We start from the raw sequence: 144,179 nt of genomic DNA, 5'->3' as shown, positions 1-144,179 counted from the left end.
AGTGGCAAGAGTGGGCATCCTTGTCCAGTTCCTGCTTTTAAGGAAAAAGCTTTCAGGTTTTCCCCATTCAGGATGATATTGGCAGTGGGCTTATCGTATATGGCTTTAATTATGTTGAGATAATTTCCATCTTGCCTAACTTGTGGAGAGGCTTTATCGTGAAAGGATGTTGAATTTTGCAAATGCTTTTTCTGCATCAATAGAGATGAGCATGTGGTTTTTGTCTTTGCTTTTATTAACGTGGTGTATCACATTTATTGATTTGTGTATGTTGAACCAACCTTGCATCCCTGAGAAGAATCCCACTTGACCATGGTGCATAATTTTGTGTATGTGTTGATGTATTCTGCTAGCTAGTATTTTATTAAGGATTTTTGCATCTATATTCATCAAAGATATTGGCCTGTAGTTTTCTGTTTTTGATGCATCTTTGTCTGGTTTTGGTATCAGGGTGTTATTTGCCTCATAGAATGAGTTTGGGAGAATGGCCTCTGTTTCAATCTTTTGGAACAGTTTGTAGAGAATTGGTGTCAGTTTCTCCTTGAAGATTTGGTAGAACTCTGCAGTGAACCCATCCGGTCCTGGGCTTTTCTTTGTTGGGAGCCTATTGATAAGAGCTTCAATCTCTTTTATTTTTATTGGTCTGTTCAGATATTCTATATCTTCTTGGCTCAGTTTTGGTAATTTGTATGCATCCAGAAATTTATCCATTTCCTCAAGATTTTCAAGTTTGTTGGCATATAGATGTTTTTAGTAGTTTCTAATGTTTCCTTGTACTTCTGAGGTGTCAGTTGTAATACCACCTTTTTCATTTCTAATTTTCGTTATTTGGGTCTTTTCTTTTCTTAGTTAATCTTGCTAAAGATTTATCAATTTTATTTACCTTTTCAAATAACAAACTTTTTGTTTCATTGACATTTTGTAATGTTTTTGGGGTTTCTATTTCATTCCGTTCTGCTCTGATCTTATTTCCTTCCATCTACTAACTTTAGGTTTGGATTGTTCTTGTTTTTCTAGATCTTTAAGGTGAAGTGTTAGGTTGTTTATTTGCCATCTTTCCATTCTTCTAAAGTAAGCATTTAGTGCGATAAAATTTCCCCTTCATACTGCTTTTGCAGTATCCCACAGTTTTTGGTATGATGTGTCATTATTTTCATTAGTTTCAAGAAATTTTAAAATTTTCTTTGTAATTTCTTCTTGGACCCACATGTCATTAAGTAGAATGTTGTTTAATTTCCATGTGTTTGTATAGTTTTCAGAAATTAATTTATTATTGATTTCTAATTTTAATCCATTGTGATCAGAAAAAATACATGGAAAAATTCCAATATTTTTGAATTTGTTGAGACTTCAACATGTGGTCTATCCTGGAGAACGTTTGTGACCTAACATGTGGTCTATCCTGGAGAATGTTCCATGTGCTGATGAGAAGAATGAATATTCTGTAGTTGTTGGATGGAATGTTCTGTAGATATCTTCCAAGTCCAATTAGTCTAAAGTATTGTTTAGATCTTGTGTTTCTGTTAATTTTTGCCTAGATGATCTGTCCAATGATGAGAGAGGGGTGTTCAGGTCCCCTGCTATTATGGTGTTAGTGTCTATCTCTTTCTATAGATCTAATAGTGTTTGCTTTGTAAATATGGCTGCTCCAACATTAGGTGTGTATATATTTATGATTATTATGTGTTCTTGATGCATAGATACTTTTATCATTATATAGTGGCCTTCTTTATATCTTTTTTATGGTTTTTGCTTTAAAGTCTATTTTATCTGATATAAGAATAGTTATTCCAGCTCATTTTTCATTTCTATTTGCATGATATATCTTTTGCCATCCTTTCACTCTTAGTCTATGTGTGTCTTTACAGGTCAAGTGAGTCTCTTGAAGACAGCATGTTGTTGGGTCCATCTTTTTAATCCAGTCAATCAGTCTGTGTGTTTTGAATGGGGCATTTAATCCCTTTACATTTAGAGTTATTATTGAAAGGTGTTGATTTACTCCTAGCATTTTACTGATTTTTGTTTAGATATCTTAAGTACCTCTTGTTCCTTTCTAATTTTATTTGTCTTCTGTATTTGTTGGTTTCTTGGGGTGATAGATAAACTATTTTTTTTCTCTTTTGTTAGCATGTATGTTTTGCTGATAGGTATTGTTCTTTTTTGTGTATTCATGGCAGTGATGGTTGTTTTTGTGGTATCAAACCTAGTACTTTCTTGAGAATTTCTTGTAGGGCTGGTCATGTGGTAGTAAACTCCCACAGATTTTGTTTGTCTGAGAAATCTACTATTTGTCCTTCATTTCAGAAGGATAGCCTTGTTGGGTAAAGTATTCTTGGCTTGCAATTTTTGTCCTTTAGTGTTTTGAATATATCATCCCACTTTTTTCTGGCTTTTGGGGTTTCTGGTGAAAAGTCTGATGTTATTCTTATTGGGACTCCCTTATAGGTGACTTGCTGCTTCTCTCTTGCAGCTTTTAATACTCTCTCTTTGTTTTTGAGTTTTGTCAGTTTGATTATCACATCTTAGAGAGGATCTTTTTGGGTTGAATGTGTTTGGTGATCTTTGGCATTCCTGAATCTGGAGATCAGTGACTTTCCTGTACCTGGGAAGTTTTCTGCTATCATTTCATTGAATATGTTTTCAATTCCATTTCCTTTTTCTTCCCTTTCTGGAATACCCATGATTCGGATATTTGAGGGCTTAAGTTGTCAGTTGTCTCTCTTAGATTTTCTTCATTTTTTGTGATTTTTTTTCTTTTTTCTGGTCTGCTTATGATAATTCAAACAGCCTGTCTTCAAGGTCAGAAATTCTCTCTTCTGCTTGTTTAAGTCTGCCAGTTAAACTCTCTGTTGTGTTTTTTATTTTGTTGAATGAATCCTTCAGCTCCACAAGCTCAGCTACATTCTTTTTCAAGCTGTTGATTTCCTGTGCATTTCTTCTTTTAGATTCTGTATATTTTTTCTCATTTCATTGTGTTGTTTAACTGAGTTTTCTTGTATCTCATTTAGTTTCCTTAGAATAGTTACTCTAAATTCCTTGTCTGTCATTTCAAAGACTTCCTGTACTATAGGATCTAGCACTTGAAAGTTATTAATTTCCTTGGTGGTGATGTACTTTCTTGATTTTTCATATTTCTGGTATCTTTCCTTTGGTGTTTTATCATTGTGGCAGGGGGTATCACAGTCCACTCATTTCACCCTGATGTCTGGCTAGGATCCTGAAGGGACTGCCACTTCTGGGCTGCAGAAACTAGCCTGGGTCAGAAATCCCACGCTGCCTGCCTTCTTCCACATGGCTGACTCAGGGTGTGGGGTCCCCAAGCCTCTTAGGACTCTCCTGGTGGCAGGGAGGGTCTGGGTCAGAAGTCCTGCCCCACCTGCATTCTCCAGCTGGGCTGGCTGAGTGTGTGGGGACACAGAGGCTCTTAAGTCACTCTCAGAGGCAGGGACCAGCCTGGGCTGGAAGTCCCACCTCCCCACCTTCTTCGGGATGGCTGACTCAAGCTGTGGGTGATCACAGCCTGTTAAGTCACTCTTGGAGGTGGGGACTGGCCTGGACCGGAAGTCCCTCCTCACCTGCCTCCTCTAGCTTGGCTGGCTTGGGGTGTGGAGGCTCCGAGCCTCTTAATTCACTCACAGAGGCAGGGACCATCCTGGGCCAGAAGTCCTGCCCCATCTCTTTTCTCCTGTTCGGCTGGCTTGGGGTATGTGGGCTCAGAGCCTCTTAAGTCACTCTAGGAGACAGGGACTGGCCTGGGCTGGAAGTCCCTCCCCACCTGCCTTCTCCAGCTTGGCTGGCTTAGGGTGTGGGAGCCCCAAGGCTGCTAGGTCTCTCCCAGCAGTGGGATTGGCTGGGCCGGAATTCCCACTCAGCCTGCCTTCTCTGGCCTGGCAGGCTTGGGTCATTTGGGCCCAGAAGCTCTAAAGTCTCTCTGTGGAATGAGGAGCAACCTGAACTGGGGTACCACGGTGGGCAGCTCCCATCCACTCAAGTGAAGATCTCGGGCCCTCCATTGCTGCTCCTCAGTAGCTGCAAATTGGTTGCTCTGTGGGAGAGAGCAACACCAGGAACCCACTACTCTGCCATCTTGACCGGAACTCAACTATGACCCATTTTTAGAAAAATGAAAAACAAACAAACAAACAAACAAAAAAACAGTGAGGGATGGCCAGTTAACTCGGTTAGTTAGAGCACAGTGTTAGTAACAGCGAAGTCAAGAGTTCAGATCCCCATACCGGACAGCCACAAGAAAATATAAATAAATAAATAAATAAATTCAGAGCACTTCTGATGTGTCTTCCACTTTATTTACTTTATCTCCCTTCCATGCCCTTTCATCTTCTTTTCAGGCAGCACACAATACAATTGCCCCAAATACCTACATTCATATCCTTTTTTTTTTTTTTTTTTTTTTGTCTTTTTCGTGACCAGCACTCAGCCAGTGAGTGCACCATCCATTCCTGTATAGGATCCAGACCCATGGCAGAAGCATCGCCGTGCTCCCAGCGCTGCACTCTCCCAGGTGCGCCAGGGGCTCGGCCCCATATCCTATTAAATTTTCACATCATCATATGGTTTACACATTTTCTTCTTTGGTACTTGTCCAGATTTAGATTAGTTTTTATAGGGCTCGTCAGTTAGCTCAGCCAGTTAAAGTAGGGTGCTGATAACATCAAGGTTCAAAGTTTGATACCTTTACTGACCAGCTGCAAAATAATAATAATAATAAATAAATAACAAACTTTTGAAAATTATCACTGAAAAAAGAGTTTTATTATTAAAGTAAAAATTTTTAAGTTGATATGAGTGGAAAAGTTTACTGAGATACTCAGATCTGAGCTAAAATCAATGTACATGTGTCAAAATTAGTGCTTTGTACTTTAAATATAAAGATATTTTAAAAATTTTTATGAAGACCAATATTTTTAGCTTCACTATATAAGTGACAACATAAGGTATTTCTCTTTCTGTGCTTGGCTTATTGTCTCCAAGCTCATCGATGCTGCTGCGAATGGCAGAATTCCATTTTTTTGTGACTCATTAGTATTCCATTTTGTATGTATACACACCACATTTTCTTTATCTAATCATCTGTCGATGGACATTTAAGTTTATTGTACAGAAGTAGAGAGTATAACAACGGTTACTACAGACTGATAAGGGGAGATGAAAAGGGAGATGGGGAGATGGTGGTCAATGGATACAGAATTGTAGACAGGAAGAATGAGATCACGTGTTCTATGACAATATAGGGTGACTACAGTCAACAACAAATTACTGCATAAATTCAGGTAGCTAATTGAGAGGATTTTGAATATCTCCAACATAAAGAGCTGACAAACATTTGAGGTGATGGATATGCTAGATACCCTGATATGATCACTGAACACTGTATAAATGGACCCAAATATCACATTGTACTCCACAAATATATACAATTATCATGGGTCAGTTAAGAAAAAAAAAATGAAAAAAAAATGGAGAGAATAGTGGTTATCAGAGTCACATAAGGAGAGGAGGGGTGAATGAGGAGAGGTTGGTAAGCAGGTTGAATGTTACAAAGCTACAGTTAGATAGGAAGAATAAATTCTGCTGCTCTAGGGTGACTATAGTTACTAATACTGTATATTTCAAGATAGCCAGAGAAGAGGATCTTGAATGTTATAACCACAAAGGAAAGATTAATGTTTAGGTGATAGATATGCTAATTATTCTGATGGGATCATTGTACAATATATGCATGTATTGAAACAATAAACTGTAATAAATGTAACAAAATGTAACAAAATTTATTTGTTAATAAATAAAACAATAAATGGGGCTGGCCTGCCAAAAAGAAAAAAAAAAAAAGAAAAGAAAAGAAAAAGAAAAAGTACAATGAAAATTTTTTAAAAAGAAAAAAATAAATTAAATAAGTAGTTAATTTTAAAAATTTATGGAAAGATTCCTATGGTCTTTCAATTCTATCTTTCCACAAACTTTTTGAAGTACCCTATTAGACTCTCACAAATATTTGTCGATTACACTACTTAGAATGAGAAGCTCCAAAAATCTACCTTGAGACGAATTCTGTTTCTGACAAAAAGCATCTCTGATTGCAACCATAGAGTCAATTAGACATCCTACTGCAAACCTATCAAAGTATCTGCCTCTGAACCTTTCTCTGCCACCTCTTCTATGGCAATGGAAGAATGGCTGTGCTCTTCACAAGGCCTAATTCCTCCACTTTTGCTCCAAATTTTGTCCCCTCTACTCAAGCTTACATTAGGACTGTGTTCTGCACTCGCACACATTTTATTCTGTATCATTAATCTTTTCTATCTATTGGCCGATTCTCATTAACAAAACCTTACTGTATCTAATTCATCTCTAACATAATGACGATGAAGATGACGATGATGACGATGATGATGATGATGATGTAAGACAGGGAAAAGAAGAGCAACAGTCAAAACAGAAATAAACATTCAGTAACTCCTATTATCATTATTTCTCTCTTTACAGTCAAACTAAGTCATGGTACCCAGTTTTTGGTTAAACCCTAGACTAGGTGTTGCTGTGCAGGCAGTTTTTAGATGTGATTAAGACATAAATCAATAGATTTTGAGTAAAGCAGATTACCTTCGATAATGTGAGCAGACCTCATGCAATCAGTTAAAGGTCTTAGAAAAGATTAAGATGCCCTGGGGAGGAAGTAATTGTGCTTCCACGCAGCCTTCAGACTTGAAACTGCAACATCAACTCTTCCCTGGGCCTTCAGCCTCCTAGTCTACCCTGCAGTTTCCGGACTTGCTGGCCTCCTCAATCATGTGAGCCAATTTCTTAAAATCTCTTTAGATGGACAGATAGATATTTGGATATAAATACACATATAAACTGGTTTTGTTTCTCTGGAAATCCTGACTAATGTACCCACTAAACAATCTAAATCTTCCAATACAGTTGGCCTGTCTTTTTTGCTTGTTTAGTTATTAACATCCATTATCTCAATAAATCATAGAATAATTCCTGAAACATAGTATATGCTCAAAAAATGTGATGTAAGGGCCAGCCCGTGGCTCACTTGGGAGAGTGTGGTGCTGATAACACCAAGGCCACGGGTTCAGATCCTACATAGGGATGGCCGGTTGCTCACTGGCTGAGCGTGGTGCAGACAACACCAAGCCAAGGGTTAAGATCCCCTTACTGGTCATCTTAAAAAAAAAAAAAAAAGTAATGAACAGGTACAGTGTATACTACGGAGTAGAGATAAGGAATAGAAATGACTCTAATGGTCTCTAAAACCACTTTAACCATAATTCAGAAGCTTCTGTTCTGTTTTAGCCTAGAATATCTCTATCATTCATAATAAAAGTAATATGTCTCAAACCATTTACCCATAGTTTATTTTTATTTTTTCCAGGGGAAGGGGGAAACCTAAAAATCATAGTTTGGTGACTTTGTGTTTGTCATTCCATATTGTGGTAATCCATAAGTTTCATAGTATTTATGTTTTAAACATAGTTACATTTAAGTGAAATTCTGCAACATTGCTATATACTCAACAAGAGCTGGAGACTATTAGTAGTCCAAGGTCCCAAGAAGTAACTATCTTCATAATAAAGCTTTACTTTGTGAAAACTTACCTTAATAATAACTTCTTCTTTGACTAGCCCCTAGTCAGACTCCAGATCCTCTGAGGATATTTTTGCTATCTTTCCATGTATGATTTACTTTATTGTATTTCATGTACCACAATACCATGTAACTAAAATAAGAAAAAAATTAAATAATCCATTCTGAAGCATGCTCAATTTTAGAAATGTATTTGGAAACCTTTCTTTTATGACGCAGATCCCTTAAAAAAATGAACCTCTCAGGAGGCAGTTTTGAAAAGTGCGTATCCACATGGATGGCACAGATTTTCGACACAATGAACAATATAACAGCAATTGTGATTTTTTAATGTGCTTGTGTACAGGTTTCAATTTCAGGAACGGAGGAAAGCGCATCCCCATGTCATTGCTAGCCTTCTGAATGAACTTCTAGTCAAGTGTACAACACAAAGAATGCTACTTTTACTTAAATATGCATTTAAGAATCCCAGAATTTCCAAATGTAACTACAGAGGAGAATTTCAAAGTGATGAAAATGATTTTGTCTTAAAATCACATTTTTGCCAGTATCAGTGCCACTATTTTGCAGAATCAAAGTTGTCTGATTGTGGTGTCAGCATCTTTTATAGTAAATCTCTAAACTGAGATTTTTTAAACTGGGTTTTGCTCAAGGGTGTTTGTGTATTGGATGGGGTATGCAGGATGCTAGAAGGAAAGAAAAACTAAGACTAACCTGTATTTAATTATCAGGTTGTTAATGCTTAGTCTCTTTGCCCCCTGCTTATCCATTGCTAATAGCAGTTCAAGATCATAGTCTCTGGGCTGCCCATACATGGAAGGTCCCATCTTTATTTTCTGCAACTTTTATAGATGTCCCTTCTCCTTTTTTGTGTATGGCTTCCCTCTCTTCTGAATTTCCTTCTAGCTATTTACTTCCTTTTTAACAAGATATCTTTGACTAACATGTAATAAAGACAACTTTACATGGTAAAATAAATGGAATTGTTTTCTTTTGTAACAGCTAATTGGAGGGGAATGGGTAGTTTCCAGTGCCTGAAAATTTCCATTTGCCCTTCTGCCGTCTTGGAAGGAAGAGAGGAATGCTGTAAAGCAAGGTGTCCTGGGTCTTCAGCACTTCAGAGCCAGTCAGAGGACACTGCTATGCCCTGAAACAAGTGTCCAGTGTCATTCTTCCACCCACTTACCCTGCTTCTTGAGGCGCCAGAAGTTTGGAGCCTGTCTATGGGACAAAAGAAGTGAGGATGCTCATACAACAGAGCCAAGGTTGAGTGAGTTCTACATGCATGTGTGACTACGCTAAGAGATTCTAGTCAAGGCAGGGATGAGGATTCCAAATGGGTCAGAGAAGAAAAGTTCAGTCAGAAGTTTAGGATGGTGTTTGGGGCCACTACGATGAGCCACTGTGTGGTTTCTACTCAACAGCCCAATAAGTAAGTCTCTTCCTAGCCCAGGATGTCAGGTCACAGCTCTTTTGTTTACAGACCCAAGGATCTGGGATGAGCACTGGAGTGCTATGGCTGGAGATTTCCAGCATAATGTGGGGGAGACCCTTTTCCCAAATTCATCCCTAAGCAAAAAGTCAAACGTATGACTTAAATGTGGCTGCTGGTATCACTATTCATCTTCCTATTTCACAGCTTACCCACATCTGGGACATCTGAAGCTCTACAGTGACCAAGGGTACTGTGATCTTGGAGGACAACTGTCCACTACACTTCCCAACTTTCCCTGAGACTCTCCACTGCTGTAAAAACAAAAATCTTCAGTGTGGAATTCTGCACAAATAATACCACCCCATTTTCCAATCATTTATATATATTTTAAATGTTTTTGCTTTGTACCTTCAAAAATCACCCTTAGTAAATGTTAAATGAAATTATCCTTTGTGATCATCTCTGGCATAGTAGGTATTCTCAGAAAGGAAAGCCTGCTAAGAAGAAAGCTTTGGTTGGTGCTATAATCTGAATGTTTCTGTCCTTCCAAAAAGCATATTTTGAAACTAAATCCCCAATGTGATAGTATTATGAGGCGAATGCCTTTTAAAAAACAGAAATGATTTATGAATATGGAAGCTTCATGACTGGGATTTGTGCTCTTATGAAAGGACTTGAGAAAGCCCATTTGTCCCCTTCTACTCCATGTGAGGATGCAACAAGAAGGTGCCATAAATGATGAACAGGCCTTCATTTAGACGGAGACACCAGATCTGCCGGTGCCTTCATCTTGGACTTCCCAGGCTCAGAACTGGAAGAAATAGATTTCTGGTTGTTTTTTGTTTTTGTTTCCAAAGATGACTGGTAAGGGGATCTTAACCCTTGACTTGGTGTTGTCAGCACCACGCTCTCCCAAGTGAGCTAATCGGCCATCCCTATATAGGGATCTGAACCTGTGGCCTTGGTTTTATCAGCATCACACTCTCCCAAGTGAGCCACAGGCTGGCCCTAGATTTCTGTTGTTTTTAAATAACTCACTCTAAGGTATTTTGTTACAGTCAAAGGAACAGACTAAGATAGTGGAAGCAGAAAAGAAATCTCTCAGGTCTCTTGACCTACCCTTCTTGGGCTTGGGTGTTTGAGCACCTGCTTTTGATTGGTGGGGATTAAAATGGGACTTTCTTTAACCAGGCCCAGAACTTGTACTGTGATCTCCTCATAGCTAAGCATACATAGGGCTGAGAAAACTAGACTTGTGAGTCAGAGGGGCAGTTTCTGGACACCACTGACTTCTTTTCATTAACCTTGCCTGCATTCTTTTTAAGGAGATCCCAACATCTTTCCTTCTGTAACCTTGGATTTACTGGGAAGGCCACTGCTCTAAGGGCTGATGAGACCCTAAACGTCTACCAGATTTTTCCCAGAGCCACTCCCCCTGAAACAGTTGTGGATATGAAATATTAAGTGGGAAGGGAAAAATCTATATATCTCAAATTGGCACAATCATGGAAGAGTTTTGTAGCCCAGAGCAAGGGAATTTGTAGCTTGTTGATACCCTGGCTGCCAGCTGCATACGCTATGGCTGTGACTCAGGGTCTTAGTTTAGGCTGCCATAACAAACTCCTATAGACTGGGTGGCTTAAACAACAGCATTTATTTCTCACAGTTGTGGAGGCTAGGGATTGTAAATCAAGGTGCTGGTAGATTTGATGCCTGGTGAGTGCAACATCCTGGCTTGCAGGTGGCTATCTTCTCCTTGTGTCCTCACAGGGAAGACAGCAGACATTGTCTCATTCATGTTTCCTTTACACAGGCTCTAACTCCATTCATGAGTGCTTCACTCTTATGACCAAATCACCTCCCCAAACTCCCATTACCTTCTACCTTCACACTGGGGGTTAGTATTTCAATTTATAAATTTTGGGGGACATAAGCATATGGTTCATTGTACCTGGGATCTGGATCCATACCTCAGTAGCCCCACCACAAGTTCTAGATATCTTGCATGGCACATCTTTTATTTTTTTTAATTTTTATTGATTTAAAATATATATAACATAAGCTTTGCTATTGTAAGCATTTTGAGACATAATTACATTTACAATATATGTGACCACCACCTCTATTTCTAAAACTTTCCTGTTACCCTGAACATAAACTCTTTATACATTAAGCAACAACTTTCTGTTTTCCCTTCACTTATTTATTCACCCCTCACTATTTTCCCTTTCCTGTTCTCTCTAACTTTCATTCACAGGGTTTAAGATTCTGGTTTTGTCTACATGAATACGCAGTCATTTCTAAGGATTAGGGCTTACTGAATACCATACCTATAACCCTGTGCAAACCCCTGAGAGTGAATGATTGCTTCTTTGAGCAGGACTTCTCGAGGGAGGAACCTAGTGAAAAAAATCCAGCCTTATTCTCTTACATGGTGGATGTCTCAACAATGGATTCTTAGGGATATAAAATAAAGGGATAGAGGATTTCTCATTTCAATTCTGATCTCCCCTCATCATCACAGTCATTAGCTCCAATTCTAATCTAGTTTCAGCTGTATGACTTTGGATAAGTCATTTTATTATGTGCTGCATTAAAAAATTGATTAAAAAGCCACATTGAGAATCTCTTGCATATGACATAATTTATGATCACTAAAACTTTAAAAATCTCTGCTCAGGCATTGAAGACGAGTGTGAGCCAGTCAATATTCTTTGGTTGCAAAGAAACCTTACCTTGGCTGAACTTCCAGTTTCAACTTTGGCTCTAAAATACTTAGAAGTTGTCACTCCCATGTTTACAACAAGACAATACAGGACAAAATGAAAATCTGTGACTTTATATTGACTCATCAAAGAAGCAAGTTTGCAGGGCAAACCACAGCCCTGAGATCTATAAAGAGAGGGGAAAAGATAAAGTAATACCCTAGCCTCCTTACTTGGAGCAAAAGCCACTGGCACCTTAAACTGGTAGGAAAACTCATATGGTAATTGCTGGAAGTTGAGTATAGATTAGTGTAAGCATAAATAAATCCTGTGGGATTCAATCTTAGGACACCTCTCCCCATCTCCAGGACCTCCACTAGGTTCTCAAGGTAAGGATCTGAGACAATCCCCTTACAGATTAGATAGAATCATCACTGGGAAACAATAATAAAGGATTACTGTCCAGGATTACTCTCCAGAAACAATGACTTTTCCTATACCTTGTCCCAGATCTGTCAGAAGGGTGTTCCTCTGACTCCAATCCCACTAGCCTTCCTGTATCAACTATGGGGGAAGGGGTAGAACTGTACAAGAAGAAATGCCTGTGATAGGCACAAGCTAAGGCACTGGCCCACTAAAAGGCTGACATTTAATTAGAGTATTACAGAATATTCCCTTCCCCCATACATTACTATATCAATAGGACTTATGAGTCAGATGGCCAGGTTCCAGTATAAAAACAGTGGATTACAGCTGAAAGTGGATCACACTGAATGTGGATCATACAGACTGTCTCTAAGAAGGGCTACATAGCAAAGCCCAATGTCAAGTGGGAAAACTAAAACAAGGACACTAGTAAAATTGGAAGCCTGAGGCACCTATGGCTACAGTAAACATTAAACAAGGTACAACTCTAGCTATATAAACATAAACCTCACAATAAAGATCTATTAATCTCAGTTCCTATTAGCAAATCTTTTAACATGTTCATATTTTAACAAAAAATATCACAAGGCACGTTAGAAGGCAGGAAAAAAAAAATGTCTGGAGAGACAAGCAGGCATCAGAGCCAAACTCAGATACAATAAAAATGTTGGAATTATGAGATGTGGAATTTAAAATAACTATGATTAATATGTTAAGGGCTCTAATAGGAAAAATAGACAACATACAGGAACAGATGTGTAATGTAAACAAAGATAGGAATTCTAAGAAGCATAAGGAAACTCTAGAAGTCAAAAATAATGTAATAGAAATAAAGAATGCTTTTAATGTACTCATCACTAGACTTGAAATAGCCAAGGAAAGAATTAACAAGCTTAAAGATAGGTCAATAAAAACTTCCCACACTGAATGCAAATAGAAAAAAAAAAATGGAACAAAAAAAAGAGAACATAATATCCAAGATATTGTGAGATAATTTCAAAAGATGTAGCATTCATGTACTTGTAATATTACATGGCGAAGAAAAAGCAGATGAAAGAAAATAAATATTTGAAGTAATAATGGCCAAGATTATTACAAAATTAATTACAGATACCGATCCACCAATCAGGAAGCTCAGAGAATACAAAACAAAATAAATATAAAATAAACCAAACATACAGAAACAAAAAGAGAAATACTCCATGTTCTCACTCATATGTGGAAGGTAAAAAAGTTGATATCACAAAAGTGGAAAGTAGAATAGTGGTTACTAGAGACTGGTAAGGGGAAGTTGGAGGGGAGATGGAAAGAGGTTGGTCAATGGACACAAAATTATAAAGAGATAGGAAGAATAAGATCTAGTGTTCTATAGCAATATAGGGTGACTACAGTCAACAACAAATCACTGTATAACTTCAAGTAGCTAATTAAATGGATTTTGAATATTTCCCACTCAAAGAGGTGATAAGTGTTTGAGGTGATGGATGTGCTAAATACCTTGATGGGGGGAGGTGAGAGGTTGGTAAATGGGTACAAAGTTTCAAAGTTACAGTTAGATGGGAAGAGTAAATCTTGGTACTCCAGGATGAAGATACATAATAAGATTATATTGCATGTTTCAAGATAGCCAGAAAAGAGGATCTTGAATGTTATAACCACAATGAAATGATAAATGTTTAGGTGATATATATGCTCACTATTCTGATTAGGTAATTATACTATATATGCATATATGTATGTATTTAAACAACAAACTATACCCCATAAAAATGTACAATTAAAAAAATACTTTCAACTAAAAACAAAAAAAACCTACATGTAAACATGTCATGTTCAAACTTCAGGAAACCAGAAACAAAGAGAATATATTTAAATTACAAGAGTTAAAAACAAAAATTGCTAGCAATCCCACTACTGCCACTACTGAGTAACAAAGGAAAAGAAATTAGCATACTGAAGAGATATCTACATCCCCACATCCCCATGTTTATTGCAGCACTATTCACATAGCCAAGATATGGAATCAACTTAGTTGCCTATGGACATGTGAATGGATAAAGAAAATGTGGTATATACACACAATGGAACACTACTCAGCCATGAAAAATAATGAAATACTGTCATTTGCAGCAACATGGATGAGCCTGGAGGACAAGTTCTAGTGGTCTACAGTAGTGTTAGGTGTTTATAATTAATAAACTATTGTATGTTCTCAAATGTCTGGAAGAGAGGAGTTCAGATGGTCTCATCATAAAAAATGATAAATTTTTGTGGTGATGGATATTCTCATTACCTTAATTTGATCATCACATTTCATCACATTTCAAAAAGTTTGTGAAAAAACAGGGTCAAAAGATAACACAATTTTTTTTCCAAAATTTTATTACATTTTATTTAATCAGATGACGGTTTTAGAAACAGAAGATGATTTAACAGAAAGCTAGTTATTCTTCCGTAATCAACTTTATTTCTTTTGAAAAATGATTACATTGTATATTGTTGACTAGAATAATCATCCTGATTCAAACATCACATGTTGCACAGATATTGATATTCAACACTGTACCCCACAGATATGTACAATCAACTATGTTATGATAAAACAAATCAACTTTATTTTTTTAATTGTTTTTTATTTTTTATTTTTATTTTTATTACAACTGATTGTACATATCTGTCAGGCACAGAACTGAATATCAATACCTGTGTGCAATATGTGATGCTTAAATCAGAATAATCAGTATATTCAACCTTACACACTGTAATCATTTTTTGTAACCCTTTATCAATTTCTCACTAACTTTCCTCCCTCTCACCCTTTCCCAGCTCTGCTGGCCTCAGTTCTGTTCTCTCCTTTTGAAAATTCAACAAATTATTGTGATTGTTGTATTTTTCTTTATTTATTTTAGCTCCCACTTATGAGAAAGGACATGTGGTATATCTCTTTCTGTGCCAAGCTTATTTCACTTCACATAAATCTCTCTAAGTTCATCCATGCTCCTGCAAATGACAAATTTCATTCTTTTTTTATGGCAGAGAAGTATTCCATTATGTATGCCATATTTTCCTTATCCAATTTTCCATTGATGGACATTTAGGTTGTTTCCAACTCTTGCCTACTGTAAGCAGAACTGTGATAAAAATGACAGTGCAGGTATCCCTTGACATGATGATTTCCATTCCTTTGGGTATCTACTCAGCAGTGAGATTGCTGGATCATGTGGGAGTTCTATCTGAAGTTTTCTGAGGTGCTTCCATATTGTTTTCCATAATGGCTGCACTAATTTACAGTCCTACAAACAGTGTGTTAACATTAGTTATTCTCTGTCTTTTTGATAATAGTCTAATCGGGATGAAATGATATCTCCATGTGGTTTTAATTTGCATTTCCCTGATGCTTAGAGATGCTAAGCATTTTTTCATGTGTCCGTCGGCCATTTGTATATCTTCCTTTGAGAAATGCCTACTTAGCTCCTTTGCTCATTTTTAAAATAGCTCACTTGTTTTACTACCATTAACTTCTTTGAGATAATACAAATTTCTCCATGAACTTTTTGAAGTACCCTCATACGTGTATTGTAATAGAACTATGTGCCTCACAAATGTGTACAATTATTATGTGTCAGTTAAAAAAATAGTTTCAGAACTGCTTTACATAAAGAAGAACAATCATAAGAATCGCAATGGACTTTTCACCAGTAATCAGGCAAGCAAGACCATCTTATCAGTGAAGATGTCCTGCTGGGCACTGTTATGTAGTGGGCACACCCTGCCTGTATTTCTCATAGCAAGCTTCAGGGTGGCTTTTAATTTCCTTTTCCTTACTTAAGCAATGAGGCTCATGGAGGTGGGGAGAAAGTCTCCCCCCTCCCCTGAGGTCTTTGTTCGGCCCATGTCTCTGGACCTTGGCATTAATTCAGTACTTCTACTGCAGAGAGTTTGTCTTCTAGAATTACTACTTTGAACTTACTGGAAAGAGTAGGAGTGCAGGTGTGTATTTATTTGTATTCCTCCTCCCCCACTTTATATTGTCTCTCAGGCCCTGTACCCTCCCCCCCTTCTATGCTCATCACCCCCCCAGTCAGTGGTTCCCACCTCCTTTCTCTATTGAACTCTATGGTGCCTGGCCCCTTTACTGCTGGGTCATACCTGTTTCCTTAGAACCCACCTTGTGGTGTCAGAGAGAGAGAGTTTCTGCAAAATCAGGAAATATTGGTTCACCCAAAAGACTCAGGAAGGGTGGGCAAACAACAATCTGACAGATGGTTTTCTCATTTCCTTCACAGGAACAACATTGCTGCTAGGGACCAAGCCCACCCTCAGAGGCAGGTCTGCCTTTTTGCCACGTGCTTCAGCAGCTGGGCTTTAGCGGCTCAGGGTTTTCGGATTCTTCCAAAATTACTGGCTATCCTGTACCACCTAGTGTGAAACCCAGCTGCCCCATCTTCCGGCTCATGAGAATCTTACAACCTTCCTCCCTCACCTCTAGCTCTTTCTGCTCCAGAGCTGAGGTTCTCAAGCTTCATCAGGGACACACCCACTGTATCCAAGGGTTGCCCCTGAACCAGCTCCTATGGGCGCTGAAGGAGAGGGGCTTAAATGCCTCAGGGGAAGAGACCAGAACCAGGGCTATCGCACCACCACCTGGTACCCAGTCCTAGCCAGCACTTCGCTTGGACATCTGCACTGTGTGTGGCCTCTTCCCTCAGCACGTTCCCCGCTGGGCGTGCAGGTTAAAGGAGGCCGCCTGCGTCCTTGGCCACCAGCAGGAGCGGGCTCCGCAGACGGGTACGTGGAGTTCTCTGGGTTTAGGCGCCACCGAAAACCGGTAAGGGACATTCGGATCGCAGCTGCAAAGGTCTTTCTAATCTCAGCTGGGCTTAATGGTCCCGCAGGTTTCTCGCCCTTGTTTCCAGGGCTAGGTTTCGCTGTGATTCCCAGATGGTGTCAACAAATCTTGCCTCTCTTCTGATGCTGGAACCCCCTCCCTCCAGTGCCCAGTATCCTAAGGGACGTTCTGGACTCCTTGGCACCACGAGGCACATCTGGGCAAAGGAAGATTTCTGGGATCCTTGAGAGCAGCCTATTTTACTACCAGAGATACATGACTGTCCTCCCGCCCCATTCTTCTCACTCCCTGCACAGCCAATACAACTGCTGGCCGAACAGGACCTACGGTCTTTCATCAGCGTGGGATCTGGCATATTGCTGGGATCACAGGAACCAGAAGCTCCCTAAGATCCTGGGAACGAGATGTCCAATGTGCCTCCACTCCCCAGAGCATCTCCTCGGGGCCCGTAACTAAGGCAGGTGCTCACAGAATCTGACGATGGTCCTGGAAGCTTCCAGCCTCCTACCCTCTGTACTGTCAAGAAAATGCACAGATCTGTCTCTGGATTAACGGGTTTCCTTGGAATAAGGCTGCTCCAACTCCTGGGCAGAAGCCTGGAGGGTGAGCTGCTCCTCGACCTTAGATGGATCTCAGGATCTCTTGGACCCTGGAGGTTGCCTGGTTCCATTGGCTACAGAGTCTCTGCAGACTTGGGAGTAATAAAGTTTTGGATATTTTTGTTGTCTCTCAAGATTCTTTTGGTTGTATTTTGTCTATTTTCCCTCCTTCTTTCATAATCTTTTGTTCTCTTTTTTTTTCTCTCTGCACCAATCTTTGCAAGAAGAGCTTCAGAAAGTGATGAAAATCCCCTAAGATAAAGCAGCGTTTTCAACACCGATAAGTGTTTCTAAAGGGGTACGTTTACCAGATCATGACAGGTTTACACATTTATGAATACATTTATGTTATAAAACCCCAAAGTAATCATGGGTATAGTAAAACAAAATGTGTTTCCAGGAATGATGAATTTCTATTTTCTACAGCTAGGACAATACTCTCCTTAAAGTTTATGCTCAGGTTTGCTCACACAGAGGACCTGCTCTTCTGCACTTGGTACAACTGGGAAGCTGCTTTGCCCCAGCAGGCCTAAGACCCCTTCTCTGTCCAAAGAAACTGGGATGGCCAGATAGCATAGACAGGAGTCACAAAAAGTATCCAGCCAGGGGAGTCTCAGGCCAGAGGGACAAAGAGACTTCCCTAGCTGGAAACAGATCAAAGTAACACACCACAAAACCTCTGAAAATTAAACATCACTAGGCCCACAGCCCTCAAACATAGTCCAGGTCCTGGGTGCCAAATCTAACCAAAGTGACTGCCTGCTGAAATAAAAGATTTAAATAGAGCCCAGAATCTCTTATAGACCGGATGTCAGGGATACAACTGAAAATCACCTCTTACAACAAGAACCACAGGAAAATCACAACTTCAATGAGAAAAGACAACTGACATCAACACTGAGGTGATTTTAAAACATTCATCTTTGAATTGTGTCAAAAACCAAATACAAATTATCTGGGGGAAAAATGAAAAAATAAAGAAATAGAAGTTATTCAAAAGAACAAAATGGAAATTATTGAACTGAAAAATATAATAAATCTCAGCGTGTGGGTGCAGTAGCAGAATGGAGATGACAGAAGACAGAATCAGTGAACTTGAGGACAGGTCAATAGAGTTTGATTACATTCTGAACAACAGAAAACAGACTAGAAAATAAAATGAACAGAGCCTCAGGAGCCTGTGCAACAGTAATGAAAGAGCCAATGTTTGTTTCATCAGAGTCCCAGGAGAGAGGGTCAGGCTAAAATGCTATTCAAGGAAATAATGGCTGAAAACTTCCCAAACTTAGTGAATCACACAAACCTACACACAGGAAAGTGAGTGAAATCAAAATAGGATAAATGCAAACAAAGATAATCATAATTAAATGTCTGGAAACAAGACAAAAATCTTGAAAGCAGATCTCTACCTGTAGGAGAATACCAATTAAAATGACAGAGGATTTATCATTTGAAGACATTGAGTCCAGAAGGAAATGGCACAACATTTTTGCAAGAGCTGAAAGAAAAAGAACTGTCAACCCAGAATCCCATATCCAGTGAAACTACATTTTACGAATGAAGGGGAAATAAGGACATTCTCAGATGAAGGAAAACTTTTAAGGATTTGTCACTAGCAGACATGTCCATAAAGGTTGGTGAATGGAAATTCTTTAAACAGAAAGTAAATGATAAAAGAAGGAAACTTTGGAGCATCAGGAAAAAAAGAAAAGACAAGGCAAATGCCTTCCACCCCTTACCCTAGTCCTGACCCTGCATAATTCCTTACTTAATTTTTTCCACAAGAACACCCACCAGTCTCAGAAAACAAAAACAAAAAAACTCTACAACTACCAGTGATTACAGGAGACAGTTTAAGATCTTGTGATTAGTTTTATCCTTAGGATATATCCCACTAGAATGTACAAACGACTGGGAAAATAACTTAGGACAGTCTCCTTGGCTCAAGATGAGATGGGAGCAGCTCTAAGCCACTTCCCTCAGGCTTGAGCCCTGAAGTTCAATGTGAAGAGGAATAATGAATGAATTAATTAATTACTCTGTGTGGTTATACCACAACTTAATACAGTTAATTTCATAGTTCATTTTTCATTTTACTTTTGATATTTAGAAATTTATTTTAGCAATTTTAATCTTGTTTCATAATTGTACAAAATATTTATGATTCCAAACTAAAAACTATAAGATATATTCAAAGCCCTGCTTCTATCCCTGCTTCTCCATCTTATTCCCCATCTCTCCTATAATTAACCAGTTTTTTTTTTGAGGTTACTACTTACTTTTTAATAAACCAAACACATACACACATTCCCCCATCTTACATATACAGCAGCATGTTATACTTTTATTCATCTTACTTTTGATAATTTAACACTATATCCTAGAGACTGGATATTAGACATGTGCTTTATTTCCTTTATAGCTGCATGATATCTCACCTTCAATGTAGTATTGTTTAATCAACCATTGATTAATTTCCTATTGACAGTTATCTGGGTTATGTCAGTTTAATGTTATAGAAAACAGTGCTGCAATGAACAGCCTTGTTAATTAAAATTGCCATTATATCTTTGGGATGGTTTCTTAGAGGTGGAATTCTGAATAACAAAAGGATCTTTAAAAAAAATTTATATAATCAAATGCATTAGTATTTTCTCTTGTTTCTGGGTTGTGTGTAATGGTCAGAAAAGTGCTGCCCATCCCCAAGTTACAAATGAATTGGCCCCTTTTTTCCCCCTGGTACTTGTATGGTTATAATTTTTAACAATTAAATCTGATCCATTCATGTCTTTTTTTTTTACTGATGAACTGTGTAAAGAATCAATCTGTTTTCCTTTTCTGTAAAACTATCCAGCTGGCCCCAAAATAATCACTACAAAGTTAATTACTACACCCCAGCCATTGGAGGATACCAGCTCACCTCTATTGAATGCTAACTTTACATGTCCCGTGTATTCTGTCACTCTGTGTCCTGTTCTATTCCATCGGTCTCTCTACTCCGGCTCCAATACTGAGCTGCTTTAACTAGGAAGCTCCCACGTATGCTTCAGTGTCTGGTGGATCAGCCGCCCCACTCCCCGTTCCTCCTGTGTCTTATGATTTTCCCAAATATTTTTTTCTCCAAAATTTAATTTTATGATCAACTAGTCTGACTCCAAAAAAAAAAAACCACATGATTTTATTTTGATTGAGACTGTTTAAAATTTATAAATTAAAGGGAGATTTGGGACCTTTAATACATTGAAAATTCCTACCCTAGAGCACGACAGTTTTTTCATCCATTTGGCTCTATTTTAGTGTCTTTCAGGAGTGTTATGTAGTTTTCTTTATATAGGTTTTGAACAGTTTTTGTAGTTTATGCCTAGGGAATTTTGGGAGGGGGAGGGGAATTTACTTCATTATATCTTCAGTTGGGGAGTATGTGTGTGTTCTGCGTGTGTGTACACACGTGTATATGAAGTATAGATGAACATATACATACACATGCCTGATTTTGTGTAATTTTTCCATTGATTCTTTTGGGTTATCATCTGCAATAATTTTAGTGCTTCCTTTCCAATTCTTATGCTTCTCCCTACTTTCACTTCCCTGATTACACTGATTGATACCTCCAACAAAATATCAAAGCACAGTAGAGAAGCTACTTCAGGAATGGTGGCATAAGGAGCTCCACAGACCTTTTGTCCAGCAAAGCAACCATAACTGGTGATAATTAATTAAAAAAAAAATTTAGGGCATTGGAAATTGTCCTGAAGGCAGACAGCAAATGAAGAAACAATTACTCAAGAGAATCTACTGAATCTCAGTAAGAATACTGAGAGTCTGTGGCAATGAGTCATGAACTCCCTTCTTCCATCGACCTCCCTAGCTCAGAGTGACAGATGCTCTATTTTGGGCAGGTATAGCCAAGAAAACAGGGATCCCTCTCCCCCCATATCCTAGTCAAGCTGAGAAGACCAGAGGCTACCATGACACCCAGACCCCTGACCATAAAGCAGGGGTGTCAGTACAAGAGAAGTAGAATGTCCCCACAACCAGTTCCAAGAAGTGGTGCAGAGTCTTTTCCCAGGGGGAAAGACAGGACAAAAGAACAAAGAACTCAGAAGCTTTTTCAAGGGAAACCGACTTCTTATAACAGTGTGTGGGGAAAATTCAAGCCCAAGGGTGCTACTAAAAACAATGGAGATTTTGGTGGCAAGCAATTAAAAGGAGGTTTGTAGCTCCATGAGAGCAACAAGCTCAACCCTAGAACAACTAGAAGTTATACAGAAGAACCAGAGAAAGATACAGCTGAGAAGAGCCATGCTGAAGTTGGAACAAAGCTGTAAGTCTGGCCTTAGACTTAACCTTTGCAAAAGGACTCAAACTAAATTTAATCAGTCTGTGCAGCAATTTATGTCCCAGGACATTGTCAAAAATAATACAGCTATCAGCCAACAATTAGAGAACTCTAACAGCTGGGTGTGATATCAATATAGGGAGACAGCTTGGCAGAGAGATCAGGGAAAAAGATAGCCCAAGAGATCCCTGCTAGAAACTTTGCTCTGTGAGATATCAAAGATGGCACACTGTGAGGGAAATATACTTCACTAAAATAGTCCAGCCAAGTCACTAAAAAAATAAACAACAAAACAATCCCCAGACAAGGGAGATCAGTATCCAGAGTTGCCACACTATAACATCTAAAACGTCCATCTAAACATCGGCTTTCAACAGAAAATTATAAGACATGCAAAGATACAGTAAAGCATGACCCATATGTCATAGAAAAAGCAGGCAACAGAAACTGCCTTTGAAGGGCCCAGGTATCATTCTTAGCGAAGATGTAAATGACACTATTATAACTATTTTCAATGAACTAAAGGAAATGCTTATTTTAAAGAAGTTAAAGGTTATATGATGACAATGTTTCAGCAAAAACAGAAAATCAGTAAAGAGACAGAAATTATAATAAAGAACCAAGTGAAAATTATGGAGTTGAAAGTGCAATAACAAATGAAAAAATTACTAGAGAGGCACAACAGTAGATTTCAATTTCAGCAGGCAGAAGAAAATATCAGAGAACATAAATATAGATCAATATAGATTGTGCAATCTGAAGAACAGAGAAAAAAGAGTGAAGAAAAACAAAGAGCTTCACAGAAATGTGGGGCACCTTTGAGAGCATCAAATGCATAGTGTTGAGCTATTAGAGGAGAGAAGAAAGAGAAAGGAGCAGAAAAATACATTCAAAGAAATAATGACTGAAAAGTTTCCAAATTTTGTGAAAAATATTAACCTACACATCTTATATGCTAAACAAACTCCAGGTAGGATAAATGAAAGAGAACTACACCCAAAAATATCATAGTAAAAAATTTGAAAAGCAAAGAATAAATCTTGGAAACAACAAGAGAAAAACAACTCATTACATATAAGGAAAGCCTAATAAGATTATCAAAGCCAGAAGGCAGCAGAATGACATATTCAAAGTGCTCAAAGAAAACAGCTGTTAACCAGGAATTTTATATCCAGCAAAACTATCTTTCAAAAATGAAGATGAATGGGGAAAGGTTGGTCAAAGGATACAAAGGTTTCGTTATGCAGGATGAATAATATCTGGAGATCGAATATATGGCACGGTGATTATAGTTAATAATACTACACTGTATGCTAGAAATTTGCTAAGATAGTTGACATTCAGTGTTCTCACCACACACACACAAAATTATAATTATGCAGGGTGAGGGATATGTGAATTAGCTTTATTGTGGTAATCATTTTACAATGTATACACATATCAAAACATCACATTGTAAACTTTAATAGATACAATTTTGATTTGTCAAGTATACCCCAATAAAGTTAGAAAAAAAGGAAAGTAACATGAGATATTTCCAGATAAACAAAAACTGATAATATTCATTGCTAGCAGACTTTCCTTACAAGACATACTAAAAGAAGTCCTTCAGGCTGAAGGCAAGTTACACAAGAAGGTAATATTTATCCACACACAAAAAATCAAAGAATGTGGTAAAGGTAATTATGTAATTATAAAAAAAGTAAATTGCATATTTCTTCTTCTTTCTTCTCCTAACTGATATAAAAATGTTGGGCCTATGTCATATAGCAATTTATTTGTCAATAATAGCACAGAGGAGATGGGTGGGAACAAAGCTGTATTGGAGTAATAAAATGACTCTGAATGGTAACTCAAAGCAACAGAAACAAAGAGAGCCACAAATGGTAAATAAGAAGGTTAATATAAAAAACTCTTTAAATATATATATACTGGGTCTCCTTTCTCCTCTCAGCTTCTTTGAAAAGCATAATATTGTATAAAATAATCATAACAACATCCTGTTGTATTTGTAACACTTTAGACATAACATGTATAACAGTAACAGCACAAAAGGGGAAAGTGAGAATAGAGCTATATAGATAACATCTCCATATTCCACCGAAACTAAGTTAGTATGATTCTGAAGTAGATTCTGATAAGTTAATAAGTATTTGGTAAGCACGAGAGTATCCACAAATAGAATAAATGTTTAAAATACAGCAAAAAAAATTAAAGGAATTTAAATATTATACTGGAAATTGTTCACTAATGCAAAAGAAAGCTGTAAAGGAAGAACAAAAGAATTTTAAAAAGCATGAGACATACGGAAAACAGATGGTAAATGGCAGATGTAAATTCAACTTTAACAGTAATAATATTGAACATAAATAAATTAAACAATCCAATCGAAAAGCACAGACTGTCAGGCTGAATTTAAAATAAATAAATTCCAATTATATTCTACAGGAGACACATTTTAGATTCTGATAAAAATAGATTGAAAGTAAAAGAATGAATAAAGACATATATCATGCAAAAAGAAACCATAAGAAAGCTGAGTGGCTATACTGACATCAGACAAAATAGAATTTACAATGAAAACATTACTAAAGATAAACATTTTATAACTTTAAAAGGGACAATCCATCAGGAAAATACATTTATAAATACATATGCACCTAACAACAGAGTTACAAAATACATGAAGCAAAAACTGACAGAAATGAAATAGTCAATTCCACAACACCCTATTTACAATAAAACACTAGACAGAATATCAACAAGGAAATAGAAGACTTGAACAACACTATATGTGATCTAGATTTAACAGACATCAACAGAAACCCCGCAGTAGGAGAATACACATTTATTTCAAGTGCTCAAGACACATTCTCTAGGATAGACCATATATTAGGTCACAAAGGAAACCTCAATAAATTTAAAGATATTGGAATCACACAAAGTTTGTTCTTCAATCACAATGAAATAAAATTAAAAATCAAAAACAGAAGTAAACTTGGGAAATGCACAGGTATGTGGAAATTAAACACCACACTCTTAATAATTAAAGGGTCAAATCAAAAGAAAAATTTGAAAATACTTTGAGATTAATAAAATGAAGAACATACCAAAAAGTATGAGACACAAATAAAGCAGGGCTTAGAGGGAAATTTATAGCTGTAAAGAACTATATTAAAAAAGAGGAAAGACTTCAAATCAATAACCCAAGGTACTGGAAAAAGCAGCACAAACCTCAAGCAAACAGAGGAAAAAAATAATAAATGTTAGAGAAAAGTAATATAAAAAAATGGAAAAAGTAGAGAAAATCAACAAAATCAAAAGTTTTCTTTGAAATGAGCAACAAAACTGACAACCATCTCACCAAGAAAAAAAAAGAGAGAAGACTCAAGCATTGCCAAAATCAATAATGAAAGACGGTATGTGGAATGGATGCGAATTGTGGGGAGCTAGGAGGCAAACTGTGGTGGGTTGAATGATGTCTCCCCGCTCCCCCCCTTACAAAATATGTGTATGCCCTAATACTCAGAACCTGTAAATGGCACTTACTTGGAAAAGAATCTTCGCAGATGTGATTAAGAATCTTGAAATGAGATCAATCTGAATTACTCAAGTGGGCCTTAAACCCAATGGCAAGTGTCCATCTAAGAGACAGAAGAGGAACACACAGACACAAAAAGGAGAGAGCTATGTGAAGATGGAGGCAGATGTTAGCTTATGCTACCACAAGCTAGGAACTCCAAGAATTCTGAAAGCCACCAGAAGACAAAAGAGGCAAGGAAAGAAGACCTTTCAGAGGGATGTGGCCCTGCCAGCTCCTAGACTTTAGATTTCTGTCCTCCAGAATTGTGAAACAATAAATTTCTGTTCTAAGCCACCAAATTTGAAGGTTTTTGTTACAGCAGCCTTAGGAAATTAATAAATAAGGGATATTAACCTGATAAAGGGCCTTCTATGAAAATTCCATAGCTAAGATAACACTAAATGGTGAGACAAAATGCTTTTCCTTCAAGATCAGGAACAACAATGCCCACTTTCTCATCTTCTATTCAACATTGTACTGGAGGTTCCTAAAAAGGCAGTTAGGCAAGAAAATTAAATAAAATGCAGCTAGATGGGAAAGAAAGAAGAAAAAAACAATCCCTCTTCACAAATGACATAAGTGATAACAATATGGCTTAATTGATGGACATACTCCATTGGTTTTAGGAACCCATTCCATTGGGTATACATACACCTATATACCTATATGTATATTTTGTGGAGTCTGCTGATTACTGCCTCAATCTTATTCCTTGTTATTGGTCTGTTCAGGTTGTCTATTTCTTCTTGGTTCAGTCTTGATAGTCTGTATGTCCAGAAACTTATCGATTTCCTCCAGGTTTTCAAATTTTTTGGTGTATAGTCTCAAATAATTCTCTGTATTTCTGTGGTATCAGTTATAATGTCTCCTTTTTCGTTTCTAATTATTATTTGGGTCTTTTCTCTTCTTTTTTTAGTTAGCCTAGCTAATGGTTTGTGTCTATTTTGTTTATCTTGTCAAAAAAACAACTTTTAGTTTCATTGATATTTTGTATCATTTTTTGTCTCTATTTCATTTAGTTCTGCTCTGATCTTAATTATTTCTTTCCATCTACTAATATTGGGATTTGAATGTTCTTGTTTTTCTAGTTCTTTGAGGTGTAGTGTTAGGCTGTTTATTTGAAATCTTTCTATTCTTTTGATGTAAGCATTTATTGCAATAAACTTCCCTCTTAGTACTGCTTTTGCAGCATCCCACAAGTTTCGATATGATTAGTCATTATTTTCATTATTTTCAAGAAATTTTTCGATTTCCTGTTTAATTTTTTCTTGGACCCATATGTCACATTCAGGAGCATGTTGTTTAATTTCCATGTGTTTGTACAGTTTCCAAAGTTTTGCCTGTTATTGATTTCTGGTTTTAATCCATTGTGGTCTGAAAAGATACTTGAAATGATTTTGATTTTTAAAAATTTGTTGAGGCTTGATTAGTGACCTAACATGCGGTCTATCCTGGAGAATGTTTCACATGCAGATGAGAAGATGTATATTTTTTGTGGATTCCGTTGGGTGTACAAAAAATAAGACTGTGTGGTACTGAGATAAGGACAGATATACAGATCAATGGAATAAAACAGAGTCCAGAAACAAATCCTTACACATAAGGTCAGTTGATTATTGACAAGTTTGCCAAAAAAAACCTCAATGGTGGAAAAGAATAATCTTTTCAAATTATGATGCTGGGACAACTGGATATTCACAAACAAATGAATGTAACCAGACCTCTTTCTCATACCATGCACAACAATTAACTCAAAATGGTTCACAGAATTAAAGGTAGGAGCTAAAATTAAACAATCCTTTAAATATAGGACTAAATCTTCATGACACTGTGTTGGACAAAGCCTTCCAAAATGCGTCAGGAGGATACCCAAGGAAGAAAGGAAAATATAGACAAATTAGACTTCATAAAAAGTAAAAACTTCTGTGCGTCAAAGAATGCCATACAGAGTTTTTAAAAACTCATGAAATGTGGGCAAATACTTTCAAATTATATATCTGTTAAATGATTTATATTTCAAATATATATATAACTAGTACAATTTGTTCTGAACTGAATATTTGTGTCCCTCCCCACCCCTGCAATTCATATATTGAAGCCCTAACCCCCAATATGACGTTATTTGGAGATGGGGCCTTTGGGAGGTAATCAGGGTTAGATGAGGTCATGAGAATAGGGTCCTTATGATGGAATTAGTGCCCTTATAAAAAGAGACACCAGACATCTTTCTCTCCCTCTCCCCCAGCCATGTGAGGACACAGAGAGAAGGTGGCTGTCTAGAAGAAGAAAGGAAGACCTCACCAGAAACCAACTATCCTGGCACCTTGATCTTGGACTTCTAGACTCCCAAACTGTGAGAAAATTAATTTCTGTTTTTTAAGCCACCCAGTCTATGATATTTTGTTATGGAAGCCCAAGCTAAGACACAACTTAATAATAAAAACACAAATAATCCAATTTTTAAAGTAGGCAAAAGAGCTGAATACACATTTCTCTAAAGACATACAAATGCTCAATAAGTACATGAAGCAATGTTCAATCTTACTGGCCATTAGGAAAATGCAAATCAAAACCAGAATGAGACACAACTATTTCACACCCACTAGGATGGCTAAAATTGAAAAGACAGATAATAACAAGTGATGATGAGGATGCAGAGAAATTTAGAACCTTCATAAATTGCTGTTGGGAAAGAAAAATGGTCCAGTTACTCTGGAGTCTGGCAGTTTCTCAAAAGGTTAAACGTACAGCTACCATATAACCACTCCTTTCTATAAACTTAAAAGAAATGAAAACATATTTGCACACAAATGCTTGTATACAAATGTCAACATTATGCATCAATGCCACAATTATTTATAATAGCCAAAAATTAAAAACATTCCAAAATGTTTATCAATTGATGAATGGATAAACAAAATGTGGTATACAATTAAATACTATTCAGCAATAAAAAGTAATGAAGTTTTGATACATACTACAACATGAAGGAATCTTGAAAACATACCAAGTCAAAAAAGTCAATCACAAAATATCACGTGTGATTCCACTAATTTGAAATGTCCAGAATAGGCAAATCTATAGAAATAGGAATTAAATTCATGGTTTCCTAGAACTAAGGGAATTGTGGGGAAAATGAGGAGTAAATGGTTATGATTATGGGGTTTCTCTTGGGGGTGATGACAATATTCTAAAATTCTGTGATTTTGATTGTGGTAATGGTTGTACAACTTTGCACAACATGAAACCCACTGAACTGTACACTTTATTTTTTTGGCAACTGACTGGTACAGGGATCAAACCCTGGACTTCGGTGTTATCAGCACCCCACTCGAACCAAGTGAGCTCAGGCCATGAACTGTGCACTTTAAGTTGGTGAATTGTATGGTATGTAAAGTTATGTCTTAATTAAAAGCGTTTAAGAAAAAAAAAAGTAGTGGAATCAGTGCAGCATTCTTGTCTTACTCCTGACTTTGGCTGGAAAGCTTCTAGTGTTTCCCAATAAAAAAGATGCAAGCTTTTGGTCTGAAATATATCTACTGTTTAATGTTAAGGAGGAAGTATCCATGAATTCCTCTTCCACTGAATGTGTTTTTTAATATGAATGTGTGCCAAGTTTTGTTATATGCCTTTTCTGGATTTACAGAATATTATCACATGAGTTTTCTTCTTAGTTTCATTAATATAATCAATTACACAGTTAAATGTCCTAATATTGAACCAGCCTTTTATTTCTAGAATAAAGTTCACGTTGCCATATTATTTTTGTAATGTTGTTGAATAGTGTTTGCTATTATTAATCTAAGTTCTGTACTGATAATCAAAATGATATTGACATGCAGTTTTCTTTTCTAGTGCTATCTTTGTCAAGTCTAGGGATCATAGCATCATCACTTCATAAACCAAGTTTGGAAGTTCTTCTGCAAACTGACACTTGGAGTGGCACTATGGTCATGGAATACTTAAAGGTTTGAGAAAACGAGATTACCTGGGCCTAGTTCTTTTTGTTCTGTTCATTGACTTGGTTTTCTTCTTCAAAGTTCTTTATTACATTTATGCTGGAATTTAGTCTATCTTCTATACCTATCACCTTCTCTTGAATTTCTTAAATCTTTCATTTCTTATTAAAGAATTCTTCTTTACATCTTATTATATTTTATTGTCATTAACTGTTATCTTTCTAGTTTCCTTTCATTTATGAAATAAGTTTTCTTTCTAAATTTTTCCTGAGTATTGGCAGCTCTCAGTTAAAATCTTCCTTTTCTTCTCTCACCTCATTTCTGATTATGCTGTTTTTTCTTCATACCTTCTAAATTTTCTTAAAAATTTTGGATTTAAAAAATTTTTTTATTATTAGCATATTATTACAAATCCTGATTTTTCTTTATGTCCTTTACCCGATCTGTCACTCCCCAAACCTCCTCCATCCCTACCCTTCATCTCTAGTATCCTTTGGTCTGTTCTCTCCTTCTGAAAGTTCAACATATTATTGTGGTCCGTCCTTCCTTCCTTCCTCCCTCTCTCCCTTCTTCCCTTTCCTTCCTTTCCTCCTTAGCATCTAGTTATGAGTGAGAATGTGCAGTATTTCTTTCCATGTCTGGCTTATTTCACTTAACCTAATTTTCTCCAGACTCATCCATGTTGCTGCAAATGACAGGATTTCATTCTTTTCTATGGCTGAGTCGTATTCTACTGTGCATATATACCACATTTTCCTTATCCAGTTGTCCGTCGATGGACACTTAGGTTGGTTCCATATGTTGTCCACTGTAAAATTTTAAAGCTCATTTTGGCATACTGACTTACAATTTTCATCTGTTTGGGGGCATGTCTATCTGCAAACTCTCATTGTCTCTAGGAACAATATTTGGCTACTATTCTCTCTCGTCTTATAATATCTCTGTATGGGACTTAACTGTGATAATGTTCTGTCTCATATTCTTTTAAATGAAGCACGTTTGCCTCTACTTCTAAAGGGAGAAACAGGCCACAATACCTTTTCTTTACTTCACAGCCATCAGATACTAACATATCATGATCACATTACAGTCACCCACAATTGTGGTTGTTTTCAATTTCTGTGCTCTTTTCACACTAACCTGTTATGCTTTACAGTAAGCACCTTTGGCAATTTGAGGGTTCTTCTGTACTCATTAATATTAAAGCCCACTTGTTCACTTGTTTCCTTCTACTTCCTTTTGTCAGATGCTGAGACCATGTAGATCTTATAGATGGTCGTGGTTTGTCCCTACGTACTTGATTTCCATAAACATAACTGGGGGCTATGGGAATACACTGCTTTGAAGATGTTATCTGTGGGTCTTTGGTTTTGCTATTCTAATTGCTATTTCTGAACTTTCATTCATCTAACAAGACTTCTGAGGAAAATGTGAAGGTAAAGAATGGATGAAGTTAATTAGCTGACTTAAGAGAAGTGCACTACTTGTATTTAACTTACTATGTTGTAATGTCTAGAATGGAATCTGGGGCTTCTTTGAAAGCCAATGCTTTTATTACACGTAAAAAAGTGCTCTAAGAAATATCGGCTTAATGGGAGGGGGGGGAGGGAGAAGGGAGGGAGGTTTTGGTGATGGGGAGCATTAATCAGCTACAATGTATATCGACAAAATAAAATTTAAAAAAAAAAAAAAAAAAAAAAAAAAAAAAAAAGAAATATCGGCTTAACCAAATTCAATGAACGGGATGTTATCTATCTAATAACTAATTTCATAGCCCTCATTTTGCATATTTTTAAATTTTCAATAAAAAATGGCATAATTTATGACCATAATAAATACCAATCAATATACAAAAAGGAATTCTGGAATTCTCTGCCTTAAAAGCTAAACAAAAATTAGCAAAAAAGCACCATTAATTCAAAAGCCCTTCACAAAACCAAAACAATAACTTAAATTTCCAGTGTGTGAAAAATTCCTCATTTATTTCTCTCTAAACCGAAATATGTTCCAGCAAAATACTACATAATCAGGGAGCAGCAGCTTAGTGACTTAGGTGCTCTTTGGGTAACAATGAAGTGACGTTATCCTAATTTTTCATTTCTCCTTTTTCCATCATATATATATATATATATATCTTCAAGGTTTTTTAAGTCAACCATAATTCCCCTGGAAAAAAGTTCTCTCTTTTCACATCCACACTGACTTTTATATAATTTTTCACACAAAACTCAGTGCTCCGTTTTTAAACTTAACAATATAAATAACAACTTAAAATATTTTCAACTTAACGTTATCAGGATGTAACCCCATCATAAGTCGAGAAGCATCTGTACTTCCATTTCTCCCCTTCCCGCCTTATTGCTACAGTTGTCATTTATTTTACTTTGACATGTTTTAAACTCCACACGACTTACTTTTGTTTGAACAGTGAAATATCTTTTTAAAAAATTTAGACAGTAAAACAAATATATATTTATCCATGTACAGTCATGTGTCACTTAATGATGGGGACATGATCTGAGAAATGTATTAGGTTATTTTGCCATTGTGTGAACATCACAGAATGTACTTAAACAAACCTAGATACTACAGCCTACTCTGCACCTAGGCCATTTGGTATGGCCTATGGCTCCTAGGCTACAAAGCTGTCCAGCCTGTTACTGTACTGAACACTGCAGGCAACTGTAACACAATGGTATTTGTGTATCTAAACATATCCAAACACAGAAAAAGTACGGTAAAAATAAAGTATTTAATCTCATGGGACCCCCATCGTACACACAATCTGTGGTTGACTGAAATGTCATTATGTGTCACATGACTGTAGTTACCATTTCTGTGCTCTTTTGTATGCCTAATAATTTTTGATTGGACACTAGATATTTAGACATGTCATGACTACTGAGTAAATTCTTATTCCCATAAATATTTTTGAGCTTTGTTCTGAAATGCAGTTAAGTTGCTTGGAAACAGTTTGATCCTTTTCCCTCTCACTTTTAAGATCTGTTTGTCAAGACTAAATCAGTGCTTGGTCTGGAGATAATTATTCTACACTACTGTACACTGAGGCAAATCTTTTACACTAAACACTATCATTCTATCACATCATGGGGTACCATTCTACCCCACCCCCAGTCAATCATGAAAATTTCCATTCTAGCTGGTAGAAATGTTATCCCTGACTCTTTCAGCTAGGTCATCTTTGCCTGGCCTCAAGTAGTTTCCTCACATGCATAGGCTAATCAGTGCACAGATGCTCAAAGGTGACTCTCCAGATTTCTGGAGTTCTCTCTCTGTGCAGCAATCCCTCCTCTAGTATTCTGTCTTGTTGTCGGTCTCTACAGGCTCACAGCTCTCCTCAACTTGGGTAGTTCAAGATTGGCTCTCTCTGGATTCCCTTACCTTGTACTACAGCATGGAAACTCTCTCAAAGCAGTAAGAAAGGGCAATTGTAGGGCTCATCTCATGTTCTCCATCTCTTAGAGATGACTGTACTTTACTGTGTGATGTCACATGTCTTGAAGCCACTGTTTCATATATGTTGTCTGTTAGTGATTTCAGGCAGGAGTGCAATGTGGTCACTCTATCTTGACTGGAAGCATAATTCTTGAGCTATTTCTTGTGAAAAAGAAAGGCTGACTCAGGATTAAACCAAAGCACAGAGAGCAGAGCAGAGAACCACAGAATCTTCTCAAAAGGCAGGCCTACGACCCTAATCAAGAAACTGGCAACATATGCTCAGCTTAATTTTAGAATTACTAGAAGAGACTGTTATGTTCCTCTTGCAATCCTGTCAATAACTGTGCCTACTGCAGTTAATGTATGCTTCTCTTACTACTGTATGTTTGGTGTATGTGTGTGACAAGGGTGCAGATAATTTCCCTCTTAAATTCACAGGTCTTCAGAGTGAATGGAAGCACACCCAAGTAGCCCCATCTCCACCTGGCCTGCTTTAGATGAGATCCCTTGAAACTCAAGCCTGAGTCTAATGCCCTATTGGGGTGAGACTTTCTTGGGAGGATTTGAATGTATTTTTCTTTTCTTTTCTTTTTTTTTTTTTTGTCTTTTTTGTGACCGGTAAGGGGATCACAACCCTTGGCTTGGTGTCATCTGCACCACGCTCAGCCAGTGAGTGCACAGGCCATCCCTATATAGGATCCGAAACTGCTACTGCGCTCCCAGCACCGCACTCTCCCAAGTGAGCCACGGGGCTGGCCCTGAATGTATTTTTCATGTGGGACAAATGTAAACTTGCAGCCAGAGGGTGGACTGTGGTAGATTAAAGAGGGCCACAAATTATCTTACACTCCTTCTATTAAGAGGTAGGATTATGACCCCTCTTCTTAAATGTAGGTGGGCTCTGTGACAATTTTGACAGACAGAATACAGCAAAAATGAGGCTATGCCAATATTGGGGCCAAAGCCCTAAGATACTGATACCTTCCACCTTTTATGCCTTGGAATTGCCCTTTAGAATAGTTGTTCTGGGGGAAGCTGGAAACCATATAGCAAAACCAACTACCCTGAAATTGTTACATGTGGAGAAAGTTGTGGAGGGTTAGAAATCTTGATTCTCATTTTAGAATAGGGTTTTTAGGTAAACACATGTATGGAGCAAAAGCCCTTGGGTAGGAGACCAGTCTATAGATAGAGGGTGACAGCCCATCTAATCAATTCTAATTAAAAAATGTTGATTCTCATTTGATTTTTAGAATAGGACTTTTAGGTAAATACATTTATGGGGCAAAAGCCCTCAAGTAAGGGGCCACAGCCCACAGATAGTTGGGCAACAGCCCATCTAATCAACTCTAATCACTGCTTAGGTATGGGATTGTATACTTTGATGATTTTAGAGCTGACAGGTGGTTGTCAAACCGATCCTGTTAAGAGATTTTAAGAACTGCTAAAAGGAAAGATGTGAAAAAAATGTTTGCTAGGGGCAAGCTGTCTTTTGGGGGAAACTTTAGAGATAATTGTACTTAGATTTTATCATAAGAGTGTAACTTTTGCTTAAGGAGAGGTTATACTTTAGATAAGAGCCAGTTTGACCAACTTAGCTCTTCACTAATTGTACTTTGGAATGTCACATTGTTAATTTTACTGATGTTACTAGTTTCCATTGCTTAAGTTATACTTAGCCATAGATAACTATTGTGACACTGCCCATGTCCTTGTATCCTTTTGTAATGATTGAATCAACTGAATTTTCTTGTGAAACTTCCTTGTCTTTACAATAAAAAAACAGAAGCTAACTTTGAATCGGGGCCATACCCAGTTTTCTCCTTCTAACAGGCGAGTAGCTGGGGTACAGACCCTTCAGGCTTCTCATTGCATTCATGGTGCTTTGAGTAATCCTTTTTTCATCTCCATTACACAGTGAGAAGTATAACAGAAAGTGACACCAGCCAGTCCCTAGCTGTTCCAGTCATTCCAGCCCAGGCACCAGACATCTGAGTGAAGGAGCCATTTTGAACATTCCAGACCCAGCATACACCATATGAAAAACAGAGGCCCTAGATGTATGGCTCCAGTCACTTCCAGATGTTTATGCCACTCCAGCTGAGGCCAGAGGAATGATGAAGAGGAGGCAAATCAGCCAGCTGAGCCCTGATCCAACATCTCACCAAAAAATTGTGAGCTATAATAAAATGGCTATTAGTATAAGGTACTAAGTTTTGGAGTAATTTGTTATGTAGCAATATACAATGGGAACAGGAGAAAAATCAGAAGTTCAGTTTGGGTACGCCCATTACATAGATATAGATACAGTAGAAATGTCAAGTTGTTTTTGGATATGAGAGTCTGGAATTCAGGCAAGAGTTCCAAAGTGAAGACAAAAAGTTGGGAGACATCTTCATTGGCCTGTTCTACTTCTTCCATATTTTGCTTAATGCTTATTGTCCATCTTCTCCTGATACAGTTTAAATGCCTCAAAGACAGGTATTTTTGTTTTATTCAAAAACACATGTATCCCCTGAATACAGAACAATGACAGGCATATTGAAGACAGGCAAATATTCGTTGAATAAATGAGTCAAATTAAAAATGGCATTTAAGACCACTTTAATTATGAGGTTACCATGGAAATGAGTAAAGATAAGACTTTTAAATTTTTTTAACATTTACTTGTACATTTTTGTGGGGTACCGTGTGTTGTTTCAATACATGCATATTCTGCACAATTATTCACTTAGGGGAGGTAGCTTAGTTTTGTACCTGTTAGTTCACCACTTATCCTCCACTGCCTCCGGCCTCTGGTAACCATTATTCTGCTCTCTACTTCTATGAGAATCACTTTTTTTTCCCCAGATTTCACACATAAGTGAGAGTATGTATTTGCATTGGTCTTTCTGTGCCTGACGTGATATTTTCCAGTTTCAGTCATGTTTCTGCAAATGATAGGGTATCATTTATATTTATAGCTGAATAGTATTCCATTCTGTATATATACCATAGTCTTTTTATCCATTCATCTGTTGATGGACATTTAGGTTTATTCCATCTCTTGGCTATTGTGACTAGTGTTGTGATGAACATAGGACTGCAGGTATCTTTTTGATATTTTGATTTGATTTCCTTTGAGTATATACCCAGTAGTGGGATAGCTGGATCATAAGGTAGATCTATTTTTAGTTGTCTGAGGAACTTCTATACTATTTTCCACAATGGCTGTACCAATTTACATTCCCACCAACAATGCAGGAGGGATCCCTTTTCTCTGCATCCTCACCAGTACTTGTTATATTCTGTCTTGTTGACAACAGCCATTCTAACTGGAGTGAGATGATATCTCAGTGTGATTTTAATATGCATATCCCTGATTAGTGATTTTGAGCATTTTTTCATGTGCCTATCAGCCATCTATATGTCTTCTTTTGAGAAACGTCTGTTCAGGTTCTTTGCCCATTTTTTAAATTAGGTTATTTGGGCTTTTTTGCTGTTGTTTGAGTTCCTTATATATTCTGGATATCATCAGCCCCTTGTGTGATATGTAGTTTGCAAACATCTTCTCCCATTCTGTATGTTGTCACTCTGCTTTGTTGATAGTATCTCCTGCTGTGCAGAAGCTTGTCAGTTTCATGTAGTCTCATTTGTTTATTTTTGTTTTAGTTGCCTGTGACTTTACAGTCTCACTCAAAAAAGCAGTGCCCATTCCCATTGTGTGTAGCATTTCCCCTGTGTTTTCTTCTAGTAGTTTCATAGTTTCAGGTCTTCCACTTAGATCTTTAATCCATTTTGAATTAATTTTTGAGTATGTAGAGGAATAGGGGTCTAGTTTCAATTTTGTGCATGTGGATATCCAGTTGTCCCAGCACCATATATTGAACAAGCTATCCATTTTTCACTGCATATTCTTGGCAACTTTCTTGAAAATCAGTTGGCTATAAGCATATGGGTTTTTTTTTCAGGGTTTCTATTATGTTCCACTGGGCTACCTTTCTATTTTTATGCCAGTACCATGCTGTTTTGGTTAGTATAGTTTTATAGCATATTTTGAAATCAGTAAGTGTGATGTCTCCAACTTTGTTTTTTTGTTCAAGATTGCTTTAGCTATATGTATTTTGTAAAGATAAGATTTGAAAATGGGCATTGCAACATTTCGAGATTGAGTAGATGAAGAGGAACCAGCAAAGGAGAATAGAGAATATAACTAATAACAAAGGAAAATAAATAAGAGACAGTGTTCTAGAAGCAAGGTAAAGAAAGTGTTCCAAGAAGGGAAAGTGATCAAGTACATCAATGATATGCTTAGAAATACAGTACAATGAACACTGAGCATTAATTACTGGATTTGCCAATGTGGAAGGTCATTGAAGACCTTAAAATAAGTTATATAAAATCAACGTGCTACAAAGTTAAAAGAAAAAAAAATTAAAAATAAAAGAATTTAAATGAATTATGCTGTCATCTGGAGAAATGGCTAGAGGGGGATGTGGTGCCAGGGTTCATTAGTGATAAAAAATGTTTTTATTTGCTAATAAGGAACAATCCTGTAAAGAGGAGAAAAGACTAGCCATACAGAGAAAGTAGAGGTAATTGAGTAGGTGAGAAGGAATGAAATACAGTACATAAATGAGTAGACTGGCCCTAGATAAGAACAACAAAATAATTATTTACATATTTAAGAAGAGCAAAAGGAAGGTACATAGGTATAAATGCATGTATACTGGTAGATGTGGTAGGAATTCCCTTCCACTTGCTTCTATTTTCTCAGCAAACTAAGAAGGTCATCAGCTTAGAATGAAAAGACGGCAGGTATGAAAATAGTCCATTAGCACTGTACTCAAATATTCTTAGCATTTATCATATTGTGCTATAATTATTTATGTACCTGTCTCTTTCTCCATTAAACCATAAAATAATTTAAGGTAGGGGAAATACTTTTTACTTTTGCACTACCGCATGTAACACAGTGCTTTACAAGTATACGTTAACTCACTGATCGAATAAATGAATGTTACAGATTCCTTTAAGACTGGAGCAAAGCCAAAAGAGTTTGAAAACAGCAATAAATGAAATACTGTCAAAAATCTATTTGATATATATGCTTATATGTAATTTGCAAATATTGAAAAACGGATACCATTAAGCTTCAACTTATTTGTGAAAGTAAAAAAAACTACACACAGAACATAAACATTTCTCTTTTTTAACATGCTAATAATAACATCCTGATATTAAAAATAATCTATAAAGTTATGAGTTATTCTGCAGTCTGCTTCACACTGATTCTAGGTAGTCAACATTTCATGACAAAATGTCAAGGCTGAGAATCCAAAACAACAAGATCTTTGAAAAAGACTTATTGCAACAATACCTTCCATATAAAAAAGAGCAGGAATACTCCCACACCACAGCCATATTTTATAAGTACAGGGTTTTCTCTTGACAAATTAAGTAATTTAGATCAAGTGACAACAACAGAGAGTGCTCCTAACATGTAGAATACTCTCATTATTTAAGATTTTGTGATAATCGATATAACCCCAAAACAATGATTTGGCTACAAATTTGAACTTTCATACAAACCCCAAACAACTGTAAATTGTGTTATCTGGAACAATTACTTTTAAAGCCACCAAAATTCAAAGATACTATTAATAAATCCAGAAATTAAAACAAACTTGAATTGTGAATATATTTTATCATTTAATCCTTTAATACTTCTGAAACATTATTTTTCCTTTAACAAAAGGTATAGTAGTCATACTATATGCTAGTGGTAGAAAATTAAGATCTCTTCTACAAAATCCTATTGAAAGAAATCTCACTTAGTCTTATTCTAAAAACTGTAAAAGAAGCTAGGCAATAGACTTAACCTCGAAGTAGACCCACTTCCCTCTGAACAAAAGATTTGCTATGCTTCCTAGATATCCCTTCAGAAAAGCTTTCTCTAAATAAACTGTCTAGTTTTGAACACCAGGAAGTAAGTACAGAACAGGAATGTGAGCATGTCATCCAACATATCTGCCCTTACTCCATGGTCACTAAAATGAAGTCCACAGGAACAGGTGGGGAGGAAAAAAATGATGCATGGTTGTCAGATACCCAGAGGAGTTTGCTGCCGTGACTCTCTTTACCTGTGACCTAAGGGTCAGTTGTTTATGCAGATGCAATGGAAATAAAATTGAATGGGACCTGAAGAGGATAGTAAAAAGGAAACGTACACTTCAACATTTTTTACTTTTGGTGAAGTCATATGGTTTCCACCACTGAGCAAACTGCAGTGCTTTCTTTCTCTGATCTTCAAAGCTTTCTCGGATTCCTTTCCTCCAAAGTCTTGGTTCTATATCCAGCATTCCACCAATTATTTCCTTTCAATGAATGAAAAAAATACAAACAAATGCATATATAAATACTAATAAAAATAGGAATGAAATTATTGTTGTTTATGCTGCTATTAAATATAACAATAAGTAGTTCTCCATGACAATGTTCAAATGTTGCATAATTATTCGTTTCCAATTTAAAAAAAAATCCTGTTTTCAATTAGTTCCAACTATGTAAACTCTGATTCTAGGAGTCCTCCCCATGTCTTCTGTCAAGCAATTTGTCCATTTCGTTGCTTAGCACATCTAACAGGCAGTACCAAAGGGGAGGATGAGAAAGTGAAATTTAATTATTTTGGTCCACATTACCTGCTCTGGTAAACAGTTTGGAGAAAAGGTTAATCAGCTTGTGGCAATTATTAACTTTGTTGCTCAATGCAGTTGAATCTCAGGCTAATGTTCTCTCTGTTACACAGTATATTTATAAACCAGTTTCTTCCACTACTTGCTGGAGATATTTTTTCAGGAAACAAAATCATATTTTAATACTAACCTAAGTAAATCTAGAATTAAAAATTATAAATCACCTTCACTTAAAAATTTAGTTACATTCTCAAGCCTTGAAAAGAATGTCTTTTTGGTTATCTGCTTATTATTCTAGATAATTTCCTTCATGATCCTCTTCTTGTGCTATTAGCTATAGAAACTAATCAAATTTATGCATGTGAATATCCATGCACAGAAAGATAAGGGAAGATCTCTAATGCTTGGAGGGCAGTATAGTAATAAAGAAAAACACTGGACTAAGGATCAGATTCTGCATATTTAGTCTAACTCTATCAGACTGTGTGGTGAAATATTGGACAAATTATGTAACCTCTATAAGACACAGGTTCTTCATCTTTACTCGGTAAATATACCATGGGGACCTATAATGCACAAGCAAATGCTGAATACTGAAGAACATACAGAGATAACTAACATAGAGCTATCTGTCTTCAGAGAGCTTTAACATGAGCTGTGGTGGGAGCCAGAATAATGACTCAGCTATATGAAAGCCTTTCTTACAAAACAGAATAAGGTAAGTGCATAAGCAGACCATTTGGAGACTTAAAAGAAGAAAAAATTCTATTTCTTGAATAAATCAGGAGAAGCTTCATGAAAAGAAGACTTCTTTTCATTAGGAAAGGGAAATAAATGAGCCAACAGAAATAGCAGTCTGTATAAAACATCAAGAGAAACAAATTGAGATTTACTGCAAGATTTCTCAGCATCAGTTCAAGTAAGCAATATAGTTTAAGAAAGCCTAGCTTATAAATTAATCTGAAACTGTCTCTATAATATACCAAATTTTGTTTTACATGTACCACACAGGATTGATTCTTGCTCTGTTACTGAAGCAGCTGTTAATAAAAAGAGACCATCCCAATAATCTCTTCTTGCTGTCTGAGCAATTACTCAGGTATCAGGCTGAAGGGAGGAGTTCTTGTGCCCACAGGTTATCTCTTGAAAAAGCAAATTTTGAGAAAAATGGCTCAGTGACAGAATGTTGACTAGGGGAAACTTTGCTTTTATCCTTAAAACAGTACCATATAAACCAATTTACATGCATAATATATGAAGGGGGGCAATCTACCAAATCTACCAATTAAATTTATTCAAGAAAAAAAAAGGGTATTTTACTTCCTTTTCACTAGAATCAAGATCTAACAAAATAAATCCGGAGTCACAGAGACTTCAATTAGGAAGCTACTGAATAACAACGGGGTTTTTCAGAGCAGAAAAAAAAAACAAATTTCTTTCTAGGTAACTCTGGGGCAAAAAAAAAAAAAAAAATGAAAATTTCTCAAGCAAAAGTTTCTGTAACATATTGTAATGTTTTAAAGATACATATGACTTTGGACCCCTGGTTAATCCATTAAGAACAACAGCATAAAAAGTTTTAAATCTAAACCTCTGGAGTTGAGATTCCTCCTGACACATCCCTATTCACTGTAAAAGATGGCCTTGTGAGGAGATGAAAGTGGGGAGGAAGGGGACAGCAGGGTGGGGAAGAGGGAGCAACCCAAGCAGAGTTCATCTAGGCCCCTCTAATTTAGAGGAACTGACTACACAGGGATGATATGAGCTGAAAGACCGGAGCTACACTAGACTGAAAGGCCACTTCTACAGCTATTACTGCCCAGACTTCTTTTAACTGTTTCAGTAGCTGCATTAATTTCATTTCAGTTCCTGACACTAACTTATGTACACTTCCCAGATACTCCACAGACCTCTAATTTAAGGTCTACATCCCTACTAGAACATACTGGAAATTAAAAGATCTGTACTCTAACATCTGCCCAGAAACTATTTGTATGAAATGAGTCATGTATTCTTCTTGTCCTATAACTTGCTTAACTATAAATGAAGAAGTGAGATAATTTGTTCTCTAGTTCAACCATAACCATATGCACCTCTGTTTCTGTCACTTAGTAGCACATAACCATGGGCAAATTAAGTAATCTCTCTATAGCTCAGTTTCTTCACCTGTGAAATGAAAGTTATAACAACATCTACACAACAAGTTATTGTGAGCATTAAATGGGTACTTAAAACAGTAGCTGGCACACTGTAAGCCCTTAATAAGTGTCAGCAATTATCATCATTAAAGCACAAGGCTGGCTAACTCCAAAAGAAAATATTTATAGTCACTACTGTTGACACTGGCAAGAAATGTCTGGCTCCAAAGTGATAATCCTGAGGCTGTTATAAACATCCTGGGATATTTATATTAATAATTACAACGTTTATTAATAATTACAAGGTTCACTCTAAAAACTGGGTGGGGAAGTACTCACTAACCTCACTATACACTGTGCCCAAAGTTTTGATTTCCCTTCGAAAGAAAAATGTTAACCAAATTGCTAAACTCTGGAATTTTATCAAATTTGTGAGCATACCTTTCCAAAGTAATGAGGGAATTTGTGTTGATCTTCAATAACATGGGCAAACCCTCCTTGAAGGCCAAAGTCCACAGAGAAGTAAGGTAAGCCTCTGGGCACCTAAACAAACAGACAAATCACACATAAAATACAACATGAAATCAGAAGGTAATGCTTAGTATCTCTTCCTGCTCTCTGAGATGACAGTAATTAAGCATCCCTCAAGATAAATGTACACAATAAATTTACAATTCTAGAGATACTTAAGCAATGACCTAACTTTCTAAGGAAAAGATTTCATTTTGGTAGTGTTTCAGCCAGACAGCTCATCATATCTAGCAATTATAATCAAAACCAATTAATTTCCTGTCATTAGGGAAAAATGGGGAAATTTTCTTTTGTATAACCAAAGAATAATTTTTCTTAGACTGCACAAATAAAAGAATAAGTATATGCTTTCCTATATTTTACTCACAATGCAGAACAGGAAGAGAGGCCTGGGCTATATACTTAAAGCTTTGCTTACAATATTCCTGAATCTTTACTACTACATATTTATCAAAGGTAAATTAAACAAGAACAATCAAAATTTTTTATTAACGGGTGAGATGGACATAGCAACACTTAGTTTATCAACCTCAATTCAAAATATTTCCAGGATTAACTCTCTTTTCATCTTTCCTTCTCTTCCTTCCCTTCCCTCCTTCTCTACACACACACACACACACACACACACACACACACACACACACACACCTTCTCTTCCTTCCCTTCCCTCCTTCTCTACACACACACACACACACACACACACACACACACACACACACAGAGGAAATACTTTAAACTATATCTTGACTGGCTGGAAAAGACCATAATTTCTTGCTTTCTCTCTCAGTGGAGTAGATCTTGTGTCCTTGCAAGATTTTCTTCCAAGCCCCAACTCTGTCACTAGAAATTGCTCAAGTGAGTCAATTTATAACAACATTTCCCTTCTCTAATCCCTTCATCCAGTCAGCATTTACTCACTGGGGCACTGAATCACATATTTCTACTTAACTATATGAATTCTATATCCTCAAGATGGTACAACTTGGAATTGCATAATGGTATGGTGGAAAGAGAGTAGTCATCTTGAAATATTATAAAGCAATTAAAATTAGGGCTCATAAAGAGAGTTGTTCATGTTATAGGAAAAGCATAAGTTTGAAAAAAATTTTTAAAATAGTGTATAACAAAATGCAGAGAAATGGGTTACTGTTTTGTGGCTTTATAATTTTCTATATTTCCATATTAATACAATAATCTTGTATGACCTTGACTGCTAAGAAAAAATAAAATAAAAGAGACAGACAAAGCTCTAATTGCAGATAGGATGCTTGTAAGTGTGTGACCTTAGGCAAGCTATTTAACATCTCTGAGACTCATGAGAAATATGAAGAGTTCAGAAGTTTGCTGTGAGGATCAAATAGGACAATTTACATGAAGTGCCCAGCCCAGTTCTTGGCATATAAAAGATTATTCACATATAGAAGATCACTACTTTCCTTTCCATCTCCCATACAAGAATGGTCTGTGCAAACCTCATGGTCAAAGAAAAAAGGCTCTATTACAATATTTTTGCCATCTGAACTAGGTCAGCAGGTATGAAGCATGAATCTAAGAGGACTAAAAGGATGTTATGGAACTATATCAACTAAAGGATAGTACTTTGAGAGAGAGAAATAACTTAAGGAAGAAATGTATGATGACACTACGCAAGCCTTTTGTTTGTATCATACTGTGGTAGGTGGAATAATGGCCTCCTACAGATTTCAGTGCCTTCCCTAGTCTACAATTTTCCACGAATATGTTACCTTACATGGCAAAAGACACTTTGCAGATGTGATTAAGTTCAGGATCTTGAAATGAGGAGATTATCCTGGGTTACCCAGATGGGCCTAATGTAATCACAAGGATACTTAAAAGAAAGAGACAGGAGGGCCAGAGTCAGAGAAAGATTGGAGGATACTACAATTTTGGCTTTGAAGATGAAGGAAGGGGCCACAAGTCTCAAAAGGCACATGGCTTCTAGCAGCTGGAAAAAGCAAGGGAATGGATTCTTCTCTGGAGCCTCCAGAAGGAATGCAGGCCTGCTGACACCTTGATTTTGGCCCACCGAACCCCATTTCATACTTGTGATCTCCAGAACTATAAAATAATAAATTTGTGGTATTTGTTACAGCAGAAATAGGAAACTAATATACATACCAAGGCTCAACAAAACTACAAACCACTACTGAAAGAAATTAAAGACGACACAAAAAGATGGAAAGACATCCCATGCTCTTGGATTGGAAGAATGAACATCATGAAAATGTCCATACGACCCAAAGCGATCTACAGATTCAATGCAATTCCCATCAAAATACCAGTGACATTCTTCATAGAAATAGAAAAAACAATCCTAACATTCATATGGAACAACAAAAGACCCCAAATAGCCACAGCAATCCTGAGCAAACAAAATTAAGCCACAGGCATAACACTGCCTGACTTCAAATTATACTACAAAGCTACTGTAACAAAAACAGCATGGTACTGGCATAAAAACAGACACTCAGACCAATGGAACAGAATGGAGAACCCAGAAATCAACCCACAAACTTATAGCCAACTGATCTTTGACGAAGGCAACAAGAACATGCATTGGCGAAAAGACTGCCTCTTCAATAAATGGTGCTGGGAAAATTGGACATCTATATGCAAAAGAATGAAACTAGATCTGTACCTCTCACCATACACCAAAATCAACTCAAAATGGATTAGACTTAAGTATGAGACCTGAAACCATAAAGTTACTAAAAGAAAACATAAGGGAAATACTTCAGAAGTAGGCAAAGACTTTATGAGTAAGACCCCAAAAGCATAAGCAACAAAAGAAAAAATAAACAAATGGGAGTATACCAAACTAAAAAGCTCCTGCACAGCAAAGGAAACAGCCAACAGAGCCAAAAGACAACCTACAGAGTGGAAGAAAATATTTGTGAACTATACATCCAACATGGGATTAATATCCAGAATATACAAGGAACTCAAACAACTTCACAGTAAAAAATCAAATAATCCAATTAAAAAATGGGCAAAGGAGATGAACAGACATTTTTCAAAGGAGGACATACAAATAGCCAAGAGGTACATGAAAAAATGCTCAACATAATTAATCATCCGGGAAATGCAAATCAAAACCGCACTGAGATATCATCTCACACCAGTTAGATTGGCAATTATTAAAAAGACTAAGAATAACAAATACTGATGAGGATGTGGAGAAAGAAGAACTCTACTACACTGTTGGTGGGATTGTAACATGGTAAAGCCATCACAAAAAAAAAAGCATGGAGGTTTCTCAAACAACTGCAGACAGAACTACCACATGATCCTGCAATCTCACTTCTGGGTACATACCCAAAGGAATGGAAATCATCATGTCGAAGGGATACCTGCACTCCCATGTTCATCACAGCTCTATTTACAATAGCCAAGATATGGAACCAACCTAAATGTCCATCAATGGACAACTGGATAAGGAAATTGTGGTATAAATATACAATGGAATACCACTCAATCATAAAAAAAAGAATGAAATTCTGCCATTTGCAGCAACATGGTTGAGCTTGGAGAAAATTACGTTAAGTGAATAAGCCAGACACAGAAAGAGAAATACCACATGTCCTCACTCATAAGTGTGTGTGTGTGTGTGTGTGTGTGTGTGTGTGTGTGTGTGTGTGTGTAGTGGGGGGAAGAGAAAAGAGAAGAGAGGGAGGGAGGGAGGGTGGGGGAAAGGAAAGGAAAGGAAAGGGAAAGGGAAAGGGAAAGGAAAATAAATGAAAGACCATAATAATACATTAATCTTTCAGAAGGAGAGAACGAGTCTATGGTTATTAGAGGTGGGAGGGGAGAAAGGAGAGGGGGATAAAGAAAGATTAGATAAGGGGCATAAAGAATAATTGTGATGTTTAATAATAAATATGCTAATAATATTGATTTGATAAACATATGTTGTACACAGGTGATGGTAGTCAACATTGCACCCCCAAATATGTATAATCAATTATGCTTCAATAAAAATATAAAAATTTTTTAAAAGTACTGACAGAATTACAGTAAGAAATTTTATTTATGGTAGAAAAACAGTAATATCTGAATTTTTTCCTTTTATTCCAGGTGTTACTCCTGACTTCCTATAAGTATCTTTGAGTTTAAGGTCTCTGCTAAACCTAAACTTTAGAAGTAACTTCCTTAGTTTTAAAAAATGTTAGATGTTTTTCAATTGCTATGTTACTACAAAATTAAACTTAAGATAACATTTTTAAAAATTCAGGAAGAATTCTCATGAAATCTCAATGAAAAAGCCTTATGAAAAATGATCACTTTTCCTGACAAGTTATTTATCATCATGCAACTCCTCTGCACTGCACACTCAAATCTGTTTCCCCTGCTACTTTCATGAACTTCACAAGACACTGTAAAGAAACCAACAGACTCATACAACACAAATAGAATGGACAGAAAAGGGAAAGCTTAAATTTTTTAAAAAGCATAAATTCAAAAAAATTCAGAATGAATTACAAATAAGTGAATCTCTATTACAAGCCAAGAATCTACTTCATGAAAAAAATGTCACTTCATCTCCAATGAAGCAGGCAAAATACTTTACAAAATTACCATGGATATAAAACTTTTCAAACAAGTACAATGAGGTTCTTTCAGAAGTAAAAATAATGTTAAAATAACTCAATATTATTCACTTAATGTTCAGAAACACTTTAATCATTTAAAAAAGACACCGGAAAGCTTGTTAACCTAAAAATTGGCTTTCTTTGGAATTATTCTTATACTAAAGTTTTCTTTCCAACTCTATCTTCATAATTATAGAATCCTAAAGCTAAGAGGGACCTCAAGAGGTCATCTGGTCAACCCCCATCCACTGTGACTCTCGAATAGTCTCATATACAGGAACTATGTGATGCCTTAGTAAAGGCAATTGTTGCTATCTTTGAAATGCTTTTAGGTTGAATATACAACTGCTGTTCTTATAAGGATCTGTATCTGAATTTTATTTTCTGTATTGGTTAAGTTAAAAATATTAAGGCTTGCTGGCTACTTAATTCAGGTACTCATCTGGGTTTTAAAAAACAAATAAGTAATGGATACTGGGTGGTTCACTAGTAAGAAACTATATATACATTATAGCAAATGGAGAATGATATATTTAAATTTCTTACTTTAAAATATTTTCTACTGTCATTAAAAGTGTGCTCTGAAAGAATATTTAATGGCACGGGAAGCTATGATATGAGAATGTGAAAAACCCAAGGACAAAAGATACATGCACATTAAACACCTTTTTCTATAGGCTCGTAAGGGAGAGAAGTAAATAGGACCTTTAGGGGATTTTTGTTTTTGTTTGTATTTTAATATGTTGTCTGGCCCAATTCACCAGCAAGAGAACAGAAAATGATTATAGACAATGTTTTAGCTCTTTATATATCCTGGACATTAAGCCCTTGTCAGATACATAGTTTGCAAATATTTCCTCCCATTCCATAGGTTGTCTTTTCACTCTGTTGATTGTTTTCTTTGCTGTGCAGAAGCTTTTTAGTTAGATATAATCCCACTTGTCTACTTTTGCTTTTATTGCTTGTGCTTTCAAGGTCTTTAACCTCTGAATAAAAACTATTTCTTCAATAATAAAATAAAATTTGAATCTTTTGACTGCAGTATAGTAAGTGTAATAAGGAATCCTATCAGTCACATGACATGTATTGGGAATGTGGCTTTCCAAAAGAAGAAATAGGGGAGAAATACTCTACTGACATCTGCTACAACAGGGATTGGCAAATTTTTTCTGTAATAGGTTCTCATAAAATATTTTAGGCTTTGGGGATCATATAGTCTCTGTTGGGACTACTCAATTCTTGCCTTGTAGCATGAAAGCAGCCATAGACAAATACATAAACAAATGAGTGTGCCTGAGTTCCAACAAAAATTTGTTTACACAAACAGACAGAAGAATGAATTTAGCATGAAGGTTTGAGTTGCCAACCCTGGCACTAAAAAATAAGCACAACAAAGACAAGAATCTTCTGTTTTGTTCTACTATTTTACAAAAAGCACCTAGAACAGTGCCTGAAAAATAGCAGGCACTCAGTAAATATTTGTAGAATAAATTATTTTTTTAACAGAAAAACAAAAAAGAAATCCATACTTCTATTAAATCTCTATTACATTTAACTTATATTTCTAGAAAAGAGAGAGGCTATTACAGAAGTACTCAACTTACATGCAACTTATATTCAAAAGGTGATCTGCAAATCAAGATTAAACTATGAAACACGGTGAAGCAAGTCTCCAAAAGAATCCATCTTAACTCAACTACTGTTTTAAAGGAACATAGCAGGAAATCTTCATGTAAGAAAAAGAAAATGAGTTCCAAATTCAAATTGGAGCCTCTAGAAAATTTCTTCTCCCAGAGTAATTCCATTAACAAGAAGGCTGCACTCACCACTTGTCCCACAGGAGCTGAGAAGCCCACCAGAGGAGCTCTCAGGGCAGAATCTAATGGTTGCCACAACCAATTATAGGGACTACAATGGCAGAGGACTGAAGGTCAGGAAGAGAAACGTTCATATGAACAAATAAAAACCCTCTACAAACAAATAAGCATTTTCTAGGGCAGCTGGGAAGAAAATAATTTTTTTTTTTAAGTTGTGGAATGAGTTACTTCACCTTTAGACACTCGGCCAAATGGTTTCTTTTAAACTAAGACATGGAAAATGATGAAGATTCTGAACACTATGGTAATTTCTTATACTAGAAAAAAAATTGGTACTTAACAGACTTCCTGATATCTTTAGAGGAGAGATCAATTAACTTCTTGTTCATAGACCACTCTTCATCAGATTCCATTATGGCTTTCTAAGAAATTACAAAGAGACCATTTAAAACAAAGTAATACAGCGAATTAATTACATTATTCTGAATGAATTAAGGCTTTAATTTTAGTTATTTAAAATTGGAACTTTTTAATTTTGTAAAGTACTATCTTTAGCCAAAGACTATGTTCTTTTTTATTTATTTATTTATTTTAATTGACACATTGTAATCATACATGCTTAGGGGTATATTGTGATGTTTTGATACATATGTATGTTGTGTAACGATGGGCCAGGATAGTTAATGTAACCATCACCTCATGCATTTATCATTTCCTTGTGGCAAAAACATTCAAAAGCCTCTCCTTTAGCTATTATGTAATATACAAAACTTAACTGCTAATCATAGTCACCCTACTGTACAACAGGACATCAGAACTTATTCTTCCTATCTAATTGTAATTTCGCTCTGGTTGGCCAGCCTCTCCATGTCTTCCCTTCCCACCTTCCCTCCCCAGTCAGTCGCTGGTAACCACTGTTCTACTCTCACCAAAGACAATATTCTTTTACTCATTCTTAACTCACAACTCTTGGTCAACTTTACAACACAAAAACAATCCTTAATAAGACTGAGCAACTTAATAGTGAACATAATTTGTGAACATAAAAGTTCACAAATTCCTCACTGCATTCACTAAAATCTACTCAAATAAATTCATTTAGTTTTACTGCTCTTCTTCCAAATATCAACAGAGTAATTCATATGCTTTCTGGCAACCAAGGACTTGAACTATTTCTGCCCATATTATAAAGAAGTAAAAATGTAGGGAATACCTTATAACAGTCTATTTCAAGCTGATGTCAACTTAACTGTGATTTATATACAACTCTACACATTTTATGTTTTTGATGGCAGAATTTATACAGCTGTAATTTGTCAATTTGTAATTGAAAAAAAATTTTTTTTTAAATGCAGGGAAAGAAAAGTACACAGAAATGGGATTCAAAGACTTCCTAGGCTAAGCAGTATGACTACTATTTTTGATAAAAAGAAAAGCCAGGATGATTAACATAAAATAACCTCATTTTTTACAGTATCACTATTAATGAAGAAAATTTTAAAGATGACATTAACATTGAAATAAGTACAACTGAAATACATCAGATGTACTGCTGTCCCCTATTTAAAAGGTATCAGTTAATTGGCTTCACGTTAAAATATAGCATATTCAATATAAAATTGAAATCAAATCAAATAATAAATAAAATGCACATTTAATGATCATAAAAGGCTTAGTGTAGAAGAGAAAGTGATACATAAGTCTGCTAAGAGATGACATTTCTGTCACCCCACATGAGCAACAGTGGCTGTTCTGTGCTGGGCCACATACCTCAAATACCTCTAGTCACAATCACCTAAGACTACTGAGAAATACAGAAAAACACACTGAAAAAAGTATAATAATCACTTTCTCAACTAAATTTGGCTAACGTAGGACTGGCATGAATCTTTGGGATTATCTAGCTTATTCTCATACTTTAATGGCATAAGTCTTCACATCAAATAATCAGATTGTCTTTAAAGATTTCTACAGAGAAAGAAGATATTTATCAACTCATAAACCCTGAAAGATTTTATAATACTTTTTATTTGATCTTACAGTTCATATAAATAAATTTTACCATCCCATATTGTGTAAATGTTTCATATGCATCTTCTTAACCCAGCTCACAAAACATTACCTTTCTTTTTCTCTGGACATGTTAATACTTCATATATGGTTCTATATTTACGCATTTGTATTATTCTATAAATCGTATTCAGATCAGCATGAAGCACATACTATTTGGTAAAAGCTGTCTGAATGTTTAATGACAGTTATCTGGTTACAAACTCTAATCATTTATTATGTTTCCAAAAATGTACATCGTGTTGGAAATTTTTCTTTTTACAAATAGCATGATGAGATATTAAATACTAAAACTTATAGCAATAACTTGTTTCAACAACTGTAATTTGTACTGTTTGTATGTTATTATCTTTGGCTCTAATGTATTTCAATAATCAGTTTTCTAGAATTATGACTACAATTTTGATTTGAAAGTGCTTCAAAGTAAAACCTTGCTTTAATTTGAAAAGTGAAAAATTAAAATGGAAATTATTCGTTACCATTTGATAGTCTATTCATGCTTCTAAGTATGACCTTTTAAAAGGTTAAAATCTCAAATTTCCTTGATGAAAATTTATACTGCAGAATATCTTGTGCTTTACTTCATTTCTTTATATGATATAAAATTTAATATAAGTACTTGTATATCAGGGAAAAAATATAACAAAGATAACTGTATTCATAAAATAGAACTACAGCAAAAAATAAATATGTATGCAAAGACTAGCTATAAATACCTTAAAATAGATGGGAGCCATATCACCAACTTCCTTTGGAAGAGGAATGCAGTCATAAACCATGTGATACTGTTTCTTCATGCTCATATTAGTCTCTAAAAAGATGCAGTCCAATCCCTTAACTTCAAACATCTTTACCAATGATTTTCTGAACATCTAAAGAAAAAAAACAAGGTAAATAAAGCATACAGGAGATTCAAGATAAAGCACACGAGATTCAAAATATGAAAACAATAAAAAGCACAATAAATCCCTTCAAAAAACCCAGAAAATAATGTCTGAACTCTATAAAGTCATCTTATAGTTATGTTACTTTCTAAATCTACTACATAATTTCACATATTTAAGCAATGTTTTTTAAAACTGAAACCTCCTCTCTATATATTGGAAATGGTTCTAGTAAACTGAGAAAAGGAATAGATAAAATTTAACTTAGGAGGTAAAATATACAGAACTGACAGTAAAATCATAGGAAAATATCCATGAGCCAAAAAGGTACTCTGAGTAGATGGGCACCCTTAAATTCAGGAAGCCAAATATACCAAAGTTGAAAAGTAAGAGGGTTTTCTTTTCTCAAAGAGCTAAGATTTATTATACAATCCATTATATATGTATACATGTATTTCAAACTCTTAGGCCTGAGGAACAGCTGTTTGTAGAGGGTGGTTGAATGAAGCTGAATGGTTCAGGATGTCTGCATGCAATCATGTGACACCCCTTGCAGTATAGGATGGAGTTAGGGGTAGAAAGAAAGGAGAGCTGGCTGCAGGATGGGCACCAGAGGCCAGCTCTCCCCACACCACTATGCTCTAGTGTGGCCCTCCAATGTGTCTGAGAATTTATATTCAAAGTTGGCCTTGTAGGTTGTTACACAAATATACTTATCTAAGTAGGAAGATAATACACATTTTACCTAGATTTTTCAGCTTGATTTATAACATTTTAATTAAACTTTTTTATTTTGAGGTAATTAGCAATATAGAGAGACCCCATTATCAGTTTCCCATTATGATAATGTCTTACAAAACTATAGAACGATATCACAACCAGGATATTGACAGTGATACAGTCAAGATATGAGCAATTCCAACACCAATCATAAGGATCTCTCCTGTTGCCCTTCTATAGTTGCGGTCACTCTGCACCGTACTGACTCCCCAAAACCTCCCTCGCCTTAACCTCTGGAAACCACAAATCCACTCATTTCTTTAATTTTGTCATTTCAAGAATGTTATATAAATAGAATCACGTAATCTTTTGGGTTGACTTTTTAAAATCAGCATAATTCCCTGGAAATCAATCCAGGTTGTTACATGTATGAATAGTTCAATCCTTTTTATTACTGAGTAGTATTCCTGACATGAATGTACCAAAGTATGCTTAACCATTCACCTTTATCAGATAATCTGTACTGTAGCTATATAGTAAGTCTTGCAATCAGGTAAGATTGACTCCTGTCACTTCGTTCTTCTTTTTCAATTTTGCCTTAGCTATTTTAGTTCCTTTGCCTTTCCATATAAAGTTAAGAATAATCTTGTCCGCACCTACAAAAATTCTTGCTGGAATTTTTATAAAAATTGTGTTAAACCTTTATATTAACTGTCATTCTTTACTATGTTGACTCTCCTAATCCATAAACATGGTCTCTCCATTTATTTGATCTTTTTTAGATTTCTTCCATTGGTGTTTTGCGGTTTTCAGCATACAAATTCTGGACATGTTTGGTTAAATTTAAACCTAAGTATCAACCATCCTCAGTATTTGTGGATTCCGTATTTGCAAATTTTGCCTACTTGCTACCATCTACTTGCAATCACAAAATCAATTCTCACAGCAATTTTGAAGTCATTTGCAGACAAGTGTAGAGCAGTGGAAAATTTGAGTCACCTGACATACACATTCCCAGCTGAGGTTGAACAAAGTGATGACCTGCCTTGTTTCAGTTCTCATCCTGTAAAGTGTCCTTTTTGTGGTCTATTTAGTGCCACATTTCCACATTTGTGCTTTTTGATGCTGATTTCCCTGTTTAAAATGACCCCAAGCATAGTACTAAAGTGTCGTCTAGTGTTCCTATGCATTACAAGACCGCGATGTGCCTTATGGAAAAAATACACGTTAGATAAGCTTCATTCAAGCAGTTGCTAGTCTTTGTTCTGAGGGTTTTTATTTTGATTTTGAAAGTTTTTATCATGAATGGATGTGAATTTTGTCAAATGCTTTCTTCATCGATTGATATGATCATGGTGAATTACGCTGATTCATTTTTTAATACAGAATCAGTCCTGCATACTTGGTATAAGCCCCACTTGACCATAGTGTATAATTCTTTTTATATATTGCCAAATTCTATTTGTTAATATTTTGTTTTAAAATGCTGCATCTATATTCATGAGGGATATTAAGCTGTAGTAGTTTTTTTGTTTTGTTTTTGCTTTTTAAACTGTCTTTGTGGTATCAGGATAACACTAACTTCATAAGATGAGATGGAAAATATACCCTCCTCCTCTATTTTCTATAAGAGATTATATAGAGTTGGTGTCAATTCTTCCTAAATAGTTTGGTAAAATTTTCCAGTGAAACCATCTGGGCTTAGAGACTTAGTTTTTAGAAGTTTTAAATTATAAATTCAATTTCCTTAATAACTTTAAGGTTTTTCAAATTTGGTATTTTATATTGAATGAGTTGTAACAATTTGTGTATTTCAAGGAATTGGCTCATTACATATAAGTTGTCAAACATTGTATAGTTCATTGTATAGATTGACATCTAAGTTGTCAAACATTGTATGTTCATATTATTTCCTTATTATCCTTTTGAGGTCTGCAAAGTCTATATGATATCCTGTTTATTACTAATATTGGTAACTTGTGTCTTCTCAATTTTTTTCTTTATCAGTCTTGCTGGAAGTCTGTTAGTTTTATTTATCTTTTTAAAAACCCCAGCTTTTTTTTTCTATGGTTTTTCTATTTTCAATTTCATTGATTTCTGTTTTTATCTTTATTACACCCTTTTGTTTGTTTTGGATTTACTTTGCTCTTCTTTTTTTCTAGGTTATTATGGTGAGATTTTTCCTCTTTTCTTATATAAGTTTTTAGTTCTATAAATTTCTCTCTCAGCACTGTTTATCTGTGTCTCACAAATTTTAACATGTCATTTTATCTTAATTCAGTTCAATATATATATATTTTTTATTTCTCTTGAGATTTCTCTTTGACCCATAGATTATTTAGAAGTGCACTGATTAATTTCAAAGTATTCTGTACCTCTGTTATTTGTTGCACACACATTTAGGGCTGCTATGTCTTCCTGGTGAATTGACCCTTTCATCCTTATGTAATGTCGCTCTCTTCTCTGGTAATTTTCTCTGCTCTGAAGTCTACTTTATCTGATAAATATAGCCACTCTTGCTTTCTTTGGATTAATGTTTACATGATCTACAAGGGGTCTTCAAAAAGTTGATGGAACGATTCATCTTATCTTTCAATTCCATTTTTTCACAAACTATTTGGATTGCTCACCTATATACTTCCATGCTTTCACATTCTACCTGCGATGTTATTACATTTAAAGTGAGTTTCTCATATACAGCATATAGTTGGGTCATGTAATCCCTTCTACCAAACTCTATCATTTAATTTTATACTTAATACTGTTTATAATTTAAATAATTACTGATATAGTAGGAACATTTTATTTTTTGTTTTCTGTTTGTTCTTCTTTTTTTATTTGTCTCCTTCCTTTTTCCTGACTTCCCATGGTTACTTGAACATTTTTAGAATTCCATTTTGACTTATTTATAGCGCTTTTTAGTCAATCAATTTGTATAGTTTTTTAAGTCATTTTAAGTGGTTGCTGTAAGCATTACATTATATATAATTTATTACAGTCTGCTGAGATTATTCTACCAGATCAAATGAAATACAGAAACCTTACTTCCCTGTATGTCCCTTACCCTCCTCCATTTAGAATATAATTGTCTTAAATACTTCCTCTGCATTCACTTAGAACCACATCAGATGCTGTTATAATTTTTCATGTCAGTCATCAACCACAATTAAGAAAATTATGGGAACAGGGAAATGTATTTACCCATATTTTTACTTATTTCATTGTTCTTTCTTCCTTTCTGATTTCCTAAGATTCTTTCTTTTATTATTTCCTTTCTGTTTAGAGAACTTCCTTTAGTCATTCTTTTAGGACAATCTTGCTGGTGACATATTCTCTTTGTTCTCCATCATCTGAAATGTCATTCCCGAAGGATATTTTCACTGGAACAGAATTTTAGTTGACGGTTCTTTTCTCCCAGCACTTGGAAACTGTGCCACCTCCCTCTAGCCTCCATGATTTCTGGTAAAAAAATATGCTGTCATTCAAATTGTATGTCCCTTCTAGTGTATTCCTAGTTGCTTGCTGAAGCACTTTTATGACGGCTGCTTTAAAACCTTTGCCAGATAACTATAACATCTTTGTTATCTCAGTATTGGCATCTACTGAGCCTTTTCCACTCAAGTTGAGATTTTCTTAATAATAAGTAATTTTCAACTTAAACCTGGCCATTTTGGAATTATGAGAGTGGATCTTACTTAAGCCTTCTGTTTTATATGGCTCTTCCTAACAGTGCTCCAGCAGAAGAAGGAGGGAAACTACTTCGTTACTGCCAGGTAGGGAAAGAAGTTCAGGTTCCCCACTCGGCCTCTGTTGATACCCAGAAAGGGGAAAACATACTCATTACTGCTCGGTAGGGGATGAGAGTTCTAAGTTTCCAGTAAGTCTCCACTGATACCATCCTGGCTGGGAGGAGGGGGTGTGCCTCCTATCTGCTCCCCACACGGTCTCCACTGATAGTTACCATCAAATGCCTAGTGTTACATGCACAAAACAAATTAGAAAAAAGAACCAAAGAGGAAAATACACAAATTTGCTTTTGTAACAGTTTTTTAGACTGTCTCTACTTTGCTCGTTATTACTATGTGTATGAATTTTTATTTATTAAAAAAGTTTATTGTTACTTATTTCAATATATAATACTATGGTAAAAAGAAAATTTCATATAGTATAAAAAGGAAAACCATTACCTGAATGGAATTATACATTTGTAACCCAAACTTTTTTGTATAAGAAAAGATGTGGATAAAAAGCAGCAGTAACAATAATAAAATTTTAAATAATACAAAGATTTATCTTACAAACTTCCTCACTTCCTATTTGTTCATACTTCCTTCCTGGTTTAACTCTTGAATAACTGTTCTATTTTCTATCTGGAGAACAGTGAAGAAGGCAGACTCAAGATGTCATAAATTATACAGTGAAAACTGAAAAAATACTAAATTAGCTAGTGACACAAGAATGGTCTAGTATTATAAGATGAAAAACATCATACTAACAGCTCCAAGGAGGATACTCATACGTTTAAGTACTTCTTCCCCTCTACATATGTAAAAGATTTTAATTTAAAAATGAGTTTAATATAATAATTTAAGATGATAGACTCTATCAAAAAGCAAGATTTTCTCCACACTTAATAAATACACTATACATATTTCAATAATATTCATTTTGAAAGTTATATAACAAGTAAACAATGAGGAAAGTTTTTGTAGTTCATTATTACAAGATATACCAAACTATTTTATACTTCAGAGAGATACAGAGATCCCATGTTATGGGGATGACATAAAATTCCTGTATTCCTAGTAAAAACCACTTTGTTCTTTTGGTAACCACTATTTTCCACATTTCTAACCTATCATTACTCATCTAATTGCCCATTCTTCATTTAGTCAATGCATGTGGACTAAAATTCCTTGTAATGAATTTAAGTAAACTATACGTCATTCCTTGTAATGAATTTAAGTAAACTATACGTCAGAATGTTGCAGTTCTTAATTTGTATCAAGTCACATTACAAAAAAATCAGGTAAACATGAATAAGTATTTTGAAATTAAAATTATTAAAGCTATATAGAGTTGATTATATAATTTTAATGCTATAATTTATTCAAGTTTTTAACATACAACATTTCTAAATATAAAGTTGTCAGGTTATACAAAGATAAATGCTATGAGACAGGACTGAATATACACATTTATCTCTACTCCCTCCATGTAGTGACCCCTCAAAAATGACACTAAAACAATTTTTTTAAAGGCATAAACCTGCTTGAACAAAGAGTAAGAAAGCACAATAAAAATCAGATCACTCTATACTATCTGACTTAAATGCTAGAAAGCTGGTTCATACCTTGAGGAGGAGAAAAGGTGGGGGTTAGCAAAGATAGCAAAGAAGAAACCCATGCTACACTGCAGAACCCTCAAAAGGCTCAGGAATTGGCAACATCAAGTGTGGAAGTGGAGGTGAAGGTGTGGCTAAGAACAGATGACTTAAATGAAACTCTTTTGAAAATGCAATTAACATGCCAGATCACCTCCTTAACCAGGAGGACATTCATTACAGGATTACCCTCTGGAAAAGGTAAGACATAAGTTAACTGAGCTGTGAAAATCAGACACAGCTGATAGTATACAGTCTGAAAACAAGGGTGTTAAAGAAAAGGTTACTTAAGTTCTTAAAAGTTAACATTCTGCCACCTCCAGCCTTCTTCCCCCAACTCAGCTTCCAGAACACTGGCAAGTAGACATAGCTGGCTTAGGCAAAAGACTGAAAGAATCTTTTCTGGAGGGTATGACTACACCCAAGAAAAAGATCTAAAGGTAACAACACTGATGGCTTCCCAGCAAAATCTGGCCTCATCACAACACTCCATAGTTAAGCCCATTGTAGACAAGCATCAATGACCCTCCTTCCTTTCCATCCTACCAATTTGGGATATTTAAAAAAAAGGGCCTACAGTGCCTGACTATAGCATTTGTTCACGCATGTTTGTCAAACAGGTAAGAATAGATTTAAAGGGGACCAAGTTTTACTATATATTTAACAATACTAACAATTCGGATCTTGCTCATTGGAAACTTGCGATTACTCAAACTTGCACTCCTGAAATTTATCTTTGCATTATCTATTAAATAGAAGGTCTAAAATTAAATTTAAATGTCACTAGATAATGGTTATAAAAATCACTTGAAAGAAGTGGCTCCTGAATTTGCAAACAATATTTTGGACTATACCATATCATTTTTTAAAAATATATCTAATAAAAGAGGTAATTATAAGGATATTTGCCAGAGTATAATGAACTCCAGTTGTCATACGTACTTGAAAGTAAAAACAAAAAATGCATTTCTGTAAATAGGCTAGGATTCAGATATTTCATTAGTTCACTATCCTACGGTAATTTATAACTTCTAACAATTTTTTTATTATGTTACACAAAAAGAGTTAGAATGCCATTATTTACATAAAACAATTTGGCTTTTCCTTCCCCTCTCAAGTTTCTATAATGCATCTGGCTTCTAAAATCTGCTAAACTATAACATAACCTATACTATAATATACCATACCTTTGGGTAGAATTAATGAATAATTTTATCTCTACATTTCTCACAGCATATACAATATCATATCTGTTGAAAATAAATTTCTTCCTATCAACTTCAATTTCTTCATCAAGGAGCTTAATTTTTTATAGAAATATAAAATATATAACTAGATTCTTGTAATTGCTTAAAATCTTTTCTGCACTGTATTTTCCTCTAGGTTAAATCAATTTTATATGTAAAAGTTTTAAAAGGCATCCCAGAAAAATTCTAAAATAATTCTGAAAACCAAATTTCCATACTTTCCACCTTAAATTACCTATTGGCACTGGCATCAACTACTAGGAAAAAAAACAAACTTTCATATCAAAACTACTTGTCCACATTCTTACCCTTGCTTGGCCACAGATGCAATAAAACAATCTGCCCTTTCAAATTTCATAGAATAAATTTAAAAAGTGAATGGAGTACAAGACTAAATTTCATGAAATGTCATCAAAATATCTCCTTTTCTGACACCTTTATCAGCATGCTGCAAAAACTAGTATAGTAGTCTCTTCTGAAGTCTTACAAAGTTCACATGTTCTAACTAGGGCTCCCTGTAACCCCTATTCAGTTGTCAGGCATTAGAAAAACAACAGTTTTCTTTGTTATTATTTTGGTCATTATTAGGTCTTGAAATAATTCAGTAACCATTTCAACCATGTTGTGCCTTTTACTCTCTTAAAAAATCAGCCATAAAAACAAATTGCTGAATCTAAAAGCTGGGCCAGGATATGAAGGAACAAGGGCAGAAATCAAAGCTAGAAATAAAAACACCACAAAATCACAGCAGCAGAGAAGGCCAATTCCATTACAGGAAAATGCGGCAAATGCTGAATATAAACCTCTAACTCCCAAAATTTCTTTACATTGTCTGAAAAATTCTTTCCTTTTGGTTGGAATGTATTACCTTACTATGGTAAGAATGATTCTCATGCTACATAAAGGACTAATTAGAAATCTTAGATTGATTTTTTTAAAGAAAAAATAATTATTATTTTGTCACAGTTCATTTAGTACACAAAAGTTTTCAAAAGATGGAGTATATAAAGGAAATAACATGATCTGCAGATCTATATAACTATGAAAATACAAGCGTTTAAGTTTAGAAAATAAAATCATTGAACAAAGATATAAAACCTGTTGGAATTTATCACAATAGTTTGCAAAAATTACTCATGAGCTTTATAATGATAATGTGACATTATCGCGCTAACCTGAATTTCCTCCCAGATGTCTTCATCCAGTAAGGTAGCTGCTCTGTGGTGCTGCAAAGGTACTATCAGGCAGTGCCCCTCAGTAAGAGATCGGAAGTTGGGTAAACATAAGTAAACCTAGGGGGAAAAGATTCCAAAGGTGAAATGCTATTGTTATTTAGTCTCAGTTGAAACAGATGAGCCCCTAGCAGGGAAAAACAGCTAATATTTAATAAAGTATACTTGCTTATAAAGGAATGTTTTTTATTTTAACATTTTTAAAGAGATATAATATTTAAAATTTTTTTTAAGTCATGAAGATGGCTTTTAATAAACTGGGAAGTAAGAGCACTAGTCTTAATGTTCACTGTTATACATCAGACAAAAATTAAGATTAGCCAAGGAAGGACAGAATGAATGACAGACCCTTTATCCTTGATTTGATGGAGCGATATACTTTGAAAACCCTTAAAACAGTACAAGTTTTGCAAGAAAAAAAGATACATGCCCTGGTGATGGTAGAATAGTCTAACTGATATCTATCAATCAGGCCCACCCTTATTAGCCAAGAAAAAAAAATTAACCCAGCTAAAAGGGAGAAGAAATAACCTGAAGATTACTTAATGCTGTTTATTTACATACATGTATTACTTAAAAGTTGGTGCTATTTTTCCATTATACACAAACTGTCTTTTTTTAAAAAAAAGTCAATTAGTATCTATGCACTGAGCGCATGGTTTCATGAGGAGCATAAATAATACTCTGCAAAGGAGTTTGGTCTTATTTTCTATTATTTTTGTTAGGTTCTGATTGGAAATATTTTTCACGGCAGGCATTATTTATTGATCTATTTTACAAAATAATGAAAATTTTTAAAACTTTGCTGAGAAAGGACAAAGTAAGAGTAGATACAGATATTTACCTAAATTTACAGTAATTTCACAACCACATTCATAAAAAGAACAGACATTCCCATTAAGAGCACTGGGAATGTCTGTAAGCAACTTAGAAAATGAAATACTGAAAGAAATAACTAAACTTCCTACATGATTACTAAGATAATGAGCTAGGTACAAGTGTCAATCATAGGTAAGAAAACTGCGATAAAGTTCATTTTTTAAAGCATTATAAACATAAATATCACCTAAAATAGGTATTAAAAATCATTTTTCCCAAACGAAAATAGACATATAAATGAGAAAAGAAAAACAGATTAATTAAAACCTAAAATAAATAAATTAGAACACATAAAAAACAATTTGACAAAGTGAGCAGAGACATTTATTCATGAATCAGTAATTACTGAGGGCCTACAATAATGCCACACACTGCTCTACAAGCTAGGGAATCAACAATGAGCAAAGAAACACAAACCTCTTCTACAAATCTAATCATAAGGAGTTTGTGGGGTGCTAAATGTCTTTGTTCCCCCAAAATTCATACATTAAATCCAGCAGGATTCCTATATGACATGATGTCTATGTGGAAAATCATAAAGAATCAACAAACAAACTTTTGGAACTAATAAGTGATTATAGCAAGGTTACAGGATATAAGGTTAATACACAAAAGTAACTGTTTTCCTACATACCAACAATGAAGAACTGGAATTTAAAATTTAAAATACAGTATGATTTATAATAGCACCCAAAAAGTATAATACTTTGGTATGAATCTAATGAAATATGCACCAGATCTAGGTGTGAAAAGCTGTAAAATTCTGCTATAGGAAACCAAAAAAGATCTAAATAAGTGAAGAAATATTATATTCATAGATTAGAAGACTCGATATTGTTAGGATTTCAGTTCTTCTCAAGCTGATCTACAGATTCAACGCAGTCCCAATCAAAATCCCAGGAAGCTATTTTGTAGATCAAAAAGTGATTCTAAAATTTGTATAAAAAGGCAAAAGATCCAGACTAGCCAATGCAATACTAAGAACAACAAAGCTGGAGGACTCATGCTACCCAACTTCAAAACTTACTATAAAGCTATCATAACCAAGACAGTGTGATACTGGTGAAAGAACAAACACAGCAAAACAGCCCAGAGACAGGCCCACATGAATATAATCAACTCTGATAAAGGAACAAAGGCAATTCAATGGAGAAAGGATGGTCTTTTCAAAAAATGGTGCTGGAACATTTGGACATCCACATGCAAAAAACATAAATCCATAGACAAATCTCACACCTTTCACAAAAATTAATTCTAAATGTAGAAGGCAAAACTATAAAACTTCTAGAAAAAAAAATCACAGAAGAAAATCTAAGTGACTTGGGTTTAATGAGTTTTTAGAATTCACCAAAAGCATAATCCATTAAAGAAAAAGTTGATAACCTGAACTTTATGAAAATTAAATACTTCTGCTCTATAAAAGACACTGTTAAAAGAATGAAAACACAAGCACTGGGTGGGAGAAAATATTTGCAAAATGGATATCCGATAAAGGACTTGTATCAAAATATACAAAATATACAAAAACAAACAAACAAAAACCTCTTAAAGCTCCTCAACAAGAAAACAACTCATTTAATACATGGGCAAAAGATCTGAAGAGACACCTCACCAAAGAAGATATACAGCTGGCAAATAATTATAAGAAAAGATGCTCAATATCTCTGTCATTAGAAAACTGCAAGTTAAAACAACAATGAAATACGACATTAAAAATTACTAAATCCAAAAAAGTGACAATACCAAATGCTGGCAAAGATGTGGAGTAACAGGAATTCACTCACTGATGTTTGGAATGCAAAACTGGTAGGTACTTTGGAAGATAGTTTGGCAGTTTCTTACAAAGCTAACTATAGTCTTATCATACAATTCAGCTAGTATTAACCCAACTGATTTGAAAACTTATGTGCACACAAAAACCTGGATGTAAATGTTTATAGCAGCTTCATTCATAATTGCCAAAAACTGGAAGCAAATGGGATGTCCTTAAACTGGCACAACCATTACAATGGAATATTATTCAGCAATAAAAAGAAATGAGCTATTATTCCAGGGATAGATATGGAAGAAACTTAAAAGCATATTGCTAAATAAAAGAAGCCAGTCTGAAATGACTACATCAGGCATGAGTCCAATTATGCGACATTCTGGAAAGGGCAGTGGAGACAATAAAAAGATCAACGGTTACCAGGAGTACAAGGAGAAGCAGGGATGGCTGAATAACAGGAGTCCTGGGGATTTTTAAGGCAGTAAAACTATTTTTTTGATACTTTAGTGATGAATATATGACATTATATATTTGACAAAACTCACAGCATACTTTTATATTAGAAGCTTTTTAAAGACTTTATTTAATTATAATACCCATATGGAAAAATACTCAGTTCATAAGTATATAACTGATGAATTTTCATGAAGTACATAACTGTATAATCAGCACTACATCCGGAAACAGAACAACACCAGCAGCTAGAACCACCCCTCGCAAATCATCTTCCACTCACTACTGTTCCCCAAAGAATAACCCTTATCTTGATTTTTTATTATTTTTTTAATTTTTAATTTTTTAATTTTTTCTTTTTTTTTCTTTTTTTTGATAATTTATTATACATACATGTGGGGTACAACATTGATTTGCAATAATTGTGTACAATGTGTGACGGTTAAACTGGATAGTTAGCTTATTCATCATCACAATATGCAACCATTCTTTGTGTCTGTTGACAATTCCTCAAAAGCCCCCAGCATTTTAAAGCACAAAGAATGAACCTTCACATATGCAAATTTTAAAAAATGATTTAGGAAATCAAGGGATCCCAGTAAGGAATGGAGACTGTGACAGGAAAATCTAATTGTTTACAAATGCAGGAAATAATACACCTGAAGAGGGTAGAGAGCAAAAGGTGCTGACCTAAGTAATTTTGGAAATGAGTGGAGTCTGTAAACTAAAGGCAAAAGCAACTGGACATACCCACTCTACTCTAGTTTAAAAAACTGTTTCCCACAGGGGTAAAGGTTAGCAATTCTGATACTGCTATACAATTGAACTGGAATTAAATGGATGGTGGAGTGGGAATTTATAGATAAGCATGCAGAGGGGGCTAGAATAATTCATGTGGATTAGGGTTGAAGACATCAGTATGAAATCATGTTTAGCTTGATATAGACATTGATGATTACAAACAGAAAAATTAACAGATATGTATACTAACACAGGTTAGTATACACATATATATTTCTTTACTCTGTCCCTGAGAGGGACTAAAAGAAACATCCCAGTAGTAATGATATCCAGACCCTGGTTTCTAATACATTCTCCAATACCTCGGAGAAATGGCTGACTCCAAGACTGGGTCAGAAAATACACAAGATTAGCCCGGAGCATTTTATCATTCCAGAAAGTAAGAAAATCCTCAAAAATAAATAAATAAATAAAAAGCAAAAACCCCATTCATGGGGGTATGTCAAAAAGATACAGGAGCCAACTAAAAGTGTTCTCAATAGCCAAAGCTGTAAGAACTTGAGCAACAAAATTAATAATGTAGTATCTGGTTATAATAGAACACATAAAATAAGTATCCATGAGTCCATAATGACATAAAAAAATAATTGAATAAATACATAAGTTAACAGGTGAGAAGAGACAAATCTCCCATGCAGAAAAATTCCAAATAATTTATGTAGCAGAGCGCCAAATCCAACAGAGAGGAGACATACTCCTTAAAACTGTCAAGGTTATCAAAAATAAGGAAAGTCTAAGAAACTGTTCCAGCCAAGAAGAGCCTAATGAGACATGACTACTAAATGTAATGTGGCATCTTGGATGGGATCTTGGAAGAGAAATAGGACATGAGGTAAAGACTAAGTAAATCTGAACAAACTATTCAGTAACAATATCAGCACTGATTAACGAATTGTAACAACAAATATACTATACTAGTAGTGTAAGATGTTAATAGCGAGCTATATGAAACTCTATATATTATCTCAATTTTTCTGTAAATCTAAATATTTTCTAAAAGATAAAGACTATTTTTTTAAAAAAGGATGTGTACAGATGACTTTTATTAAAAAAGGAAGGAGGAGGCATGGATAGCTAATGAGAAGTTATTAACTGTCTAACTAATGAGTGCTAAAATACTTTCAATAATGTATTTTGGATCTAAGATGTTACTTTAAATATTAGAAATCCAAGCCAAGTAAGAATTGCTGAATTGCTTTGAAATACTGTTTCAGCTTAACGGCATAGCAATTCCTTTGAAACTCATTATCATATATGATTAACTTAAGGAATAACTAAGGGGAATAATTTGTTATTATTTATTCGGGTTAAGAAAGTGTTCTATTTGCTACAATGAATGAGACAGGCAGTCAGATATAATGAAATTCCTTCTAATCAATATTTCAAACATTTCTATATTGAAATATTTACAGTGAAAGGCTTAAGGTAGATGGTAATTTTTTAGAGCAAAGACAGCAGAATAAACCATAGATGGAGAAGGAAAGATTCAAATGACTTCATATCCTTCAGTATGAAAAGCTTAGTCCAAGAGGGAAAAAACAGATTAACTCACAGTAAATTGAAAGCAAAGAGAAGAATTTAATACCACTAGAAATGATTAATTGGAAAACATGGATTACCTCACAGCAGAAAAAGAAAACTAAGAAGGGGAAAAAAATGTATGCAAGAGTTGAAAAAATGGAAATGTCTGTTACTGGCCAACAGTTTTGGTCAATGAACTGAGAAATGCCTACTTTGGGATGCAGCCTATAAAGTAGGAGGCTAAAAAATGGCTTGTACACTTAACACCTCTGTGCCTCCCTGCACCCAGCCTGTCTTCAGTATATTAGGGAAAATCAAGTCATTGAATAAACACCCCGAAACTTCTCCTAAGGCATTTTAGGAAAACTTTAAATGTTACTTGATGTTCAATTTACACTTACATTTTTAAAGGTGTGGATGATCAGACAAAAGGGGAATGAAATATTTATATGTAAGACGATAATTATAAAAAAGAAAATGTTTATGTGAAAGTCTGGAAAGAAAATTAGAAAAATTAATACAAGTAATTGGTTAAGGTTTTTATTTTTTTATTTTTGGCTGAATTTTCAATGGAATTTTTATATTTACCTTGTTAGTAAAGTATGGAGGGAAAGAAAGAAAGAAGAAAAAGAACGGAAGTAAAAGAAACCAAAATCCAGACAGATAAACTGACTATCATAATGACCAAAAGATATTAAAGAGCAGGTGTGTGGGTGGAAAAGGGTGTGTGTGTAAGTGCAAGAAACAATTAAAAAACATGTAAATATATATTCTCCAAACTAGTAGCTCCCAAAACTAGAATTAATTCATTCAACCTCTTCTTTTTTTTCTCACATACTCCACTCCAGGCTTCTCTCCACTTCATCAATGAAAAGCTCATTTCTTCCTCAAGGCTCTTCAGTCCCCGATGCTCCTTCCTGAAACATTATTCATTCATATCTTCATGTCATTTCCTCTTTTCCATCTTACCTATCTTTACCAACATACCTCAGAGAAGACTACCACAGACACTGCTTAATGTGGTATGTTCCACCATCCATGTGGACGTTCCACCAGAGCCACTGCCACAGCCACTACCACTGCAAGGGCAGCTTGCGACCACAGCCACCGTGCAGGGGGCCTGCTAACAACTCAATGGCATTGATACAAGGAGCGTCACCAGTGGAGAACAGAGAAAGAGCTGAGCATAATATTTCATCCAACAACTACAGAATATACATTCTTATCAGAACACAGAACATTCTCTAGGATAGACCACATGTTAGGTGACAAATCAAATCTCAACAAATTTTTAAAAATTGAAATCATTTCAAGCATCTTTTCAGACCAAAATGCTTCAAAACTAGAAGCCAATAACAAGCAAAACTCTGAACACTCTACAGCCACATGGAAATTAAACAACATGCTCCTGAATGACATATGGGTCCAAAAAGAAATTACACAAGAAATCAAAAAATTTTTCAAAACTAATGAAAATAAAAACACATCATACCAAAAACCTGTGGGATACTGCAAAAGCTTTAATAAGACGGAAGTTTATTGCAATAAATGCTTATATCAAAAGCAGAAAGATTTCAAACAACCTAATGCGACACCTCAAAGAACTAGAAAAACATAAACAATCCAATCCCAAAATTAATATACAGAAATAATTAAGATAAGAGCAGAACTAAATGAAACAGAAGCCAAAAAAATGATACAAAAAAAATCAATAAAACTAAAAGTTGGCTTTTTGAAAAGATAAACAAAATAGACAATCTACTACTAGGCTTAAAAAAAAAAAAAAGAAGAGAGAAGATCCAAATAACAAAAATCAGAAATGAAAAGGGATACATTACAACCAATACCACAGAAATACAAAAACTCATTAGGCTATTATAAACAACTACATGCCAACAAATTTCAAACCTTGGAGAATATGGATAAAATTCTGGAAAAATACAAACCACCATGACTGAACCAAGAGTAAATGTAAAACCTGAATATACCAATAATGAGCAATGAAATTGAAGCAGTCATCTGCAGTCTCCCAACAAAAAAAAGCCCAGGACCAACTGGCTCTACTGCTGAATTCTAACAAACTTTTAAAGAGAAATTAATACCAATTCTCTTCAAACTATTCCAAAAAATTGAAAAAGAGGCCACTCTCCAAAACTGATTCGATGATGCCAGCATCACCCTGATACCAAAACCACACAAAGATACAAAAAGAAAGAAAACTACAATCCATTATCTCTGATGAACATATCAACAAGTATCTTCAACAAAATTTTAGTAAACAGAATGTAGCAACACATCCAAAAAAATTATATATCATGATCAAGTGGGACTCATCCCAGAGATGCAAGGATGGTTCAACATAAATGAGTCAATAAATGGGACAAGCCATATCAACAAAACCAAGGACAAAAATAATATGATTATCTCAATAGCTGCAGAAAAAGCATTTGACAAAATTCAACACTGCTGGCCGATAAAAATTCTCAGCAAATTAGGTATAGAAGGAAAGTATCTCAATACAATAAGAGCCATATACAAAAAACCCACCATCAATATCACCCTGAACAGGAAAAAGCTAAAAGCTTTTCTCTTAAGAACAGGAAAAAGACAAGGATGCCCACTCTCACCACCCTATTTAACATAGTATTTGAAGTACTAGCCAAAGCAATCAGGCAGGAGAAAGAAACCAAGGGCATCCAGACTAGAAAAGATGATGTCAAACTGTCCCTGTTTGCAGAAAACCTTAACAATTTCAGTAAAATTGTATGATATAAAATCAACATGCAAACACCAGTAGTGTGTGTATACTCCAATAACAAACTAGCAGACATCAAGAAAGCAAGCACATTTATGATAGTTACCAAAAAGCTAAAATACCTAAGAATCAACTTAACCAAGGAGGTGAAATATCTCTACAATGAGTACTACAAATCACTGTTGAAAGAAATCAAAGAAGACACAAAAAGATGGAAAGACATTCCATGCTCTTGGATTGGAAGAACTAACATTGTGAAAATATCCATACTACCCAAAGGGATCTATAGATTCAATGCAATCCCCTCAAAACACCAATGACATTTTCCATTGAAACAGAAAAAAACAACACTAACATTCATATGGAACAAGCCCAAGGCATAACACTACCTGACCTCAAATTATACTACAAAGCTACAGTAACCAAACCAACATGGTACTGGCATAAAAACAGACACTAAGACCAATGGAACAGAATGGAGAACCCAGAAATCAACCTGCACACTTACAGTCAACTGATCTTTGAAAAAGGCATCAAAAACATACATGGGGGAAAAGACTGCCTCTCCAATAAACAGTGCTAAGAAAACAGGACATCCACATGTAGAAGAATGAAACTAGACCTGTACCTCTCACCATATACCAAAATCAACTCAAAATGGATTAAAGACTTACATATAAGACCTGAAACTATAAAACTCCTAAAAGAAAACATAGCGGAAACACTTCAAGAAGTAGGACTGGACAAAGACTTTATGAATAAAACTCTGAAAGCACAGGCAACAAAAGAAAAACAAATGGGAGTATATCAAGTTAAAATGCTTTTGCACAGCAAAAGAAAGAATAGACTGAAAAGAAAACCTACAGAATGGGAGAAAACATTTGCAAACTACACATCCAACAAGGGATTAATGACCAGAATATACAAGGAACTCAAACAACTTAGCAGTAAAAAAAAACAAGTACATCCATTAATAAATGGACAACGGAGCTCAATAGGCATTTCTCAAAGATATACAAATGGCCAACAGACACATGAAAAAATGCTCAAAATCACTAAGCATCAGGAAAATACAAATCAAAACCACACTGAAATATCATTTCATCCCAGTTAGACTGGACATTATCAAAAAGTCATGGAATAACAAATGGCTGGTGAGGATGCAGAGAAAGGGGAACCCTCCTACACTTTCGGTGGGACTGTAAATTAGCACAGCCATTATAGAAAATAGTATGGAAATTTGTGAACAACTACAGACAGAACTACCATATGATCCAGCAATCCCACTGGCTGGGTATATACCTAACAGAATAGAAATCATCATGTTGAAGGGATAAGTGCACTCTCATGTTTATTACAGCTCTATTTACAATAGCCAAGATATGGAACCAACCTAAATGTCCATCAAGAGACAACTGGATAAGGAAAATGTGGTATATATACACAATGGAATACTATTCTGCCATAAAAAGGAATGAAATTCTGTCATTCAAAGCAACAAGGATGAACTTAGAGAAAATTATGCTAAGTGAAATAAGCCAGGCACAGAAAGAGAAATACTGCATGTCCTCACTCATAAGTAGGAGCTAAAAAATAAACAAATAAATTTTTAAAAAATAAAGAAAAACACAACAATCACAATACCTTGAAATTTCAAAAGGAGAGAACAGAACTGAGTTTCCCAGAGGTGGGAAAAGGGGAGGATGAGAGAGTGTAAGGGAGGAATTGGTAAAGGACACAAAAAATGATTACATTGTATAATGCTGAATAAACTAATTAACCTGATTTGGGCATCATGTATTGCACACAGGTATTGATATTCAAGTCTGCACCCACAGATATGTACAATTAACTATGTTTCAATTTTTAAAATTAAATAATTAATATTTTAAAATAAATATATAAAAATTACCCCCCCCAAAAAAAACCATGCACAGAAAAAGAATGTCCTCATTCACAAGTGGAAGCTAAAAAATAAGAAGAAAGAAAGGAAAAAGATACAACAATCACAATAATACACTGATCTTTCAAAAGGAGAGAACAGAACCGACACCACCTGAAGTGGGAAAGGGGTAGAGGGAGTTAGCAAGAAATTGCAAAAAGGCCACAAAAAATGATTACACTGTATAATGTTGAATATACTAATTAGCCTGACTTGAGCATTACATATTGTATAGAGGTATTGATATTCAATACTGCACCCCACAGATATGGGTAATTGATTATGCTTTAACAGATAATTTTAAAAAAATACCTCAGAGAAGCCTTCTGGACCATGTTATCAAAAATAATAACTCCACCATCAATTTATCCCATTTCCTCGCTTTATTTGTTTTATTACAATTAAGATTCTCTTCAATCAGGGCAATTATTATTTTATTTATTTTCTGCCCTATTTCACTAGAATACAAGCTCCAAAAGTCTGATTCTCTAGTTTTCCCCAGTGACTAATTAGGGTCTGATATATACCAGGTATACAAAAATTATTTACTTAATATAACAATTAAATCTATAAATTAAGGACTATTTTATACTAAGAACAAGGCTAGAAGCTTGGTATACAATGGTGAACAAAAGTTCTGTTTTCATGAACTTTAAAGACTGTTCAGGGTGAGACCCAATAAACAAGTTAAGCAAAGAAAATATAATGAACTTCTTCAAACTGTGAAATATTCTATGAAGAAACAAACAGGTCCTATGGGAAAGTAAGCAAAAAGCAATAAATATATTTCTTACCTTAACACCTACTGCAACAATAAGGTGCTTGGGAAATTGAGAGCTGTCAAAACAGTACAGACATTTTTCCATTTGTGCAACAAGACTCTGATGCTCAGCAATAGCTTTTTTCCTCTGGTTCTCTTCCTCTTCACTAAGACATTCTCTCTCGGCTGCTTTGGAGACAAACATGTCATCCAGAGTATAATAGTCTCCATCTGTTTTCCCCATAAACTGAAAAGCCAAAATAACAGTAGTAGAGATCAGAAGGCAGTGGTTAAGATTTTATTGTACTGTACTACCCTGAAGTCATATCTGTAAATTCTAGGATAAAACTCATATATTTAAAAAAAAAAAAAGAAAGAAAGAAAGAAAGAAAAAGAAAAAGAAAACATGATTAAAACTTAAGTTTGACCTGCAAGAGTCAATCAATCTATCATCATCCTCATAGCTAAAACATGCATCAAAGCTGATGTAGTGGACTGAATTATGTCCCCCCAAAACTCACTGAAGCTTGAATTGTGTCCCCCAAGTTTTATGTATTAGAAAATTGGCCCCCACTGTGACTGTTAGGAGGGTGGAAAATCCTGTTATGGTGATTGAAAGGTGGAGCCTTGAAGAGGTGACTGGCTTGTAGGACCACGCAGTAGTGAACGAATTAAAAATGGTAGTCAGGGGCGTGATCCTGAGGGCTTTAAAAGAAGAGGAGAGTATCTTTCTCTGCTCTCTGCTTCCACCACCTTGCAATGTGAGACCCTTGGGTCACTGTCACCACCACCAGATGGACTTTGGACTTCCCAGCCTAAGAAACTGTAAGCAATAAATTTCATTTTCTTTATAAATTACCCAGTTCCAAGTGTTTTGTTATAAGCAACAGAAACGGACTAATACAGCTGAATATTTCTTATGTGTAATTCTATGTGATCTGATTATGTTTTATACTCCTATGTGGTAATCTTTATCACTTTCATCTAATAGATAAGGAAATTGAACACAGAGGTTAAGAAACTACTTTCATTTTAAAAATTAGCATACACTTTATACAGAACATGAAACATTTTTCAACCATATCTCCAGGTGCTTTTTCCACACCTCCCCCAACATAAACCATGGAGAGATTGATACTTTTAAAACACAAATTTTGTTTGCTCATTTTATGTTCCTGCTTAAAATCCTCAAAGAGCACTATATTGTATACAGGATCAAGTTCAAACTGGTTTGGCTACTAACTTACACACACACAGAAAGACATGGTGGTTAAAAGCTTAAACTCTACAGTCAAAAAGACCATGGTAAAATCCTCACAGACAATTAAAAGTATTAATGTACGCAAAGGGCCTGACATACTCATATAGCAAGACCTCAAAAAAAAAAATGGTAGTTATTATTATTTTCTCCCAGAACAGTGTTCTAAAATGAGGGGAATTATGCACCCCACCCCACCAACACCACCACCAGGAGACACTTGGCAATGTCTGGAGACATTTTTGGTGTCACAACTTGCGATGAGAAGGGTTGCTACTGCTATTTACCGGCTAGAGGCCAGGGACACCACTAAACAGTCTACAATTCACAGTCCTCCTACAACAGAGTTAGCCAGCCCAAAAGGTCAGTAGTGCCAAGGTTGAGAATATATGTTTCAGAGAGATTCTGATTTAGTTACTGCAACAAAGAATGTTCTTTTATATTCACTAATGATAACAACCATCCACAGGAATTGAGGATTTAAATGGAATTATTACTGATATTCTGTTTAAACAGTTTCCAAATTTAAGCCTGGAAATAGCATTAGTGAATTAATAACTTGAATATTAAGCACACAAAAATACTGAATGTCCTCTAACCATGACAGCTAATTTGTTTTTCCATTTTGATGTTTGAGTAAAAAAACCTGAAATACAACAAATTAAGTGGCATCTTATTAAAAAATCATGTATTCAGATCCTTAAATGAAAACTCTGTGAAAACTAACGGCTTTTTTTTAGTGTCACAATGTAGAAACAATGGTTTACAACAAATCTACTTAATTAGTATTGCATTATTACACAGGGATTACCAACAAAGAAAAATAGACCGCAGCCTAATGTTTATAAAAGCATTTCAAGTTTTATAATAATATTTTTTTAATCAAAATTGTAAAAACTTCTTCAAGCTCCAAGCCCTCAAATTCATTGGAAAAAGGGTGAAATTAGATGATGAAATATAAATTTCAAATAATTTTGGACACCATTTTTCTTTAAAAAGAAAATGGATAGTTTTCTTTACAAAGAAAAATGGATAGTTTATTAAGCCAGCATACTCAATTGTCAACAAGTTAAACGTAGGTCAAAATCTGAGAGAACTGCCCAAGAGTCCTCATAAAATCTCACCATGGTCTAGAACTGGGACCTGACCACAGCTGATACCACTTCATACCCATTAGGACGGCCATTATAAATAAAATCAAAATAAATTAAAATTAAATAAAAAACACCAGAAAATAAGCACTGGCAAGTATGTGGAGAATTGGAACCCTTGTCAATTGCTGGTGAGAGTATAAGTTATGCAGACACTATGGAAAACAGCACAGTGGTTCTTTAAAAAGTCAAACATAGTATTAGCATTTGATCCAGCAATTCCATTTCTAGATATATACCCAAAAGAACTGAAAGTAGAGACTTGTACACCAGTGTTCATACAGGATTGTTCACAATAGCCAAAAGGTGGGAACAATCCAAATGTCCACCAACAAATAGATTTTTTTTTTTTAAAGTGGTATACAGTATACATACTACGGAATATTACTTAGCCTTAAAAAACAATGAAACTCGTATACACTCACCAACATGGACAAATCAAAACATTATGCTAAGTGAAATAAGTCTCATACAAAAAGAAAAGTATTGTTATAACTTTGCTTACATGAGTTACCCAGAATAGGCAAGTTCATAGAGACAGAAAGTTACTAGGGGCTGCAGGGAGAGGGAGGCAAGTAAGACAGTGGAAAGAGGAGTTACTATTTCATAGATACAGAGCTTCTGTTTGAGATGATGAAAAAAGTTCTGAAAATGGATAGCGGTGATGGTTGCGCAACACTGTCAATGTACATGATGCCACTGAATTGTACACTTAAAAATGGTCAAATGGTAAAGTTTATGTTAGGTATATTTTACCATTAAAAAAAACAACTGGGACCTGAACTATACAATGTTAAATAAATTTTTCCAGTGTTTCCACCTCCTTTCATTCCCCTCATCCCTAGGTGAGGTTTAGAAAAACAAAAACTATTTCCTTAACAAGCTTGGACTGGGATCAAGCCCCTACATCTTTTGGGAAAAGAAAAAGCTATTTCAACATTTATCTTACTCAGTTCTATGTAAAAGCAAAATATCACTTTTACCATTTTATGACAGACAAATTTCAAACTTCCTTTTGGGGTTTTGTCACAGGAACATATATACATGATTTCACACTCTTAGATTAGCCTCTTCCAAATCTAATTTCATCCCATATCTAAAAAAGTCTCTGAGAATGGAAATGGCTACCATTAGAACTAAAATGACCAAAGGATGCTACAATAAGTTGACAATTTCAATATTCCTTATTTTACTCTAATCATACCTTTATAAAAGGTATGTCACTTAATCTCTCAAAATTTGTTATTAACATTACAGTTTACTGGAAATAAAAAAAGGATTCGGGTTTAAATGTGTATTATTATGGAAATATGTAATCCATATTTTAAAGATTACCTCTAAAAGAAAATACATTAAATCTTAAGTGTTACAAATATAGAAAAAATAAAATTGTCAATAGAAACACAAACATCTTTTATTAGATAATAAAATCATCTTGGTTTTCTTAAGGTGAAACCCTAATTAGTTTGAGTCTTTTTTCTTTCCTTTACCATTTTTCTCTTGTACTTTCCAATTTTTCTCCCCTCCAGCCCATTTTTAATGCTCCATCAGTACAAAAAGGATAAAATTACTGTCCACAGTGCTAAAAAAAATTAATGAGGAAAGATGTATCTAGATCTCATGAAGATGTGCCTAAGTTTACATTGCCAAGGAAACACTGACGTCTTAAATTTTAAATGAAAGAGTTTATATTTAAAGATTGCTGGAGTCAATAGAATGTATTTTAAGAACAAGCAGAGCATACACAACTTATTATTCCAAATACCAATAAATGACACATGGAAATTAGACAAAGACATTAAATTTAAGCATCAACAACTATCCATTAGCATGAATCATTTGAAAGGCAGTACTGTTTAAGCTGGACTGGGAGTTAAAAGTTGAGGCTTCTGATGGTGGCTTTTGTGACTCATTAGCTGTAGGCATACGAAAGTTACTTAGCCTTGTATAAGCCATTTAATTCTCTTAGAGTCTCAGTTTCCTTATCTATAAAATGTGGAAGGTACAAGATTAGTAAGGTCCCTTCCCAGAATCGAAAAATCTTTGGTTCTATGATTTCAAAGGAAGAAACTTCTTTACCAAAAAGAAGTTACTACATACCTATTATCTTCTGGAAAATCATAATAAATACACTAGCATATACATGATAAGAAAACATATGAACATGCCCTTCTTTTGGGGGATATTTTTGATTGTTCCCCTTTTTTCATTAATTATGTAGTACATTTTCAGAAAAAAAACCCTGAGCAATATAGAAAGGAAAAAGATAAAAGCACAGCAACCATAATTCCCCTATCTTTAATACAATCAAGTTCATATTTGGCACGAGATACCTTTCTTGAGCTGGTTATAAGAAAGAGATGCTATTAAAGATTTAATGGTAAAATAACTGAAAGAAAGTGAGCCGAGATGCCGGGTACTGTTCACGCTTTATTAAAGAAAGAAATCTGCCGGGCTGTGCTCAGAGTGGCACAGGGCCCATGGCTGTCCTTGAAAATGGTGGACAGCCCAAAAAATGGGTTTGCTAGAGTTTATATTAGCTTTTGGGCGTGAAATCTACGGGGGGAGGGACCATTAGGTTGATGTAACTGGGTGAAGAACTGCACTGATGCAGAAGTCAGGAGGCTTTCTTGGGGGAGGGGAAGGGAGGAGGTAGGCGGTGCCATTTTGTATTTAGGCTTGTCTAAACTGGCGCTGGTTATGTTGCAGATCTATTAATAACAACTGGAAAGAAAGTGAATAAAATCTGAATTTCAGAGCTGCAAGAAAAGGATGGACAGTAGAAATTAAATAAATAAATAAATAAATGTAATACGATAGTAATAAAAAGTAAAACAGTTATCAACAGCAAATACAACCCACACTTGAATACTGACCAGAAACAGTATCAGACTTGCTGTTCAACACGAAACCTTTCCTTGTCTCCCAGTTCAGATCAGGTCACCCTGGTGCTGCTCTCAAGACTTTCATGTCTTTCACAGTAATATGCACAATCATAATTAATGGATTCATTTTTCATTATTCTTTACTTAATGCTTCTTTTTCCCCATTAAGGTATAAGCTCAATTAAATCAAGGAACATGTCTTCCTCAAGTGCCAGAGTATCCCCAGTACAACATCTCACAGACTAAATGAGACCAATTAACATTTGCTGACTAAATAAACAACTAAATAGATTCTTCTTCTTCTACATCAACTATTTCTTATGGCTACTTTTCCCAAGATCTAAGATCCATTTTCAGGGGAACTACTAAGTAAGGGAAGTACCCAAAGATATTTGAAGGAAAATATATATTATTTAGATACCCTAATCCAGGTATTGATAAACTACAATAAACAAGCCAGCCACCTGTTTTCATAAATAAAGTTTTGCTAGAATATAATCACACCCATTCATTTACATATTGTCTGTCGCTTCATTGCACCATAATAGTAGAGCTGGTAGTTGCAACAAAAAGCCAAAAACATCTACTATATGGTCCTTTCCAGAAAATGTTTGCGGACACTTGTCCTAGACAAATGACTTCCAACTAAGAAGAAGAACACAGAATAATAAGCTTTTGTGGTCTCTTCATGAGTATATTTAACGTATTTAAACTATATACCAACGATATTATTATCTCTAAAAATGCATTAACTTAGATACTTTAGTTCATAAACTTTTAAAAGTGCAAAGATTAAGCACAGTGTTTACAGAAATGGCCAATACTCCAAATACTTTCTTTTTAATTATAAAACATACAAAACAAATTGCTACTATGCTGTGGTTAATTATTAGGCAGGATGAATTAAATCACAATGCCAAATCAGCATTTCCATAGCAACCTGTACCTCAATTAGCTCTAACACATAGAGGTAAAGTCTGGCATTGTTCAATATATTTTAAAAAACACCTTTGTCCTTTTTTATGAGAAACTGCCTAATATAATTTAAGTCCATCCTCTTTCTTCTGCTATCACATACACATCAATGGTCAGGCCAAAAAAAAAAAATAATAATAATGACAGGAAAAGTTAACACAATTGATTGCATGAAGAGAAAAGGGTTGGAGCTTCCTGCACTTCCTTAGCTGCTACAACCAAATTAAATCTCCACTTAATAATACAAAGAAAACAATCTGCTTGAATAAAAATAACACCCTTATCAAAATGTTAATACAACACTGCTACAAATTCAACAACATGTAAATTCATCAATCAACAATTTTTTAAAAATCTGGATTGAATGTGTACAGTTGTACACTCAATAGTTTGTCTAGTTTGTAGGTTTATTTAGTGCTATCAGTTCTGGCTGATTTCCACCGAAATTATAAGATAATATCTAAATCATATAAAAAATGAAACAAGCATTTATTTATAAATAGTGTAAAAACTGAACAGAAGATGGGAAAGAAACATTTATGGAGCACCTACTGTCTCTATCCTAGGAAGCCTTTTATAAATAAATTTAATAAGTATGGTTTCATTGGACTATTTAATCCAAAACATGTCATTTTATAAAATTGGGACATTATTTTGTAAGCCAAAATTAATATAGACTGGGAATGAAATTTTTAAGGGCCAAATACCACTGGCAAACTTTTATAGTATTCTAGCTTTATAATGTTCTAGATTAGTGAACTTGGATTTAAAAAAAAAATCAAAGGTGTAAAATGTTCAGGGAAACTGATTGAATAAAGATGCAATTACAGTCATGCGTGGCTTAACCATAGAGATACTATCTGATAAATGTGTCATCATTTGGCAGGGGTCCCTACCCACCCCAGGTAGGCTACCCAGGAATATTCAGGCTGAATAGACATTAGCCACCTCCTTGTTTTGTAGTTAATGAGCCCATAAGGAGAGAGGAAAAAGGAAAACCCCTTGACCAATCAAATTAAAGAACCCTAGAATTCTGTGGCTTTCAGAACAGGAAACAAAAATCACAAAAACCCCAACACATGTGCACTAAGAAGGACAGAGATGCAAATGACCACTATACAATCTTCACACGTGGCGCCAGACCAAAAAGGGCAAACTTAAGGGAAAATTGGCCCCATTGCCACATGACCCTTTTCTTCAAACTCAGCAATACACATGACCGAAAGGAGAAGCAGCCCCCTGAGCCAGGATTCTCCCAATCTCTACCCAAACTAAATATTCCTCCCCCTAGTTAAGTTAGAACACCATCTCGGTCCCCAGATGACATATAAAACCCATGACCCTGAATAATGACAGGATGCTTCTCTCTCACCAGGTTGCCCTCACTCTCTCTTGCGTGTACTTTCACTTTGCAATAAACTTTGAGTGTGTGACATCACTACATGAGCTTGGAGTTATTGTTGAATTCTCCCTGGTATTCCTCCCTCAGGATATCCAAGACCTTCATCTCCCGCAACAGATGATTTTGTCGTTGTGCAAACATCCTAGAGTATACTTAAACAAATCTAGACTGTAGAGCCTATGACACACCTAGGCAATATGATATAACCTACTGTTCCTGGGCTACAAACCTGCACAGCATTTTACTGTATTGAAGACCACAGGCAACTGTCACACAATTGTAAGTACTTGTGTGTCTAAACAGAAAAAGTACAGTGAAAATACACTGTAAAAGATAAAAAATGGTAAACCTATATAGGGCACTTACCATGAATGGAGCTTGCAGGACTGAAAGTTGCTCTGAGTGAATGGTGAGTGAATGTAAAGGTATAGGACACTAACATACACTATCATAGACTTTATAAACACTGTATACTTAGGCTACATCAAGTATGATCACATATGACCCATCATTACGCAGCACATGACTGTACTGCTAATGTTAAAAACAAACCTATACAAGATAAGTATTAGTACAAGACTTCATAGTATACAAATAACAAAAGAAAACCTATATATACATGCTCTATTCTTTGTACCCTTAAAGTAATAAGCAATGGTGGTGAAATACGAAAAATATGAAACAAGTCATTATCATTGTATCATGATTCTTACTCAACCTCAAACATCTTACTCAATGTCTCAGAAAGAGCTAAAATCTTTCCTGTCTTCTCTGGCTTCTGAAACAACATTCAGTTTTCCTCCTATCTCACTAGCTGTACCTTCCCAGTCTCATATGATAAATACTTTCTGTCCTCTTCCAGACAGCACTCCAGGGCACAGTGTCCAGGCTCTCCTCATCAGTAATTTAAATCCCATGGCTTTAACTGCTATTTAAATGCTAATAGCATCTAAATCTATTTGGAATAACTAACATCACCCATAATTCCAGGGACAGTCACCCCATACCACCATGTAAATGTCTAATGAGCATTTCATACTTCACATTTCCATAACAATACTCTTGATCTTCCACACCTTGCAAAATTTGTCCCTCCCAATTTTTCCCATTTCAATATATGGCACCAGCATTGCTCCAAATCCTAACACTTCTCATCTGTGTTACTACTCTAATCCAATGCTCTATCTGAACTAAAGGAATACCCTCCTGAGTCATCTCCCCACTTCCACTGTTGCCTCTCTACATTACCTTCCAAAAGAATAACCAGAAAAATCCTGTCAAAATATAAACCAGATCATGACTTGGCCCCACTAAAAACCTTCAAATGGCTTCCATCATGTAAAACAAAAGCAGATGTTCTCACACCATGGCCTGTAACACTCTATGTGACCTGACTCCTACTGTGTCCCCCATCTCATCTTCTACTTCTGTTTCTCTTTCTCCCTCTGCCTGTCTTCCTACTGTCTCTTGATGTTCTTCAAGACTGTCTCTGCTTCAGATCCTCTGCATTTGATGTTTCTTCTATTGTAATATCCTTCCCCCATATAATCACACAGATCCCCTCAACTCCCTCTTTTGTTCAGAGTCTGCTGAAACATCACTTCCACAAAGAGGTCTTCCCTCAATCCTCCATTGAAAATATAATCCCATCTCCTTTCTACTTTGCTTTATTTTCCACAAAAATATTTTCTATTTTATAATACATCACTTATGTTATATAATATTTTATATTATGTATTTGTTCATTACTTGTCTCATCCACTAGAAATAAAAGCTCCTTGAGGGCACAAACTTTGACTTGATTGCTTCTCTGTACCCAACACCTACAATGATAGCTGGCACAAATTAGGTGTTCAAAAACAATTGTTTAATTAGTAAATGCCTATTACAATTTTTAACAAGAATTTTTCTCTTGTGTATAAACTTGAATGAACTATGACTAGATTGTTAAGATTGTTATTTAATTTAGACTTCCATAAAAAGTGGAACTATTTCTGAGAAGGAAACTCTCATAAAAATATGTCCTCCTCCTTTTTCCAGACCCTAAGAAATTTCTAGCATTTCCCCCAAATAAACAGAGGCAAAATTATTCTAATTAGCTAAATTGTAAGATCTCATATAATTCTTAGTGACAGGTACAATGACCATTTTTATTTAAATCCAAGTGTATTTTACCCACCCTCCACCAACACACACATATACATACAACATACCTTGGTTACCTTAATTTTCATTAAGTTAATTTTTTGACCAGGTAATATACTCACATAGTTAAAAAAAAGAATAAGTCTGAAAAGGTATACAGCGAAAGGTCTCCCTCCCATTCCTGTCTTTCAGATACCCAGTTCAAACACAAACTACCAAAAATAATCACTGGTATTATAGAGCAAGGGGTGGCAATTTTTTTCTGTAAAGAGGCAGACAGTAAATATATGTATTCTTGTGGAGTATTCACTTTCTGTTACAACTACTCAATTTGGCCGTTACAGAGCAAAAACAGCCTTAGACAATATGTAAACACATGTGCATAATTGTGCTTCAATAAAACTTTATTTGCAAATATAGGCAGTGAGATGAATTTTTTCCATGGAGTCACAGTCAGCCAAACCCTATTATAGAGCTAAGTTTAAATACAATGCCTCTTTTGTAAAAACATTTCAATAGTAGTGTTTGGAAGGGATTACAATGGCAGAGATTGGAACCAAAAATGATATTTGAAACAAAAATTCATCCCACTACCTATAAAGATTTAAATAATGTATACATGAATTATATATATTACATATTTATATTTTCATTTGAATAGACTTAAAATCATTCCAATATATATTCTCTATAATCCGTAACACATTAGTCTAAATATTTTCTTCTATCTCTTCATGGCATAATTACGAAGAATTAGAGGACCATTAAGACAAGACAGATTGATAACCTAACTAGCAGCACACTGGCAATCATTAACCTCTGGCCGAAAATTCTCTCTTAAATGGTAGGTGAAATATATAAGTAATATCTTCATAAGAACACACTAAAGAAATAAACCAGAGCCTATGCTTAAAAACAAACAAAATCCCAAATGTATATTCCTAAATCAGATCAATTCCAAAATGCATGTTCCTAATATGTCTTTCAAAGCATTAAATTTAATAAAGTAAACCAAGATTAGAGAGAACCCAATCTCTCCGAAAAGTAGATCATTGTTAGATTAAAGAACCAGCTTCCCAAAATTCAAAGGAATCCTAGGAATATATCTTACCTTAGATGCCATTCTCATAAAAAGTTTGTTTTGGTTTTCTGCTGTTCCCATCTTTTCGTTTTTGACTAAATCATTCAGGCTTAGATTATCATCATCATGAAAGTATCTGATCCTTTCTTTTTCCTCATGGGTTGAAACCTATGACAACATGAACATTATTAATTTAGTGAAAATATGAGTCTCTGAAGCTATTTTGTTTGTTTTCTGTTGGAGGCTGGACGGTACAGGAGATCCAAACCCTTGACCTTGGTGTTATAACACTGCACTCTAACCAACTGAGCTCAAGAGTCAGCCCTGAGGTATTTTTAATGGATTACCTATAAACATGTTCTTAAATGGAAAAATTATACTATGTATCAAGACCTCTCCTTCCAGTTTATCCCTATTCTATGTGCTTCCATGTGAAAGAACTTCCATTAGAATTACACTCCCTACTTCTTCTGCCCTTTTACTCTCTTCTTCCCCAGAAATAGAAGCATGACATTTATCAATAGCATGATAAACTGCTCTATCCCTTGTTCTCTCTTTTCTGCTCTTCTCCTTGTAGTTAAAATTCCTTACCACTGCAGAAGGAAGATTGCAGTTATCCAGAGGTGGAGTAAGTACATCTGTTGGGCCCATTTTTAGGAGCAAACATTATCTGTGAGCCACATGTTGCCTATGGGTGGAGGATGAAGATGGCGCCCGCCCGCGAGAAGTAGGGGAGGCATAACCCAAGATAGCTCCAAAAGGTTTTTATTGGTCCTCCAGTATTTCCGCACTCATGAACCCTGCGTGATCACTATGCTCAACATGTTAGTACAAAATGCATGCCCGCGTGATCCTTTAATTGATTGGTTAGTTCATGGAAAGCCCCTACTTGCTTGCTTATATAAATTGCAGTGTAATGGCAATAAAGTGGAACAGCCCTGACAGAACCCCTGCGGCGTCTGAGTGTCTTTTTCACAGGGCTGGGTTGGCGGGCATCAGGCTCACTTTTCCCTGAGATCCCTCGGTCCCATCACCAGGGGTAATCCTGTCGGCTCCTTCTCCTTCTGGGTCTGCGGGAGGACCCTAGGCGCGCCCCCGCATACATCAAAAACAGAGAAGTACTAGCAAACCCATTACAATGGACTTAATGTTTATGTCCCCCCAAAATTCTTATGTTGAAATCCCAATGTGATATATTAGGAGGTGGGGTCTTTGGTAGGTAAATTGGTCATGAGGGTGGAGCCCTCATAAATGGGATTAGTACCCCTAAAAAGATATGAGAGAGCTTGCTCTCTCTCTCTCTCTGCCACATGAGGATACAATGAGAAGACCACCATCTACAATCCAGGAAGCATGCCCTCACCAGAAACTGAATCTGCCAGCACTCTGATCTTGGACTTCCTACTCCCCAGACTATGAGAAATAAATTTCTGTTTTTTAAGCCACCCAGTCAATGCTATTCTGTTATAGTAGCCTGAACTAACCACTGAACTGACCAAGACACCCACTTCTTTTTCTTTTTTTCTCACAAAAATTTAATATATGTTTGAGGATTTTCAAAGAGCAAGATTATATATGATAAAAATTAGGAAAGCAAACAAGCAGAAAATTTGTAGCAGATGAAAGAAAATTAGTACATATGGCAAAATATTCAACCTCACAAATTATTTTAAATGCTGGCTGAAACATCAATGATGTACCATTTTATAACTACTAAATCAGAACTTAACAGCCAGTACTAATACTGTGGTTAAACAGACATACTATACTTTGTAAGTAACAAAAAATACCTACCTACTTCTAATTATCAAATCCTTGTTTTATAAACAGCTTTCTCAGAAACAAGGCTGATATTCTGATCACCATCTAATTCAGTCCTGGGTTTTCCTTTCAGTTGGTTCCGTACCCAGGTGTGGAAAAGAAAAGTGCTATTTATTTCCTCCCAAATCAAATCTCCCCAGTGCTGCTCTCATATCCCCTTATCCAAAAAAAAAAAACCTGGTCTTCAACTTCTTTAAGATCTTTGGAAGCGGGGTCCCACGACTTTTCCCAACATTATTACTCTTGTCTTCACTAGCTTAACCCACACATTCCATGACTTCAATCACCCATTTCTGGCCCTCTGGCCCTTCATTATACCCAAAGAGCAAACCCCAATACTGAACGAATGTGTCTGCCTTCTTTATTCCTATACCTAAATTGCTCACTAATACACAACTCAAAAAGGGCAATCAATGCCTTCTGGCAATGTATTTATGGATCCCAAGTCAGTTCTGTCATTTCATATAATTCAAATCTTTGCTATTCTCCTGCCACACCTCCTCTCCAGCCCCCTAATTCCTCCCATTACATTAGCAGAGGTATCCATTCCACTTCTATTTGTGGAATTAATTAATTAGTATTTCCAGCAGCATAGGCATTCAACAGGCAAATAATAAACAGCTGAAAGAAAAATTCCAAATGAGCAATTCTTTTGTGTACCCAATTATCACTTGTATGATCTTTCACATTTACAACAGTAAACCTAACTTGGGAAAACTGAATATGTTGTTTTTGCCATCTCAAGAGCCTCAAGGTAGTGCTAAAAACTAATTTCTAAAGCTAGAAGATGAACAATAAAATTCGGATTATTAAGGATCACAGCACCTACATAATTAACACATTACTGTGTATGGATACCCCACCACCAGGTCTCATATTAGCTGTCTAACACAGGTAACAGGTCTGGGAGACCAAGGTTTTCCCTAAGAGCTATGGTAAGTATGTAAAAAGAAACTAATAACACCGCCAAAGAAATGTACACTAAAATTAAAATTGCCTTAAACATTCAATATTCACTATTATTTGAAAAAATGCAGTTGAATGAGATCTCATTTTGTAAAAGGCAAAGGGATAAAACTAAGAATAAAAGCAATAACATAATTTACTGCCTTCTAACATCTGTTTTAGAAAGCTACATTTCAGAAAATATTCTGTAGTCTGATGCAACAAAATCCCCACAAGGAAGAAAGGAATTCTGGATTAACAAACACATATATTAAACATACCATCTGTCTCTTCCTTCTTCCTCCTTTTGATTCCAGAGGTTTTCGTGGTGTGTTTACAGGCCATACTCTTCCAGACTGATCTGTTCTGACAAGGATCACTTCTTGCTGATCTTCATTCTACGGAAAATTTAGAGATAATTTGAAATTATCCTGAAGAGTGTTGAATGCTTATATTTAATAACAAAAAAAAAAGCATTAAAAAGATTAAAGTTTTCACATAATATTATGGATGTCTTAAGTCTCCTGGATTTTCTTTACTTACTGTACAATAAAATGACTATAATTTTTTCAGGAAAAGGGTGGGAAAAATCCCAAAGTTTATTATTTTAAAAAAAGCAATCACAGAGGTAAACTTCAAATAAAGTTTTCATTTAGACAATATCAAAAGATGACAAAGTACCAATAGTCCATCAGGCATTGCATGACAATGCCCATCACTTATGCAGCAGATGTCATGTTTAATGGATATTACTGAAATTTAAAGATCCTACTAAAACTTGATTATAAAAAATAAAGCAACTAAATGACAAAACAAACTTGCAAAATTAATAATTATAATGATACTCCACACAACTTCTGTTCTTCCTATTTAACAGCCCTCAAATGCTTTCCGCTTCTCTGACTCTTCAGAAGAATTTATATGCCACACATTTTCAAGCCATAATCTTTTATCCTACAAACTTTTAGCCAAATGCACACCTGGCACAGTACAGAATAAGAGTAAAATTTATTCAACAATGAAAATGGAATATTACTGGAAAGGTTCTAATGAAGAATCAATAAAAAATAATAGGGAATGAATTCATTAAAAATCAATTTAAACAAGACCAACCAAATTATTCACATTTCAATTTTCTTCTCAAATCAGGATCAAATACAAAAAAGTCAATTTCAATTCCATTTAATAAAGGTTTAGTTCCCCTGATGAAACAGAGGGAAAGAATAAGAAGGTACTTCAAAAAGTTTACAGAAAGATTCATATTATCTTTTCATTCCACTTTTCCACAAACTGTCTGAAGTACATTCAAACATACCTATAATTAATCTTACTGATTCTCAATACTAACAGGTAGCAAAGATTATTTACCACTACTTTTCTTCCTCAATGAATTAATTAACATTAACTAATGAAGTGTCATATTTAAAAGGATCTCTCTACTCATTCTCTTACTGGATAATAGAGATGGGCAAGAAACTACAATCTGACTTCTAACAATCTGACTTCTAACTTTATCAGGCTGCTAAAGTTGATCTCCCTAAGGAATTTCAAATTATTAAATCTAATAAATACTTACAAATGATCATCTTCCTTAATTTGAAAGCATTTGATTCTGTTTATTACCTTCTCTAGCCTGAAACTCTTCTTATTCCAGTTTTAAATACTCTAATGTCTCCTGGTTCTGCCTTTATCTCTCTGACGCATTCATTCATCAAATATTTTCGAAAGTGCCTAGGTTATGTTAGTAGCCAAAAGAAATATAGCCCCTGCCCTCAAGAAGCTTATAGCCTCGTGGAGGAATTACTCCTTACATGATTATCAAAATAAAGAAAGTCACTTTCATTTTCTCATCCATTTCCAGCTCTCTCTAAAATGCTGATTCCAAACTTTCTTGGTTTCCAACCTTCCATCCTGAAACCTAACTATCACTCATATTGCCAAAAAGGTCATTGTGTTAAACACATATATAATCATACCATTCTTTGCTTAAAAATCTGCAGGGACCACATATCACCTAGGATGGCCCAGAGACCAGTGCAAGCCTGAGAATTACCAGCCATGAAATATTTGTTATTCCTAATCCATGATGAGGTACGTAAAGAAATTCAGTGTTTATAAATTTTAAAACAATTATCTAGAATAATGTTATGTTGGTTCAATCTAAATTTTAAAATGTAAGACCTGTATTTCATATGTCTATTTCATTTTTCTATAATTCATTTTTATTGTATTTTATAAAACTATTCGTACATGATGGCCTGGGAAGTTTAAAAATATATGTGTGTGTATATATAATCTCCCTAATCTTACACCACAGTCTGAGAAGCACTGCGCTAAACTATGCGATAAAGGCCAAGCACTTTACCATAGTATACATTGCAAATTCTGGCCCCAGACTTCTTTTCTAGCTCCTCATAATTTCTGTAAATTTACTCTACATTTTACTTGTTCTGCATGCAACAATGTATCCCTTGCTCAACTAGGAACCAGGGATTTTAGTCACAGCCAATGCTCTATACCAAATAATTTTAGGCATATTTATATTGCTAGACCATAATATTTTTAGTAACTACAGTATTTGTCTTACATTTATCTCTTTACCACATTTCCAGAACAAAAACCAAGCTATACACTACTTGGTGGTATCTATAGGACCTGGCATAGTGTCCAACAATAGTGGGTAATCAATAAATGCTTAATAAATAAAATTAACAAGCTGGTGCCTCAGACAGATTAATTATACTCCCAAAGCTAACCCACTTTCCCTTTTAGTTGCCTCTCTCCTCCCTTTGTACACTTTCTGTTCTTTAGGCCTGCCAAAACAAAAGACCCTAAGATGTCTCACTTTGAGTACCCAAGACAGAGTGCATTCCTACCATCTACTTGGCATTAAAACCCAAGATACAAATGAGAAATTCATTCTACAAAGAAAATATGCAAAAATATTTTCATCATCCATATAATTTACTAAATTCTCTCCAAAGAAAGCAGAAACATTTCTTGATATAATGAGAGCATTATGGACACATTCTTATTTTCATAAGAATGCCAAATGCTCCAGGTTTTTTAATTATCCCCAACAACTGCAGTTTGCTCTGTAGGACTTTATATTTTAAAAACATCAAAAGTGATTATTTGTTATAAACACTTTATATGACTCCTTTAATTAATAATTCTAATAATGTTCTGGAACCATTCACTGACTAAACCAAAATATACCCTCTGGCTGACAGAATTATGAATAATTATTTCAAAGGAAGAAAGGAGAAAACAACACACTTTAAATAAAGTTATAAAATCAATTTGCTAACATAGGCAGGGATAAACCTTCCCTATTGCCATCTACAGTATTTATGAGATAATAAATGATTTTTCCTATAAAGTGCATATAACTTTTTATAGAAACGAAGACTTGTATTTTCCAGCAAAACACACTTCAGGGTCTAATCCCTCTAAATTTCCATTGAACCCAACAGATATTTAAAAAAAGACCAAGCTGCACATTACTTTCTATCTATAGGACCTAGCACAGCGTCAAACAACAGTGGGTACTCAATAAATATTTGATAAATGAAATTAACAAGCAGGTGCCTCAGACAGATTAATTATACTCCTGAGCTTAGTTGGTTAGAGCATGGTGTTGATAACATCAAGGTCAAGGCTCTATCCCTATTCCAGCCAGCTGCTAAAAAAAAAGTTTTATATATATATGATTTATATATGTGTGTGTGTGTGTGTGTGTGTGTGTGTGTGTGTGTGTGTGTGTGTGTATCACGCCATAAAATTATATTCCCAAAGCTACACACCTTCCTCTCTATTTTCTTTTTCTACATGCTTTTCTACTTTCTGTTCCTTGGGCCTGCCAATACAAATTACATCTAAGTTTTCCCATTTTCAGTACCCAAGACAGAAATATTGAGAAGCCCAGAAATATTGAGTAAGTCCCCAATTTTCTACCACTTTAATACGGAATATAGGACTTACTTAATAACCTGCATCAGAGTCAACAAACAATGGCCCACAGGCCAAATCTAGCCTGCTATTTGTTTTTGTTCAGCCCATGACCAAGAATGGTTTTTACATTATTAAATGGTTGAAGAGAAATTAAAACAATATTTCATGACAAATTACAATTATATGCAATTCTAATTTTAGTGTCTACAAATAAAGTTTTATTGGAACACAGCCACGCTCATTCAATATTGTCTATTGGGTGTTTTCATGATACAAGAGCGGTTGAGTAGTTATGACACAGGCTGCATAGCCCACAAAGTCTGAAATATTTACTATTCGGTCTCTACAGAAAAAGTCTGCCAACTCTTGATCTATATTATTCTCCAGCTGATACAACTAATTCAAAATCATTTTACTGATTCTTTTTACTACCTAAGAACAAGCAAGACAAAAACTTTCAGTTGACTGATAGTACTACAAACAGATCCATGCTGGTAACAAGTACAGCAAGAAAATGGGCCTTGGCACAATTTTATTTTGCAAAAATGTCTATGCTTGACTTCCATTTCAGGCCACGACAGCATAACATAAAACAAACATAACCTGCCACTACTAAAAAACTAGACAAAAGGACAAATATATAAAACAATCATTTCCAGACATTGGACACCAGGCGGTAAAGGAGTGTGATGCCTGAGAGAAGGGAAACAAGTGAGATGAGCCTAGAACTGCCACTGCTTTCTATCAAGAGGCAGTTTATAGGCTGTAGTGCAGGAAGGGGGAATCTAAACAGAGCTCAGCTTCTCTGCTGATTGAATTGGGATATAGTTTAACCAGCTGTTGGAAGAGAAGATCTAGCAAAGAAAATAAAGCAAACAAAAAAAAAATTGAAGGTAATATTAATGCCAATTAAAACCAAATTTATTTACATAAATGAAAGGCAATCATAACATACTATTTGGCTTAGCAGTGTTTAGAAATATAGAAGTAAAGCCAGAAGAAACAGCTAAGAACTAAAAGATGCTAGAAACGTGTAGAAAGGGCTCAAGGAATTATTATTATTACAGGTAGGCCTTTTAGCACTACTTGTATGTAACACTGATTAAAAAGAAAAGGAAAAAAGCATGCATTGCTTTGATTCAAAGCTGTTATTAAAAAGTAAATGTTTGGGGCTGGCCCGTGGCTCACTTGGGAGAGTGTGGCGCTGATAACACCATGGATTCAGATCCCTATATAGGGATGGCTGGTTAGCTCACTTGGAAGCTGACAGACAACACCAAGTCAAGGGTTGAGATCCCCTTACTGATCATCTTTAAAAAAAAAAAAAAAAAAAGTAAATGATTGAAAGCCCTTTCTAGCATTTTTAGAAATAAAGCAAAACTCTTCCACTAGAGCAGGTTTTCATACCAGTGGTCCATGAACTTCTAGAGGTTCAAGACAGTATTTCACAATTTTGTCATCACTGAAGGCCATATAGCATCTGTTTCAACTTTTGTTTTTCAAACTTTCAATAAATAAGCAGTTATTATATTCTTAGTGTTTTCATAACTTTTGAACAATGTCCTCTGTATCTCTAGTTACAGCTATAGTCACATTACAAGAGAGCAGGTTGTTCACTACACACAAGTACCCGGCCAAGGGAACGAGTTGACTGAACACCGAGCTACATTCCAATCACTGAGATGTGTGTCTTAGCACAAAGCTATTTTTTAATTTGTACAAAGGTATTCCCAGAACTGCATCTACGCAAAGAAAGCATCTTTTTCTGACCCCAGGCAGGCACCATGAGGGCTGAAAGTAGCCCTAAGTTATATCCCCCTTTCCTAATTCTTAATGCTGTTTGTCTTCCCTTTTTTTTTTTTTTTTTTTCCCTTGATCAGCCTTCCTAGAGGCTTGCTTATTTTATTAGTTTTTTCAAAGTATAAACTCGGGTTTCTGATCATTTCTATTTATTTTTGGGTTTCTATTTCAGTAATTTCAACTTTTATCTATCCTTCATATTTTCCATCTGTTCTTGAATACATTTTCTTTCATCTCCTCTGTGTTGAGTTATTGGCTAATGCAATAGGCATTATTCTATTTGGTTGTTAATTATTATTAAGCTATTAATCTTATTATTAATCATTATATCAATTATTGAGTATTAATAATTATTCACTATAACTTAATTTTATATTTAATTCAAAGAATTATACATAGAAGATTTACTAAGTATTTCTGAGCAGACAGGAACATAACAAACACTATAAGTTTCCCTGATTCACTGTGATATTATTTCAAGCATTTTTTCCTTTTCTTTCCTTTTTTTTTTTCAGTGTTCAGTTTCATTCAACTAATCTTAGTTTTTCTTCCTCATAAATCTTTTGTTAGCAACTGTCTACTACAATTATTCCAGTCAAAACCTCTTTGGTACCTGCATACCTATTATGCACTGTGAAACTGGAAACTGCATTTTTAGTTTTCCTAAAAGCACATTAAATTTGACTTCTAAATATCTTCAACAATTGGTTATGCATTCTACAATACAGTTAAAAGTAATTTTTAAACAAATACAAGGATAAAAATTTACTTTGAAGTTGATTTGTTTCCCTTAAAATGCTTTCCATTTAAACTACAAATACACAATATAAATATGTGACATCATCTTTCCACCCTCTCCCACAAAAAGAAAATCAGGAAAGAACATGTAAGAATCAAACCCTTCAAGAGAACACATAAGTCTCAAATGCTACTAAGTAGTAAAAGGACTCACTATTTTTCATATGGAGTAACATTTCATTTTCCCCTTAAATTTAATTATATGGCAGAAAAAAAGAATGAAATGCTGATAGTAGACTTAGAAAAAAACTAATAAGCATGTGGAGGAATAGAAGCAAACCGGTGGAGGAGAGAGACTGTGGCTGAGTTATTCTTCCTTTTCTAAAGAAACCAATTAGTTATGTCTTCAGTGTCTGTTGGAGAACCTGTTCAAAATTTGAGGCAGTTCACAATACATAATTCATCCAAAAATACGACTAATAAATATACCATCACAACTACCCAAAATAATGGCTCTACAAGTTTCTCTAAATTATTACAATTGAGAGAATACTCTTCATAAAACAATAAAAAACTTTTTTTAACTGCCCCAGGAAGCACTAAGAATTAAATATGGCCTACAGTCAAATGAGCAGGTAATTCCTATTCAATGTCTGATGCCTATGGGTCAGCACTCCCACCTAGGATGACACTTAGCCGCCATGCTAAAGATCATTCATATGGCATACAAATAAATCTTATAGACAGCAGTCATAAAAAGAATAGCTTTTGCTGTGGCAAAGTTATAAAAATGGTGATAAGATCCAAATATAATGGCTCTAGCCTCAGAACATTCTCTGGATGCCCAGACTACACCAGGCCCTCTTCACTACCTCCATATTTCTACACTTTTCCTTTGAAAGACCATCAAAGCTGCAATAATATATCTGTATAATTAGTTTTATTTATATGTTCTCTTTCCAGAGAGAATGTTTTCCAAAGGAATATACAATGTCTGAGTTAAGATCTAAAGGGGGAATAGAAGGTAACTAAGGGAAGAAGGGGGAAGAAGAATATCTAGGCAAAGGAAAGACTGTGCAAAGGCACTGAGGCAGGAGAGAAAGCCGTTACTTCAGAGGTAAAGACAAGAGATGATGGTCATCTGAGACAGTGTGGTAGATACAAAAAACAAATAGGTTTAAGAAATATTTAGCAGGTAAAACTGACACTTTTATGATGAATTTTATGTGAGGCATGAGAACAGAGAACAGGTAAAAGATTCTGTGTGTTACTATGAGTTTGCATTTTATATCATCTATAAAACTGTTTTTGCTTTAATTCAATTAGCTTAAAATGTTTGCTCCTACGGTAATAGTCTATTTAAAGAAATAAGCCCTTTAGTAATGCATACGATATTATTTCTAACCGTACAACACAGAAAAGAGGGATACATTAGGGAAGATTTAAAAACAAATTGATCTGTATGAAAAACGGGTACATCTATTGACCTATTTTGCTTAGCTGGGGAAGAAACTAGCTTAATGACTAAAAGAAAATAGCATTTTTGTGTACTTACTCTGTCAGAAAAGGCTATACCTCAACTAAAGTGTGCCTACAGTAAAGTGACGAGATAAATAGTGGAAAAAATACAAAGCTACAGTAATGGTATTTTAGATTTAAAATATTTAATTTAGAAAATTGAGAATGCAAGTGCCTTCTACAGAGAAGGAACTGAAAGTATTTGTTGAATAAAGGTCAAACCCCACCGCTGAAAAATTAAAGGCAAATCACAAACACAGTAATTTTATCTTGTAATTTTTTCTTTCTATTTCTAGGGATCAACTACAGGGACTGTGATACTGAAACATAAAAAATCAGTCTAGAGGTTCACATATTCTGGGAATCACAGCAATGGCAGTATACTGAACTTACAATGTACCCAAGAATCAGATCCAAAAGACAGTGTTAAAGCAGTAAGCAAGTATTATCAAACTACTATTGAAAATATTTTAAATCACCAGTCAAGTGCCTGATTTTATATAAAAGATGAGGAATTTATCTGTTTCTTTAACTATTTATTAATATTTCTCTATGGCCCTCGAAGGCCCTTAGTTAATTCCTCAATTTCATTCAAAACAATGTCCATACACCCTCTCTACATAGCTGCCTAGGGACCACAATAATGCATTTCTCTTCTTTATCGACAGTGTGAACAAAACATTAAAGCCACTGCACCATTATGCAATGATTAATTCATTGTTTACTGCAAATGGTGAACTGAATTTCCTGCACGATTTAAAAAGGAAAAAAAAATGTAGAGCTGAATTCCATGATGTGTCCATGATGTGATTCCATTGAAGAATTATTAACAGGTTGAAGTTATAGAAGGGCATATTAGAATCTAATATATTAAAGAATTGGAATTAGATTTTTGCTCATATAAAACTGGCAGTCTCCAAAACTCTGTGGACTTCATCACTCAGTGTCCAAGCACAAGTTAGATGGAGATGCTGTATAGCTGGGTTACTGTTTAAACAGGAAGCTACACTTGTGGGAAGGCCATACTAGATCATTTCAAAGATCACAGATCATTTTTAGGACTTACAGAGAAGAAAATAAATCAAAGACATTCATACAACAAATATTTCAATATTCCTTGGTTGTCTACAATGTACCAAGCATTGTCCTACGCACTAGCTATGAACCAAAAGAATAATCCTTGTCCTAAGTACTAAATAGTTCAACCTATAAAGAGGAAGAGAAATAAGCAAACCAATAATTAAAGAGTTGATGGTTTTTCATGGAAGCCAAAATGATATTCATAGATCTTTGAATCGAGTTATTCTCATAACTTAACATTTCCAACAAATAAGCTAAGCAATGAAAGAATTCCCCCCTGTTCAACTGTTCTATGAATGCAGTTTTCTTTTCTCTAAAAGCAAAATTTCTATCAAAGGTATCACAGGATTTTCCTCCACTATGTCATCAAATTTAGATAAGTCAAGGCCCTGGCCCTAATGAAATAAATTACTTTACTTTTATGGCAGTAGAGAATTCTTTCAGAACTGTTGGCAGAGGTTTGCTTTACATACATACCTGGTAAAGCAAGTGTCCAATCTCTGCAGAGAAGATGAAATTATATGTCATTTTGGTCAAAGAATCCTTAGAATAAAAACCTTTCTATTTGAAGCTTCAAAGGGCTATACAGTTTCCATAACTACTACTGAGTTATGAGGTCTACTGCTCAAAGCTAAGAGAAACTAGAAATAATAAAGACATTAATAATATAAGAGTTGTGTGCTCAAGGAGTGACATATAGCCTGTCAATTACTCTATGATATCCTTAAGACAGCAGAAGAAATGTTATTCAAAGAATATTTCTGCTTCAATTTTTTCCTTCTGTTTCAAGCCACAAACTAGTTCAACCATTTCCAGAGCACACAGATTCATCCCAAGTATCTATGTGCAGCCCAGGCTTCTCCCAACTCCCAACTATCAAAGTGCCTACTTGACATCTCCACTTGTTCTACATCTAAAAGGCATTCAAGTTCAATATATACTAATAGAACTTCTAATCTTTGCCCTAAAACCTACTCTTTCTCTTTCTTCCACAACTCAAATAATGGCCAGTTTATTTTTTCAGTAGCTCAAGCTAAAAACCTTGGAGTACTCTTTGCCTCCTGTCTTTTTCGCATGACCCACCCACTCCCAATCTATAAAAATCCCATCAGTTCTCCTTTCAAAATACATATAGAAAATATTTATGTATATACAAAATGTAATCACTTCGAACCATCTCCTTAGCTGCTATCTTGGCCAAAGCCACCATCATCTCTTATCTGCATTATTGCAAAAGCCTACCTAGACTCCACCTTTTGCCCTTACTCTCCTTCAATTTATCCTTCTTTTTTTTTTTTTTGTCTTGGCAACTGGATAGTACAGGGATCCGAACCTGTGGCCTTAGTCTTACCAGCACCACTCTCCAAAGTGATCTAACCGGCCATCCTCAATCTATTCTTAATACAGAAGTCAGGATGGTCCTTTCAAAAGATATTCACTACTCTAAACCATTTAATAGCTTCTCATCTCAGTCAGAATAAAAGCTCACTTTGACTCCATCCCCAGCCCAGCAAGTGCGCGCTAACGAGAGAGGCACCCCACTGGAGAGGCCCGAGATCTGCAGAGACCACACACCCCATGGTGACAGTGTGCGACTGAGCAGGTAGGCCTCGCCGCTGCCAGACTTCATCCCCAGCCTGGCCGAGTGCATGTTGACCAGAGAGGCGCCCCACCAGAGAGACCTAAGATCTGCAGAGACCACACACCCCGTGGTGACAGCACACGACAGAGCAGGTAGGCCTCGCCACCGCCAGACTCCATCCCCAGCCTGGCTGAGTGTGCGCCAACCAGAGAGGCACCTCCCTGGAGAAGGCCCAAGACCTGAGGCAACCATGCGCCCAAGGCGCCAGTGGGCAACCAAGCAGACACTGAGACAGCTGTGCCAAATTGGCAGCACCAGCAGCATCCTAGCCAGACAATAGTGTTAAACCAGTGGACCGTGAAATCCCCTGCCACAATGACTAAAAATCAAAGGAAAGATACCAGAAATATCAAAAATCAAGGAAGTACACCACCAAAGGGTAATTACTCTCAAGCTCTAGATCCTATAGAACAAGAAGCCCTTGAAATGTCTGACAAGGAATTTCGAATAATAATTCTAAGGAAACTAAATGAGATACAAGAAAACTCAGCTAGACAACATGATGAAACAAGGAAAAGTATACAGGACCTAAAAGAAGAACTGTGCAAGGAAATCAATGCCCTGAAAAAGAATGTAGCAGAGCTTGCTGAGCTGAAGAATTCATTCAACAAAATAAAAAACACAACAGACAGTTTAACCAGCAGGCTTGCAAAAGCAGAAGAGAGAACTTCTGACCTTGAAGATGGGCTGTTTGAAATAACACAGACAAAAAAAAAGAAAAAAGAATTAAAAATATTGAAGAAAATCTAAGAGAGATATCAAACAACCTTAAGCGCTCAAATATCCGAGTCATGGGTATTCCAAAAGGGGAGGAAAAAGGAAAATGCATTGAAAACATACTCAATAAAATAGAGGCAGAAAACTTCCCAGGTATAGGAAAAGACACATATCTTCAGATTCAGGAAGCTCAAAGATCCCCAACTGTATTCAACCCAAAAGGTCTTCTCCAAGACATGTTATAGTCAAATTGGCAAAACTCAAAGACAAAGAGAGAATCTTAAAAGCTGCAAGAGAGAAGAGTCAAATCACCTATAATGGAGCCCCAATCAGATTAACATCAGACTTTTCATCACAAACCGAAGAAAGGAATGGGATGATATATTCAAAATACTAAAAGACAGAGATTGCCAGCCAAGAATACTCTTCCCCAGAAGGCTATCCTTCCAAAATGAAGGGCAAATAGTATATTTCTCAGACAAACAAAAACTGCAGGAGTTTACTACCACACGACCACCCTTACAAGAAATTCTCAAGGGAGTATTGGGTTTGGTACCTGAAAAATAACTAACACTGTCATAGAAACTCAAGAAAAATCAAAACACACTAGTAAAATAAAAAATGCCAACAATGAAGAGACAACAATTACAAAAGACAAACAGTAAATCAGAAAGAACAAAAGACACTTAAGACATCCAAACAAAAATCAATAAAATGCTAGGAGTAAATCAACACTTTTCAATAACAACTCTTAATGTAAAAGGATTAAATTCCCCACTCAAAAGACACAGACTGGCTGACTGGATTAAAAAGGAGGACCCAACTACATGCTGGCTTCAAGAGACCCACCTCACCTATAAAGACTCACATGGACTAAGAGTCAAAGGATGGAAAAAGATTTACCATGCAAACAAAAATGAAAAACAAGCTGGAGTAGCTATTCTTATGTCTGATAAAATAGACTTTAAACTAAAAGCCATAAAAAGAGATCATGAGGGCCACTACATAATGATAAAAGGATTGATCCATCAAGAAGACATAACAGTCATAAATATATACACACCCAATGTCGGAGCAACCAGATTTATAAAGCAAACTCTATTAGACCTAAAGAAGGAAATAGACACTAATACCATAATAGCAGGCGACCTGAACACCTGACTATCAATATTGGACAAATCATCTAGGCAAAGAATCAGCAGAGAAACACAAGATCTAAACAACACTCTAGACCAATTGGAGTTGGCAGATATCTACAGAACATTCCATCCGACAACCTCAGAATATTCATTCTTCTCATCAGCACATGGATCATTCTCAAGGAGAGATCACATGTTAGGTCACAAATCAAGTCTCAACAAATTCAAAAAATTGGAATTATCCCATGTATTTTTTCAGATCACAATGGATTAAAATTAGAAATCAATAACAAATGAAATTCTGGAAACTACACAAACACATGGAAATTAAATAGCATTCTACTTAATGACATACGGGTCCAAGAAGAAATCAAAAAATTTACTAAAACTAATGAAAACAATGATACATCATACGAAAACCTGTGGGATACTGCAAAAGCAGTACTAAGGGGGAAATTTATCACATTAAATGCTTACTTCCAAAGAATGGAAAGATTGCAAGTGAACAACCCAACACTTCACCTTAAAGAACTAGAAAAACAAGAACAATCCAAACCTAAAGTTAGCAGATGAAAAGAAATCATTAAGATCAGAGCAGAACTTAATGAAATTGAAACCCAAAAAACAATTCAAAAGATCAATGAATCAAAAAGTTCGTTTTTTGAAAAGATGAATAAAATTGACAAACCATTAGCATGGCTAACTAAAAAAAGAAGAGAGAAGACCCAAATAACAAAAATTAGAAATGAAAAGGGTGATATTAGAACTGATACCTCAGAAGTACAAGGAATCGTTAGAGACTACTATAAACAACTATATGCCAATAAATTTGAAAATCTGGAGGAAAGCAATAAATTTCTGGACACATGCAAACTAACAAAACTGAGCCAAGACAATGTAGAAAATCTGAACAGTCCAATAACAATAAAAGAGATTGAAGCTGTTATCAAAAGGCTCCCAACAGAGAAAAGCCCAAGACCAGATGGATTCACAGTAGAATTCTACCAAACATTCAAAGAGGAATTGGTATCAATTCTCTACAAACTATTCCAAAAGACTAAAACAGACGCAATTCTCCCAAACTCATTCTATGAAGCAAACATCACCCTGATACCAAAACCAGCTAAAGATACAACTAAAAAAGAAAACTACAGGCCAATACCCTTGATGAATATAGACGCAAAAATCCTCAATAAAATACTAGCTAACAGAATACAGCAACACATACACAAAATTATACACCATGATCAAGTGGGATTCATCCCAGGGATGCAAGGTTGGTTTAACATATGCAAATCAATAAATGTGACACACCATATCAATAAAATCAAACACAAGGACCACATAATCATCTCTAGAGATGCTGAAAAAGCATTTGATAAAATTCAACACTTGTTCATGATAAAGACTCTTTACAAGTTAGGTACGGATGGAAAGTATCTCAACATAATTAAAGCCATAGATGATAAACCCACTGCCAATATCCTGAATGGGGAAAAGCTGAAAGCTTTTCCTTTAAGAACAGGAACTAGACAAGGATGCCCACTGTCACCACTCCTATTCAACACAGTGTTGGAAGTACTAGCTAGAGCAATCAGAGAAGGAAATAAAAGGCATCCAAATTGGAAAAGATGAAGTGAAACTGTCCCTGTTTGCAGATGACATGATCCTACATATCAAACAGCTTAAAGCCTCAATGAAAAAACTCTTGGAGTTGATAAACAATTTTGGCAAAGTTGCAGGATACAAAACCAACACCCAAAAATCGTAGTATTTCTATTCTCCAATAGTGAATATGCAGGAAGAGAAATCAAGAAAGCTTGCCTATTAACAATAGCCACCAAAAAAATAAAATACTTAAGAATAGAGTTAACCAAGGAGGTGAAAAATCTTTATAATGAGAACTGCAAACCACTCCTGAGAGAAATTGGAGAGGACACAAAAAGATGGAAAGATATCCCATGCTCTTGGACTGGAAGAATCAACATTGTGAAAATGTCCATACTACCCAAAGTGATATACAAATTCAATGCAATCCCCATCAAAATTCCAAAGACATTTTTCTCAGAAATGGAAAAAACTATGCAGACATTTATATGGAATAACAAAAGGCCACGCATAGCCAAAACATTCTGAGCAAAAAAAATAAAGCTGGAGGCATAACAGTACCTGACTTTAAACTATACTACAAAGCTATAAAAACCAAAACAACATGGTATGGGCATAAAAACAGACACACTGATCAATAGAACAGAATAGAGAATCCAGAAATCAACCCACACACCTCCAGCCATCTGATCTTTGACAAAGGCACCAAGCCTATACACTGAGGAAGAGACTGCCTCTTCAGCAAATGGTGCTGGGATAACTGGATATCTATATGCAGGAGAATGAAACGAGACCCATACCTCTCACTATATACTAAAATCAACTCAAAATGGTTTAAAGACTTAAATATCCACCCTGATACAATAAACTTTCTTAAAGAAAACATAGGAGAAACACTTCAGGAAGTAGGACTGGGCACAGACTTCATGAATACAACCCCAAAAGTACAGGAAGCCAAAGGAAAAATAAACAAATGGGATTATATCAAACTAAAAAGCTTCTGCACAGTAAAAGAAACAATTAACAGAGTGAAAAGACAACCAACAGAGTAGGAGAAAATATTTGCAAAATATACATCTGACAAAGGATTAATATCCAGAATATACAAGGAACTGAAACAACTTTATGACAAAAAAACAAGTAACCCAATTAAAAAATGGGCAAAAGAGCTAAATAGGCATTTCTCAAAGGAAGATATACGAATGGCCAATAGACACATGAGAAAATGCTCAACATCACTCAGCATTCAGGAAATGCAAATCAAAACCACACTGAGATACCATCTCGCCCCAGTTAGGATGGCTAATATCCAAAAGACTGTGAATGATAAATGCTGGCGAGGTTGCGAAGAGAAAGGAAGTCTCATTCGTTTTTGGTGCGAGTGCAAAATGGTGGAGCCTCCATGGAAAATGGTATGGAGGTTCCTCAAACAATTGCAGATAGATCTACCATATGACTCAGCTATCACAATGCTGGAAATATACCCAGAGGAATGGAAATCATCACGTTGAAGGTACCTGTTCTCCAGTGTTCATTGCAGCACTATTTGCAATTGGTAAGAGTTGGAACCAGCCCCAACGTCCATCATCAGATGAGTGGATATGGAAAATGTGGTATATCTACACAATGGAATACTACTCTGCTATAAAAAGGAATGAAATACTGCCATTTGCAGCAACATGGATGGACCTAGAGAATATTATATTAAACGAAACAAGTCAGGCACAGAAAGAGAAATATCACATGTTCTCACTTATTTGTGGGAGCTAAAAATAAATAAATAAATAAATACACAAATAATTTTGGGTGGGGGGGAGATACAACACTTACAATTCCTTGAAGTTGATATGACAAGCGAACAGATATGAGGTTGTTGGGATGAAGGGGGGAGAGAGAGGTTTCAGTAACGGGTCACAATGATCAACCACATTGTATATTGACAAAATAAAATAAAATTTAAAAAAAAAAAAAGAAGAGGAAGAAAAGCCCACTTCCTTACTATGACTTTCAAAGCTTAACATGATCTGGCCTCCCATGATCTCTCTAGATTAGATCTCCTACTTCACTCTTCCTCATTCATTCCACTCCAGCACCACTAGGTCTCCTTGCTGTTCTTCCTACACATCAGAAATGTTTCTACCTTTGGGCCTTTAAATTCTCTGTTCCCTATACCTGGAGTGCTCTTCACTCAGATACACATAGATGCACTCCTTCACTTACTTCAAGTCTGCATCAGTGTCACTTTTCCAGTGAGAATTAGCCTGTGTGCCCCAAGTCACCGACCCATCTGTCATTCAAATTCCCCACTATCCTGCCATAGAATGTATGACTTTCTAATATGTTGTACAGTTTATTTATTTATTATTTTTATCATTTATTGTCTTTCCCTACCTAAATGAAAGTTCCATTCAGGCTGGTGTTTTTATCTGTTTTGTTCACTAATAGATGGATAAATAAATCATGAAACAAAGTAATTTGCTTTTAATGAAATGGATATTTAGTTCAAGTCTCATTCTGTAGGGGAAAAATTTAAGGAACAGTTTGACTTGCAGTTTGACTTGTATAAGGTCAAACAGTCAGTAAGGAGCAGAATAAAAGCAAAAGTTCTTGGCCCCAAACCTAGGTTTTTTACACCAGGGCACATTGGTGGAATGTAAGAGAATACATATAAAAATAAATTTTAAAAATAAGCAAACAAACAAGCATACAAACACATAAACACAGAGACAAAGACACATCTCACATTAAAATATTACCACTGCACAGTAATAGTATTACACAAGGTAATTATATACCTGCAAAGAAAATTTATTACTTACCTCTATCCCAGATTTTTTTGATGATATCTGTGTCACAGTTTCTTTGAATTTATTTGCCTTTTCAAGTTGAGCTTTAAGTTGTTCAGCTAATTCCTTCAAAAAGAAAACCAGGTGAAATAGGTGTAATATACAGTTTAATTCTTTACTACAGAAAATTTTCAAATTTTACACAACAGAAAGGAAAATAGCATAACCAACACCCATGTAGCCATCACTTAACTTCAATTACCAACTTAAGGCCTAGTATATTACTGTCTAATGAACTTATCTCAGTTACACACTTCTCAAATACCTGCGATATTTGTTTATGCTTTGAAAATAAATAACTACAAGGACATACATTTTGGGGGAGACGAGGAGATGGAGGAAATACATAATCTTAAGAATGACATTTTTGCAAGTAGATATTATAAATTTCCAATACTTACAAGCTCAGTTATTTGTAACAAGGAAGCCATCACAAGATTTGAAATATTACCTTCTTTACTGTTGATAAATAATTTAGATAAAAATACTGAATAGAATTCATTTTTACTCTACGAAGCCCATAGCAATTTATGTAAACAACTGCCATATAAAGCAATAAACCACAAAGTAATAAATTAAATAAGCAGATCTATGTGACAAGCAAAGGACATCATGCTCCACCGCAGTGGTTCCATGAACACAGGACCACCTATTTTTAACCTCCTACCTAGGTGTCCTCTCTTTCACTATTTTAACTACTTCTCTGTACTTTCAAAACTCAAACTTCATTTTCTTGCTTTAGTCATTGTCGTTGATTTACCTCTTTTACCTCTTGCTGTTGTTGTCGCATTTCTGGGGTGAGTCGAAGTTCAGTGTTACCAAAGACCAGATTCAAAGAGAAAGACCAGCATATGCCTGATATGCCTTTTATTAGACATACAAACTAATAAAAATAGAAATATTGTGTTTGGCTACCATTTATTCTACTCAGAGTATATCAAAACTGAACTTAATGATCACTTATAATTGTGTGTAAGATGAGTGCACATATATAACCATGAGTGAATTTTTCTATCAAGACATGGAATGGTATCTGGCTGTGCTATTCTGCCACGTGCACTTTAATAAAAGGGTACTTCAAAAAGTTTGTGGAAGAAAAGAATTAAAAGATAATACAAATACTTCCATGAACTTCTGGAAGTACCCTCATATATATATTATTATATATTATTTTAACAAGCATGTGACAATATAATAAACAAATAAATGAATGAATGCAGTTCATTTGTAGTCATCCCTATTTCTATTCAATTCTGAGGTAAATCGGTCTTAAGTCAAACATTATTATGGGAATTAAATGAGCTAACCTGTACAAAGCATTGAACACAGCATCAGGCACAAAAACACTGCCTTAAAATTTGAATACATGAATTAATCATGCTTTTCTAGGAACTCATTTTTTATGTTCTTAAGTAATTTAAGAAAGTAATAAATGTTCCTAATAGTATATAACTAAAATTAGGAAAGAAGCCAGTGACATCTTTATCTCCTTCAAATATGCTCAATAAGTTAGAAATGTAAGAATAAAAAGCAAATAACAAAGTAAAAAAGAAATTAAAAAGCACATAGTTCCCTAAGGATCTTAAATTTCAGAAATCTGATGGAGAAAGTAATTTATTTAGAAATTGGCACATAGTACTGTTTCTAGAAATGCTCAAGAATTTCTTAAAAGAATCAAGAAGCAGCAGTTATTTTCACTGTGTGCTACATCCATACTGCTGAGGAACTTCTAAAATTACTCATAAGAAGTTAAATATTTAATCACTATTCTCTAAAAGAACAAAATATAAGAGTCTCACCATATTCCCCATCATCTCTGCCTTGATAATCTTGGCTCCCAACTTGTTCTTCTCATCAACACTCAGGATGTGGATGGACTCATCCTCTGGACTACTGTTGAAACAGGAAAGTTCTTAAGAGCATATGAAATGTAGGTATAATGCATAATTACATCCTAATTTCCCATTAAAATTTACTCTCTTTAAAACACACACACACATGCACACACACACACACACACACACATGCACACACAACACTGGCTAAAAACTTTTGAGGAAGAAGTAATTAAAAGGGCTCCGGCTCAATGATATTTCAGAAACCTTGAGTATACTGCAATTATTCTTTTTGTGCTGGCAGTGTCCACAGATCTCCCTTTAATTATTCTTTTCTTATCACTTGTTCTCACAACTTTCCCTATACAACTTACCTGGGCCCTGTTCCCCCTAATCTTATCCCAGAAGAGCTCATTATCCCTTCATGTGTGTAAATACCATAACTATAAGTATCTATACTTATACCCGTAATACAGCATCAGGGCATTTATGTACCATATTCGTTCACATCTATATGACTGCCTCTCTCATACTGTGAGTTCTTTGAAGGCAGATACTATGTCATAATTATTTTTATTCCACCAGGACTAGGAAATAGAAGCATTCAGTAAATACAATAAAAAATGAGTAACAGAATGAATTTAACAAAGTCATCTAACTTAAATCCCAAGGGACAACTGTGATGTGAAAATAACTTCCTCTTGTTACCTCATTCCTTGACACACCAGTCCAGACATATTTTTTCAAATCTGAATGAGTGTAAGAAACACGTCGTTTCCCAAATTTTCAGTATCCAAGGATCACTTAACGGAAATATGATATGCACATGGACCAATAATTTTAGGTTAATTTTGTTCCAAAGGTTCATCAAAATTTGGGGGTAAAAATAAGCTAAAAACAGTAAGAGTCATAACAACGGCAGGATATTTCAATTTTGTGAGCTATATGTGAACTAAATTATTACATCACTTTTTTTTTTTCCTTGAAGTAACCAAACTCATAGTGGTCCACGTATAGACCAAGAGGATCACCAATATTCTGGAGATCATATATTGAAAAACACTGACCTAAGTCATCAAGAAAGAAGTCCTAAATTTTCTCCCCTGTCACCCACAATCTATAGCCATATGGTCCTCTTCTTTTAACATTTCCACCCAAGGCTAATCCTTCTGTTTCCCTTTTGGGCTATAATAACAAACTCTGCCAAGAATGACATTCCAAGGCTAAAATATTTTGTAAAATGGGTTGGTTTCTGATATTAAATTTACAAAATCTAAATTAAAGACATCACATTAATTTTTCTTCATATTACATACTACCATAGGTTTCAAATTCCTGAAAGTACTTAACTAATTTATTTTCCAACAAAAGAAAAACATAACCAACCACATTTCATTTCTATGAAAAATAAGCTTAAAGTTCTTAACCATATGGGCTACTACTGGAGGATGTTTTCCTACTATTAAAATAATCACAGGGCCTAAAAAGAACAAAGGAAAGGATGACAAATTTGATCACATTAAAGAAAGAATAAAAGAATGGATAAAAAAAGAAAAAGAAGGAAGGCAAATTACAAATGATGAAGAAACTATTTGCATTACATGACAACTATAAAGAGCTCTCGCAAATAAAGAACTCAAAATGCATGCAAAACATGTCTAGTAAACAAAAACAGAAATAAAAATAAACACATAAAAATACAGCCAATTTCATTCACACTTAAAGAAAAAAAAACAAGGAACAAGTCTTTTTCTCAACTACGTATATGACCAAGATTTTTTTTAAAGTTCAATATACTATCAGCAAGGAAGTAGGAGAAATGTCATTCTCATATATGACTGTAAGAATGGAAATTGGTAAATACAACAAAACATATTAAAAGTAAAATGCACGTATTCTTTGACCTGATAATTACACTCCTTGGAATTTATTTTACAGCTATATTTCAATAGTGTGCAAAGACACACATAAAAACTTCATTGCAGCCTTGTTTGTAATAGCAACAAAGTGGAAACAACCTAAAAGTCCATTAATAGGAGACTGGTGAGAAATATTAGGTTATACCTAAGTTTAACATCAGAATATTAAAGAGCTTTTAAAATAAAATAGGTAGATACATATGGGCTAATGTGAAAAGACCTTTAAGATATAATGATTGGAAAAAACAAGATTCAGAATAAAACATGCATTATGAAGATATTTAAGTTTATATATGTTATGTATGTATATAATTTTATATGCTAAGTATATAAATTACACACATTCAAATGCACTAAAAAATCTGGAAAGACACTGTTAACACTATTAACCTGGCAAGTGGGATTAGGGTTGAGGGTGACAAGAAAGAGAGACTTTTTCAATTTATGCTCTTCTGCCTTCACCATTTAAATTTTATACACATGCATTTACTATCTACTTGATTATAAATGGTTTAATGTTTTAAAACTATTAAAGTAGTAAGAAAGGTAAACATAAATGAATGATACATATAAAGGAATAAAACCAATTCAACTAATTTCTCTATCACTATTCATACGAGACAAAGATATTAGTTGTTATAACTTTTCCACAGTCTGGTAGATTGACCTATGGTACATTCCAACACCCAATTTATAAGAGACTAAAAGTATTTTCCAGTCATCACTGAAAATGTTTCACTTTTTGCAGCTTATATATCTTTTTTCCTCTCTCCTATGCCACTAATTGGTCAACTCTTCTCATATTCTACCAAAATTACTCTTACAAATGATATCAATAACTTTTCCATAATCAGCGCATAAAAGAAAAGGGTCTTTTTCCCAAAGAAAATTCATGGTTCTACTTTTAATCTTATTTGAAACCACACTAAATCAGCATCAGAAGACATGAAGACTAATCGAAGCCTTGCAAATAACTAATAATATTAATAGCAACAACAGCTAAGATTTATGGAGCACTTACTATGAACCAGATACTATGCTAAATTTAAATTTTAGGTAAATGGCAAATACTTTTTAGCATAAGTATGTCCAAATATTGCAAGAGACTTATTACTTTTTATTAAAAAATCTGGAAACCCTAGTTACATAATACATTGTGTGAGTCACAACTTCAGCTCCCTCAGTTTCTACATATACAAAATGCAAGGATCAGATTGATTTCTTCTATTTCTAAAATCAATTCTGTGATTTTTTTTTCTAGTTCTAAAATTCATTGATTCTAAATCTCCCCAGAATTTGGGTATTTTATTTTAAAAATCCAACATATTCCCAGGATAATAAAATTAACAGCTTCTAACAATCTTTCACTGAATCTTTCTAAGCAGTCTTGAAATTTCTATCTTGGTCTCTTACTTTACACCACTCTACATGCTCAGCAATCTTTTTTTTCATTCAAATATAGTGGATGATTCCCAGATTTTCTTTCCTTCTCCAGACAATCACAGAATTCATGAAAAGCCTCAAACCCTCTGTAACATCAAAATTAACACATATAACAAAGAATACTGTCTTCAAACCAAAACACACACACACACATATACACAAACACAGCTTTTAGTGAGTGCTTATATTACAGTATACCTATCAGAAGCTTACAATTTGAATGACACACAAATATGAAGCAATCAGACAACCAGATGAAATACTAACAGCGTTAAGATTGATTTGCATACTCTGCTTAGCTACAGTCACAAAAGTCAAGACCTAGTGATCGTCCAAATGCTAAATCAACCCTAATGATATCAGGAAATAAGAGCTTCATCCCACTAGCAACTGGGAACTAGAAATAGTGTGCCATCCAGGATAGCTGGAGTGAAGCCTGGACAATTGTATATGCACACAGTCTTAGACATTCTCTAATCCCTTCCTTGCTTATTCAGCCAATACAACTGGATTTCTCCTTCAGTTTCCTAGGAGCAAAGCCCTGACCTGAACCAGAGCTCATCTGACTGGGGTTCAATCACTCAGTGTAGATTTTGCCAGCTCCCTCCCATAGAAAGTTACACACTGTGCTTTATAATCCAGTGCTTCAGATGGAGTCGTTAACAAAAGCGATTTATCAGAATCATGACCCCAAACCACAATGCTTAGATCTACTACTACCACTGATTTTTATTATTTCCTAAAATGCCTTCCTTTAGTGTCCCACTCATTTTTAACACAATTTAATGATCATTCAAGTATATGTTTGTCATTATCCTTGGACACTTATTTTTTATGTCTGGCTACCTCCAACAAGGCCAACCCTAAAGCTGAATCAAACTTTCCTAGGTTTGATCCCACTCATCCTGAGTTTCCTCATCTTCTGACACAGACCTATATAAGTGCAACAATAAAAAAAAAACAGTAAGTGCCATCTATTTTCCTAATCATTATGGGTACAATCATTATCCTACCCTTATTTTACATTTGAAACCCTAACATTATCTTCAGAATCTGCCATTTGCCCAACATGGATTATTGCTTTTTCTGCAAAACCAACCATCATTCATGGTTCCCTCTGCAGGATCTTTCACCTATATTTGCCACTTCATATTGGGTTACAGAAGCATATTTTCCTTCAGTCTCCTATATCTCCTATAGACGTGCAGTATTTATAATTATGATTATACTTAACAATGGGGTAATTTCCTTAAAATGTAATATGGCACTGATAACAAAATCTACTCAAATTTCTCCTAAAGCTCATCCATTTAAAAGATTCACTCATTCCAGTTTTTAAATTGCAAAAAAGCAACAAATTTTGAGGAAATAGTGCTACTGAATTCTTCCAGCTCTTTTAAAATAGAAGTGAAAAAAAATACAATCCACAAAACAATATTACTGTATTGCTAAATCTGCCTATCTTATCTCTTCCATCAATTTTAAGAAACAGACCGTACTCGGATCTAATTAACAAATAATATTCTAAAAATATTATTCAGTTCTTTGAATCTTTTGAACCCTAATATTCATTTATCACAGTAAAAAAACAAATGATAAAATACCCAGCAAATGTAGACTTTGTGTCATTTCTCAGGCTTTCATCTTCTGATTTTTCTCTCATGTCCTCCGGAATATGTTGGCGTTCAACACTGCTACTTGCTTCCAGTGGCTTTTGATTTGAATGTTTCTTGTCTCCTTCTCGCCCAATTAGATTGACTCCATGATGTTAAACTCTCTTCACAGTTCTCAGTGGGTTTTCGAAAACCACAACACAAAGAACCCTGAGCTACCAATGCTGAAGGTAAACTAGATGGTTGAAAATTTCTGCCCTTGCTGTGAAATGACAGTTCTTTATCATCAGAGGGTCTTAAGAATTTATGTCTCAAATTACCTGGAGAAGAAAGCTCTTGATTTTGCCTTGGGTTGGATTCTCTTCCACGTCTTTCTAAAGACCCAGATCTTTTATCTTTTTCATCACCAGTAAACTTATCTTTATTGCTATTGTTTGCAATATCTGTTGTAGCATATCTATCCCTTGAACTTTCTTGATATTTTACTAAGTCTGATTTTCTATTTTCTTGACTACTTTGTGCTTTATCCGAATATGTTGGTTTCCTCCACCGTTCTCGTCTATGATCCTCTTTTATGGAAGCAGTTTTTTCAGCTTCTTCTAATTTCGACTGAAATACTTCCATTGACTACAAAGGACAAAAATTAAGACATTTAAAATTTAAAAAGGCTCAGTGACTTGCTCCCCACATGCCACTGTACTATGACAAGTGGCACAATAAAAGAAAAACCCATCAATGGGGGAAAAGGGGAAGACCCTTACAATCATCCCACACTGAAATGAATACTTTTTAAAAACATGAGTGAACAGTAAAAGATTACCAAATAACAAAAACAGATCCCAAGAGGATAATCATGTTGACCAAAGGCTCTGCTCTAACACAAATTATAGTACAGAAAATGGTAGAGACATAAACTTTCAAAAACATAATAAATTCCTACTGGTAGTTAGATTCAAGAGTATTGCTAAAACAATATTACTTTTTTATACTGTATTTGTATAAAAAAATGGGCTCTCATAAAAAAAGAACACTTCAAAAACAAGAAAATGAAAAACTATGTGTCAAAAAAAAATTTTTTTTAAATGTCCTGATATACTGAGTAGAAGAGAAGAAAGTGCTGAAAACCAAATTAGCCTGGGAATTCTCTATACTTTAGGAAGAAACAGTAAATAAGAAAAAGTCTTAGACAATTGTTTCTAGAAAATCTAATATGCATGTACTACTACTTCCAGAAAGATGGAGCAAAGGTGAAGGAAGAAAAACATTAATTTTTTAAAAAAGAAGAAAATTTCTCCCGGATGATTTTCCAGATTAGAAGCACTCATCCAATAACCTCGGGGGAAAGGAAGTGGAGAAAGACTTACACATACACCCAGAAAAAAATCCTAATTCTTTAATCTCAAAACTGAAGAAAAAAAAATTCTTCACAAACACTGGATCACAGGAAGGAGTGAATCAGTGTAAGTGTGTATATAGATGGAAACAGGTAGATAATACATTACCTACAAAGGAAAGAAAGACTGCTGTCAACTTTCAACTCTAATTCTTAATGGACAATGCAATAAAGATCAAACTTTGAAAAAAAATTATTAGGCTATATTTCTATATAAAAAATTAAACTCACAAACTATCCTTCCCTGGTATAGGCAAAAGAAAATCATTTTCAAAAATGTAAGGAATGGTTGGCTGGTTAGTTCACTTGGTTAGAGTGCAGTGTTATAACACCAAGGTCAAGGGATCCCCATACCAGCCAGCAACCAAAAAAAAAAAAAAAAAAAAAAGCAAGGAATCATAAGACAAATCACTTAATAATTCTGGGGGAAAAAATTACTCAAACCATAAATGAATTAGGGCAATGTGTGAAGTTTAATACAGTTGTAAAGGAGAGATACATCATACACAGAAACAGAGAGTAGGAAGGTTATTACAGAGTTGGAGGCAGGGGAAAAATGGGAGATGAAGATCAAAGGGTACAACAACATGTCAGTTACATAAGATAAATAATCCTAGAGATGCGAGGTACAGCATGAGGACTGTAGTTAGTATTGTATCATACATTGGAAATTTGCTAATTTGATTATAAAATTAACTTTTTTTTTAAAACTTTTACTACAAAAATAAAAAAGGTAACCGTGTGAGATGATGAATATGTTAATTTGCTTGACTGTAATAATCATATCACTATGCATATGTATATCAAAAGATAATGCTTCTTACCCTAAATATTTTTTATACAATTTATACAGAAAAATTTTTTAAACAATGAAAATTTTTTTTAAAAAGCAAAAAAAAAAAAAAACACTTCTTACTAAACTGAATACAAGGATACTTTATCTAACCATGATAATCCTCATCTTAAATCCCAGAAGTCATCATTTAAACACAGAAAGACAAGAACACTAGCTTCCAGTGCTTTTATCAAAGTTCTAAACTTCGATTTCAAAAAGTAAAGGAAATTTAAATATTTTAACAGTGAAGGGAAAAAGCAAAATAATCATCATTTGCATGCTACCTTCCCAGATAACCCAAGATAAAAAAAAAAATTAGAAATAATAAGAGTTTGTTAGAAATTTGGCAGACCACTACCAACAGCAAGTCAGGAAACATAAGGGAAAAAAATTGAAAAACAAATTCAAAATAGCCACAATGACGCATGCATAATTTCACAGAGAAAATTATTGAAGAACATAAATGAAAACTTGAATAGAGAAATACCCAGGGTTTTAGAATGAGATGGCTCAACATTATAAAGGTATTAACTGTTCTTGATATATCTGTACATTTAAATTTAAATCAAAATTTCAAAAAGTAAATTTATAATGGATTTTAGAAAAATGTTTATTTCTGTTGAGCTGAAACTTGACAAAATGATTCTAAATTGAATAAGAAAAATTGAATAAACAAACACATAAGAATGAAAACTACTTTTTAAAATTACTAACAAGACTTACTTTGCCACGCAGTAGGTGTTCACTAATTATTCGCTATCTGTTAATCATTTACTGAAAAGTACAATAATTATAACAGTATAAAACTAATTGCAGGAAAAGACAGAAAAATCAAGGAAACACCCATGAGAGTAAAGGAACAGACCCACATATATAAGAAAACTTAACATATAACAAACACGTCATTTCAAATTAATGGGAAAAGAATAATTCATTCAATATGTCATAAAAAATTATCTAAAGACTTTAGGAAAGTTAGACGCCTACTTTGCAACATACACAAATATGTTCCAGAAAGATGAAGGATAAACATAAAAAATAAAACTGGACAAATACACAAGGTAAAATATATGTGCACATTTTCATGGCTTTCGAGTAGGGAAAGCCTGTCAATTAATCATACCAAGAGCATTAAGTCATGAAAGAAAAATATGAAGAATTTTGCTAGGTAAAAATATTTAAAATTTAACCATAGCAAATTATCAATAAAGTAAAAAACAAACATGAAACTAAGGGGAAGAAATTTGAACAGAATAATTAAAAAGTCTTATATAAATCATTATCCCAAAAGAAAGACAGGAAAATGATATTAATAATCAATTCACTAAAAAATACAAATGGCCAAAATAAATGTAAAAAACAAATTCCAATTCACTAGTAAACAAATGTATAAAAATAAAAGCAAAAAAAGGTGTTTACCAATCACAATAGCAAAGACTATAAAGAATGATGGTCCAACTGTTGAAAATTACGTGATAAAATGATAAAAGAGGCATTTTAATAATTTGCTCAATCTTTCTGTAGATAAATTTGGCAATATACATCTCACTTCAATTGTCTACATCCTTTAAACAAGCAACTTTATTTTTACTAATTCACCTGAATACCCAGATAAATATGCAAAATACACTGGACAAAGACAGTCAGCACAGTGCAAGTATTTAACCAAGGGAGGAAAAAGCATATACATGTCCATCCACTGACAAATAATGGAAAACCAGATTAATATATAAGAAAATATTAAAAGGTCATTAAAATGTATATATTTACGGGAATCCAACTATGTCTACATTAGTAATTAAAAAAAAAAGATAAGGGTATATTCTATAAGCATACTCTAAAACATAGGGGAAAAATATGCAAAAATATATTACAAAATGTTAACAGATTTAAGACAAAGTGTAACATTTTCCCTCTTTTATTTGGAAGAGGGGGCAGTGGCACTAGCATACAGTTTTGAAATCTTTCTACTTTCTAAATCTCTAAATCTGCTTTCCTTTGGAAATAGAAGAAGGTGGCGGGGGAGGACATCAATGGTAATTACAGAAACAAAGATTATCCACACATGGTGAAAAGAGGATCCAGTTCTAATATATCATATACTGCTGCATTCCATTGTTTTAAGAGTATATACGCTCTTCTAAAAACTCTGGAAAATATCAAAACTCTAGAATATACCAAACTCTAGCATATACCAAAATTTCTACAGTGGTTATCTCCAGAAGTATACTCTGAAGACTTTCCTGCATTATTTAAATTTTATCACAATGAGAAAATGTTATTTTTACATTAAACACACACTTAAGTTTTACATTTGTTATGTCAATAAAAATATGCTACCTAAGTTCAAATAATGAAAAGCAGAAAATGACTTCAGCAGTATACAGAAATGAAATTTAATTATTAATTCAATTCAAAAGTGTTTCACAGCACAAAACAAAGTTTAAGGCACTTAATTTTTCACATAATTCTGAAAATATTCATATCTCCTTAATACACATACTCACCCCATATCTTTCAGCTACAAAGTCCTCAAAATTTCTATTTTGTTTCTCAGCTTGTTCCTTCATTCGTTGATAAGATTTCCTTAGCCAACTTAATCCACCGTCTTCTACTACTGAAACTAAATTCCAATTTTAAAAATTAGTTGTACTTTTAATGTGATTCCCACAGAATTAATATTTATTGCTTTTATGATGACTTCTGAAGTACCTAATTAAATATTTTTCTTTGAATATATAAAAATCATAAGCACATTTAAAAGTCAACGTATATCTGGTTGCCTATATACAAGAGCACTTCAAAAAGTTCACGGAAAAATAAAATTGAAAGGTAATATGAATCTTCCCATTAACTGTTTGAAGTGTACCCTTGTTATGCAACATACAGAGTTTTATCACTATGAAGAAGGAAAAGATAAATAAAACTACTCTCAAGAAAATTCCAATCTAAAAGAATAAGGATAAAAGAATATAAATAATTACAATGAAGATAATATGTGATAACTATTTATTTAAAAAAATGTAAAGGGTTATAGAATATGAGAAAAGTGAAGAATTATTTGTAACTGGGAGGTCAGGGAAAAATCCATAAACCAGGCTCAGGAAAATGCGTCAGATTTCTACTAAAAAAGATAAGAGTAGAGAGGACATTCCCAGAAATAAATAAGGAATAAAGGCACATACATAGATGGGAAAAAGATACCTCAGATGCAGCACAAAGAACAAATAAGAAGTTTACGGAAGATAATGCTGAAATGTATGTTAAAACATATTATCCTACTTTAGTCATGATTACCAATCATGAATAGTTGAATACCTTCAACAAAATTTATTTAGCTGCTTATATTTCCTTCTGTACACATCACACTTTTGATATGTATAAAAAGAAAATCTAATCAACTACCTAAATTAAAATTCTGTTCCTGATTTTCCTTGCCCAAAAACAGGACACTTTAAGATTACCCCAACTATATAACCAACAAAAATGGACCCATGCAGAGTCCAAAAGGCATGTACAAGAATGTTCACAGCAATAATCTCAACCTGTAAACAACCCAGGAAATGTCTACCGTCAATAGAAATGATACATAGAGTGTGATATATTCCTAAAATAGACTATTATATAGCAAGGAGAATGAAGGAACTACAACTATACACAACAATATGGATGAATCTCAAAATGTGGGCAAAGGAGAACATAACTGATTTTTGGTGCTGGAAACCAGGACAGTGAAAACCTTCTGGTGAAAGGGTAGTGACTAAAAGGTCCACAAATGGGGCTTCTGGGTTGCAAATACAAGAGTACATCAAAAAGTTCATGGAAAGATTCGTATTATCTTTCAATTTTATTTATTCATGAACATTTGGAAGTAACCTCATAATACTGTGTCTCAAACTGTGCACTGATTACACAGATGTTTTCACTTTGTGAAAATGATCAGTCTGCTGTACACTTATTTAAGTTTACTTCTTTAAGTTTACTTAAAGAAAGAACAGATTTTTCAATCCTTAAATTAATTATGTTCAAACTAATTCTATTCCCTCATTCAAATCTCAAAAGTTTATCTCTACTAAGCAATCTCTTCTAAGTTAATGTGTCCTTTCTTTACAGGTTTAAAATAGTATGCATTTCAAAACCTAGATCTCTAGTTAACTCAATGATTTCACTTTTCATTCAAAACCTTACTTTACTCTTGCTCTTTCATTCTTATTTATATAGTCTATGGGTTCAAAATTAACAGTGGAGCTAATCAAGGAACTTGGGCTAAATCTGCCATTTACACAGTGATAAGTAAAAGAAACCCATAGAAGTTAACACCTATATTAATGTCCCAGCTATATAATTAAATTGTTTATTCCATAGACAAAACTAATAAATGCTGATGATCACAGTAAAAATTTCCTGAATAATCACCAAGATATTAATATAGTTCAAAGAAAAAAATAGCAGAGGAAAAGTAAGACTGCTTTTATTCCTCTACGTTGACATTTATGAAGGAAATTTAACAGGAATAAAAATTTTCAGCCAATTCAATTGCAAGTTAAATCCACAATTTTAGAAATATTTATATAATAATGTCATTTTCAGTTGATAATATGTTCTATTTCAACAGCCCTATTAATCTTATAATTACAGAGGGCAATGATGAAGTATTTTTAATAAGAGAAATCACTGAACGTAATACTCAAAAAGCAAACAAAAAAATACCAACTTGCAGCACCATCCTGAAATTCAATCAACAAATATTCAATGAATATTTACTATAAATGTGATAACTTGTAAAACATAGTAGGAAGTAAGAACATAAAGAAAATACAGTCCTAGTCCTCTATGCTGAGACAAAGATATATCAAATAATTATAGTAAATTCACTGGCATACCGCTTTTGAGGTATACCTGTATCTCAAATCTGTTTTTTATAATAAGTCAAAAATTAAGAGACTTAAGTATATGCTTCCATCATAATTCAAAGCTATATTGTTATAGACAAAATAAAACCAAATGAATCTAGGTTCTATTCCCCATTTCTCTCAGAAGACAGGCTAATATAGAAACAACAATAAACTAAATATCTAGAGACCTAGAGTTTATTCTTGCTGCTACTACTAAATAGTTGTAAGATCTGAACCAAGTCATTAACTTCTTTGGACCTCTGCTTCTTTACCTATAAAATAAGGTAGCTGATTTAAACCACCTTTGAAAGTTTTTCCAACACAAAGTTTCTAATAGAGAAGTCAAAGAATAAAGAGGGGAAAAAAAATCAATAGGAAGAACAAAATCACATCCAAAGAGTCTGTAAGCAAGAATTTCTACTAACTACATGGTAAAAAATATAGCCTTCTAGTAAAGAATTTAGAGTGACTAACCCTAGACTAGGAATCAGAAGATCTGATCTAGTATTATTCCCATGACTACAGGCAAATTACCTGGCCACTCTAAGCCTTAGTTTCCTAAGCTATAAAATTAGGATAACAATAACATATACTCTGCTCTCCTCACATGGTTGCTATGAAAATAAGCTAATGTATAAATATGCCATGTAAACTCTAAATTGTACAAATACTACCATTACTAAAATATGATTTAAAATAATTGTGTATGAGCTCTGAAAATGGTTTACTTAACTTTCCACCTAATTTTCTAAGAAAGAAAAGATTAACAAATTTTCTTGAAAATACGGTACCTCAATCATTACTAAAAAACTGGATAAACCACACTGAGATACCATCTAACCCCAGTTAGGATGGCTAAAATCCAAAAGACTATGAACGATAAATGCTGGCGAGGCTGCGGAGAAAAAGGAACTCTCATACATTGTTGGTGGGACTGCAAAATGGTGCAGCCTCTATGGAAAATGGTATGGAGGTTCCTCAAACAATTGCAGATAGATCTACCATATGACCCAGCTATCCCACTGTTGGGTATATACCCAGAGGAATGGAAATCATCAAGTCGAAGGTATACCTGTTTCCCAATGTTTATTGCAGCACTCTTTACAATAGCCAAGGGGTGGAACCAGCCCAAATGCCCATCATCGGATGAGTGGATACGGAAAATGTGGTACATCTACACAATGGAATATTACTCAGCTATAAAAACGAATGAAATACTGCCATTTGCAACAACATGGATGGACCTTGAGAGAATTATATTAAGTGAAACAAGTTAGGCACAGAAAGAGAAATACCACATGTTCTCACTTATTGGTGGGAGCTAAAAATTAATATATAAATTCACACACACACACACACACACACACACACACACACACACACACACACAAACCGGGGGGGGGGAAGAAGAGATAACAACCACAATTATTTGAAGTTGATACGACAAGCAAACAGAAAGGACATTGTTGGGGGGGAGGGGGGAGGGAGAAGGGAGGGAGGTTTTGGTGATGGGGAGCAATAATCAGCCACAATGTATATCGACAAAATAAAATTTAAAAAAAAAAAAAAAAAAAGAAAAAGAAATTTGTCTAGTATAATGCATTATTCTCTTGATGAGAAAATCATGGTGCAGAAAAGGAAAACATAGTTATGTAATTTTGAATTGCTTGTAACTTAATACTAGATGTTAGTCATTTAGGCAAAGTATTTGTAATTGCTACACACAAAAAAATTTGAGATTAAAGTATATCAATTTGATTTCCCAAAAAAATAAATAAATAAATAAAAAATAAAAAAAAATAAAAAACTGGATAAAACCTTCTCAAAACATTTAATCACAGAACAAGTACTTGACATCATCATCATTATTGAGTATATACTATATTCCTGATACAACAGTAAAAGATTTTTCTCGTGTAATCTTCACAATAATTACATAACATAGGTACCATCCTTATTCCCTAATACAGATGAATAAATTGGGCTCAGAAAGGTCAGGAAACTTTTCCAAAATCAAAAGCTAATAAGTGGAAATGCCAAAATTCTAGTCACCTCTACCTCCTTAATACTAGTGCTATAATACTTTAACGTGCCTAACAATTTCAGCTGTATCATTAATTCAAACAGAATGATACCGCTATCTGCATATGCAGAAAAACCTGCAGATCATTTTTTAAAATTTAATTTCAACTCTGGGATCTAAGCCTTTGACAGAAGCTTTCTGCCATTTTTCTTCATTCTAAATAAATACAATATTGGAAAGGGAAGTGGTGAAATCATGATGTGAAGGTGAAGGGGAGAAAGGCCCTCTAAAAGCTTTATTTGAGGTCATTTTCCTCCTAGTATCTTTGATTCCGCTGTTTCAGCCAGCTAAAAGATATTATCTAAGGTGGAATTTGGGCTCTTCTCTACTCAATGAAGTTAAGAACCTGTTGACTACAAATATTGGGCTTGTCAATTCTAGGTTTTCCCCAAAGATGAATCTATTGACTGCCCTCTGACAAAAGGGTTCGTAAAAGCTTAGCTCATAAAATCAGCCCTATATACTAATGGGTCACTGCGCTAACTTACTGCTCCCCAAACTTTTTTTTAAGTTCCTCTAAAACAATACAGATACCCCTCGACTCATGATGGGTAATCCAGATAAACCCATCGTAAGCTGAAAATATCATAAATCAAAAATGCATTTAATACACCAAACCTACCAAACACCAAAGCTTAGCCTAGCCTTCCTTAAACATGCTCAGAACACTCATATTAGCCTACAGTTGGGCAAAATCATCTAACACAAAGCCTCTTTTATAATAAAATGTTCAATATCTCATGTAATTTATTGAATACTGTACTGAAAGCGAAAAACAAAATGGTTGCATGGGTACTTAAAGTACATATCACTTTTGCACCACAGTAAAGTGAAAAATAAGTTGAACCATCATATAGTGGGGACTATCTGTATTTCAAAAAGAACTTTATATGTCTACAGTTGCTATTAAATAAATTTTTCATTGAATTATCAATGCAGCACTTAATAGGCATATAAGATTTTTTAAGTATGTTTAAAATTATGTATGCTAGGGCTGGCCCATGGCTCATTTGGGAGAGTGTGGTGCTGATAAAACCAAGGCCACAGGTTCGGATCCCTATATAAGGATGGCTGGTTGGCTCACTTGGGAGAGCGTGGTGCTGACAACACCAAGTCAAGGGTTAAGATCCCCCTACTGGTCATCCTTTAAAAAAAAGGAAAAAAAAAATTATGTATGCTTATGTGACACAAATATTTTGTCTCCATCTGCTGGAAAATAACAGTACTCTCCTAAGATCAATACAAATTTTAAGAATGCTGGCAAAGTAGGAATTTCTGAAGATATGAAACTATATCTTTAATGTTTATACATTATTTTCATGAAATTTCTCAGACTTAAAATTTTTACATCTTATTACGGAATGTAACATACCAAAAGCATTATTATATCCTCACAGAATCATACTTTGCATTAATCCATTTAAAACAGAAATTCATTTATGAAAACATGATCAACATAAAAATGCATATTTAATCATCTTTGCTCCCAAATACATCATAATTAAAATAATCTTCTCAAGTACTAATAACTTAAGTAAGGCTTTAAAAGATTGTAAACATTTTATCAATGCTTTGTCTTATGTAAACTCAGATCATTCCCTCAGGAACATCAAGTTATCAGAAATGCCTATGTGTTTACAACCAAAACATAGGAATACCTTTAGTAAGTGATGATACACTACAGTCTTCTGGTGGAAGACCTGTCCCACCATCCTTCCAGAATGGATTCAATTCTCTTTCCAGCAGTTTGGACTAGAACAAAACATTTTCAAAAGTCAGAATTTAAATATAAACCCATCAAAAAATATACTAATAATTAAACTGAGATGCAGTTAACAGTTGTAACCCTGTACAAATCATTTAAAACACTCTTAAGACACGCTGTTCTGTAACTTGCAGGAAATAATGTCTAAATTCACATTCATTCAATGTTTTTATTCAATGTCTACCATGTCTCAGAATTGTACTACATGTAGAAGATGTAACTGTCAATAATTCTGACTCAGCCCTTGGTAGCTTGGGATATAGTGAGAAAAACAGAGAATAAATAAGTAATTGATAAGTGCTTTGAAGGTAGACACACAGAGCGCTAAAGCCACACAAAGAATTCAAACCCCTCTCACACTGAAAGCCTTCCAAGAAGAAATAATATATACAGTCTTAGACCTAAGGATGGGTAGAAATTAGCTAAGTTTTCTTTTTTTTTTTAAAGGCCAGAGGGACATAAAGATGCTCCTGATAGAAATAACAATAGCTCATGAAACCCTAGAGAAAGAGAAATCACAGCATTCTCAGGGAACTTAAAGGAATTCAGACTGGCTAAAACTTAGAAGTGTGAGTAAGTAGTGACAAGCCATTAGATTGTAGAACAATCAAGGACTAGGTCACATGAGTCATTTTGAACTGTTCTTGAGGTTTTATGCTGGGGGCAATGGTGACTCATGAAAGTGATCAGCTTGTATCACACAAACTACAAACTATTCTCAGTGTGGAAAAAACCCTGGAAAAGAGCAAGATTAGAGACACAATCCAGTCAGAAAATGGTGGCAGTAATCTAGGCAAGAGATGATGGTAACCTAATCACAATCCAACTGCTTCCTGCATTCCATGCACTACGCCAGGCACTGGGCTATAATGAATAAGGTGGGCATGGTCCTTGCCATCAAAGAAATTATGGTCTAAAGAAGGGAGAAAGACATATATTTTGCAAATATTTTCTCCCACTCTGTTGGTTGTCTTTTAACTCTTTTAATTGTTTCTTTTGCTGTGCAGAAGCTTTTTAGTTTGATATAATCCCATTTGTTTATTTTTCCTTTGGTTGCCCGTGCTTTTGGGGTTGTATTCATGAAGTCTGTGCCCAGTCCAATTTCCTGAAGTGTTTCTCCTATGTTTTCTTTAAGAAGTTTTATTGTTTCAGGGTGTATATTTAAATCCTTAATCCATTTTGAGTTGATTTTAGTATACGGCGAGAGGTATGGATCTAGTTTCATTCTCCTGCATATGGATATCCAGTTATCCCAGCACAATTTGCTGAAGAGGCAGTCCCTTCGCCACTGAATAGGCTCGGTGCCTTTGTCAAAGATCAGCTGACAGTAAGTGTATGGGTTGATTTCTGGATTCTCTATTCTATTCCATTGGTCAGTGTGTCTGTTTTTATGCCAGTACCATACTGTTTTGGTTATTATAGCTTTGTAGTATAGCTTAAAGTCAGGTAGTGTTATGCCTCCAGCTTTATTTTTTTTGCTCAGCATTGCTTTGGCTATGCGTGGTCTTTTATTGTTCCATATAAATGTCTGGATAGTTTTTTCCAGAATATATAAGGAACTCAAACAACTGTACAAGAAGAAAACAAGCAACCCAATTAAAAAATGGGCAAAAGAGCTAAATAGGCATTTCTCTAAGGAAGATATTCAAATGGCCAACAGACATATGAAAAAATGCTCAACATCACTCAGCATCTGGGAAATGCAAATCAAAACCACATTGAGATACCATCTAACCCCAGTTAGGATGGCTAAAATCCAAAAGACTATGAACGATAAATGCTGGCGAGGCTGCGGAGAAAAAGGAACTCTCATACATTGTTGGTGGGACTGCAAAATGGTGCAGCCTCTATGGAAAATCGTATGGAGGTTCCTCAAACAATTGCAGATAGATCTACCATATGACCCAGCTATCCCACTGTTGGGAATATACCCAGAGGAATGGAAATCATCAAGTCGAAGGTATACCTGTTCCCCAATGTTTATCGCAGCACTCTTTACAATAGCCAAGAGTTGGAACCAGCCCAAATGCCCATCATCAGATGAGTGGATATGGAAAATGTGGTACATCTACACAATGGAATACTACTCAGCTATAAAAACGAATGAAATACTGCCATTTGCAACAACACGGATGGACCTTGAGAGAATTATATTAAGTGAAACAAGTCAGGCACAGAAAGAGAAATACCACATGTTCTCACTTATTGGTGGGAGCTAAAAATTAATATATAAATTCACACACACACACACACACACACACACACACACACACACAAACGGGGGGGGGAAGAAGATATAACAACCACAATTATTTGAAGTTGATACGACAAGCAAACAGAAAGGACATTGCTGGGGGGGAGGGGGGAAGGAGAAGGGAGGGAGGTTTTGGTGATGGGGAGCAATAATCAGCCACAATGTATATCGACAAAATAAAATAAAATAAAATAAATAAATAAATAAATAAAAAAGAAGGGAGAAAGACAATTAAGCAACATTAACATAGATAAGTGCTATGAAAGTAAAGGGTGCTATAGAACTACCTTCTAATGATATCTAACTTGACCTGAGGGGGTGAAAAAATGCTTCCTACAAGAATAATGGCAATAGGATGGAGAGAGAAGGAAAGTGTTAACCATTAGCACCTTCAGTTTCCAAGAGTATGAACCAACCATAATATTGAAAAGAAAAATGTTGGATAAAATGTTTAAAGAAAAAGCTTTTTAAATGTATCTACGAGCTGACAAAAAAGACTCTTCAAAGGACAAAATTTAAGTTAATGTTTAACTTGGAGGTTTGATCCTTTACAGTAGTTTGTAGCAAAAAAGGTTCTGTCACCTGCTTTGTTAATTTACTACAAAATCTCTCAGTACCTATAATTAACGAATTTCTTCCAATGGTCTTATCTAAACACTCAGATACACAGCAGATACTCAACAGGATAAAAAAAAAAAAAGCTAGATTATATACTGAGGAGGAGAACTGACAAGAGGCCAGACAAGTTGTGAGATACTATCTGAAAATATATGAGACAAGGACTAAATATAGAAGAACTTCTACAAATCAGTAAGAAAAAGACAAATGAACCTAACAGAAAAGTAAGCAAAATCATAAACAAGCAGGTCACAGTACAAGAAATCTGAATGACCAAAATGCATGAAAAGATCTCTTGTAGTAACCTGAGAAAAACAATAAAATGCCATTTCTCACCCATTAATTAATCTGGCAAAAATTTTAAAGTTTGATAATTATAGGTACTTAGTACTGGAAAAGAAACATATTGCTGGGGCAGTACCAATTGTTATATCTAAGGTCCTTCATTGTAGCACTGTTTGTAATAGTGAAAAACAGTAAACAATATAAGTGTGCATAAGTAGAGGAATAGATATTTACAGTGTGGCATAGTAAGATGATGAAAGACTATACAGTAATGAAAAAGAATGAAACAAATAAAATATGTCAAAGTGAATCGATCTCTAAAACATGTTCAGGTCTTCTAGTCAAAATGGCTTAGTAAGATTCCACTTCATCACAATCTCCCTGTTCTGGACAAATAGGAGAGATATACACAATATAAAACATACTTGAGTTCAAAATAAGATAACTATCTCTGTGGACGAAAAACAGAAGAGACTTGCAAAGCAGTAAGCAGAACTGAAGCCATAGGTCTACTGGGCCCTGTGTGCAAGCAGAAAACAATAGTTCTGCATTCAATTTGCATAAGATAATAAATACTAAAAGTGCTCCAGTTAAGACAGAAGAATGGAGCCAGTCTCGCCATATAAAGCCAAGAACTGGGGTAAGGAGATCTGCTTTTGAAAGAAGGCTGAAGAATTGGTATAAGGTACAGACTGGGTCTGTTGATAAGTGCTATAGTTCTATAGCATTTAGCACAATGCATGCATAAGAACAGAAGAGGACACAGACACAGCCTCAAGCACTGGCTTTCAAACTTTTCTGTGACCTTGACCCATAGTGAAAGACAGCGTGAGTGTGTGTGTGTGTCCAAAACAAAAGTTTAAGGAAACAAAATACACCTTTATTACATGTAATACATAGCTGGTATTTTATATTTTTAAGTGCTGATAGCAATAAATTAATTTCATGACCAATATTTTGAAAAACACTAGCCTAGAATACCAAAGAAATGATATCCCCAATATCAAGAGGAGATATATAATTAGTGTGCTCCCACACCTGACAAGACAGGTAAATTTTCTTGCCTTCAACTGGATTTTTCCTCAAATTCATCATTTCCTCAACTTCATCCTTTCATTAAGGGTATATTCCTGCAGGGTCCCAGATTTATAGGGGTTCATCAATCAGGTTTTCCCAACTCATGCAGGCTCTTGCCTTTATGTCCTATCCCTAAGGACCCATTAAAATTGAAATTCAAGATTATCAGGATTGTGTGATGCCACCTGGAAAGCCACCAGCTTCAGCACTTCCTTACATGCTTATGTTATATTTTATCCAGAATTTTTAGGTGTCTTGAAATTAAAGCATTCTTATAGTCTCTAATTCAGTATGTACACTGAAACAAAAGATGAAAGGGTTCATTTTTAATACAATGATATTAACCTAAAGTCAATATTCATTCAACTATATATATGCCCTAGATTTATTAATCTAGTATACCTTTAAACTGGCTTCCTATGGGAAACTTATTTTAACAAAACATATCCCATTTCATAGCTGTTTTCACTAATTGTATTAAAAACCACAAAACATAATTTTACAAGTAAAATTGCATTTATATAAATGTCTTAGTTTATTAAAGGCAAATTAGAAAGTTAAAGCATTTTAAATATTCTCTTACCTGTTCAAGTGCTTGGGTTTTCTCTTGTTCTATTTTCCTTATAGTTCCCTTTTCAGCTTTGAGTGATGATGACGACACAGTTTTAACAGACATAAAATCAACAGTCATCCACTCATCCCTCTGTTGAAAAAAGATGACCATTTCAGGCTAAATTGATTAGAACTTAATAAACACTTTGCTCTAGGATTTAGGCACTCACACCTGGCTCAAATCCTATATGGCTGTATAACTTAAGGCAAGTTTCTTAATCTCTCTAGGCCTTAGTTTCTCCCCTGCAAAATGGGATAAAATATCTATCTTTCAGGACTGTTTTAAGGAGAAAACAAGAAAATGGATATAAAGCGTCCAGCTCAGTGCTTGGCACACAACAAGCAAACATTAGTTCCTTTCACATTTCTTCCTTCATCTGTGTCTAACAGTGGATACATTACATTCTCCCTTAGGCATATGAACTATAACCCAAAATCTGTGAACTACTCAACTGTAAGCATTGCTAAGAAAATTACAGCATGAGGCGAAGGGAAAGAAAAACTATTTTTGAATTCTACTCACTGTAGAAGGTTCAGAGAAAGTACCAGTACAAGGCTTCACATACATAAAAGGAAAGTGCCACTTCTCTCTCAACAACCAGAAGCAAGAAAACCTCTAAGGGACTACGACAGAGACGAACACTCACGCTCTCATAGCAGGAGGAGGAGGGGAGTCCAAACACTAAGCAGTCAGCGCTACTGTCAAATTATTCATAAAGCACACTGTTTTCAAAGTTAACTTTCTACTGAAGAAATTAGAATAATCTTTCATTTTGACATTCATCTATTCTTAGAAGTTGACACTTTTTAAAAATCAGGTGACTTGCTTACCTGAATAACTTGATTGTCATCTTCTTTTTCAGACTTTTCATCTTTCACTTTCCAGGACTTTCCCTTGCCAGGAGTCTGGGAAGGAACAGCCTCAACCCACTCATCTTCAGAGCTCTAAGAATATTTAGCACATGAGAAAAATTTTCAAATTTGAATATTTTCATATAAAACTTCTGTGCTATTGTTAAGGGGTAGAAATTCAGCTTCCCATAGAAAATTCTGACACTGTATCTCCCCTTTAAAAAATGACATTGAAAATTTAAGAAAGAACATGTAAACCCACTACTTTGGGTTAAGGCCACAAAACACAACCAAATTATTTCTATTTTCTTATAAGTTTATTATCAAGACAAGGGAAAGCAAAAAATAAGACTTGGAACTGCTATGTAGAGAATTCACTTTAGCACAGAGCTTTAGTTTCTACCAACATCAAGAGTACTCACATCTTTGCTTCTCCAGAACAGAGGAAATGACATTGAAGTTAATAAGTTTGCAGTTTGCCCTTAAGTTTCAAATTTTGGGATTTCTCTGGATCTAAAAATGCAGAGATTTCAGGTAACAACTAGTAAGGCATTTTGCTAACTGTGTTTAAATACCACATTATTAAATCAACTGAGAAGTATTTAGTCAACATCCCCTATGTGCTGATCATTATGCCAGGTTTTGGGGTTTGTTTTCAACAAATGTACCAGTCTACTCTTCTATGTCAAGTACTACATTAAATACTTTCACATATATTATCACACTGAATTCTTAACACAACACTGTAAAGTATTTTTTTGGTTTTATAATAAGGAAAGCTCCCCCAAATTAAGTAATTTGCCCAAGTTACATGGTATACAAGTGTGAAAACCCAGTTAGGAATCTAGATCTGTCTGGCTCTAAAATCTATTATATATTCTTTGGAGCTATAGAACATAAGTGTAGCAGAGATCCTAGAAATCACCTAGTACAAACCACCTGTTAATGTACAGCTGAGAAACTTTAAGCCAAGAAAGGAAAAAGTGAGTGAATACCAAGGAAAACATTAGAATCTGGGTTTCCTGAATGAGACCAATATTCTTCCATTCTGCAAAGTTCTTGAAAACTATCTAAAGTGTTCTTTGACTACAGAACATAAATACATCTGTCAAAAGGTATAATCCACATGGAGTAAACATATTTGCGCTCTGCTACCTCAGCTGCCAACTGTTTCCCATAGCAAAGCAGATTTTATTCACTCATTCAGGCCTTGATTTGGACTTATAGAAACCTTACAACTAGTTATTTATATTTATAGTTACAATTTTTTAAGATAATCACTATAAATGTATTTCTGGTCTACCCATGGTCAAATCAGTTTAGAGATACCTGGTTCCTAATTCTTGAGGTCACCACTAAACAGGGTAGTATAATCTAAAAAAAAAAAAAAAAAGTACTTTCTTTGTGAGAGTGCCAATTTGCTAAGATCAAATTAAAATAATTAAAAAGTTGGCATTCCACAGGACTCTGTCATAGGCCTTCTTCCATAATTACAGATTTTCACTATCTTACAAGCTGTTGACCAACCACTTGAAATTCATTAACTGGAGCCACCAGTTGCTTCATCACGACAGCTGCAACCAGTCTCCAGCTCTGGATAAATCCAATCACCATGATCTGCAACTTCAGTTAAGCTAGACTCTGAACCCCAAGTAGAATTCCCCTTGCTGGTCCTTGGTCAGTTCTCTCTTCTATTCTCTTACGACTTTCCTTTAAAGCATTAATCATTTTTACATTCATTTATGTGACTATTTGATTAATATCTCACTCTCACACTAAGCTGTAAGTTTAAAGGAACCATCTGCTTTTGCATACTTTGTGTCTCCAAGCACATAGCTTAATACATCGGCAAATATCATTACCTTCTTCAACACCCTCCTCAAGCTTTCTACCAATGCCCATTCCCCATAAGCTCAGCAAATGATCTCTCCTCTTACCTTATCAAGAGAAATGAGGCTACCTTAGCTTCCTACCAATCTCCGACAAAATTATTTATGGCTGCACCTATCCTTACCTCCTGTTAACTCTTCCTTTTCAAGGCATGTCCTCCTCCAAAGATTTTGATCACAAATACCTGCTCCTCTAAAACCTTGATCCATCAATTATCTCCTTCTCTTATAGCTTCAACCAAAGATCTCTAATGGACTTGATATATGCTCAAGCATTTTTTTTTTTTTGAAGCAATAAGGAGGGAACTTCCTTGACCCTATGTATCGCTCTAGCAGGAATCCATCTTCCAACTTCTATTCTCAGACAAACTTCTTGAAAGAGTAGTATACATCTACTGCCTTCACACTATCACTTTCATACATTTCTCAAAACTCTGTAATATAACTATTGTCGCCATTAATCTACTGAAACTTCTTCAAAGTTCACCAATTGTTTCTATTATGCCAATTCAACAAAATGTTAACATTTTTATCACCCTAGACCTCTCTGCTGAAGACAACAATGTTGACAACTCATTTTCTTGACTTCCAAGACACTTTCCTCTTTTCCTCCCACTCTTTGTTTCTTCTCCATTTCCTTCACGCTCTCTAACTCCTATAAACCTAAGTTTGTATCTAGTAATAGTACCATTAAAAAATGAAGATGAAATAAAAGAAATTTTCAGGCAAACAACAGCTGTGTTTACTGTCAGCAGACCTACACTATCAGAAATATTAAAAGAAGTTCTACAGGCAGAAGGAAAATTTTATTAGACAGAAATTCAGACCTACACAAAATAATAAAGAATGCCAGAGATCATAAATCTATGGGTAAATATAAAAGACATGTATAACTTATTTAAAAGATAATTGGGTATGTAAAGTAAAAATAATAACAATATATTATGTTAAAAGTTATAAACTATGTAGGGTTTATAACACATGTAGAAGGTAAATGTATGATAACAATAGCACAGAATATGGTAGGAAGAAATAGAAGCATACTGTTCTGAAGTTCTTATTATAAATGCAAAATGATATTATATTTGAAGGCAGAGCATAATAAGCATTTTTTTAAAATGAGGTACATCTAACCTCTTGCCATATACCAAAATCAACTCAAAATGGATTTAAGACTTAAATATAAGACCTGAAACTTTAAAACTCCTGGAAGAAAACATAGGGGAAACACTTCAAGAAGTAAGACCGGGCAAAGACTTTATGAATAAGATCCCAAAGCATATGCAACAAAAGAAAAAATTTAAAAATGGGATTATATCAAACTAAACAGCTTCTGCAGAGCAAAAAAAAAAAAGTAGAGTGAAAAGACAACCTACAGAATGGGAGAAAATATTTGCAAACTATGCATCTGGCAAGGGATTAATATCCAGAATATACAAGGAACTCAAACAACTTAACAGTAAATAACAGGTAACCTAATTAAAAATTGGACAAAGGAGCTGAATAGGCATTTCTCAAAGGAAGATATACAAATGGCCAACAGACACATGAAAAAGTGCTCAACATCACCAAGCATCGGGAAATGCAAATTAAAATCACACTGAGATATCATCTCACCCAGTTAAGACTCGCTATTATCAAAAAGACAGAGAATAACAAATGCTGGCTAGAATGCAGAGAAAGGGGGACCCTCCTACACTGTTGGTGGGACAGTAAATTAGTGCAGCCATTATAAAAAACAGTATGGAGTTTCCTCAATTATAGATAGAACTGCTATATGATCCAGCAATCCCACTGCTGGGTATATACTGAAAGGAATGGAAACCATCATGTTGAAGGGATACCTACACTACCATATTTATCACAGCTAAGAGTTGGAACCGACCTAAATGTCCATCGACGGATGACTGGATTAGGAAAATGTGGTATATCTGCACAGTGGAATGCTACTCTGCCATAGAAAAGAATGAAATACTGCTATTCACAGCAACATGGAGGAACTTACAGAAAATTATGCTAAGTTAAATAAGCCAGGATCAGAAAGTGAAATACCACATGTCCTCACCCACAAGTGGGAGCTAAAAAAATAAACAAACACATAAAAAAAGAAAAGAAAGAAGAATAAAACAATTACAAAAATTCATTGAACTTTCAAAAGGAGAGGACAGAAGTGAGGCCACCAGAGGTGGAGCGGGAGGAGGTTTAGCAAGAAATTGGTGAAGGGTCACAAAAAATGACTACCTTTTTTGATGTTGAATATACTAATTATACTGATTAGAACATCATGTATTGCACATAGGTATTGATATTCTACACTGTACCCCACAGATATGTACAATCAATTATGTTTCCATAAATAAATAATAAATAATTTTAAAAAGAGAACACCTGGTAAGCCTATAGTGGAGATGAAATGGAATACTAAAAAACCCTCAATACAAAAGAAGGCAAGAAAAGGAGGGAGAAAAGGAATACAGAACAAATGGAACAAACAGAAAAGGAATCGCAAAATGGTAGATTTAAGCTCATCCATATCAACAATTACATTAAACATAAATATCTAAACCAGTTCTATTCAACAGAATTTTTCTTTACCTACACTGTCCAATATGGTAGCCACTAACCTAGCCATACGTGGCTACTGAGTGCTTAAAATTTGGCTAATGAGATTGAAGAAATGAATTTTCAACCTGAAATAATTCTAATAAATTTAATTAAAAATTTTAAAACCATACACAGCTACCATATTGGACAGTGCAAAAAACAGTCTAATTAAAATGGAAGAAACTGATAGGCTACATAAATAAGCAAGACCCAAGTAATGTTATTCATAACAGCCCCAAACTAAAAATAACCCAATGGCTTTCAACAGATAAACATATGAGCAAATTGTGGTATATTCACACACTGGAATACAGCAATAAAAAGAAAGGCACTACTGATAACATGCAATAACATGAATGAATCACATAAACATATGTTGAGCCAAAGAAGCCAGACAAAAAAGGTCATATTACATAAATCAATTTATATGAAATTCTAGAAGAGGAAAACCTACAGTGTGCTAAAGTAGATTTGTGATTGCCCAATCCTGGAGTGGGAGAAGAGAAAGAGGGAAGAAGAGGGAGATAGAAGAGAGATTGACTGCAAAGGACCATGAAGATCTTTATGGGATAGTGGAAACATTCCACATCTCAGTTGACATGGAAAACAGGTGCATTCATCAAATAGTACACTTAAAATATGAGCACTGTATTATATGTAAATTGTACTTCAATAAAGTTGATTTTAAAAGTTAAAAGAAAAAAAATTAAAAGACTTTGTCAAAGCCAAGATATGTTTTTTAGCCTCACATGGATCCTCAATGCTATTGAGCAATTTTTTTCTTCTCTTTTATTATCTAAGCAAAGTTATTTCAAATTTATACCATTTCCTCAATTGTCCTTTTACTCCCAAATACCTTCTCAGATGATTTTACCTTCTACTTCACAAAGGAAACAGACAACAACAAGCAGAAACACCATCAATAATCTGCTCTCCTTCTGACCATACTACCTCCTTATTTATCTATTTTTACACACATTTTTTACAACTTCCCTCCTAGCTCAGAAGAGAGGTGCTCCTACTCCTGATCAAAGCTAACCCTTTCCCCTGGGACCTTGCTAATTAAAATTTATCATTCTCCTCAATATTTCCTCTCTCCTAAAAACATTTTCTCAAAAAGACCTTCCAAAAACCCTGACTCCTCTAGCTACCCCTCTGTCTTTCCTTCCCTTCACTGCCAGTACAAGCTTCTCTTTCATTCTCCAATCCACCTCAATGTGGTGTGAGCACAGAGCATTCATTCAAACTGCTCTAAGGGTGTGCGTGCGTGCGTGCGTGCGTGCGTGCGTGCGTGTGTGTGTGTGTGTGTGTGTATGATACAACTTATTATGTATATATAAGTATACATACTATATGTTGCAGCAAAAATATATACATCTATTTCCAGGAAAGAACTAATGGAAAAAAAATGGACAATGGGGAATAAAGTGCTCTAAATCAAATGATGTAATATTTAGACAGCCTGGCAGATCCGGGGGTTCTTAACCTGTAATCCTTGCATAAAGTTCAGGGTATTTTATAAACTCCACTGAAATAAACAATTTTGCACGTACATGTTTTTTTGGAGAAAGAATACAAAAAGCTTTTATCAGATTCTCAATGGAGCCAATAATCCAAACCCACAATTGTGGAAATAGTGTTCCTATCTCCTTTTCACTTTAAGATTTTTTTAACTCCCTTTGTTTTGAGTTATATTTTTAAATTTTTTCTATATAATATAAATATGTCTACCATTACAAAATATACTGGCTAGTCTACAAGACTATCTAGTTGTATTCCTCACTATGAATTAATATACCATATTCTCATATAAGATAGGCTTTTGAGGTCTATTACCATATCAAGCATGTCAAGAACTGCAGAACTCTTGGCACAAAACTCTATCCAAACTCCTCCTGCACTAAGAGACTTAACTGAACTCTAGCATGGCTACTAGCAACATAAGACTGTGTCCCTAGGATGACCCTTGCCCCCCAGTAAAATGCTTGTCTAAGAAAGCTCAATGCTGCCAGGAAAACTTACTACTTGTTCTAGCCAACACCTGATGATAGGCTCCTGATCTCCCTTTCTTAGGGCATTTACTAAAAAGAATGTACAGTTGTAAATATGGTATCTCTTAAGAACCTCAAAGCCAATCCTCTGAATGTAATTATAGGCTCTCTGTCTCCCAGTCTCTGTAGGAAGACGGAATACTAACTTTGAAAACTGCCAGCTAGCAAACACAGCTGGCCTAATCAAATTTACAGTGACCAACTCTTTGTAATTTTTCACTTTTCTGACTCTACCGAGGCTTCGCTCTCCCCCTTCCCTCATTTTCCCTTTAAAATACCTAAATCATCTCTGCACAAACTGAAGTGGAGCGTAGCAATTTCTCCAAATATCAGTGGTGTGGTTACTGAATAAAATCTGTTTTCACCTTTTTAACTAATATCAAGCTGTGATTATCTTTGACAGTCTACTGCCAAAGTTTCTGAAACTACAGGTGGGCCAGACATTGAACTACAGTGATTCAATGAGAGGATAACCCTATGAAGATCAGACATGGGAGACCAGTCATCCATAAACATCTCTAGCTCATCACTCTCTAAGCAAAACCTTTCTTCCTGAAAAAAGTATGAAAGATTTGTCTTGTTTTCCACAGTGAGCCCTCTCAGTCCAGAACTGCTTAGTGCAGCCAGCTCAGCATTTGCTTCCTTTTGGCTCCAGAGTATATAAACATAACCTACTTTAAAGATTTTAATATTAACTTCTATGAAAAAACAGACAGGGGTAACAGACTCTCAAATATCTTGAAATTCTTTTCCCTTATGTTTATAATACTGCTCTTCCCTGCTTCTCTTTCTAATTTTCAACAACTTTTACTTAGCATCCTTTACTTCCTATATGGCTCTTAAGTGCTGGTGTTTCATCTTTATTTTCAGTCCCCCTAGGGATTTCATCCATTCTAATGACACCAAGTAGCAATAATTCCCAAATAATATCCCCAGCCTCTTACCTTTCTCTGGAACCCAAGATCCACATTTCCAATAGTTTCTGGACACCTCCAAGTAGATGTCTCCCAGATATTTTCATATCATAACTAGCAATATTTTTTAAGTTCATATATATTTTAAGTTCCCAAATATTATGCCTTTAAATAAAATTTTTTCAAATAGCTTCTTTGGTTAATTTTAGTACATACTTACTGATGAACTATCAGATGAATCATTGTTTTTTTCATATTTCTGTTTCTTGCTCTTTTTCTTCTCTTTCTTTACTTTCTTTGAATGCTTGTCTTTTTTCTTTGTTTTCTTCACAGAATGTTCCTATAAATAATCATTTTGAACAGGTAAACAAGGAATTTAATTTTGTCTTACATTAAAAGAAAGCATTTTGAGGGAAAAAACTCATGTTCCAAAATACTTTAAATCTTTCATGAAATGAGGCAAAGAATATGACTAAACAAGTATAATCTTCCAAGAAATCATAACATGCTTTCTATAATATGTATACTACTAATAAATCATATAGCTGAGATTTCTTATCAGAAAAATATGAGGAAAATTTTGGTTTTAATTTATTTTTACATTCATATGACACAAATATAACCAAATAAACACACACACACACATATGTATATATACAAGGGTACGTCAAAAACTTCCTGGAAAGATTTGTATAATCTTTCAATTCTATTTTTCCACAAACTTTTTGAAGTACTCTTGTACAAAACATATCTGTGCATACATACATACACACGCACACACACATAATAGCCCTCTATGGTCCCCAAAAAATTTATACAAGATTATTAGGCCATAAAGAAATAAAATAAGACAGCATTAATTAAAATTGTAGGAGGAGGGTGCAGTGGGGGGAGGGAAAAGGAATGGAGAAAGGGAAGATGGTGACTAAAGGGTACAACATATTAGTTAGACTGGAAAAATAGGTTTTAAAGATCTACCATACTGCATGGTGCCCAGAGTTAACAATAATGTATTATATACAATATTCCCCCCCTTATGAGCAGGGTATGTGTTCCAGGACCTGCAGCAGATGACCGGAACAGCAGAATAGTACTGAACCCTACATATACGTACCTATGATAAAGTTTAGCACTGAGAGACTAGCAACAATAATAAAGACAACAATGATAAAGACAACAATTATAACAATATACTGTAATAAAAGTTATGTGAATGTGCTCTCTCTTTCTCAAAATATCTTGTACTGTACTTCCCCTTCTTGTGATAAAGGAACAGAGAGGGATGGCTCAAGATTTCATCATGTTACTCAGAATGGTATGCAATTTAAACTTATAAATTATTTCTGGAATTTTCCGTTTAATACTCTCAGACTATGGCAGACCATGGGTAACAATAGATGGCCAGTAACGGAGACAGAGGAACATGAAACCATGGATAATGAGGGACTACTATATTTCACATTGTATCCCACAAATATATACAATTATTATGTCAATTAAAAACAAATTTCAAATATTGCATGAAGAGAAAACAAGGCTTGAAACAGAAAAAATAATCAAGACATAAAGTTAAAAGGTATAATTTGTGGGTTGGCTATTTAGCGCAATTGGGAAACCATGGTGCAGATAACAACAAGGTCACAGATTCAGATTTCCATATCAGCTAGCTGCCCCCCACACAAAAATATATAATTTTTTAGATCCATAAGCTTGCTATAAGTGGGACAAATATTTAAAGCTAAGCATTCTCACTGCCAACTCAAGTAAAAAAATCTTTTCAGTGTTATAATATCCGAAATATTATATTGTAACACTTCTGCCAGAGAGATAAAACTACTCGGTAATGCCAACTATATGATATTCATTCCGTATCTTATGACGCCTATAAACTTGTTCTTCTGATATTAACTTGAATAATTACAAAAAAAGACAGATTACCTTACACCAAGTAAGCCTGTTGGTATTCACGTGAGAATTGTTCAATTCGCTCATTCACATCAGGTAGCATACAGGTATCCTCACCCCGGAGTCACTTAAGTTCTTTACGCCGTTCTTCTTTTTCAAAATTGGCTTTAGCCTGCAACAACAACAAAAAAGACAAACTGCCAATTGAACCAACTGCTTTTCACAAAAAAAGGCAAATAAAAACCTGTCCAGCTTTCATATATACCTACCTGCTCGTGAATGAACGGTCTGTTCCTTGCCAGGAATCTACTTCTACCAGTGCACAAAGACAGACAAAAACAAAAGCCCTCTCCTTCTGTATTACCAATCACATTACCAATCTCCAGTGAATGGAGCCATCATTCAGGGTCAGAATCTTGGGACCTATTCTAGACCCTCCTCTCTCCCTAAACTCCCTACCTCAAATATGACTTGGAATCTCTTTTCCCTTCACCATCCCCATGGCTACTGCCTTAGACTTTAGACTGACCTCCATGCCTTCAATACGCATTGCTCACACCCCAGTATCCAGCCCCTCAAAATGCTTCAGGATGAATCATCTTTCTAAAAAGAAATTATCATATTGCTAATTTTTATTCATCCTTCAACAATAATCAAATAAAGCAAAGTTTTTCCTAGAAGATTGTTCCTGCCCTCTCATTCTCTCTCCCAAACTCCAAAGCTGGGTTTGGTCTTTCTCAAACTCTATGAATATCTCTACTGTAAAATTTATCACAGCTTATATACCCTACTCTCTCCAAAAACTGCTTGAAACACCAAAGAGATGAAGATGACGAATATTTATTATACATGTATATTACATATGCTGAAATCAGGGAACAATACCAACCTTTCACCTGTCCAACTCTAACTGCACACTATTTCCCATTAAAATCTAGCGGTAGTCATTACCCCTTTCTCCCTTCTGTCTTCTCTACCTCTTCTCTACTGGCTCCTTTTCATCTGCATTTAAACTAGTTTAAGATTTTATCATCTTAAAACAAACACAATCAAAAACTCTCACTGAACACTCTTGCTCTCCAAGTACAACTTTTCCCTTTCATCGCCACACTTCTTATATACTGAATAAGCTGTCGCACAATTCAGTACGGTTACCTCCTCCATTCTTTATATGTTACCTCTATGCATCTCAATCTTAATAAGAAATACAGTACTTTTCAACCTTTTGTGAAAGGCTAAATTTTCTGGGTCTGTAGTGTTAACTCCTGTTTGGATCAGTAAGGGCTTACGATAAGTCTGGAATTGATACCAACAGTAAGACTAGAGAATGAAACATCAAATGAAATGAAACAAAGTCTACTCAAACAAGCCTTACATGTGTCACTGGAAACAAACAAACAAAAAAAACATTTCAGATAAAAGCAGATAAAATGACAGGCTAGCAGAGTACCTAGGAAGTCCGCAGTCCCGGTATTAGAAATGTAAAAAAATGGATGACACAGAAGGTAAGGGAACTTGGAGAAAAAGAAACAGATCATCCTGAAAAGACAATAAGTAACTGGAACCTGCGAGACCATCTGGGGGCGGGAGATACATAAGAGTTTACCGGCATCGCAAAGAGAGACTCCACCCAAACAAGGTGGAGAGGGAAGGGGGGAGTGGGCAAGCTCCCGGGAACCCTCAACTCCCACAAATCTAAATTCCTACAAAAGCCCCCAACGGAGGTACCTGGCGCAACACCTCAGCTCTGGCAATCCGGGTCTGTTCTTTACGATCTTGGATACTCTTTGCACTTTGAAATCTACCACTGCCGGCCGCCACAGTTGTTGTCATCGTAAAGCCAGGAAGTCGTCAGGAAATCCCAGTTTACGACAGTCGTAATTTAATAAACAAACCTGGACTTCCGACTAGGGGGAGGAGGGTTGCTACTTCACCAGCAGAGCATGCGCAGATCTGGATGTCGCTTAGCGTTCCCCGATAGTTCCAGCTCCAGGTTTTCGTCCAGCGGGGACTTCCACCAAATTATCCACTAAAGTATCCTTTTTCGTTTGCCTGTGCTGAAAACAGGCTAGCAAGAGGGCAAATTTTCTTTGAAGATTCAGTGTTTTGCTCTGGTGGATCTTTTTTAAATATATGAAATAGTCATGTGAATTTTGCCTTGTACTTCATATTTTATCCGTGCCTATTTAAATTGTTAGAAGTTTACATTTTGTTTTTCTCACCTCATATTATTTGCTCATACTTATCCATCCAAGAATCTTTTATTACAGTGAGCAATTACCTATTTATTTGTGTGGGGATTTTTTTTTCTGTTTTATATTTATATCTGTCAAACAAAACTTAAAGATCCATGAAGAATAAGACATTCTAAAGTATCAAGTGCTTTGAGAATACACTGAGCTTATATTAGTAATCATATAAAAATAAAGAAGGCTGGAGAATACCTATAAACTAGATATCTTAAAGACACTAAAAAGAGTTAACACAAGCAAGATTGAGGTAAATATTTTCTTTTCCGTTTTCATAAAATTGAGTTTGTGTTTGCAAGAAGCTTTCCCAGGAGCTTCTATTTACTATTCTATGAAGGTCTTAACCTTGAGAACAATTTTTACTTGTTTGATATATCATAGAAAGTACTCGTTGTATTTTTGTTTTAGATAATTGAATTTTAATTTACTAATTGACCTTGGAATACTTAACCAAATGATTACTTTGACTGATTTTGTCATAATTAACTCAACTAGTGTTAAAGACTTTTCAGATCTCTTCGGATTCAGAACAAACATCTGTTCTCCCCTTTGTATCAATTACATAGCAGATTAAAATAAACAGTGGTTATAGTAGAAACTTGTGTGTTTTAGTCCCTTCAGGCTGCTGTAACAAAAACACCAGAGATTGGATGGCTTATGAACAACAAACATTTCTTACAGTATTCGAGGCTGGTGAGTCCAATATGAAGGCACTGGCAGATTCTATGTCAGGTGAGGCCGTTTTCCAGGTTCATAAATGCAGTCTTTTTATTGTGTCTCACGGTGGGTAAGGGTGAGGGATCTCTCTGGAATCTCTTTTTTAAGGGCACTAACCCTATTCCTGAGGGTACCCATTCTGATGACCTAATAACCTCCCAAAGGTCCTACCTCCAAATACCCTTACATTGGGGATTAGGTTTCGACATATGAATTCTGGGTGAACACAAACGTTCACTGTATAGCGATGTGCAAATTTATATGAAGAAAACTTTAAAATCTTACTTAAGGGCCGAGCTGGTGGCGCACTCGGGAGGGTGCGGCGCTGGGAGCGCGGCGGGTTCGGATCCTATATAGGAATGGCCGGTGCACTCACTGGCTGAGTGTCGGTCACGAAAAAGACAAAAAAAAAAAAAAAAAAAAAAAAAATCTTACTTAAGCCTCAAAAGCAGACTAGACCAAATGGAGAGGTATATGATATGCTTAAAGAAGACTCAAAATCATAAAAAAACCCAATTCTCCATAAATTAATTTGTAAATATATGCAATACCAATAAAATTACCAATAGAAAATGTTGGGGTCAGGGAGGGGAACTAGACATGTTAAAATAGACAACAACAACAAAAAAAAAAAATGGTAAAGCAAGTTGTTTAGGATAGATTTTCATTTGGTCACTCCTGATAGAAATCCAATCACACAGTTTAATCAAATAAGAGGTAATGTAATAAGGAGCCTATAAGGTAACTGGTCCAGCTTTAGTGTAATTGCTAAAGGAACCAGGTTGTTTCTTCTTTTTTGCTTTGTCACAGTCTGTGACTTTAGTCTTCATAGTTTCAAGCAGGGAACTACATTCTTCTACATATGTGCATGGCATCTATTAGACACAAGAATGAAGGGAAAGAGCAAAGGGTCAAAGGTGTATGCCAGCTAAGCCAACCCTGTTTTTTATTAGGAAAATGATGGCTTTTCCTAAAGCTTACTCCAGTTTATCTCATTTAAATCTGTTGTGTTTTACTTTTTTTTTTTTTAACCTTTACTTGTACATATTTCTGGGGTACAGTGTGTTGTTGCAATACATGCATATACACAACAACTCACTTAGGGTAGATAGCATAGTTTTGTACCCATTAGTTCACCACATCTCCCCCCTCACACACACAACCCTCCCTCCTGACCTCTAGTAACCATGATTCTATTCTCTACTTCTATGCGAACCACATTTTTTTTCGGTTCCACATATGAGCAAGATCAAGTGGTATTTGCTTTTCTGTGCCGCTTCACTGAATTCACGTAACATGATGGTTTCCAGTTCCACCTGTGATGCTGCACATTATAGGATATCATTTCTTTTTATAGCAGAATATTATTCCACTACAGTTTTTTAATTCATTCATCCGTTGATGGCATTTAGGTTGAGTCCATCTCTTGGCTGTTATGAATAGTGTTGCAGTGAACATGGGAGTACGGGTGTCTTTTTGATATATTGATTTTATTTCCTTCAGATATATACCCAGTAGTGGAATAGCTGGGTGGGAAAATAGATCTATTTTTAGTTCTCTGAGGAACTTACATATTGTTTTCCACAATGGCTGTACCAGTTTGCATTCCCACCAACAATATAGGAGGGTTCCCTTTTCTCCACGTCCTCACCAGCATTTGTTATTTTCCATTTTGTTTGTAATAGTCTTTTGGAGATGAGATGACATCACATTGTGGTTCTAACTTGCATTTCCCTGATGATTAGTGATTTTGAGCATTTTTTCATGTGTTTTTGGGCCATTTGTATGTCTTCTTTTGAGAAATGTCTGTTCAGATCCTTTGCCCATTTTTTAATTGGGTTATTTGGTTTTTTGCTGTTGTTTGAGCTCCTTATATATTCTGGATAATTAGTCCCTTGTCTGATGTATAGTCTGCAAATACTTTCTCCCATTCTCTAGGTTGTTTCTTCATTTTGCTGATGGTATCTTTGCTGTACAGAAGCATTTCAGTTTTAGGTAGTCCCATTTGTGTATTTTTGTTTTTGTTGCCTGTGACTTTACAGTCTTCCTCAGAAAAGGGCTGCCCACTCCCATTTCGTGTAATGTTTCCCCTATGTTTTCTTCCAGTTTGGGGTCTTAAATTTAGGTTTTTAATCCATTTTGAGTTGATTTCTTTGTATGGTGAGAGATAGGGATCTAGTTTCAGTCTTCTGCATGTGGATATACGATCTAGTTTCAGTCTTCTGCATGCATGTGGATATACAGTTTTCCTAGCATCATTTATTGGAGAGACTGTCCTTTCTCCACTGTATATTCTTGGCGCCTTTGTCAAAAATCAGTTGGCTGTAAGTGTGTGTGTTTATTTCTGGTCTCTCTATTCTGTTCCATTGGGCTATTTCACTATTTTTATGCCAGTACCATGCTGTTTTGGTTATTATTGCTTTATAGTATATTTTGAAGTCAGCAATTGTGATGCCTCTGACTTTGTTCTTTTTCTTCAGATTACTTTAGCTATACAGGATCTTTTGTGGTTCCATACAAATTTTAAGATTGTTTTTTCTATTTCTGTGAAGAATGTCATTTGTATTTTGATAGGAATTGTGTTGAATGTGTAGATTTCTTTGAGTAATACAAACATTTTGATGAAGTCAATTCTTCCAACCCAAAAACATGGGATATCTTTCTATTCATTTGTGTCTTCAATTTTTTTCACCAGTGTTTCATAGTTTTCATTGTACAGATCTTTCAACTCCTTGGTTAAATTTACTCCTAGGTATTTCACTTTTTGGTAGCTATTTTGAACGGGATTACTTTCTTGATTTCTTCTTTAGCTATTTTATTATTGGCATATAGGAAGGCTATTGACTTGTGTGTGTTGATTTTGTATCCTGCCACGTTACTGAATTCATTTATTATTTCTAGTAATTTTTTGATGGAGTCTTTAGGGTTTTCTATGTATAGGATCAAGTCATCTGCAAATAGGGATAGATCGACTTCCTCCTTTGCAATTTACATAGCCTTTATTGCTTTTGCTTGCCTTATTGCACTGGCTAAAACTTCCGGTACTATATTGAATAAGAGTGAGGAAAGTGGGCATCCTTGTCTTCTTCCAGGTCTGAAGGAAAAGCCTTCAATTTTTATTCTCTAAAGATGGTTTCAAAACTAAGTCTTTTGTTTTTGTTTTTTTCCACAAACAGGTATAAATTTTTTTCTCTTCATTCAGTTTTTCCTTTTCAGTGGAAAGTAAATTCAGTTGCAAATGTATTATTATGTAAAGCACCCTCAACAATTCCTGCAGCAGCCTAGAAACTCAATGATCGTTATTTTTCATTTACTCCCAATCCATCTTACTTAAACTAGGCTGTTTCTTCTTCACTCTAAGGCTCTTCTTTTTGCCACAAACAGTCCCTATCACACCTCCCCAGTTCACTCCCCACTCCAATCCATGAACAACGCTCTCCAAATTTTCTAGTCTTAAATGCCAATATATAAACAGATCAAATCTCTAGTTTAAAAACGTCAGGGCTGGCTGGTTAGCTCACTAGGGAGAGTGTAGTGCTAGTAACACCAAAGTTAAGGGTTTGAATTTCCTTACTGGCCAGCCACCAAACAAAAACAAAAACAAAATACCTTTAATTGCCCCAGAGTCTGTAAAAACAAATTTCACAATTACCATAGCATGCAAAGGTGGTTACAATCCAACCCTAACCTATCATCGTCTCCCAACCTCATTTCCCTCCTGCACCCACTTTCTATTCTTTCCCTACCCACTTATTCCAATTTCTTGCCACCTTGCAGTCAGTGAATGCCCCCCTTCCTCTCCTGGCAAACTCTTACATGATACAAGATCCAATTCTTACTGTCTTCTCTATGAAGCTTTGTCCAACTCTTCTGAGCAGTTAGGAGACTCCCACTGTACCCCCCGCCATACTTCTTAAATAATTTTAACATTCAGCACATTGCACTAGATACATTTCTACCTCACTATTGTGAATAAATTCCAGATGAGAACTTCTCAATCTTGACATTGCCTGGCCTAATGCTTAGTTTCTTGGGATTTAAATAAAAATTTCATTTCCAAATATCCTCTTATATTATGAGATGGAAAGCTACTTTGGAGTTCCAGGAAAGTAATATTTGGTTACTGAGGGACAGGGCAGAAACTTGAGAGCAGGTCAGGGAGAAGCAAGAATTCATGCCTGAGACGCAGGCAGGAAGATCTGGGAGGACCTTTGCGGGTTTGGATTTAGTACTGAAAGAACTGGAGAGTCATTGAAGGTTTCAAGGAGTACAGAAACATGATGAGATTGGTGTTTGAGAAAGATGAAATTTATGTTATTGCTTAGAGGAGGGTGAGGCTGGAGACAAGAAGACCTTTTGCAGTCATTGTCGCCATTTACCATTTGTGAGCGTACAATCCATTGGCCTTAATCATGTTCACAATGTTGTGCAGCCATCACCACCATTCACCTCTAAAACACATCCATCACCTCAGACAGAATCTTTGTGGCCCTTGAGCAGTAAACTATTCCTGCCTCTCTCAGTTCCTGGTAACCTCTAATCTACTTTCTTGCCCATTCTAGTTATTTTATATAAGGGGAATCATACAGTATTTGTCCTTTTGTATCTGTCTTATTTCACCTGTCATAATGTGTTCAAGGGTCATCCATGGTGTAGCATGTATCAAAACTTGATTCTTACTTATGACTGAATAATATTCCATTATATGGATATACCACATTTTATTTACCCATTCATCTGTTATTGGAGACTTGGGTTGTTGCCACCTTCTGGCTCCTGTGAATGCAATGAACGCTGGCATACGAGTATCTGTTTGAGTCCCTGCTTTCAGTTCTTTGGGGTATATAACTAGGAGTGAAATTGCTGGGTCATGTGGTAATTCTATGCTTAACTCTTTGAGGAACTACCAAAAGGCACCATTTTCCATTCCCACCAGCAACGTATGAAGGGGGAATAAAACTCTTTAGGGGAAATCTAGTTTAGAAACTTTCTGTGGGTGTGGCTGAAAATAAAGATGAAGGGAAAGATTTGGGGTGTACAAGGTAAGAGTGAAGAGGAGTTGGTGGTCAACTGTGTGCCTCTGTGAAGGAGAGTGACTGGGCTGGGATGGGGTGGGAGGCTGTCGACTGGGTTTGAAGAGAGGGAGAAATCCAGGATTTTTACCAGGTTTTCAGCTTGAGCTACTGAGGAAGATGATGGTAGAAGTTACAAAGAACTAGTGAGGGTGAGAGATGAGGAATTAATTAATTCAGTCTTAGACCTATTGAGTTTGAGGTGTTCATGGGGTTTATAAGTGAGTCCATTTGGGTGTTCAATAGTGAGGTTTCGGATGTAGATAGGGAACTAATTAATAGGGACCTAATTAGTATTACATGCCAGAAATGTGGGCAAGATCACAGAAAATTCCAAGAGCACCAAGTGAATCCTTGAGTATTTTAGGGGTAGGGGAAAAGAAAAACAAGACCACAAAGATCTTTGAGAAGGAAACCAGGAGAAAGACATGTCAGTAATTTTCAAGAAGTGAGTGAGGAAGAAGCCACTCCATGGTCTTCCACATCAACTACTCCCTTACCAGTATTCTCATCTCTCTTGCCCTACTGTTCTTCATCACACCCAGCTGGCAAACCTTATTCCTCAATGAATCCAGTAGTCTACTTTTTGGAATCCTTGAAGAGAAACAATACCCTGTGCAGGCAGTCCATTACAAATTCATGGCTACGTACCTTGGCTGAGCCAACAGACTTGTGCTCATTCTCATTTTTCAATGTCTGTTTAGACTGTGTTCAGTGCCTCCTACTTTATAGAGAAAGGAGAACACATCAGAAGAGCTTTCTGCCTTAGCACACATTCTATGGTAATGGAAGCCATGCTCCTGTTCAGATCTAGGCCAACTCCTCTATCTTTGCTCTAGACATCCCATTTCCATCCCATTGGTCCAGTGTCTTCAGATTCTGCGTCACTTCTGATGTTTTCCCTTTAGTATTTAAATGTAGTTAGACCCATATCAGTTCCCTTTAAACACCTATCCCCTCCAGCTACTGCTCTCTCTCCTGTCACAACCATACTTCCAGAGAGTTATGCTCATTCATTATATCCATATCCTCCTCACTTCTCAATCCCTAGCCCACTCACTTCACTCAAGCCATTCTAAATAAGGTCACCAATGACCCTCTGGTTGATAAATTCAACAGATATTTTTTAGTCTTATTTGACATTATTGATGACTTTCGCCTTCTAAAAAACACACTTTCCCTTGGCTTTGTTCTCTAAGTGAAGATTAACATCTTTCCCCTACCTCTCTCTTAACAGATAAGCTTCTTCTTGAAAAACTCTATTACTTTGGCTTTTAAACAAACTACAAAAACGCTTCCACGTGGCGTTTCTTATTCTTCTCTGGCTTCTTCTCTCTCTCTCTCTTGCCATTTTCCACCTTCTATTACCTTACCTGTTAGTAGTTTCCCAGCACTAAGGACAATGGTGTCTTCTAGAATGTATCTCCCATAGGGTTATTGT

General features: G+C 35.1%; 1 pseudogene; it reads right to left on the bottom strand.

The window, feature by feature from the left end:
• Nucleotides 1-38,696: 38,696 nt before the first annotated feature.
• Nucleotides 38,697-136,523, bottom strand: LOC134375402 (CWF19-like protein 2; annotated as a pseudogene).
• Between the last annotated feature and the right edge of the window lie 7,656 nt (nucleotides 136,524-144,179).

This window comes from Cynocephalus volans, chromosome 4, assembly GCF_027409185.1.
Source record: "Cynocephalus volans isolate mCynVol1 chromosome 4, mCynVol1.pri, whole genome shotgun sequence".
Lineage (NCBI taxonomy): Eukaryota > Metazoa > Chordata > Mammalia > Dermoptera > Cynocephalidae > Cynocephalus > Cynocephalus volans.
This window is presented reverse-complemented; position numbering and strand designations above follow the sequence as displayed.